Here is a 144,179-nt window from a genome sequence, read left to right as displayed (position 1 = left end):
ATGCGGGAATACATTCTGTTCTAGGTCGCCCACCAGTAAAATGCGGGAATACATTCTGTTCTAGGTCGCCCACCAGTAAAATGCGGGAATACATTCTGTTCTAGGTCGCCCACCAGTAAAATGCGGGAATACATTCTGTTCTAGGTCGCCCACCAGTAAAATGCGGGAATACATTCTGTTCTAGGTCGCCCACCAGTAAAATACGGGAATACTATTAGTCTCTTATTACAGATTTTTGAAGTCAGTAACCCCACCGGAAGGCAAGAGGTTACAACAGGAATCCCCATCAAGGAAATAATAAAAAACCCCAGCACAGGCAAGCATAAGGTTGCAAACTCAAGTGCAGGCGTCAAAAGGAAGAAAGGACGCGTTTTGAAAGAAGCGGCTTGTGAACATTAGACCATGCCCAACATAACAAATCTGATGAAGAGAGCCGTACCACCAGAGGAACCATTAAAAAGCTTAATGAAGAAGGTCATGTCCCCAGCGGACCAAACAAAAAGATGAAAACGGGTACTCAGAAGAGCAAAGGGCTAGTACCATCCCTCAAGTTCACAAAGTAAAAGCATCGGAGGAAAACGCAAGCCGACAAGAAAGCAAGGCGACAAGAACAAGCTGAAGATAGATGAGATTTTATGATCCACAGTCTAGCCTAGCTTCTTGTTTTTCCTTTTAGAACAATGTAACAAGGAGATCGGTAAGTGGTAACATCCTACAGCAGCATGTAAGCAGCACACAACCGCAGCAAACACTACAGTCACACGGTAGTCCCAGCTACCAAAATTTCCCGAACTACATTGACCTGATTCCTGTTCAGCCCAGGATATGTAGGAAACCTCTGAAGCAAAGGTTCGGTCAAATATTTTTCAAAAAAAAAATGCTTCACACGGAGTACTCGGACGAGCAAAAATCGCCCGCTTTGTCTTTGCGCGAAAACCCTTCGTGTCTTCGGGCAAAGAGGGGCAGCTGTAAGCATGTGATTTTTTCTTCACGGAAATACTCCAAAAAAGAAAAGTAAGAAACTCAAAAATATATGCGTAAGTATTTTGTCATTGAGTGATTTTTATTTAATGTTAAAATTATGTGTTAACTACTATAGGTGATAACCAATATGGTGTAATTGTATTTAATTTTTGCAATTTAGGAGTTTTAGTTTAGTCTTGTTAATTAAAGGAAAATGGGGCTGTGGAAAATCAGATTGGGCCCCAAAATGAGGCCCAAAATCAAAACAGAGATCCAGTCCAAACCAGGCCTGCCCAGGCACGACCCCAAAACGATGCCGTATGAGCCATTTAATCTGAGCCATCCGTCCAGGCCAATCCAACGGCCCAGGATTCCTTTTCAGTAACCCGTTTCCAAACCCGACCCAGTAACCAGTTCGAACTGACCCCCCAACCAAGGCCAAACGATGTCGTTCCGTATTAAGTGAAAGATCCTGGCCATCAATCTCAATTCATCCAACGGCCAAGATCTAATTACCCGTTACATATATAAGCCTAACCCTTTACCCAGCCCCCCTATACGAACACCCCCCCCCCCTTCCGTCGTCCCTAAACACGAACCCAGACCTCCCATTAGGAACCCTAGCCACCCCATTTCCCCTCACCACTAATCCCGGTGGCATGGACGCCGGTGACCACCCCCTTAACACCCCTGATGCACCTCAACCCCCTGAATCCAAATTCATCAACAGCTTGGCTCGAATCCTCCTCCACCTTCTCGAATCTTCATTGGAAGATTCGAGACAAAACTCGATCTACACCGATCTACCCCAGATTCACACTAGATACTCCCCTAACATCCCTCGTGACCAAACCATGCTTGGTTTGGTCCGAATCCACCCACAAATCCCAAAAAACCAAATCTGGAAAAGTCAAATCCTAGAACATAAAGATTTCGTGGGGTCTGTTTGAATTTAGACAAGTTTGTAGTCTAGTAAACCCTAATCGAAGTGTTCTTGGTCGAGAACACCTCGGTTAGGATTTGTTCGACTTTAAACGAGCAAATCAAGCCCGGGCCTGGGTTCAGCTATGTTTAAAGTTTTTCAGGTTTGTTCATTTGTCCCTTTTATCGTCCATTTTGTTATTCAGATTAATTTGTTAGCATGTTTAGTTGTTTGTCTAGTTCTAGGATTTATGTTATCAGTTTGTCTCCCCATCTATACAAGACCTTTTGTTTAGTTTATTCTGTTATGTTAAGTTCATGTGGTAGTGTGTTTATTTCAATTCAGTTGGTATTCGTCAAACCAAAAATGTCCGTTTGTTTTCCTGTATCGTTGCAAATTGCCAAGAGCGTTGTTACACTTTGTTTTGTGTTGTTTTGTTGGGGTGATTGCTTGTCATGTATCACAATTAATATAGTCGAGTCAATGTGTGTCGTCAATTAGTTTCAGTCATTAAATGGTAACAATTTGATTCATGTTGTTTGTGTTCTGCTGTGATCGTATTTGAATTCCATTAGGAACTGAAGTATGTTGCCTATTGATTTTGTTCAATTTGAATCAAAAAACATTTAGGGGTGCGTTATAATGGCAGTTCAGACTTTGGTCTTAAATGGATGGCATGTTTACTTGGTTCAGATTTTGGGCAGCATGTGCTTGGTCAGCTGATTAAGGAATTTAAATAATTGGACAGCATGTGCTGTCAGATTATATTCCTGCTGCCCATGCTTTACTAAATAAATAAGAGATTAGGCCACTTTAACAACAAAATAGAGAGGGGCTGTCAGGGAATCTCGTGGGAGTTTTGTTTATTTTAAATAGCTGAGTGGGAAAAACAGCAGGGAGGGGGGGAATTCTGAGTTGTCCAACAGACTGTAAAGTGTTGAGGTTAGGCTATAAAAGAGGCAGACCTTCTGTTACACCCCAAGTTTTCATACGTGAGAGTACATCGTAAGTCATTGATGTAAGCTCGGAAATGAGATTCTATTTGGAAGAAAATAAAGTAAGTTAATAATGTTACCTTGGAGGTTACAAATATTTAAGATCATGAATAACGATTACCAAGAGGGTTGGAAATCTTAGAAGCTAAACCAATTGAAGAAAATAAGTTTCGTCGAAAGTCGACAAGTTTCGAATGTTATAACATGTACTTTGGGGTGAGACTAGGGTTATTAACATGATAAGGAGGTTATTCTATGAGTTATTTTAGTCGTATGATATTCATTTTCTACATTTTGAAGGCAAGCAAGTTGTGGAACAAGAGTTGGCAAAGGTCATCACAAGTTACATTCATAAATTTGCTGAAATTTAGGTCAAATGTATCTGAGCATTTCTCCATATATACTTGGAATAATGGGGTGTTCTACCTACCAAATTGAAGGTCTATGAGTCTAGTTTCTAACGCATTAAACCGTTTGTCAATACGACATCGGAGTAGAGAGATATTCGCATTTTCGCGAGACCGCGCAAGCAGCTCCCAATGGGACCCACTTAGGCGGTGGTTGACCTACTTCAATTTATAAACGATTTGGACGCCTATTTTTGCTCATTTTTCAACTAAAGTTCGTCTCCAAACTTCTCCTAACCCTCCTAAACATATATCACAAGGGTTTGAAGTGATTCCAAAGTGATTACACCATATTTCAACATCAAAACTTAGTTCTAGTGAAGAACAACACCTCTTTGAGGTTGTGTTGTCATTGAGGATTGTTGTGGGCTGTATTTGGATGAAATTACAAGTTGTTGCTGCTGTATAAGGTGAGTATAACAACCTACTAATTGTGCTTAAGCTTGCTTGTATGTTGGTTAAGTTGTTAGGATGATAAACTATAAGATAATACTTGGACTAGCTTAAGTCACTTCTATGGTGTTGTATTGCTATTAAGGGTTGTTGTAAAATGAATATAACTTGGATTTTGACTTGAAGTTACTGTAGGAGGTATGTATATTGTGTTCTTGCTTGTGCCTAAGGTTATCTTGATATTGATTAAGTTAAATGGATGGGCTAGACCTGAACTAGTGAATAAAGTTGCTAGTTGGGGATAGTTGAAGTTGTGGATTATTTTCGTTGTTATAAATATATGGTATAAGGCTGGAATCATTGATTAATGACTTCATTATCAAGTTAATGATACTTTTATGTTGAAGTAAGAAGTCTATAAGGATTGATAAGAGGTATACGGATTCCAATCGGAGTTTGCCGCTCGTCGCAATGTAGTTGTGACTTGTTGTGGTTATATGGTGTCTTGATATTGATAATTATGTATTGATGGATTGCTCTTGTCATTGTTGTTGGTATATTGTATTGGAGGAGGCCCTTGTTACAATGGAGATGCTGCCCAAATTTACGTAAACGAGCTACTAGCTTAAGTTATAGACTTAGCCTTTGCTCAGCACTGATTTTGAATCTCCTTATACTATGATAGATTGAGTTGACTTGTTTGAAGAGTTGCTTGGAAGGGATTAAGGACTCAACGGGTTTAAGGTATGTTAAGGCACTTTCTTCTTTCTTTTGGCATGATCTAAAGTGAAATGAATACGCTACTTCATTACGGATCTACTCCTAGCAACTAAGGTTGTCCATGTTGTTCTTTCCTTATAAAATTATTCTAAGCAAGCGTGTATGATCCTTGAATCCTACTAAGGTTCATATTGAGGGTATGGATGTCCATAGCATTCTTAAGTCACTCCAAAAGGTTTAGAATGTGATTCCATGAGTCTAGCATGCATTATATATAGTATCTATTTTACTCTACCGAGCCGCTCTATAGTCGGCCGGGTACGGCACATATTGTGCAACCACTGATCAGTTGGGTTTACCGAGCTCCACGTGGCCGGGTACGATTCTACCGAACCTTATGATGGTCGGGTACGCTTTTACCGAGTCCTCTTTGAGGCCGGGTACGATATGATGATGATGCCCACAGAGGCGAATGTTTTAAAAAGTTTATGTATATATATGTATTATGCATTTCATATCAGTAACCCCCAGAGGCACTCTGATGTTACAGGTTGTATCTCCTTTATCTCTCTCTTTACATTACTGTTCTTGTTTATGCTTTCCTGCCTAACATACTCGGTACTTTATTCGTACTGACGTCCCTTTTGCCTGGGGACGCTGCATTTCATGCCCGCAGGTCCTGATTAATAGGTTGACAGTCCTCCTAGTAGGCTATCAGCTCAGCGAAGGTGTTGGTGCACTCCACTTGCTCCGGAGTTGCCTATTTGGTCAGTATGCTTTGGATATGTATTAATTGTTATGGCGGGGCCCTGTCCCGACCTTTATGATTTTATGTACTCTTAGAGGCTTGTAGACATATGTCAGGTGTATGGATAATTGTATGGCCTTGTCGGCCTATGTTTCGAGTTTACTAATGGTCATGTCGGCCTTATAGGCCCGTATGTCACATATATTAGTTTGTATATCATGTTGGGTCTTCATATGTTGACTATTCCCTTATGTTTTATTCTTGTTATCTCAGGACGAGTTTTCTAGCTCATTTACTCATGATAACATGATAAGAAAGATATGTTACGTTGGTACTCGGTTGAGTAAGGCACCGGGTGCCCGTCGCGGCCCTTCGGTTTGGGTCGTGACAGAAGTGGTATCAGAGCAGTTTTGTCCTAGGGAGTCTACAAGCCGTGTCTAGTAGAGTCTTGTTTATGGGTGTGTTGTGCACCACACTTATAAGCAGGAGGCTACAGGGCATTTAGGTCTGTCACTCTTTCTTCTTACTCTAGATCGTGCAGTAGAGCTCAGTTGTAAGAATTCAAACTCCTAAATTCGACTTTAGTCATAATACAACGATACCTACTTCCACAAAGATAGTTGGTAAGAGATTACATGTGGATGTGAAAGAGTTGAGTCAGAGGAACTCGATTTCACATCATACTTATGATGAGTAAATATGAGGTCTTCAACAGATCGTGTGTGTACTAAGATGTGTATGCTTCTTAATAAGGAGCCTTAAGGCAAGGATATCTATTCACGAATATGGTGAAAATCTATGAGGGATTCAGAAGCTAGATACAAGTTTCAACAAGTAAAAGAAGTAAGGTGAAGAGGGGTACAAGGCACCCAGATAATGAAGATTATCAATATTTTCAAATCAGGCAGAGAAATATAAGCATTTTGGTACCTTCATCAATGACAGAGGTAAGTACAATTGGCCACACCCATCTCAGTTATGTTCTATGGGAGCTAACATATATTATTTAAGAGAAAGATGGGATATCAGGATCCAGTTGGAGTTAGAGTAACCCAAAAATTGTGGATAGGTTGTTATCATTAACCAATGTTTCCGAAAGATGGTACAAATGTGGTAAAAGATATCCTTCTAAGACACCCAGATGGTGAACTCTAGAGTAGTACAATCAGATACGAATACTGGAATATTCAAAAATTTCAGAATATAGGCAGTGGGATCCTAGAAGGGACAAATATTTACCTTAGTATGACTCTAGCCCCGAGTAAAAAAAAGAATGTTAGGCATTCTAATGAGATGAAGCTAGGGGAGCTTATAGGGAAAGAACTTTTTGTTGAAGTTTTCAGAATAAAGTGATAGACAAAAAGAATATTATCCGGAGAATAAGAAGAAAATAAATGAAGCATCATGAGTAAGATGTGATATAGGGGTGATAACAGTAAATCAAAATATGACACGATGACAGAGTCTATAGTCAAAGTGAAGGAAAATACAAGAGGTGACAAGCCTTAAGGCAATAAAAGAGTATAAGCCATAAAATCATATTTTTATTTCGAGAAATGAGTTGGTGACTTCAACGTGATTACCAGGAGGAAAGGTTAGACCCCAGAGTAATAAAAATCAGTATAGGCTGGTGAACAAGATAAAACCGAACATGAATTAGGGCCCGGAGGATTTGATAATGGTCGACATCGTGAGAATTTCAAAGATCGTGCTCCAAACAATAATAGAATAGACAACAGACGAATAACCTTTAAAGGTTATTTAGGAAGTCGCTTACCTAAAGCAAGCACTCTGAGCAGAGTTAATCTTAAGGGACTAAATGTGCCAGTTACCGTAGGTGTCACCTTCGTGCGTAAGAAATTTAGTTATCCCTGGTACAGAAGGTTACCATAAGGTGATTAAGGTTCATTGATAATGTGAAAAGACGCCGAATATGAAAAGGTAAAACAAGTATAGGTAGATCGTCGTAGTACTAAATCTTAGTACTCCCCTGAAGGGGGGAATATGGTGTGATATGGTATTAAGTCGGAGTTAAGCGGTTCAGTTAACTATGGAATGGTAAAGGAAGAATGTGGTAAAAAGAGAAAGGGATGATGTTGCATTTATTCAGTTCCTGCAGATATGTTGCGAATCCAGAACATTATACAAGCACGACACCGGGGAGAGGCAGTAAAAGTTTCCGTCCAGGATGTTATTGATAAATAAGTATGAATGGACATTTGATACATCTGGAGCTAGTGGTGAGAGATAAGTTAAGACAAAGGATATATCCCAAGAGGGATTATGCAGAATATATATATATATATATATATATGAGAATGGACCAACGAGTAATTAGTAGTTGATTTAGGAAGAGCCCAGTTATGGCTAGACAAGAGGTCACGGATAAATCAATAGATCATGCAAGATAAATGTAGTGAACTGCAGCATAATGAATTTAGTCTCGCAGATACAAGATCACAATCATTTGAAAAAAATTCAGATAGGAGTTGAGGCAATTAAATGTACCACTTTTAAAGGTTTATGAAAATAAGAGAGAGTGTCACTAAGGAGACAATACAAATTTGAGCTTAGAAGTAACCCTACGAGCACAAAGGCATAAATTTATGTAACTAAGGATTATTATAGGCAAGTAAGAATAACGAAAATTACCTTTCGGGTGTACGATATATCAAGCTCGCAACTTTACAAGAGCCAGAAGGTCTCCCTAAGTACTACAATGAAAGACTAGTTGAGGAAATAAGGAAGAAGGTTTCCACCTAAGCATAGTGAGCTAGAGAGTAAATGATCCTGTAACAACAGTCTCACTACAATATTGTATACACTCCATAAGAAAGTGGCACCTATCATGGCTAATGAATGGTAAAAAAGAAGCTATCAAAGGTGATGTTTGAGATCATATAAGGTACAAGAAATTATAGTATTAGTGGGCAAAAAGGACAAGCCAAGTATTCATGCAACAAGTGATAGAACGACCATCAAAAGTAATTGCTTACATTTAAGGACAACTGAGAAGGCACAAAAGGAAATTTATGGTGCTATCAAGTTAAAGGAAGGTTGGGAGTAGTATAAATAGATCGGTGTAGGTCCTAAGGTAAAGTATTGTAGAGCAACAAGGTTTTAGGTAGATAGGAGTAAGGATATGAAAAGATGAGTGAGAAGGTGACGAGAATATGTATGTCCTCGGGATTAAACCCATCAAAACAAGGGAGCTGATGATTTCCATATGAATAAAAAACTCTATACAGCCTGAATGAACCCAGAGGAGTCTAAGACTAGGTGCATTTAGAAGAGATGGAATGTTGCCCTGGCGGTAGAATAAGGGTGTAATTGTGATAGATAAGAGGATGATTCTTAGGCCTTTGATTGAGTAATGATTTAACGAGAAAGGGATTTCATTAATTGCACGGGATTAGAATACCCCCATAAGATGAATCGCGTTGGGATGCAATGAAATATGGTTATTGAAGTATAGTATTATCCCTAGGTGGATCAAGAAAATCACTTCAGATGTTCCCTAATAAGATGTGAGCCCTAGTGACAGTGTATTACGTAAGAGGTTGCAAGTTATCAGTGATAGATTATAGATCAACATTAAGGTGAATAAACAATAGATGGGTACAAGTTCCAAAGTATGAGATGAGATTTGTTTGTTATTCTTAAGATGAATAAAAATGAGGAAGCACTAAAGGACTTAGATTTATACATATAGGATAAGCAGCGAGAAAGTAACCTGGAGTTGGGTAGCAAGTCTCGGTAATTATAAAACGAAGTAAGTTTTATGGTATAGTATAACCTGCCTAGATGTAGTAAATCTATAAGGATAGATATGCAAGGCTATGAAACAAGAGATAGCAATAGTCTTAAGTTCGATAAAGTACCAAGCGAAAGACATCAATACACCTATAGATGCCTAGAGGGACAGTTTTTCATAATTTTGTATATGTTCATACGGTGAGGCTTATAGATTGGCTAAAAAATGGAGGAAAAAGGGAAGACGAGTCGCTAGACACTCATATAAGGACACAGTCGTACATACTGCATGATATAAGGTAGCAAATGTTACGATGTTGGAAAAATTCCAACCACATGTCATGGCGTGACAAAGAGGCCTAAAAGGGGGGAATGCCCAAGCGTTGGGATTTATTCACAAAACTGTTGCTTAGATGGCAAGATGAACATTAAAGTATTCGTAAGAGCCATAGTTTATGAAATTGATAAGTGCATCATTCAACATTCGAGGACGAATGTTCCAAAGGGGGGAATGATGTTACACCACAAGTTTTCATACGTGAGAGTACATCGTAAGTCATTGATGTAAGCTCGGAAATGAGATTCTATTTGGAAGAAAATAAAGTAAGTTAATAATGTTACCTTGGAGGTTACAAATATTTAAGATCATGAATAACGATTACCAAGAGGGTTGGAAATCTTAGAAGCTAAACCAATTGAAGAAAATAAGTTTCGTCGAAAGTCGACAAGTTTCGAATGTTATAACATGTACTTTGGGGTGAGACTAGGGTTATTAACATGATAAGTAGGTTATTCTATGAGTTATTTTAGTCGTATGATATTCATTTTCTACATTTTGAAGGCAAGCAAGTTGTGGAACAAGAGTTGGCAAAGGTCATCACAAGTTACATTCATAAATTTGCTGAAATTTAGGTCAAATGTATCTGAGAATTTCTCCAAATATACTTGGAATAATGGGGTTTTCTACCTACAAAATTGAAGGTTTATGAGTCTAGTTTCTAACGCATTAAACCGTTTGTCAATACGACATCGGAGTAGAGAGATATTCGCATTTTCGCGAGACCGCGCAAGCAGCTCCCAATGGGACCCACTTAGGCGGTGGTTGACCTACTTCAATTTATAAACGATTTGGACGCCTATGTTTGCTCATTTTTCAACTAAAGTTCGTCTCCAAACTTCTCCTAACCCTCCTAAACATATATCACAAGGGTTTGAAGTGATTCCAAAGTGATTACACCATATTTCAACATCAAAACTTAGTTCTAGTGAAGAACAACACCTCTTTGAGGTTGTGTTGTCATTGAGGATTGTTGTGGGCTGTATTTGGATGAAATTACAAGTTGTTGCTGCTGTATAAGGTGAGTATAACAACCTACTAATTGTGCTTAAGCTTGCTTGTATGTTGGTTAAGTTGTTAGGATGATAAACTATAAGATAATACTTGGACTAGCTTAAGTCACTTCTATAGTGTTGTATTGCTATTAAGGGTTGTTGTAAAATGAATATAACTTGGATTTTGACTTGAAGTTACTATAGGAGGTATATATATTGTGTTCTTGCTTGTGCCTAAGGTTATCTTGATATTGATTAACTTAAATGGATGGGCTAGACCTGAACTAGTGAATAAAGTTGCTAGTTGGAGATAGTTGAAGTTGTGGATTATTTTCGTTGTTATAAATATATGGTATAAGGATGGAATCATTGATTAATGACTTCATTATCAAGTTAATGATACTTTTATGTTGAAGTAAGAAGTCTATAAGGATTGATAAGGGGTATACGGATTCCAATCGGAGTTTGCCGCTCGTCGTAATGTAGTTGTGACTTGTTATGGTTATATGGTGTCTTGAATATTGATAATTATGTATTGATGGATTGCTGTGGTCATTGTTGTTGGTATATTGTATTGGAGGAGGCCCTTGTTACAATGGAGATGCTGCCCAAATTTACGTAAACGAGCTACTAGCTTAAGTTATAGACTTAGCCTTTGCTCAGCACTGATTTTGAATCTCCTTATACTATGATAGATTGAGTTGACTTGTTTGAAGAGTTGCTTGGAAGGGATTAAGGACTCAACGGGTTTAAGGTATGTTAAGGCACTTTCTTCTTTCTTTTGGCATGATCTAAAGTGAAATGAATACGCTACTTCATTACGGATCTACTCCTAGCAACTAAGGTTGTCCATGTTGTTCTTTCCTTATAAAATTATTCTAAGCAAGCGTGTATGATCCTTGAATCCTACTAAGGTTCATATTGAGGGTATGGATGTCCATAGCATTCTTAAGTCACTCCAAAAGGTTTAGAATGTGATTCCATGAGTCTAGCATGCATTATATATAGTATCTATTTTACTCTACCGAGCCGCTCTATAGTCGGCCGGGTACGGCACCTATTGTGCAACCACTGATCAGTTGGATTTACCGAGCTCCACGTGGCCGGGTACGATTCTACCGAACCTTATGATGGTCGGGTACGCTTTTACCGAGTCCTCTTTGAGGCCGGGTACGATATGATGATGATGCCCACAGAGGCGAATGTTTTAAAAAGTTTATGTATATATATGTATTATGCATTTCATATCAGTAACCCCTAGAGGCACTCTGATGTTACAGGTTGTATCTCCTTTATCTCTCTCTTTACATTACTGTTCTTGTTTATGCTTTCCTGCCTAACATACTCGGTACTTTATTCGTACTGACGTCCCTTTTGCCTGGGGACGCTGCATTTCATGCCCGCAGGTCCCGATTGATAGGTTGACAGTCCTCCTAGTAGGCTATCAGCTCAGCGAAGGTGTTGGTGCACTCCACTTGCTCCGGAGTTGCCTATTTGGTCAGTATGCTTTGGATATGTATTGATTGATATGGCGGGGCCCTGTCCCGACCTTTATGATTTTATGTACTCTTAGAGGCTTGTAGACATATGTCAGGTGTATGGATAATTGTATGGCCTTGTCGGCCTATGTTTCGAGTTTACTAATGGTCATGTCGGCCTTATAGGCCCGTATGTCACATATATTAGTTTGTATATCATGTTGGGTCTTCATATGTTGACTATTCCCTTATGTTTTATTCTTGTTATCTCAGGACGAGTTTTCTAGCTCATTTACTCATGATAACATGATAAGAAAGATATGTTACGTTGGTACTCGGTTGAGTAAGGCACCGGGTGCCCGTCGCGGCCCTTCGGTTTGGGTCGTGACACCTTCCATTAGAAAGGGGGGGATTTTTGAGCCTGGAGAGAAGGTTTTCTTATAAAAGCTGAAAGAAAGAAACAAAAAGAAATCTCAGAACATTGTAACAAAGACTGTCTGAAAACAGCATAAGAATTTAAGCTGGCCAAGCTGTCTTGGCCAATTGTTGTTGGTTATTTGCCGAACTGTGTGTGATTGTTAAACTGCTGGTGCTGTTACATTCGATATTCTGGGCTTCCTGTTGTTTTTCTACTCTGTTTCTGGGGTTGTCTGTTCATTGCTCGATCACTTGTAAGCTTCATCATTGTTGGGCTGGTTGTTGTCGCTGTGTTGTTGCTGTGTATCTGCTGTTGCTGTGTTTGGTTGCTTGTTGCTGATCATTCTCCTTCTTCTTTTGCTTTCTATACCAGGTACACGACTAATACACTGTCAATGTAACTTGAAGGTTTGAACATGAATACAAAAGAGAAGAGTTGAAGACGTTATTTTTATACATATCCTGTTATATTAAATATCATGTGATGTATAATAGTTTACGTTTTTGCTTGGATACTGGAGGTAGCCCTCATGCATAGTGAATGTCAATGTATGGTAACTTGATGTCAGATTGTGTATATAGGCTGTTAGATAACAGGATTCACAGTGCAGTAGGTTATATCTTAGACTTTAGCTAATTTTGTTTAGCATATCCTTCAATGCATGTTAAGTATGAAAGCTATCCATTGTTAGTTAATTTCATTTCCCTTCGATAAACTGCCTCATTATAATTGGCAAACCATTGCTTTTAGAACAAAAAACACAAGCCTGCACTTCTCAACCTCACGAAAGTTGAGCCCAAGTCGAACGAACCGAGCAGGCTTTCCGTCGGAAAGCAGTGGCCCAGGCCTAGCCGACACTGTGTGGGCTGGGTTTGGGCCCATAATAGTCGATATGCAGCCTGTGTATGTGGCCATGCTTCTGATTTTGCGTTAGCACTCGGAATCCTTCGATAAATAACCTGCAAGCATGTAGTTAAGTAGGATCATTTTTGCTTTTATTAAGTAGAGACGAACCTAATAGAAAACGTAATCACTATAGGTTTATCCTTTTAAATAAAACGAGATGAGCCTCGCCAAATAAAACACACAGATCGCGGGGCCCTCACAAAATATATGTGTTAATTACTTAGAATTCGGGAGAGCCGTTTAGCGAATTTCACGGCCTTCCCAAAATAATAACACGATAGTCTCTTCAGGTGCGTGTTTAATAATCTACTTTCTTAAACTTGGGTGTGCATTTCATGCGACCCAAATCCAAATCCCAAAACGTCAAATAAAATATGTTCCGGATTGTGGGTGCATTTCATGTGACGCAGTCTAAAAACATGTTTTAAGCGATGTTCACATTCTCAATAATAATCATTATAAAAGCGGTAAAAAGTTAAAATTGGCACATTGGTTCATAATTGTATTAAAAAATCAGATAATCAAGCCGAATATAACAGTTGAGCGACCGTGCTAGAACCACGGAACTCGGGAATGCCTAACACCTTCTCCCGGGTTAACAGAATTCCTTATCCGGATTTCTGGTACGCAGACTGTAATATGGAGTCATCCTTTTCCTCGATTCGGGATTAAAATTGGTGACTTGGGACACCCTAAATCTCCCAAGTGGCGACTCTGAAATAAATAAACCAATCCCGTTTCGATTGTCCTTTAATTGGAAAAAACTCTCTTGCACCCTTGCGGGTACGGAAAAAGGAGGTGTGACAACATATACAAACTATTACTCAGAACAGAAGGTAAAATCATGTCAAGTAGCAAGCATAGGCTTTCAAGCATTGTTATAGTGGTCTAATTAACAAAAGATGATCCTGTTTGTATCGAAGGTTTAGCCTAACATCTTAAAGCAACGATTCAAACAAGATGAGATAATTGTTCCAAATCACAAGCAAACACTAGATGAGAGATGGTATGGGGTCGAGTGATCATGTTGAATGACACAATAGCAGGGAGGTAAAGTATGACTAACAATGATGGTCTTAACACATGCTAACACAAATGTGAGGCATCCACTATAGGGATTCAGGACCAGTGGTAAACATGTTCATGAGCATTCAAGAGTTTAACTTGCTAACTGAATAAACCTCAAGAGAATCCAAATTAACTTGGATAAGAATAGATAAATTCAGAATTGGTAGTATTAGGAGCAGTTAAGTATTAAAGAGGCCAAAACATGTAGACTTGATAGAACAATGTCTAACATAACTCAGAAGCGTATTGAACCATAAATTCAGAAGTAAGAATACATGCAAATCATAGACATGTAAGAATAAAATTACAGAAGTCAAGTGACTCATCAGTTAAGCGAAAATGCACAAAGTAATAAAAGTCCACAATATTCTGAGTAGCAATATCCCAGAACTAAATGGCCTTGGCTTCCAGCCGGCCAAAATTGAGTAAAGCTTTAGATTTGGTGAAGCTATATTGAATTCTGAAGTCTGTCTAAAGGGAATGGGGGAAGGGGTTTATATAGTGGTAGAAATTAAAATCCAAATAAGGAAAATCATCAATCAAATACGAGAAAGGGAAAGATTCATCGTCATGCAATCAGAATCAGTAAGGAAAAGGGAAAAGGCTCAAACTCTAGTGTAAAATCGGCAGAATAAAATCAAATACCACACAGAATAGGACGAACATAGACAAAATATCACTTAAAATCAGAGAATCAAACATGTTTTGGTTCGATTAAAAGAGGTCTGAAAACTCTAATTTAAGGTAGGTAAGAATCATCAACAGATATATAAAATATTCGTACTTACAAAGAATATATGATGAACAAAGACAGAATAATCAGAGAAATCAAGGATTTGAACCGATTTGGTTCAATTTTGGAGGGATCTTCTTGCCAAAAATAGAACCGATACTATGTAATACCACAAAGAGGTAACCAGTAGAGAAGGAACACAGATATGGTAAGTAAATAATAGGTAAATCCCATGGCTAACGGAATTAGGAAGGGGATTGGTAAAGGGCGGAGATTAGGGTTCTTCAGAGGTGAGACAAAGAGAGTTTAGAGGTGGCGGTCTTTAGGGAATGGGGATTAGGGTTAGGGTGAGGAGATATAAGGAAATGGGGTGGGTTTTGTGAGCCGTTGATTATTTTTGATCAACGATTGAAGTTTAAGGAGATTTGGCTCAAGTTAATTAGCTGGTTGGGCTGGGGGGGGGGGGGTTATTTGGTTTGGGCTCAGGTATTATTGGGATGGTATATTGGGTAGTTTAGGTCCGAAAATGGGTTTTGAATTAGGCTAGTTTTTCAATACCCAATGTTTTAATAAATAAATAATTTATAAAAGTAAATAATAAATAACAAAAATATCTTTTGTGCACTGAAATGATTAAAAATAATTACTCAACATAATAAAAATATAAAAAGTTATTTTCTGCATAAATAATATAATTATACATTAATATGGACTATTATTGCAAAGATACGCAATTTAGCCTTAAATATGCAAATGTAATTATAAAAATGCACTGAAAAATATTTAAATATTATGTGGGTATAAATGATAAATTTAGATGATTAAATCATCATAAAAATAATTTGAAGAATAATTATTGGATATTTATATATAATAAAAATATAAGAATAAATTGGTTTAAAGCCTTTAAGAATTATGAAAAATATTTATGTATGCTTATAAATTAAATGATGATGCATATGCATTATTTTGAAAGTATATGTATATATGTTTAAAATATGAGGGAAAAACTGGGTATCAATAGTTGCCCTTCTTTTCCCGGGAATGATGAAAGAATTATCGGGTAAAGAAATAATGATCGATTTTGAACGAATGGGGTGATTTTAAAAATAGAGGCCGAACTCCAGTTTCTGAGTTGTCTACATATCCCTAGTTTTACAGGAATCAGACCATGTCTAGTTCTGGACCCAACGGTGAATGAAACTGATGGAATTGTTATAGGAATGGTTGTGTGTTTCGGAAAAGGTTCTTTTGAGTAGGATAATATCGGGTGCAGAGTTTTGAATGTGAATTTGAAATGTAACAGATGTGTTATAGAGCAAGTATCTAAATAGACACAGAGAAAAGTGAGTAATTGATGAGAGCCAGTTACGTTTAGAACATGTGAACGTTGTGAATAGAAACCGGAGCGAAGATTTCTCCCGTTTGAAGAACGGTTACCCCCTGGGTTACCTGCAAAACTTAAAATACGATGCATGCAAAACATATATGAGTTATTGCAAGAATTTAAACATGATGCAGATTCCTTTTGTACCATAAATATTGTCTTCGGACGGTGAGGATGATGTCCTTGGACCATGACGTCCTGGGCCATGAATCGTGAGATAAGGGATTTTTAGGCCATGAAATGATGTTCTCGGGCCATGATAATGGTGCCTCTGAACCATGACGCCTTTGAATAATGATGTGCAGTATTGAGAGATCTTCAGTCCATGGCATGATGTCTTCCGGCTATGAGGATGATGCCTTCGGACTAGACGCCTTTGGATAAGGTGGCGATGTTTCAGCCCATGAGATGTAAAGACATGATGATGGGTCATATAGGAAGCGAAACAAGACAGAGCTTAGTCTTGCATAGGATTGGGACAAGCTTAGCCTCGGGAAGGAAAATAGTGCTAGATTTCAAGTAGCATAGCATATGGTATTATGCAAGGAAAGGCAGAGCTTAGCCTTACGTAGTTGGGGAGGTAATGCTTAGACTCATGCAAGAAAGAGAGACATTACTTAGTCTCATGCAATGGAAGGCAATGCTTAGCCTTATGAAGTTGAAGAGGCAGAGCTTAGCCTCACACAGGGGAAGGCAGTGCTTAGCCTTATGCAATTAAGGAGGCAGGGCTTAGCCTCATGCAAAATGGAGACACTGCTGAGTCTCGTGCAAGGGAAGGCAATACTTAGCCTTATGCAATTGAGGAGGCAGGGCTTAGCCTCATGCAAGATATGGAGACAATTCTTAGTCTCATGTAATGGGAAGGTAGAGCTTAGCCTTATGCAATTGAGGAGGCAGGGCTTAGCCTTATGTAAAATGGAGACAATGCTTAGTCTCATGCAGGGGAAGGCAGTGCTTAACCTTATAAAGTTAATGAGGCAGGACTTAGCCTTATGCAAAATAGAGACACTGCTTAGTCTCATGTATGGGAAGACAGTGCTTAGCCTTATGCAATTGATAAAGCAGGGCTTAGCCTCTTGCAAGGTATAGAGACAATGCTTAGTCTTATGCAGTGGGAAAGCAGAGCTTAGCCTTATGCAAATGAGGAAGGAGGGCTTAGCCTTATGCAAAAATGAGAGGCAATGTTTAGCCTCATGCAAAGAAAAGATAATGAGTGATAGCAGAGTATTTCTTAGCTAGAGATATGTTTGCATTTGGCAGCTTTGTCATTGTGAAGACAGTGATTCTAAAGTACATATGTACTTGTAGCTATTCCTTGTTCCTGCATCCAAAGGAAAATCATGAGTTACACGAGGGAGGTTCGTTCATGCCTTTGCCTCTTTACTTTGCTTTGCTTTGCTCCGTATCGAGATCCTGCTCAAGTTACCATGGGTAGCATCTGGCTGTTTATAAAGTAAAGTTTTCCAGAAAAATATGCGTGCATAGTTATTTAAAACACAGTAATATACAATATTATATTAATTAGATGAACCAATAACTGCGACACTTTTAGAGACATTACAACTTCCTTGTAATAGAATTTTGAGGGTCCTCCTCAAAATTCTGCCCCAGTTACTTGACTGTTCTACATATGATGACGTCGGCTGGACTTGCTCCAGAATTTTGAGGGTCCTCCTCAGAATTTTGAGGGTCCTCCTCAAAATTCTGCCCTAGTTTTTTGTTGTGGGAAAAATGAAAATTTTATTGAATTTTGACCGAACCTACAGGGTTTCCTACGTATCTCCTCTTAAACGGGAATTAGGTCAAACGTAGTTCAGTTACATTAGATCGAATAAATGTAAACAGCTTAAACATAATATCTTTTGACTACATCTGAGTTAATAGGTTTTGGCCAAACTTCTCCATCTATTTCTGCAAGTATAAGTACTCCTCCTGTTAGTACTCTATGGACCATGTAGGGTCCTTGCCAGTTGGGTGAGAACTTTCCTTTGGCTTCATCTTAATATGGAAAGATCCGTTTCAGCACCAACTGCCCCGGTGTGAACTGTCTAGGTTTGACCCTCTTGTTGAAAGCTCTAGACATTTTGTTCTGATAAAGTTGACCATGACATACTGCATTTATTCTTTTCCCATCAATGAGAGCTAATTGTTCATAATGACTTCTTACCCACTCTACATTATTGAGTTCGGCTTCCTATATGCTTCTCAAAGAAGAAATTTCTACCTCGACGGGAATCACGACTTTAGTACCATAGACCAGTAAATAAGGAGTTTCCCGGTTGATGTGTGTACTGTGGTACGGTATCCCAATAAGGCAAATGGTAAATTTTCGTGCCATTGCTTGTGATTTTCTACCATTTTCCTTAATATCTTCTTAATGTTCTTGTTGGCGGCCTCTACGACTCCATTCATTTGCGGCCTATATTCTGTGGAATTCTTATGCTTGATCTTGAAAGTTTCACACATAGCCTTCATTAAATCACTATTAAGATTGGCAGCGTTGTCGGTGATGATGGATTCTGGAACCCCGAATCGGCAAACGATATGATCCGTGACAAAATCTGCGACGACTTTCTTGGTTACAGCTTTGTAAGATGCAGCCTCAACCCATTTTATGAAGTAGTCTATGGCCACTAAAATAAACCTATGTTCGTTTGAAGCGGTGGGATCGATCGGTCCAATGACATCCATTCCCCAAGCGATAAAAGGCCAAGGTGCACTTGTTGCATTAAGTTCATTGGGTGGCACTCGTATCATGTCAGCATGTATCTGGCATTGGTGACACTTTTGGACATACTTGATGCAGTCTGTCTCCATGGTCATCCAAAAATACCCTGCTCTTAGTATTTTCTTGGCTAAGACAAAACCATTCATGAGCTGCCCGCAAGTTCCAGCATATATTTCCTTGAGAAATTTGGATGCTTCCTTGGCATCAACACACCGTAGTAACCCTAGGTCTGGAGTCCTTCTATACATAATTCTCCACCTTGAAAGAAATGATTGGACAATCTCCGGAGCATGCATTTCTGAGTATGATTTTCATGCTCCGGATATTCTCCTTTTGCTAAATACTCCTTGATATTGTGAAACCATGGATTTCCGTTTGTTTCTTCTTCAACATAAGCACAATAAGTTGGCTGATTATGGATCCTTACTGGAATGGGATCAATGAAATTTTTATCCGGGTGCTGTATCTTGGAGGACAAAGTGGCTAATGCATCTGCGAACTCATTCTGGATTCTCGGGACATGTTTGAACTCTATCTTCGTGAACCTCTTCATCAACCCCTTGTACCTGATGTACCAGCAGATCTGAATTGCCAATTACCAAAAACTCTTGGATATTCATGTCAACGACCAAATTGAGTCCCAATATGCAAGCCTTATATTTCGCCATATTATTGGTGCACGAAAATTTGAGTTTTGCAAACACCAGGTAATGTTGACCGGTTTATAACACCAAAACGGCCCTGATACCCACTCCTCTAAAACTTGCAGCTTCATCGAAGAACATTCTCCAACCGTCGTAGACTTCGGCAATATCTTCTCCTACGAATGACACTTTTTCATCAGGAAAATACGTTTTTAGTGGTTCGTATTCTCCTCCTACAGGATTTTCCGCAAGATGATCCACTAATGCCTGTCCCTTAACCACTTTCTGAGTCACGTAAACAATGTCAAATTCACTTAACAATATCTGCCATTTTGCTAGCTTCCCTGTAGGCATGGGATTTTGGAAGATATACTTCAAGAGATCCATCCTTGATATGAGATATGTGGTATAGGCACAAAAGTAGTGCCTCGGTTTCTGGGCTATCCATGTCAAATCACAGCAAGTGCGTTCCAACAAAGAATATCGTGCTTTATAGGGTTTGAACTTCTTACTCAAGTAATATATGGCATGTTCCTTCCTTCCCGTCTCGTCATGTTGTCTCAAGATGCAACCGAAAGCCCCTTCTAATGAGGAAGAGTAGCAGTGGTCTCCAAGCTCTGGCAGGACTATGACTGGTGGTGTGGACAAATATTCTTTGATTTTGTCAAAAGCTTTTTGGAAGTCTTCGGTCCAACAGGTTGTGACATCCTTCTTCAGCATTTTGAAAATCGGCTCACATATTACATTTGATTGTGCTATGAAGCGGTTGATATAATTGAGTCGCCCCAAGAAACTCATTACGTCTTTCTTGTTCTTTAGTGGCGGCAAATACTGAATAGCCTTGACCTTTGACGGATCTAGCTCAATTCATCGGCGGCTGACGATGAATCCTAACAACTTTTCGATGGGGACCCCGAAGGCATATTTTGCGGGATTCAATTTCAAATTGTACCTTTGAAGACGATCAAAGAATTTCCTTAAATCTGCAATGTGATTTGTACCCTTCTTGGATTTGATGATGACGTCATCAACATATACTTCTATCTCCTTGTGTATCATGTCATGGAAAATAGTTGTCATGGCCCTCATATAAGTGGCCCCAGCATTCTTTAGACCAAACGACATCATTTTGTAGCAATACACTCCCCATGGTGTGATGAAGGTTGTTTTCTCAGCATCTTTTTCATCTATCCAGATCTGATGATAACCCGCGAAGCAATCTACAAAAGATTGGAGTTCATTCTTGTCGCAGTTGTCGATCAGTATGTGTATGTTTGGTAGTGGGAAATCATATTTGGGACTTGCTCTGCTTAGGTTCCGATAGTCGACACACACCCTGACTTTCCCATCCTTCTTCGGAACCGGCACAATGTTGGCCAACCAAATCGAATATTCAACCACTCTGAGAACCACAACTTTGATCTTCTTGGTGACTTCCTCTTTGATTTTCAAACTCATATCTGGCTTAAAATTTTTGAGCTTTTGCTTTACCGGTAGATACATTAGATTGGTGGGTAGCTTATGAGCCACTATAGATGTGCTCAACCTGGTCATATCATCATACAACCATGCGAAAATGTCTTCATATTCTTTCAAGAAACGGGCGTATTCCGCTTTTTCTGATGGTGACAAGTGAATGCTTATGCGGATTTCTTTAACTGTTTTGGAATCTCCCAAGTTGACTATCTCAGTTTCGTCTAGGTTGGACTTAGGCTTATTCTCAAAATTCTCAATGTCTCTAACAATTTCCTTAGGTATCACATCCTCTTCATCTATCTCTTCTGAGTCACTATCCTTATGTTGCGTTGTCTCATTACATGTCACAGTCGTTGGTTTATCAGGATAAGTAATAATAATGTTGTAGAGAAAATGTAAAAGATAATAATAAATACAAAAATAGCAATGCATTAAACAAAACCATTAAAACAAATACGGTCGGATGACTCGAGCAATTATTTCAAAACAAAAATGTGTCTAAACAAAATATTGAAAATATCTTAAATGCTTAAAATTGCTTTTAAAAATGGATCATGCTAATTGCCAGGCTACCTAGGAACTCGACGGGCCTGGGGCGGTGCGGCAGTCCAGTTCTTGAGAACAACTCCCTTTCCTACGGTCTGAATTGTAAGGTCTTCCTCCTCCTCATCCTCAACTATTGTTTTCCAGCCCATGTTTTCATCATCCAGGAATAGGTTTCTTAGGCTAACTAAAGCCTCATCTTCTTCAGATCCCCATTGTCACACCTCCTATTTACCACCCGAGGGGGATATAAAGGGAGTTTTTCCAATTTAAGTGACATTAATCGAAATGAAATTATTTATTTAATTTTTTAGAGTCGCCACTTGGAATAGTTTATTTGGGTGTCCCAAGTCACCGGTTTATTTTAAAATCCCAAATCGAGGAAATTTCAACTTTATTTGAAAAGCCTGCGAGCCAGAAATTCTAAGTAAGGAATTCTGTTAACCCGGGAGAAGGTGTTAAGCATTCCCGGATTCTGTGGTTCTAGCACGGTCGCTTAAACTATTAATATTGGCCTATTTTCTGATTTACTACATGTTTTAAACTTATTGTGCATTTTTAGCTTTATAACCGCCTTTTAATTATTTTAAAATCGCTTTTAGGATTTATGAAATTATTTCTTGAACAAGTTACGATTATCGTACACTTGTTTGTTTTGGAACACGCCGCGAACCACGCTACATGAAATGCACCCGCGATTCACAACATGTATATTTTATTAATATTCGAAGTTGTTGTGATCAGGTTACATGAAATTCACCCCCGAATTTGGAAATTAGATGTAACGACCCGATCGGTCGTTTTGAGCTTTTGCACTTTGATCGCCAGTTATCGGGCATGACTTGCCCCATGTGATGTAATATGACTTATGTAAATCGTTGGTTTTGGTTTTCAGGATAATTGGAATAAACTTGGAAGAACAGTTCCCAGTTTAAAACTTAAAACTTGAAACTTGAAAGGTTTGACCAGTATTTGACTTATTTGTATATGATCTCGTATTGGCATTTTTATGATTTGGTTAGCTCCGTTAGGTGATTTGGGACTTAGGAGCGTGATCGGAATGCATTTTGGAAGTCCGCGGGAGGTTTAGGCTTGACTTGACGAAATTGAGATTTCGGCATTTTCCGATTGATAGGAGAGATTTTGATATAGAGGTCGGAATGAAATTTTGAGAGTTGCAATAGCTTTGTGGTGTCATTTGGGATGTGTGTGTAAAATTTCAGGTCATTCGGACGTGGTTTAGTTGGATTTTTTATCAAAAGTGTATTTTGGAATATTTTGGAGACTTAGGCTTGAATCCGACGTGATTTGGTATATTTGATGTCGTTTGAGGCATTTGATGATTTGAACAAGTTTGAATAAGGTATTGGGTCATGTTTGTGCTTTTGGTTGAGGTCCCGGGGGCCTCGGGATGATTTTGGATGGTTAACGGAGAAATTGAAATTTGTGTTGCAGCTTCAGATTTGCTGCTTCTGTTATTTTTGCATTTGCGGTTTGTGGACCATAGATGCGGGTGATTCATCGCAGAAGCGAAAAAGGGTCAGATGGGCAGAGACCGCAGAAGCGGTATGGTGACCGCATCTGCGATGTCGCAGATGCGGGAGTTTAGTCGCAGAAGCGGCTTTGGTCCCTTAAGTGATTCCGCAGTAGCGGAGGTTTAGACCGCAAATGAGATACCGCAGAAGTGGATTTTTGACCGCAGATACGGAAAGGGCTGGACAGAGTATATATGTTATTTCATTTCGCGAGTTTGAGTTATTCCACCATTTTTGACTTCGGCTTGAGAGCTTTTGGACGATTTGGAAGAGGGATTTCGAGGGAACTTCGTTAAGGTAAGAATTTGGACCTAAAAACATTTCTATGGTAATATTTCATGGATTAAAATTGAAATTAAAGGAATTTAAGGGCTAAAAAAGGAGGATTAGGGCTTGAGTTTAAGAGGCCTGAAATTGAGGATTTGAGGGGTCATTTGGACTCCGATTTTGGTATTCTTGATATGCATAGACTCATTAGGAGATAAGGAATCTAATGATGTGAAAATTTCTGATTTTCAAGATGTGGGCCCGGGTCGGGTTTTAATAATTTCGGGATTTGTGCCCTTTTCGTTGATTGTTTTCGCTTGGGCTTTGTTCTCTTAGCATATGTTGACGTACTCGTTCTGATTTTGGATAGATTCGATGCGTGTGGAGGCCGATTTGAGGGGCAAAGGCGTCGCGAGGTGGAGATTTAGCCGGTTCGAGGTGAGTAATGATTGTAAATGATGTTCTGAGGGTTTGAAACCCCGGATTGCACATTGTAGTGCTATATTGAGGTGAGGCACACGCTTGATGACGAGCGTGGGGTCATGCACTCTTGGGGATTGTGACTTGGTCCATCCCGATTGATGATTTTACCACGTATTTGATTGAAAACTATTTGCTATCATCATTATTTGGGCTGAATGCCATATTTGGGCCTAGTGCCAGCTATGTGAACTCATCGGGGATTTTTGTTGATATTTCCTCACTGTTTTGACTTTATACTTGAACTTAGTCATGTTATTTTCCACTGTTTTCAAAACACAGCAAAGTTTATTTTGCTTTAACACTTAAAATGATATTTCAAATAATATTGTGGGCTGAGCATCATGTTTTACTGTTGCCCGAGCGGCTTATGTGATTTTGACTGAGTAAGGCCGAGAGCATGTATGGTGAGGATACTTTTGGATCAGGCTACACGCCGCAGTAGTGAGATACTGATTTGATTATGAGGCCGAGGGCCTGAGATATATACGCCACGAGGTGGCTTGTCGATTGACATGAGGCCGAGGGCCTAGATTTGATGCCATGAGATGCCTTGATATTGCTCTTGGGCTGTAAGGGGCCCCTCCCGGAGTCTGTACACCCCCAGTGAGTGCGGGTACCCATTGTGATGTGAGATTAGGCCCGAGGGGCTGTATTGCTCTACGATTGAGCCCGAAGGGCTGGTACTATTCTGAGACATTGCCCGAGGGGCGGGTTTGATGACATTATGCCTGAGGGGCGAACCTTATATGCTTATCTTTTCTTATTTACCTGCCATTTACCTGTTTAAATTGTGTATTTGTGCCCGATAGGCGGAGTTTTGTGCTTATCTGCACTAATTGTTTTGCATTCGTTTGCATAATTATTTGAAAAAAGTCAATTTTAAAGAAGTTTCAAACTGAGCTAAGATGTTTTAAGAGATTTTACAGCTTCACTGCTTTCTTACTGGATTTGAATTGCTTCTATACAGCATCCTGATATGCTTTACGTGATTTCTTACCATTCAGACTTTAGTTATGATTATTACTCACTGAGCTGGAGTACTCACTTTACTCCCTGCACCTTGTGTGTAGATTCAGATATTTCTGAACCCGGTAGTGGGTATTGGCTGGTCGGAGGCAGAATCATCAGAGTTTAGCAGGGTAGTTACCGATTTTCGTAGCACCTCTTTTCTCCCTCTTCCTTTTATTAGCCTGTATTAGTACACTTCAGACTTTTAGTTGTATTTATACCCTAGTAGATGCTCGTGACTTGTGACACCCCGGTTAGGGCTGTGTCGGGTTGGATTTTCTGCATTGTTATCGATATTTCCTCTATTCAGTATTGTTAAATCATGTTTAGACTATTTTTATAATGATTAACTGCTTTAAAAGTATTGTACACCCCCAATGAGCGCGGGTACCCATTGTTATATGAGATTAGGCCCGAGGGGCTGTATTGCTCTGAGATTGAGCCCGAAGGGGCTGGTACTATTCTGAGACATTGCCTGAAGGGCGGGTTTGATGACATTGTGCCTGAGGGGCGAACCTTATGTGCTTATCTTTTCTTATTTGCCTGCCATTTACCTGTTTAAATTGTGTATTTGTGCCCGAGGGGCAGAGTTCTGTACTTATCCGCACTAATTGTTTTGCATTCGTTTGCATAATTGTTGGAAAACAAAAATCAATTTTAAAGAAGTTTCAAACTGAGCTAAGATGTTTTAAGAGATTTTATAGCTTCACTGCTTTCTTACTGGATTTGAATTGCTTCTATACAACATCCTAATATGCTTTACGTGATTTCTTACCATTCAGACTTTAGTTATGATTATTACTCACTCAGTTGAGAGTGAAGTAAATTTCATGTTGCGGAATGGGTTAAGACTCCGGAAGACTAAGTGACTGCGTATAGTTTATGATGGTGGAAGGTATACAGAAATGTTAATTGGGGGCAAAGCAGGTGGGTTATCTCCTCCGAAGTGTTCTGGGGTTGTGTGATCCTTATGTGACTGTTAGAAGATCTCATATACAAGTAAAATATAAGTGTTGAAATTTGAATTTTGGGTCGCTTAAGAGAGTGGGCTTAACTGTTGCGAGAGTGAATGTGAAATTTGCAAAAGAGTTAAAATTCTAGATGATCTGTGTTTTCACAAGTTTATAAAAGATTTGAGTTTAATCTCACTATGGTATCATGGCATCAATAGAGTATAATCGTTATGAGTTATTGAGTGTGTGTTGATCTATGGCTTCGACCCAAATAGGGGAGTCTGCTATTGATTAGGCGATTGCACGGTTAGGTGCTATATTGGTTCCAGTTTGAGGTGTGCTGGTGAATCAGTTATGGATTGCGGAAATTGAGACCGATGATGGATGGAGTAAAGGAAAATTTTGACAAAGGTTATATTATGCTTCATAGGGTATGAGAATCAAGAAATGTCTTGAGTTGTTGGTAATGGATGCTCGGTGCATAGAGTAGGAAGTGGCTTGGTTGTTCTAGGATGAGGTTACACTCAGCGGTGTCGGAGTGCTATTGAGGCACGGGTGGTTCTGTTCGTTTGGTCAGGCAAATTGAAGTTTGAATAGAGTGAATAACTCTCGAGAATGGTTCTAATGTGTTCAAGATTATGCATGTAAAATGGGGAATTTTAAGGTTGTATATGTGGTTAGAAACTGAGTTTTTATTGGAAGATGTCAAGACTTGTGGTATTTTCTATATTAATTATGAGATTCTATGTATCAGTATCAGGAAGGTAAAGGTAACTGAATTAGATTCGCAGGAAGTTTCCTCAGAGTAAAGTATTTTGAATGTGGTGCTTTTGAGAATATTTAAGCGGCTTATGAGTCTTGGACGGTGTGGTTTGGTGCTTGGGTCTCGTGTGGTGAGTCTGGGTTGAGGAATTGTGGTGTCATAGCAAGAAGGAGTATCAAGTTGAAGGTAAATCAGAAGGAAACTCAGATAGATAGGGTAGCTTGATAGTAGGTCGGATCGGTGTGGTAAGGATATGATTAGCTCGTTGGATACTTATGAGGTAATGGGTTTGTACAGGTGTTTCGCGGCAATGCTCTTGAGTGTTAGTGGCTTGCGTAGCTTGATTGAGTTAGAAGGATTCAGTCCTGACGGTTCAGTCTTGTGTGAGTGGAATTCGGAGAGTCCTTGATGATTTCTACAACGGTTAGAGATGCGTATTTTCTGCAAGTGTGGGAAGCATGTGATGTGTAGTGATTTTCTTCTGAATGGGATCAATGGAAAGTTCTTGGTTGGTGGAGTACATAGATGCTTGTGGCTCAGAATGGATATGAAGTTCTCATGTTATCCTAGGATGGTATGGTATGTGCGGTACATGTGGAGGATTGAGATTGCATGTGTAAGGTTACGGTTCAGTTCTGAAAGGAAGGTTATAAAACTCTTAGGCAGTGGGAAGCTTCAAACAATTAGAGAAACGAGCTCCAGATGATTAGAGAAATGATCTTCAGGTGATTAAGGAAATGGTATTGCTAATTGGGGTGATTTCATGAGGGTATATGTTTCAGAAAAGCAATGCGATTAAGTTGATGGTACTTCGGTAGTATTGCAACGCTTTCTTGTTAGAACGACTGCGGATATTCGAGTTTGCTTGGTAGCACAGAGGAAAATTAGATTATCTCTCATGGAATGATTGGGTATTAGAGGTTTGGTATGTATTGCATGGCAGAATTGGGATCTGATATAGTGATTCATGTGCCATAGGGATTTGGATATGGGAAGTTCTCATATTTAGGCTATGTGTGGTTGTGGGTCGTGTGTATCGGCACGGTATGGTGACTATCGGGGTGTGGAGACCCGAACGGATCTTTTGTTGCTTGGGATGTTAGATTCTGGATGTGATATTGGGTTTAGACTGGTTGTCTCTGTGTTGTGTTATCCTGGACTATTGTGCTAAGGCGATGCTATTGGCTATGCCGGAAATGTCACGGATTGAGTGGTGAGGCTCGACGGATTATGTCTTAGTGGAGTGGTTTTATATTTCGAAGACCCAACGAACGGCTGGGAAGGAGTGTCTTTATTAATTGGGCTCTCGTGATGGGTGTCAGTGTAGAGGCTCCTCATATTGATTCAGTTCCGGTGGTGAGGGACTTTTCGGATGTGTTCCTTGCGGTCGGGCATGTCGCCGGGCAAGGTTGTTGATTTCAGCATTGATTTGGTATCGGGCATCGTATCGTATGGCACTGGTAGAGTTAAAGGGGTTGAAGGAGCAGCTTCAGGGTTTCCTTGATAAAGGGGTTTTGTTGGCAGGCCAATGTGGATGCGTGTTCTAACTTGAGTCGGCTCGGTTGGCTTCGGATTGTATTGTTGAGGGATGCGTTGATTCGATTGTTATTGAGTTTATTAGTAATCTGGGGAGATCTATGAGTTACCCTTCTGTGTTGCAAGGCATTATGAGTTGTTAGTTATAGGCATGTATGGTGCGGTTCTATTGGGGTTTCATAGTGGCAGTCGAGCGAGAAGAGTAATCGAGTATTGATCGTTGAATGATGTATCGGTTATGTCCTTTGGGGTTTGTGTGGTGTAGGTTATTTGATTTACTGTGGGTATGATGAATTGCTTTAGTTCCAGACATCAAATTGTGTGTGGTTGTCGATTTCGAGCATAGTGACTTGAGGTGGTTCAGGTGGAGCAGTGTTGGATAGGATTGCGCATCGCAACAAAGTTATGCAGAGGTATGACCTTGCGGGTTAGAATCGTGTGTTCTGTTCCTATGATGTGTGATAGGTTCTCAGCCTTGTGTTGTGGTGGTACTAGTGAGCTTGAGGTACAACTCTTTTATTTGAGTCATTTTCATGATTTGAGTATGTTCGGATCTGTTTCTTATTGGTGCGCGTATTATGCAAGTTGTGGCTTAGGCCTATATTGATGTGTCATGTCACCAGAGTGGTGTGTTGGATTAGAGAAGATCGTTGGGATCATTAATGAATACGAATGGGTTCGATTTCAGTATGTTGGAAGGATAATATCGAGTTCGGCTCAGAAATTTGCTATGGTAGTTGCCAAAGGAGAAGTGGCTTCGTGAATGATCGATCTGAGAAATCGTTATGGTTTATTGCGTGTTTCATTTATCGTGGGCAGTATATAAAAGTGTTGGAATGGGACTTTAGTTGATAAGAGCTTTTCTATCGGTATTCGGTTGTTGTGGGCAGCTACTGTGAATAGAAGTTATCGCTACGAGCGTTTGAGTTATGTGGTTTATCATGTAATTGCACTTGAGATAGAAGATATGGTTTGTTACAGCTTGTTTGGACTTATTCACAGTATGAATGTGAGATTCTGACCGTATTGATGATTTTAGAAGCAGAAAAGTGGTTTTATGGTTTATGGACTAGGATGGATTATGAAATTTCAGTTATATTGTGTTATCGAACCTATGTGAGATAGGGTGACGTGGGATCACCCCTGAATATGTGCATGGTGAGGTTATTCAGCAATTGGCTAGCTTTTGGAACAACTCTGGGCATGTTCGAGGACAAACGTATGTTTAAGTGGGGGAGGATGTAACGACCCGACCGGTCATTTTGAGCTTTTGCACTTTGACTGCCAGTTCTCGGGCATGACTTGCCCCGTGTGATGTAATATGACTTATGTAAATCATTGGTTTTGGTTTTCATGATAATCAGAATAAACTTGGAAGAATAGTTCCCAGTTTAAAGCTTGGAACTTGAAAGGTTTGACCAGTATTTGACTTGTTTGTATATGATCTCAGATTGGAATTTTTATGATTTGGTTAGTTTCGTTAGGTGATTTGGGACTAAGGAGCGTGATCGGAATATTTGGAAGTTCGCGGGAGGTTTAGGCTTGAATTGGCGAAATTGAGATTTCGGCGTTTTCCCGTTGATAGGAAAGATTTTGATATGGAGGTCGGAATGAAATTCCGAGAGTTGCAGTAGTTTCGTGGTGTCATTTGGGATGTGTGTGTAAAATTTCAGGTAATTCGGACGTGGTTTGGTTGTGTTTTGATCAAAAGCGTATTTCGGAAGATTTTGGAAACTTAGGCTTGAATCCGATGTGATTTGATAGATTTGATGTCGTTTGAGGTGTTTGATGATTGGAACAAGTTTAAATAAGGTATTGAGTCATGTTTGTGCTTTTGGTTGAGGTCCTAGGGGCCTCGGGGTGATTTCGGATGGTTAACCGAGAAATTGAAATGTGTTGCAGCTTCAGATTTGCTGCTTCTGGTATTTTCGCATCTGCGGTTTGTGGACCATAGATGCGGGTGATTCATCGCAGAAGCGAAAAATGGTCAGATGGGCAGTGACCGCAGAAGCGGTATGGTGACTGCATCTGCGATGTCGCAGATGCGGGAGTTTAGTCGCAGAAGCGGCTTTGGTCCCTTAACTGATTCCACAGTAGCGGAGGTTTAGACCGCAAATACGGTACCACAGAAGCGGATTTTTGACCGCAGATGCAGAAAGGGCTGGACAGAGCACATATGTTATTTCATTTCGCGAGTTTGAGTTATTCCACCATTTTTGACTTCCGCTTGAGAGCTTTTGGACGATTTGGAAGAGGGATTTCGAAGGAACTTCGTTAAGGTAAGAATTTTGGACCTAAAACACATTTCTATGGTAATATTTCATGGATTAAAATTGAAACTAAAGGAATTTAAGGGCTAAAAATGGAGGATCAGGGCTTGAGTTTAAGATGCCTTAAATTGAGGATTTGAGGGGTCATTTTGACTCCGATTTTGGTATTCTTGATATGCATAGGCTCGTGGGGAGATAAGGAATCTAATGATGTAAAATTTTTTGACTTTCAGGGCGTGGGCGTGGGCCCGGGGTCTGGTTTTGGTAATTTCGGAATTTGTGCCATTTTTGTTGATTGTTTTCGCTTGGGCTTTGTTCCCTTGGCATATGTTGACGTACTCGTTCTGATTTTGGATTGATTCGACGCGCGTGGAAGCCGATTTGAGGGGCAAAGGCGTCGCGAGCTAGAGATTTAGCTGGTTCGAGGTGAGTAATAATTGTAAATGATGTTCTAAGGGTTTGAAACCCCGGATTGCACATCGTAGTGCTATATTGAGGTGAGACACATGCTTGATGACGAGCGTGGGGTCGTGCACTATTGGGGATTGTGACTTAGTCCGTCCCGATTGATGATTTTACCGTGTATTTGATTAAAAACTATTTGCTATCATCATTATTTGGGCTGAATGCCATATTTGGGCCTAGTGCCAGCTATGTGAACCCTTCGTGGATTTTTGTTGATATTTCCTCACTGTTTTGACTTTATACTTGAACTCAGTCATGTTATTTTTCACTGTTTTCAAAACTCAGCCAAGTTTATTTTGCTTTAAAACTTAAAATGATATTTCAAATAATATTTTGGGTTGAGCATCATATTTTATTGTTGCCCGAGCGACTTATGTGATTTTGACTGAGTAAGGCCGAGGGCCTGTATGGTGAGGATACTTTTGGATCAGGCTACACGTCGCAGCAGTGAGATACTGATTTGATTATGAGGCCGAGGGCTTAAGATATGTACGCCACAAGGTGGCTTGTTGATTGATATGAGGCAGATGGCCTAGATTTGATGCCACGAGATGGCTTAATATTGCGCTTGGGCCGTAAGGGGCCCCTCTCGGAGTCTATACACCCCTAGTAAGTGCGGGTACCCATTGTGATGTGAGATTGAGCCCGATGGGCTGTATTGTTCTGAGATTGAGCCCGAGGGGCTGGTACTGTTCTGAGACATTGCTCGAGGGGCGGATTTGATGACATTGTGACTGGGGGGCGAACCTTATGTGCTTATCTTTTCTTATTTGCCTGCCATTTACTTGGTTAAATTGTGTATTTGTGCTCGAGGGGCGGAGTTCTGTGCTTATCTGCACAAATTGTTTTGCATAATTATTGAAATAAGTCAATTTCAAAGAAGTTTCAAACTGAGCTAAGATGTTTTAAGAGATTTTATAGCTTCACTGCTTTCTTACTGGATTTGAACTGCTTCTATACAACATCCTAATATGCTTTACGTGATTTCTTACCATTCAGACTTTAGTTATGATTATTACTCACTGAGTTGGAGTACTCACTTTACTCCCTACACCTTGTGTGCAGATTCGGGTATTTCTGAACCCGGTAGTGGGTATTGGCTGGTCGGAGGCAGAATCATCGGAGTTTAGCAGGGTAGTTGCTGATGTTCGCAGCACCGCTTTTCTCCCTCTTCCTTTCATTAGCCTGTATTAGTACACTTCAGACTTTCAATTGTATTTATACCCTAGTAGATGCTCGTGACTTGTGACACCCGGGTTAGGACTGTGACGGGTTGGATTTTCCGCATTGGGTTGAACTGGTTGGCCTTGTCTTCACGAGAGGCGTCAGCACGACCGGGTCCGGGTTTAGGGCCATGACATTAGGTATCATGACCATGCCACGGAAACCGTACCCATAGTCACGATGGTTTATTATAAAACGCGCCTAAAGCAAACTACGAATGTTCAAAGTGTTTTCTAGACTAGTTATAATATTAATGTGAGGGCCATAGATTAGGTGATTCAATTGTGAATGACACGCCTCGATTTATTTTAAAAGATTTGTATTTCACTAAAGCAAACTAAGGATGCTCTTTAAATCTAATTTGAAATTAGGCATCACAAACGACGCCACGGGAACCGTACCCGTAATTGTAATGATTTAACAACGTACCTAAAGCAAACTACAGTGTTCAAATTATTTCCTAAACTTATTTGGAGATCATTTCGAGGCCAAGAATCTATGAAAATCAATATGGAGACGTGTAGAAACTATTCATGAATTTAAGCATAAGAATATTGATAGTAAAAATGGGTTGATTTGATTATTTCACACCAAGTCTTAGACGACCCAATTCTTATTAAATAAAAGACCTTGGACCTTTCTCGTTTATTAGTCTAGTTATTAAGTGGCCCAATTGATGCGGCAAAGTCAAGGAAACCTCAAACTTACAACTAGCCATGAAAATAGTACTGCCCAATCAAAATATTAAAACCAAACAAACCAAATTGCAATATCTAATCAGATTAAATCTAAGCCCACTTAATGCTATATCTTCTTCCTTTATCAAAATTATTTGAGATTAAAAGATACTGCAAATTAAGGTAGTAGCACCAAATTCACGATTTTCAGATAACTACGCAACATTATTCGAACACAAAATGGCATAGCAATATTCTAAGTAAAATAAGATAAGAGGATAAATGATGCACCTTTGAATAAGCTTTCCAATATATTAACAAGTGAACCTCAAATGTATAGCAACAAATCATTTGGAGCCTGCGGACCACAGACGAAGACCTCGAACCTCGACACACCTCCATGCTCGACTGAAACTTTTATAGAAGTGGCTGGATTTGAGCTGGAGTTTGGTGCATTTTTTACTGATTTTGGGGCTGCTTTGAGACTGCTTCAAGATGGTTTTAAGGGCTGGTTTATGGAGGGGTTTAGAAGTTGATTTTTGACGGTGTTTCATCGTGTTTTTTGTGCTGGTTTTAGGTGTTTTGGAACTGGGTTTTGGCTGGGATTTTTAGGTTTGTTTTTCAGCAAAAATGGCAGCAATTTGAGCTGCTGTTTTGAACGTTTTTGGTGTTGTTTTAGCAGCATTTTTGGCTGCCTTGCAGCTGATTTTCGCTGCTCTTCTCAGCTGGTTGTTGCTGCGTGTTTAACCTACCTTTAAGAGGTTCATTGAGACTGTTTTAGGCTGGTTTTTGATTGCGGAATAGTGAGGCTTATGGGCTACTCCATGGCTGCATTTTTTGGAGTGTTTTGAAGCTGAGCTTCATGGGTGTTTTGGTGATGATTTTGAGGTGTTTTGGAGGAGATTTCACTTCTGGTTTGTGACGTGAGAAACAAAGATGTTTTTTTATGGCTGAAGCTCTTTGGCTCAAGGTTGAAGAAGAAAAGCAACTGGTTTCTTTTTTCTGTTTTGTTGTCGTGTTTTTCTTTTTCTTAGCTCCTCTGTTTTTCGTTCTCTCCCCCATTTTCTGTTTTCAGTGTGTATGTGTTTATATAGCTAAGGGATGAGGGAGAAGACGTGGAGGAATTACTTTCTGTTAGGTCTCCCTTTTTTTGTACCTTCTTCCTTGTGAATTTGCAAGATAAAATCTTCCTAAATGATTCCCCTCCAAATGCAGAAACGTGTCCTCCCTCCCTATGTGCAGGTGAGTTTGTTACATATGGATAATAAGGAATCTTTTCCAAGTGGCATTTTTACATTGATTCTTTCTTTTTCTTTTTTTCTCTTTTTTTTATTATCTTTTCTTGATAATAACTAAATAAAAATAAAACCTACTCCTACTAAATTAAAAATAGTTAGGTAAAATTACTTTTCAATCTTCATTTGTTGAAAGTATCTAACTTAAAAATTGCACTAAACTAAATAAAACTATTTTTTTTTTGGAAATTTTCTTTCTTTGTAAATGAAAATAAAACAAATACTCTAAAAATATGTAATTCTTTTTGTAATTTTCAATTTATCTTAAAATAAAACTACAAAAAGGTGAAATAAAACTAAAATATTAAAATTAAACTTAACATCTATTTAAATACTAAAAAGTGAGTAGAAAAATCAAATATGGTCAAAAATTAGGTGCTCACAGCCATATTACGTCAGTCTGTTGAAATGTTTGGTGCATATGCGATATTGGTTATTCAAGAGGGTAATAAGGACCACACCATGGTGGCGACCATTCCCGATACTCGTGCCAGGTGTATTTATATCCAAGCCCAAAAGTTGTGCTATGACGCTTTAACTGTATTAGTTTGGTGATCCCTTGGAGATTCTTGCCGAGACCCTTACTGGGTTCATACCCTGTCCATAACAATATGCTTTCAATCTTGTTACTCCATCATTTGTCTTTCTCAATTGTGTTGACACGCTCAATGCGATGGTACGTCTCTCCACCCAACTTCCTTCTATTCTCGACAAACGGAACAGTCTGATTGGTGTAAATGAGATTACTTCCATCTCCATAAATGATAACTTCTTGATGATTCCATTCGAACTTCACAGCCTGGTATAGCGTAGAAGCTACGGCTCGAGCAGTATGTAGCCAAGGTCATCCCAACATCAGATTGTATGTGGCGGATATATCCAATACTTGAAATTCAACATCAAACCAGGTCGGGTCCATCTGCAAACATAGATTGATTTCCCCGATCGTGGCCCTTTGGGACCCATCGAATGCTTTTACGTTCATGGTTCCTGCTCGTATTTCATGCAAACCTTTACCCAATCTTTTCAAAGTAGTCAATAGACAAATATTGTGGCTTGAACCCCCATCTATCAGGATCCTGGTGGTGAATTTGTCCTCAAATTGCACTGTGATATGTAGTGCCCTGTTGTGACTCAGTCCTTTAGGTGGAAGTTCGTCTTCGTAAAAAGTGATCTTGTGGCTCTCCAATACTTGCCCTACCATGTTGGCTATCTCTCCACTGGTGATGTTGTTGGGTACGTAAGCTTCGTTCAACACTTTCATTAATGTATTCCTATTCAAGGTGAGGGAGAGGTTTGCCAAGTTACGGACCCGCTCGAGTTCCCCTTGTAACTCTAATATCTTCTATTCCAACCGTAAAACCAAGTCATTCTACGCTGGAGTGCTTCGACCATCTGAAGTTTCGATATTCTCTTCATGCATAGCATTGTCTTTCCTAATATTGTTTGTATCATCCATTCTGGCTTTTCCTTTACTTTTAAGATTACTTGGAGGAGGTGGAGGACCTGTAGATCTTGTATGAAATGCCGATGCTGCTAGTATGCACGAACCAATCTTAAGGGATGGGAATAAATAAAGAAAGAAAAAGCAAAAGGTAAACAAGTCAGTAGGGAGTTTTGAAAGGACATTTACAGTATTTAAACATGTATTGCAGAATTGTAAATTCGCGTCCTAGTTTGGGGGACCTCATTGTGCCCAATGTAGGCCTAGCGACACATAGATTTGGATAAATTCAATGCCGATTATTGTGTCATTTCATTAATATGATAAATAGACCAAATCTCTATTAAAACAACAATAATTATAAAGAGTTACTAGTGGCATTTGCCTTATTACAATCGAACTCTAAAACGACTCTAGGAAACAATTAAATATCAATTCTAATCTACTCGGTATTAGAGGGACCTTCTCCAAGATTGGACTTCTTATCCCCATTGATCAAATTCCCCAGGTCGCGCATGTCCATCAACAGATACGCCCTTGTTTGATGTCCTCCTTCATTACCCTCTGCATTCTGACAATCCACGATCCTTTTCCTCATCTTCCCCTCAAGCTCCATCAGACCCTACTCTAAATACTCCAACCTCTATGTTGATTTAGTAGCGATGCCTCTCCATTCATTGATTGCTTCCATGTTTGCTTTGTGATGTTCCAAATGTATGGCCTCAGATTCAAAAATCCTTTTGCGTAACCTCCTGTATTTGACTTGTGCCTCGGCAGCGTCGTCTATGACCCTATTTCCCAAATCAATCCCCCGCTTGACTTCTCTTGCTATGTCATCGACCAACCATGATGGGTAGAAGTACACATGGCCGGTATGGTACCGATCTGGCTCGATGGTATCCTTTTCCACAATGATTTTTAGATGCCACATGTGTTGTGCCTCGTACTTGAACGAAATAGAATCACCTTGGAAATATGCTTTGTAGTGGTCCATCTTGGAAACTCGGGATATGACTTGTTTCCTCTCAGCTTGCCTCATGACTCTGATAGGAGCATAAGGATAGATACCTCTTAATCCGATTAGCTTTAGATGAGGAACATCTCTTGACCTGATGATGAATTCGCTAGTAGGGAACCATTCAAACATCCAGTGGACCTTGTCGTTAGTCAAATTGTTAAAGAAGTGTGCCCAGCCCACAACGCTTCCTGGTTGTGCGAACCTATCTAGGATAAAAGTCATTATTTTCGGGTGGTAAAAAGCTATGTGGTCATTCCATGGTCATCACAGAAACTCTTGACGGTATTGTCCCCTTTGAAGATGTTCCAACAACCATATTTGTAGTAGCAAATTACAACCCTCAAAATGCCTATATCCTTTCTTGCAGCAGTCCAAAGCTCGGATCTCTAATACGATCATTGGGACAATAGTGTAGGTCTGTCCATCAATTCCTTCCATTAGGGTCTTGGCAACCATAGCTAAGCGAGTGTGAATCCTTTCTCCTTGCATTGGGAACACCGGCATCCGGAGAAAATAGTCAATAAACATAAAACCCCGGCGGTGGGTCCAACCGAAAGAAGTAATGGAAAACTCACTATGGTAAAGGCGGTAGGATTTGTTGTGCCTACAGGGCCAATAATATATTCCACTTACCAGTTTTAGCACCAAAGAATCCGCGCCCGAATGGTTTCTGCATATCCTTTCATGGACTTCTCGCATAACGTAATTAGCTTCGGATTCTCCTAAGCATCAGGCCAGCGGGCCTTGAAAAGATTTTCTGTACAATTGGCCTCCTTTGAAGCTATACCGTGCTGCTTTGGTACGCAACACCCAGGATGCCTTGGAATCTTCGGGCAACTTCCCTTTTTTAGATAATTGATGATTGCATTCCTCCATTCGCAGACCAAATTAGAATCTAATCCCTTAATTTTCGTTGATGAACCAAGGTTAGCCAGTGCATCCACAAAGTCGGCCAAAAATTATGACTCAATCGCAGTGCTTGATTTAAATTTCATGTTGAATTCACTTATTTTGACGGCCCATTTGACCAACCTACCCGAGAGTTCAGGTTTATGAAGGATGTTCCGTAGGGGAAATGTGGTCACCACAGCTATCGAGTGACATTGGAAGTAAGGCCTCATCTTCCGAGCGGCGACTACGAGATCTAAGGCCAACTTCTCCAAATGTGGGCAGCGAGTTCCTGCTCCCGTTAACATTTTAATAATGTAATAAATGGGAGATTGCGTACCTTCATCCTCATAGACTAAAACTGCACTTATCGCTACTTCCAAGACTATGAGGTAGACTAATAATGTTTCTCCTTCCTTCGGTTTTCAATGTAACGGAGGGCTTGACAAATATCTTTTCAAATCTTTCAAAGCTTTCTGGCATTTCAGGGTACATTCGAAGTTGTTCTTCTTTTTTAGCAACGCGAAGAAATGGTGGCAGTTCTCTGATGACCGGAAATGAACCTGCTTAAAGCGGCCAATCTCCCCATGAGCCTTTGGACTTCTTTCACATTTGACAGCTAGTCCGGGATATATTCGATGGCTTTGATTTTATCGAGGTTTACCTCAATTCCCCTTTGTGATACCAGAAATCCTAGGAACTTGCTGAAGCTAACCTCGAACGTGTACCTCTCGGAGTTAAGCTTTATGTTATGCTTCCTTAGGATGTCAAAAGTTTCTTGCAGATGCATAAGGTGATCACATGAATTCAAAGACTTAACGAGCATATCGTCTATATAAACTTCCATAGTTTTCCCTATTTGTTTTCAAACATCTTATTTACGAGCCGCTGATAAGTGGCTCTGGCGTTCATCAACCCGAAAGGCATCACATTATAGCAATATGTGTCGAAATTCGTTATGAACGAAGTCTTTCCCTAATCTTCCGAGTTCATCTTAATTTGGTTGTACTTTAAATAAGCATCGAGGAAACTCATTAGCTCTTGCCCGTCCATTGCATCAATCATTTGATCGATGTTTGGTAGTAGGAACGAGTCTTTTGGTCATGCCTTATTCAAATTTTTATAATCTACACACATGCAAACCTTATTGTTCTTCTTAGAAACTACTCATACATTAGCTAGCCAGTCTGGATATTTTACCTCTCGGATCGAACCGATATCAAGTAGGCGAGTTACCTCTTCTTTGACAAATTTATTCCTGACCTCCGCAATAGGGAGTTTCTTTTGTCTTATCGGAGGGATGTTAGGATCCAAGATTAGCTTGTGCATGGACACTTCCATTGGGATACCTGTCATGTCCGCATATGACCACGCAAAACAATCGACATTATATTTAAGAAATTCAATAAAGTCAGATGAGCTCGGGGTGCAGTCCTGTCCCCAAGCGGAACTTCCTCTCCAAGAATATTTCAAACAATGCAACTTGCTCGAGTTCTTCCACTGTGTACTTTGTTGCGTCTGCCTCTTCCGGTACCTGGAAGTATCTTGGTACCTAATAAGATTCCGACGTTTCTCCCTCCTGGTTAACTTCACTTGATTCGGCAGCAAGCGCCGGTTCCTTGCCGCCGGTTGGTCGCCTCTTAGTTGCTTGATTCCTTCGGGGTGTCAGGAATTTCAATAACTGATGATACGTTGATGGTACGGCTCTCATCTCGTGCAACCACGGTCTTCCTAGAATAATGTTATAACCCATATCGTCGTCCACTACTTCAAAAAGAGTCGTCTTCATTGCCCCTTTAGCGTTCGTGGGCAACAGTATCTCTCCTCGGGTTGTAACGCTTGTGAGGTTGAAACCGGTGATGAGTTTTGTTGCCGGAATGATACTTTCGGTAAGCTTAGCTTGCTCCAATACCTTTCATTGTATGATATTGGCCGAACTCCCTGGATCTACTAGAACACATTTGATTTTAAAGTCTAATACATTTAAAGAAATTACCAAGGCATCATTGTGTGGTAGCAACAATCTGTCTGCGTCCTCCTTTATGAAAGCGATGTCGTCTTCGGCAACTTCCCGGAGCCTCTTGCTATAGGTTATTGATACCTTTGTCTTTTTTGTTGCCGAGAAGGTGACCCTGTTGATCTCGTTCCCCCTGAAGATCATGTTGATCATCTGGCACGGGGGATCTTCTCTTGCTTTAGAGGCCTACGCATTGTCATGATTGCGGCCATAGTTATTCTTGGCCCTGTCACTTAAGAATTCTCTGAGATGCCCTTTCTTCAATAGAGTGTTGCCACCTCTTCCCGCAGATGTGGACAGTCCCCAGTCCAGTGGTAATTCGTCCTGTGGTATTCACACTACAAGTTAGGATCCCTTTGATTGGGATCGGATCTTATTGGCTTTGGGAATCGCGCTTGTTTGATGTTTCTCATAGCTGATACCAACTTTACTACACTAACGTTGAAATTTTATTTTGATAGCCTGGGGTAGGAAAGATCCCGCGTACCTAACGCTTTTTTGTCCTGCAATGACCTATTGTTCCAACCGCGATCAGTCCTTCTATCGGTGGCAAACCTATCTGCTGACTGGAAGACTCTACCATGTACTTCAGCTCGTTCGTAAGGCAAAAACCAATCCATCAAAGACCGTTTATCTATATTGAAATTGTCTTTTAACTTTTCTTTATTCTTCTCCCGTCCTTTTGCCGATGACAAGAAGCCGACCTGATCATCTTCGATCCTTATCTTTGACTCGTATCGATTGTGGACATCCCCCAAGTTGTTGCTTAGAATTCCAGTAAACTTTCCTTCAGTTTTCGGGAAGCGTCTGAACTTCTTGGATTCAACCCCTTGGTGAATGCTTCAGCCGACCATTCGTCCGGAACAACCGGGAGCAACATCCTTTCCTTTTGGAATCTGGTGATGAACTTCCCCAGCAACTCGGATTCTCCTTGTGCAATTTTGAATATGTCGGCCTTTCGGGCATGCACCTTTCTGGCCCCGGCATGAGCCTTAATGAAAGAGTCTACGAGCATCTCAGAAGAATCTATGGAGTGCTCGGGTAACAACGAATACCATGTCAAGGCTCCCCTCGTGAGAGTCTTTCCAAATTTCTTCAGCAAAACAGATTCAATCTTGTGGGGAGCTAAATCGTTCCCCTTCACCGTCGCTGTATAGGTGGTAATATGCTCTTGAGGGTTCGAAGTCCTATCATATTTTAACACATATTCCGAAGTCGAGCTTGGTTTGTACGACAACTGAGTATACTTCTTTGAGTCCGGCCCTTTTAGCACCGGTGGTGCCCCCATGATTTGGTACATGCGGGCGTTCACTTCCCTCATAAACCGTAAGAGTTCGTTCTTAAAGGGATCGTTCTCGTTGTTGGGGCCGGATTCGCTCCCCCGGGTCCCATTGAAGCCGACCTCGCCTCTTGGGGTGTTGTTGTTAACCCTCTGCGTTGTTTCATTTATGGGAGCACCGGGAGGAACTGGACCTCGCCCATTCATGTTATTGGAAGCACCCGACAACGCCTGCTTTAGTTCTATCATGACCTTATCCTGCCGTGTTAGATGGCCCAGAATGGCCTCTTATTGCTCCTGTAGGACTCTTACCGCTTCAACAACCTACTCTTCTCCAGCATCATCAGGAGTAGCCTCCCGAAGTAAGAAGATAAAATTGTATAGAGCTTTGAATAGATTATAGCATAAGTTTTCCAGAAAATTTCACCTCTTACAATGATAACAGAGTTCATTATTTATAGCTGCACCTAGGGAACAAGGTCCTAGGATCATGCCCTTCTTTAATATCAATTTTGAGGATCATTGATGAAGGTGTAACGGTGAGCACAAATAATAAGTTCTCTGTAACGAGCATCGCACTGAATGTTGTGGAATATTCCCCATTAAATGCCACCGGACGGAAGGTATTTATTGCATCTTTACGAGCGTCATTCTTTCTAGTGACAAACAGGATAATTGCCTTCGGTTCTAACTATCCCTCGCCTTAAGTTCCACGTGTCACTCTTTTAAGCGGCCACCTAGCGTAGCATATTTATCCTATACAACATTACTAGTACTATTTCCTCACATCTTCTAAGTTTTGGCTTTAGGCCTCCGATTTTATTGAGCCGTCCCTATAAGCGGGTTACTTTCAATTCCACCATAATTTTTGGCGATAGCGATGAATAAACAAATAAAGGAAATTTTCTAATGATTCACTACGGCCTACATTTACAATTATTTAGCCAACTTAGGTCATTTCGTGCAAAGAAAATAATCAGCATTTACTTTGTTAACAAAGGCAAAAGCAAAACCAGTTCATAAGCAAAGAATTAAAATATAATAAAAGCAATATGCATCCTTGCTAATTGTAGCCTTGTAGGCTATAAAATGCTTGGATTCCAAGTTCTAACTGAATATTTGATACTTTAATTTAATACTAATGACAATTAATTAATCAATTTCAAACTTGATTTTTGAGATCCAATGCTCACAGATCTACACCGACTAATGGGAAATAATTTACATAGTCAATGTTAGATTCGATTTTTCTTACTTTTTTATTTATTTTTCTTATTTTGGGTATACTCTCCCTAAATTCTCGTCAATACATGTGTCAACTTGAGGTTGACAAACTCTGGCGGTCTTTTAATTATTTATTAAATACAATTTATTTTCCTTTTGTTATTTTTTGTTTTGGTCATATGGAAAGTTATTGACTTCAATCTCAAGCTTTACGTGTACACCTTTTATTGCTACCGAAACTCATCTAACAGTTTTGGAAAAAAAAAAATTACGCGTAAATCTCTATAATAGACACTGCTAGAAAAATGTCAAAAATCGTCCAAAAAAATCAACCGAAATTAATCGAAAACAAAGGAAAATCGATAAATTTCCAACCAATTTTAATTTATTGGAAAAACAATAGTCGCTAACGTGTGGCGACCGAAAACGATCGCAATTTTCAACCAAAGTCGGTCGGCTAATTCAACCTGACCACTTTATCTGACAATTTTTGTTAGGAAAATAAATTTACCGACCGATTTCAATCGGTAATATATAAATTGTTATTTTTTTTTAAAATAGCGGCTGATTTCGATCGGTTATATAATTATTTGATAATTTTACGTTTCTTTATAAATTTTAACATACCGACTGAAATTGATCGGAATCATTAAAAGTAAATTAAAAAATATTATTTCCGACCGACTTCGGTCAGTAATTTTAAATTTCTGCAGATTACATATTGAAATAACGATCGATTTCTGAAATGTAAATTATGTTAGATGCTACAATAATTTTGATATTATGGGACCATATTTACTTACTTATGGTGGTCGGTATGTTTAATTGAAATTGATTGTTTGACTTTTGCGACCAAATTACACTTTTTTTGATCATTTTCGGTCGATTTTCCCTTCCGACCGATTCCGGTCGATATGGTTTGAGCGGTTTTTGGCAGTTTTCTAGTAGTGAGATATTAATTATTCTTTGATAAAAATCTTACATGTTATAAGAGATTAAACTACATTGATAGTATTTATATTGTCAACGCATATAACTTTAATTTAGAAAAAAAAAAATATTTGTAATTAAGAATATAAAAACTTTTGATTTAATTTTATTCGATCCAGTTTTTCCACGGCACCTAAGCAACATTTAGCATTGAAGAAAAGTGAGTGCAGTCTTCATACTCCAAGAATAATTTGTCTCATTCTACTAATACTGAAATTACCATACCGTCCTTGTTTCAGTTTTCATTTTCAATAATTTCACTTTAGCTCCTCAAACTTCAAAATAAGGGACAAGGTAACACTAAAACTTTGTATAAAAACAGTATGTTACTTGATCATAATTTTTTTTTTTTGCAAGTTTGAAGAAATTACGAGGACATCAAACTAGTCTAAATAAGTTAATGCAACAATATGAGGGAAAATAATAACAATAGATCTGTGTATTGCCGCCTAACATATTACTCTTGAGAGGGGGAATGTAGCTCTATAATACCGAATTTAATTGAACTCATCATTTTTTTATGCGGAGCACAAATTTATATAAACAAAAAAAAAATAACTAAAACGCAATAAATATATTATAGATATGAAGTCATAATTTTAGGATATAATATGTTTGGATATGCATTTTACTTGAATTTTTTTTGAAGTTTTGTCAGTAGAAAACTTCAAAAACTACACTAGAATTGTTTTTGGGATTTGGAGATTTTGTTTTCAAAAGGTGCCAAAAATGATTAAAATCGATAAACAAATAGATATTTAAAAATAAAAGTCCCAAATTTTATGGCCGAATGAGAGCTAAAAATAACATACTGTTACTGCAATAAGATGAAGGTAGCAAAGATGAGGATGTTGAGATGGATGTACGGGTACATCAGGTTAGATAAGATCAGAAATGATGTTATTCGTGACAAGGTGGGTGTGGCCCCTATTGAGGACAGGATGCGGGAAGCACGGCTTAGGTGGTTTAGTCATGTGAGGAGGAGGAACACAGATGCCTCGGTGAGAAGATGTAAGAGGTTGACATTGGAGGCCAGGGCCTACAGAGATAGAAGTAGGCCAAATAAGAGGTGGGAAGAGGTGATTAGGCAAGATATGACGCAACTTCAGTTGATCGAGGACATCACCCTTGATAAGAAGGCATGGAGGTCGAGGATTAGGGTAATAGAATAGGTGGTCTAGGGTGTTCATAACAGTAGTGTTGACACGCAGTCTCGCTTTCTATTGGTAGTAGATTTTTATGACTAACCATTGTTTTCTTTCATTGTTGATCAACTTACTATCTTGTTGTTTTTATTCTGCTTTTTTATAGCTTTTTGATAATGTCCTTTCTTGTCTATATTTTCATTAATGTGGTGCTTATGCTTTCATGAGCCGAGAGTTTATTGGAAACAACTTCTCTATTCTCACAAGGTAAGGATAAGATATGCGTACACACTACCCTCTCCAGACTCCACGATGTGAAATAATACTGAGTATGTTGTTATTGTTACTGCAATAATACGATGGAAAAGAAATACTCTTTTGTATTGCCGCCTTACATATTACTCTTGCCAAAGGCTGAATCCAATTAGTTAAGAATAACCTACTGATATATATGGGATTCCTTACTTCATCTTTCCTGTTACTGATAAACGTGAAGAACTTTAATTTATTCCTAGCCTTGCTTCATCCTAGGTGCTAACGGCTAACATATTCTTATAGACTTATACTAGTGTTTAACTTTCATGAACCGTGTAAAAGAATTTTTCTACTCTTACTATAACAACTGATAACTACAAGTAATCAACTCATAAAAAGTAAACTTAGCAACTTGTAAAATAAGATAACTTACTTGTTATAACATGCTAAATAATAGGTTAAATTTTTGTTCTACATCTGCTTTATTAGTGTACGTAAGTTGAATTTATTCTCATATATTTGTTCCATAGAGGAGCGGATCTACCAAGCCCTAAGCAGTATCACCGGATACCAATGAATATTACCGACTATTTGTATAAAGATCCCATAAAAGATTCTACGCACACTATTAGCTTGATAGAAAGATCATTGTGTAATTATGCACTCCCTCCGTATAACTTTTTCTTAGTAACCATAATTAATAATATGAAACGGAGTGAGTACATATTTTCCTTATATATACAAAATAGTGGTCCTCCAGTTTTTGAACCGAAGTAAGATTTATTTTATTTTGAAAAATAAAATTTCCATGTGGAAATACGATGTTACTTTTTGAATGGTCCTAAGTTAGCTTCACATTCCATGTTCCACGTTTCAAATGGAAAGATATATAGTGTACCCATCATTGCTGTCTCCTGTCTTAATCATATTTTGTTGTCATTATAACAACGTGGACGGACCTGATTGATCCGTTGCCATCGTAATTAATACCAATACTTAATTATTCATTGATTCCAATAACAATTACTTAATTATTTATTAGACACTGAAGTCTTCTCATTTTGCACAGTAGTTTGTCTTTGCACTTTGGAAGCAACCAATCAGGAACAAACACATATTTCTAACATTTCTTTTAATTCGAAACTCCACTTTGATATAGTAATATTCTTTCCTGTTTCAATAACACGTCCTTCAACTTGACAATTGACTGTTTGGTTTGCATTTTGGTCGTTGATTAAACTTACTTATAGCGTTTTTTCAATAAGATTTTACAGCTAAGATCTTCAGACAGTTTAACTCGTCTGTATGTTGTAAACTGTAAAGTTTTTTTTTTTCTTTTTTAAATATTAAACTCATAACAATTAGCAAAACTATTCATAACAAGCTTGAGAGGAATCTAAAAAAATAGACTAAATACTTGTAATTGGAGGTCAAACTACAGTGGTTGTATAAATTTTATTTATATATACCGTGTAAAGATTCTTTGCACTTCCAATGAATTTTAACATGTGGTAAACTGTTACTCTTTATGCTCCATTTTAGTTGATTTTTTGACCTTTTTTTTTTATGATCCACAATATTTAATTTTTTCAGATATTAAGAAGGAATTAATTTTTTTTAAAGTTGCGCCTGTAAAGTAAAGAGCCTAGTAGTATTTATTGTATTTTCAATAAATAAATTAAAGTTAATGATCAATTTCATTATTAATTACTGCTAAAAAATAGATTTCTTAATATGTGCGAAAATAACAACAAAAATCTACTAAAGTGGATCGAAGGGAGTAGTAATTACTAGTACTCCCTCCCCCTTTCAATTTATGTGTGACATACTTTGACACAAAATTTTAAGAAAAAAAAAATTTTAAAACTTGTGCTCTTAAATATACTATAACATTTGTATGGCTATAAAATTTTTCTTTAAGGGAAAAATATGAGGCTTAAAGTTAAATTATTTTAAATATAAAAACATGATATTTTTTTTGTGTAGAATGAATAAGTAAATAGGGTAACATAAACTGAAATAAAAGAAACACTACCATTTTTATCACATTGTCAATTATCATAAAAATTTATATGTAATTATCTTTTAAGTAACTTAAGTATTTTTAAATATTTTTGACAGAAAAAGCAAACAACATAAAACTTCGTACTCCTATATAAAAAGTGGAGTCACATATCATAGAATTTCTCCCACCAAATTCCTACTTTTCCTTTTCTCCTCTTATTATTCTCTACTTGTTGTTCCTCTTCTTCTTCTTCAAATCCCACTTCCATTCATTAATTGCTTTATCTTTTTGACGTTCTCTTCTCCTCCCTCACCACAACATAAGCCTATCTAGCTAAGACTGATAATAATTATGTTGCCTTCTGAGAATACTTCCCCTAGAAAAACATTCAAAAAACTCAGAAATTCTTTCCATTTAATCAAATCCCAAGTTGGTTTTCATCACTGTAAATGGTTTTTCCTTATCATTCTCATTCAAATCTCCTTCATTCTCTTCCTCGCCGGAACTTCTACTCCGCCATCTCCGCCCCAACAACAACAACAACAACAAAACTTCCAAATCTCGAAACCTCAACAGAACAAACACCAAAAACAGAGCAAACAACGTGAGAAGTACTGTGAATACGGTAGGGTTTATGTTTACGATCTACCAACAAAGTTCAACAAAGATCTATTAAACAACTGTCATGATTTAGACCCGTGGAGTTCACGTTGTAACGCCGTTTCAAACGGCGGTTTAGGTCCAAAAGCAACTGGACTTGACTCAATAATCCCCAAAAATCTCGTCTCCGCTTGGTATTGGACTGATATGTATTCAGCAGAGGTAATTTACCACGAAAGAATGTTGAATTACAAGTGTAGAACCTTGAACCCGACAAATGCTACTGCTTTTTACATACCGTTTTACTCAGGACTTGCAATTGGTAAAATTTTATGGTTTACTACAGCAAAAGAACGAGATCGACCTAGTGAAGAAATGTTACAATGGGTTAAAGATCAACCTTATTGGAAACAGAATAACGGGTCGGATCATTTTCTTATGCTGGGTAGATTAACCTGGGCTTTTAGAAGAAAAACTGATGATGATTCAGATTGGGGTACGAGTTTTCTCCGAATGCCACTAATGAAGAATGTTCTCCGTTTATCTATTGAAAAGTTTCCATGGGATGATTTAGAGGTAAGTGTTCCATATCCTACAGCTTTTCATCCTCAATTTGAATATGAAATTAAACAATGGCAAGATCTAGTAAGGTCGAGAAATCGTTCTAGTCATTTCTGTTTTGTTGGTGCTGTGAGAAAGAAAATCAAGAATGATTTTAGAGAAGTTTTAATGAATTATTGTAAGAACGAGACGAGTTCTTGCAAAGTGGTTGATTGTTCTGTAGCTCATTGTTATGACGGAGCACCAGCAATTTTAGAAGCATTTTTGGATTCGGATTTTTGTTTACAACCAAAAGGAGATGGATATACTCGAAGATCACAGTTTGATTGTATGTTAGCTGGTTCAATACCTGTTTATTTTTGGGAAGATAGTTTTAAGACTCAATATGAATGGCATTTGCCTTTGCAATATGAGGATTATTCAGTTTACATGGATCATAAAGAAGTTAGAAATGATACTTCTATAGTTAGAAAAGTTCTTGATAAGTTCAGCAAAGAAGATGTGAGAAAAATGAGAGAGATTTTGATTAATGTTATGCCTAAGTATTTGTATGCAAGATCTAATCAAGGATTAGGGAGTAGTAATGATGCTTTTGATATTGCAATCGAGGAAGTTTTGAAGAGATTTAAGCAGCAAAGGGAACAACAACAAATCTCCGAGAAAACGATTAAAAAGGGTAGCCCGGTGTACTAAGCTCCCGTGCAATCATACGCAGTTTTATCTGCAGGAGCCTGTTTCCAGGTCGGAACGAGTAAAACTGAAAATTCTATAGAATAAAGCAAGAATTGAAGGTACACTACTCCATTGGAATTTTGAGTCCTCATTCCTTTTTTTTTTAAGGCAATTTTTTTTTTAATTTTTAAATCTTGAATACAAAGGGAGCAGCTGTTAGCTGAATAAAAAATTGTAGTGTTAGTAGATGAAGGTGTTAGCCACACCAGGTAGATCATCTCTACAACATATCATATACCTTTTTTTGTTCTTTGTAAATTTTGATCATTGATCTAAACGTTACATGATACTTCTGTTCAATGTGCTTGTAAATTCAGTGGAAAAATATAATGAAGAGTGGGATGGTATATTTTAATACGTAATATTTTGCTTAGTGTATTCAAATATTTTCAGTGAAGAGGAACTAGGGTCTTGGAATAACATCACTGGCCCTTTGGATACGACCATTTCCTAAATTATGCATGAGCGATAAATACTTCATATACCGGACTGGCTTTTTTATTTAAATATTTTCAGCCATACATCTTATTATTAACTCTGAGATTAATAAATATGGAACAACCAATTTGTTCCGTGAGTTGTTCCATAGAATTCTTAGCCTTGTTTGGTCCTTCCTCTTCAAAAGATTTCAAGTTTCTCAACTTTTTTTCTTTTTTCTTGATTGACCATTTCAGCTAAAAGCTAAAGAGTATGAAATATGAACTTAGTTAATTTCTCTTTTCTTCTTTTGGATATAAGTAGTAAATTATCTTACTATTCATCTTTTTAGTTAAAAATAAACGTGCTTATAAGTAACTATCTTTTTCCCCTTTATTAAGACAAGAAAACAGACAAAAAATTGAGGAATATAATCTTTTGCATGTTTGGTTTGAAAACATTTTACCTGATCTAATTAGAATTTTGATTAGTTATTCTTTTAACCAAAAATATTACTGGTTAGTGTACAAATACCACCTTTTTAGTAATAGCTGTGTAAATTATCTTCAATTACTTGTCTAAGTAAGTAGAAATAAAATAAGACTCTTTGAGTAAACTTATAAGCACATTCTTGTTCTAGTTTAAGCTTAAAAAAAATAATACTTGTAAGCTAGTTAGATAGACTTATAAGTTTACTTAAAACACCTTTTCACCAACAAATAAAGTAAAGCAAAAAAATTACTATAGTTTATTAGCAGATCCTTAAATTACGGAGTTAATTCTAATTTGATATTTTATAATGTGGACTAATTTTCAATCTTTTGTAAAGTCAACCGACACTTGCAATTTTTGTTGACTTCTCCACTTAATACACCTTTTAACCCTGGCCCATGGCTTGCTTTTCTGACGGGAGAAATTCAAAAATAGCCCAATTTAAAAATAAACAAGTAATCGAAATTTAGCCATTTTTATGTAAAAATAAATTTGAGCGAAAACACTGTTTAAAATTCGAAAAATACGTCAGTATATTATACTGGAGTTCCAGCATAAGTATGCTTGAACTCCAGCATATTATACTGGAGTTCCAGAATAAGTATGCTAGAACTCCAGCATAAGTATACTAGAACTCCAGCATAATATACTGGAGTTCCTGCAAGTATAATTGTCCAGTATAATATATTGGAGTTTGGAGCACCGGTGCTCCAGTCTCCAGTATATTATACTGGAGTCAGCAAAGTATACCGGTCCAGCATAATATGCTGGAGTTCATACACAGGTGCACCGAACTCCAGTATATTATGCTGGACCAGTTTCTGTTGCAGCAAAATAGTGGCTATTTTTTATTAACTTCGTAAACGCTGGCTATTTTTGAACATGTCCAAAAACTGGCTATACCGTGCTATTTTTACTTTTCTGATGTTATAAATATCATTAAGGAAATAAGTGCAATAACGACGACCCAGTAATATCTCACAAGTGGGGTCTGGGAAGGGTAGTATGTACGCAAACTTTACCTTTACCCGAGGGCGTAGACCAAGATTCTCTATGTCCTCCACTGGTTCCTTAAAAAGGTTTGTGGTTCGATTTTTAGGTATGGAATCACTTTTATCAAGAAACGTTATCCTTAAGTATAAATTTTTCGGCTCAAATCCGGACTTAGTTGAGTTTCCTTAGAGATATCAGACACCGGATGAGAAAAACAACTCATCCATTTTCTACTTGCACCATGGGAAACCTATTTTACAAAGTTATAAGTAGTAAGTATGAGTAGATTTAAAGTTTTTTCAGGTGAAAATGGTATTTGTAAATAGCGCTTTTTTTTTTTCTTTTCTCCGTCCATTTTTTATTCGCACCATGGGAAACTTCCCCACGTATGAGAATAAACTTATGTTGTTGTTGTACCGTGAGAAACCTTTTTGACAAAGTTATAAGTAGTAACAATGAGTAAATAAGTACTATTTTTTTCAAGGTAAAGGCCAAACATTATTTTAGTTAAGGGAAATTTGGCCAAACGACAGAGAGAGGAATTGATTGAATGTCGTATTGAGAGGGAAAGAAGTTGCCAGCTGAGAGCAGCTCTTAACTTGAAAATGATTTATATAATGGCAAAGTTAGTGGCTGAATTAATAAGAAAATAAATCTCAAGTTGTTTTCATTACCAGTTGTCATGTGCCACTAAAAGAAGATTGTATTGTTTTTGTCTAGTCCATCTGGATATTGGTTTCTCTTTTGTTTTGAATATAATTGAAATGTTTCTATTCTTGTTGGGGTGGGGTTGCATTGGCCTTTTTTTTGCCACCTGGCGTGACGTCTAGTACCCCTTTAATTTGGGACATCAACTAATTTAGAGTCACGTAAAATCTATTGATGAGACGTTTTCACTCTTTGAATTTTTTCCACACCACAAACTTTAATAGTAGGTTACGTCCTAATTGAACATTTCAATAATTCAATAATCTTTTTAGGACTTATAAAACATTATACTTGGTAGAATAAAATAGTTACCCTCCTTTTTAGGAATTAAAAAATATGACTACCTTACGAGAGAATCTTGAGCTGGATTTATTATAACTCAGTTCAATAAAATGTTTTATCATGTGTACGGAGGTCTGCAAAATAAGTAGTATACTATTATATTATCTGGCATGAAGGCGCTTAATACGACGATTAAGATCTTCAAAATTTTCTTACTTGCTATTGAAATTTTACTTATTTTGGATGATGCAAGCTAGGGGCCTAAAGCTTGGGTCATTGAATAACTATGATTTTTTTTTTCCGAATTCAGTAATTTTTGCTTAGATAGTATATTTTTTAAAAAAAAAAATTGTTAATTATGTACAAATATTAAATTTAGAACGTAATTATTAATATTTGAAGTCATTCTTCTAAAATCTCAAACTCATAAAATAAAATCCTGGCTTTGCCTATGAAGATAGGGTTAGATTTTTGAGATCCAAAATAACTTCATAATCACTGTAAGAAGTGATTTAATTAATTGCATCGGATGAATCTACCCTAAAGGTGCTCTAAATGGCTTGAGATCTTAAGTATGAGAATCTCGAGGTAATTAGCCAAAGGCTTTATTAATCTCAGCAGACTAAATATACTTTCTTTTTGTTATTCTATCTCCTATAAATCATTGGACTATAAAAGGTTGATAACAATGCCAACAATATTAGTAACATGTTCAGGTAGATGACAAAGATTATAGCCAACATAACTAGTGTCACTCTTTAATAACAATGACAGCAAGTATGGCTTTGAAATAAACAGCTTGTTTTGCCCCTATTGTGGCTGTGCCGGACAACATTTTACCCCAAAAAACCCGACCCCCAACCAAGGGCGGAGCTAGGTGGGCAGAAGGGGTCGAATACCCTTCGTCAAAAATTACACTATATATATAAAATTAATTTCTTTTATGTATATACATTAGATGTTGAATTTCCTTAACTTATTAATATTTTTATTTTTTTTATTTTTTAAATTCCCTTCGTGAAACTACTGTTTTCGCCACTGCCCCCAACCCAACCCCTTAAAGGCAGCCCGATGGACCGATCCTTAGGGGGCGAGTTTGGCCCGACCCTAAACGGTTAACAAGCTTAATTGTGGCTACGAGGGTGAGGGTGAGGCTGAGTCAGAGCGGTGGCTAGGAGAGGTATGAAATATGGAAAACTTGGTTCAAATTGTGCTTATTTTAGTGCTCGTTGACAAATAAGCAAGTGACAATTACATTAGAATTTGGTTGAAAAGTTTGAGCTAATAGAATACCGTCAGCATTTGTCAAGTGGTCCTAATTAAAATATTACTACAAGGATTGGTCCAAACTTATTACTATAGTAAAGTAATAAGGATTTTAGTAGCAACTTGAACTTTTCCATGTGTATAATGACGAAGACTTCTATCGAGTTGAATTAGTTTTGTTGTATTTTTTACACTATTTATGTAATGTCATAGACTTACTTGTCCCTTATATGTGCACGTATCAAACATAAAATTTATCTATGAGTATCGACTAGAAATTCTGATGTCCTTGAGAATGGTTATATGTCCACTTGCCCCATATATGCCCAACCCAGTTTATTGGGTAGGTTATATTTTCATGGACTAAATTTGACACTCTTATAGCCTGTTTGGCCAAGCTGGAGAAATCAGCTTATTTTGAGAAGTGCTTTTGAAAAAAGTACTTCTAGAGAGAATCAGTTTTTGTTTGGCTAATCCGTCTGAAAAGCACTTTTGAGAAATAATTTGTGTTTGGCCAAACTTTTTAGAAAGTGCTTTTAAGTGTCAAATTACGAATAAGGACATGAATAGATTTACTTAATAATTAATATTATAAGTAAATAAATAATATCAAAATTTTGTTATTACATGCAATAATTAAAAAATATTTATTTTATTTAAGTAAAATATGAAAATAAAATTAAAAAGTACTTAATTCTTTTAATATAAGTTAAATATATTAAAATTCCTTCAACAAATATAAAAGTATTCACCCCTAAAGTCACTATATATTAGAAAGTTTCCTAAAAATAAGAAGAAATATTTATAAATTAATATCCTAAGTATTAGGTTTAAGGGTTATTTTGGTATATACTATATTTTGTTAAGGGTATTTTAGGTAAGAAGAAAAGTCAAAACTGTTTCTGCTTCTGGAAAGAAGCTACTTTTTTCTGCTCCTCTGAAACTGCTTCTGCTTCTTCCCAAAAGCACTTTTTTCCCAAATAAGCTTGGCCAAACACCTCAAATTAGGGGAAAAAAAGTACTTTTGGGAAAAGAAAAAAAAAGCATTTTTTTTTGTCTTGAGAAGCTTGGCCAAACATGCTATTAGATGTGATCTAGCTTCGGGAACTCCTTATCCCTAAAAACAAACAAACAAATAAATAGTAGTAAATGGATAAGGAAGTGAAGCTGATAGCTATATATCCTTATCATTCTTGTAAATTACGTAGGAGAAACGAAACAATGTGTGGGACAATCCTTACTTGGCAATTGTCATAGCCTTATCCACAATCATATATTATCTTTATCTCATTAGCATTTAATTGCCAAAATCCAATCGTCAATCAAATGAACCAAATGGACAATCAAAAATATGAAGAAAAACCAATAATTTTGGCTATGAAAGGCCATCCAGGCACTGGAAAGAGTACAGTAGCATACTCTATAGCTAAAACTCTCAAATGTCCAATTATAGACAAAGATCACTTCAAAAATTGCACCAAACCTCTTCAACAAGTCCTCATGCAATCATCAAAGCTCCTCAATGACCTATCATATGAAGCTATGTGGCAAGTCGCCTCGGCTCAGCTAGACGTGGGGCTCAGCGTGGTGATCGACTCGCCACTCTCTCGTCGAGCTCATCTTGACCGGATCCTCGAGCTGGCAGCTCGTAGACGAGCTCGGGTTGTTATCGTGGAGTGTAAGCCGAAAGATGAGGCTGAGTGGCGCAGGCGGCTCGAGTATAGGAGTGAGGTGGATGGCTCAAGCTGGCACAAGCCATCTACATGGCAAGAAATGGAAAAGTTGTTGGAAGGATATGAAGGGTGTTGGGATTATGATATAGGTAATGTTCCAAGACTTGTTGTGGATACTACAGCTGCTAAAGGGATTGAAGAAATGGTTTCTTCTGTGTTAGAATTTCTTGATACATGAATGCTACTACCACTTCACTAACTGAGAATTAAGAGTAAGATGAATTTTGATATTTAAACAAGAATAGGTGAAAATCAAGGTGTATATTTCAAGATCAGCCACTGTGATACTTTATTGTGTATGTTTAGATATAACACTTGGAGAGGACATTAAGTTAAAATGAGATTCTCTTCTTTTAATAGTTTAAATTCTTACACTAGATCAAATGATTACAATTGAATGAATTGCTTGATTCTCCATATTCATAATATCTGACTTTTTTACCGTTTTATTTTCGTCCAAAATAAGTGACATTTTACGTAGTAAGAAGGAATTAACTTTGTTTTACCAAACTTTGCCCTTGTTTATAAATCCTAATATTTCAACTTAACAATATGCTAATTTTAGTTAAGGGTAATTTAGTCAAAAAACTTTTTTTAAGAGTTAGTATTTTCTTAAAAGAATGTGCTAAAGGCCAAAAAGTCACTTATTATGGACTGGAGGGAGTATATAGTGTGAGCACGTGATTTTTGCTTCACAAAAACTACTCCAAAAAAATCATGAATTCAGTTTTACTATGTAATGCAAAAAAAAATGAAAAATAAAACAAATTGCCTTTGGGTACAATTTTGAGAATTTTTGCGGGACATTTTGGATATTTATTTTTGTCTGTGAATGTTTATCTTGTTTTAATTAATTGAAAAATACAAAAATACATGTTGCATGCACATTTAGGATTTAATTGTGCATTTTTGAATTAATTAAACCATGTCCTATTTTAAAAGAATGAAAATCACAAAAATATGAATTTTGGTAGCTTTGTCATTTTTATTGTTTAATTGTGTAATTTTATTTTAATCAATATTTGATCTTGTGTGTTAATTATTGTTAATGGTTAATTAATATATTTTTAAAATAATCTTGGTTTTACAATTTAATTTAGGAATTTTGGTTTTTAGGAATTAAAAGAAAATGAAAGGAAAAAAAGAAAGGAGTGAAAAATTGGACCAAATCGGAACTGGGCCAATTTCAATGCAAAATCAGGCCCAAATCATATCAAACGATCCAATCCAATAAGCCTGGTCTCTCAGACAGTCCAAACGACGCCGTTTCGGCGCCTCAGATCTAAGCCGTTGATTTGTTTCCATTAGACGGCTCAGTTCAACCCAGCATTATTTGAAACGACGCCGTTTTAGGCGAGTTGATCCGAGCCGTCCGTTCCCAGTGATCTAACAGTCCCAGCCTTCCCTCATAACCCGGTCCATTTCAACCCGGGTCGACCCAGTCTCGATGCATGACCAAACGTCACCGTTTCCTTTAATTGAATTAATCCAGGCCGTTGATCGTGCTTGATCCAACGGCCAAGATTAAACCACCCCTTCCCTATATAACCTTAATCTCTACCCAGCCCCTCCAAACCAGACCCCCCTATTAATCGTCTCTCTCAAAGACGGAGCCTCACCATAGCCCAAACCCTAGCCGCCCTCTCACACCTTCGCCTGAAACCCGGCGGCAACAACGCCGCCGGTAACCAAACTAACACCCCTAGAGCACATAAACACCCCCAATCCGAATCCGTTAACCATTTGCTTCGAATCATCCCCCATCTTCTCGAATCTTCAATTGAAGATTCGAGCAAACCATGAATCAAAACCAATCCACCCAAACTCACACCAGATATCCACCTGACTTCCCTTACCTATAAACCACCATTGGTTTGGTTCGAATCGTGCTAGAACGGTTCGAATCCCAAATCGAACCAGGAACCCTAAACGAAGACCAAGTTGGGATTTCTCCGAAATTAATGGGAATTTGGGGTTTCTAACTAACCTTAGTCCAGTGTTCTCAATCGAGAACACTCGATTAAGGTCCGTTTGACCTCAAAAAAAGTTTGAGTCCGAGTTGGTCAAGCCCGTCTGTTTTCTTTTTTTTTTAAGGTATTTTTTTCTTTTTTCCCTTCTATTCTATTTTTGATATTAATGTCTGTTTATTTTATTTAGTATTGTTATATTAATTTTTCAATTTTTTGTCGATTGTTCTGTTCTTCTCCCTCAGACATTTTATTTGGTCAAATTTGTCTCTGCTCGTTGTTGTGTATAATTATAGGCTGTGTAATCGATTCGAATAAGTTTCGTCGATTAGTTAAGTCTTATTATAAATCCCTATTCTTGTCAATGCCGCTTGAATTGCCTGATTATCTATTTCTGATTGATTGTTGTCAATTGCTATAGGCAATCGGTTAATTAGTTATCGTCGATTAATTCAGTTTTATTAGTAGTTTTCGTCAAATGATTTGAGGTCGAATGTTGTATGTACTGATCTTTAGGCAATTAGCTTCAGGGCATTGTCAATATACTGACAATGATCCTGCATTCTTGTATAGGTTTGACTTAGAATTGTGTTAGTTTAATCCCTGCATTCATGTGATTTTGATTCAGTTTCAGCTTTAATGGTTTTGTTAAGTTTTGTGTTGTGTTAGTTTGGTTTTGATTTAAATTCAGTTCATTTGTTTCAATTGGAATTCAACCTTAGTCATTCAGTTGTCAGGAGGATTGGTTATAGCTGTTAATCAGAATTAGTTTTAGATAATTGTTAGCTTGAACAGATTTTAGAGTTAAAGGTTTTAATGCAGATGAATAGATTGTATTAGGGCAGTAATATTAAGGGGTTTCAGGGGTGATTTGGGAATGGAACAATTAGGATAATATTTTATGTTAGTGTCTTGTTAGTGGGGTATTAAATGTCTTTAAATTAATAAGTTAATGGGGAACAAGAGGGAATTGGGGCGGAAAATAAGGAAAAGCATTTCTTAGTGGGTTTTAAGTGGAAATATGCAGATTTTGGTTGTCGGGGGGTCGGGTACTTAAGTTTTAAAGAGAGGGAAGGTCTGTAATGGCTATAAATGGAAGGCATTTGGACTGATTAAGGGGGGAATTTTGGAGATCAGAAATTCAAAATTAGAAATATATAAAAATAGGCTGGCTTTTAATGTTGAAGAGGTCAGTTTAGTTTGAGAGTGAAAGTGACTGGATTCTAACACAAAAGTCCAGTTAGTTAGAGAGTGAAAACAGGCTGGATTTCAATACTAAGAATTCAATATTGAGAGTAAGAAAGTCTAGTCTTATTTGATTGCTGAAAATCAATTAAAAGAGTAGAGTTTCTTGAAAGTGTTCTTCTTTGAGAGTTAAAGAATAGAGAATCAGAAAGTACTGTTTCATTGCATTTCTGAGTTGATTTCTGCCCTCTGTTTGTTTCTGGGAGTTCTCTGGTTCAGTTTGGGTATTGCTAGGGTTGTCAACTGGTTTTTCTGAGTTTGTTGTGGGTTTCTCGTTACTGTTCCATTGGTTATTGCTGGGATTTTGCTGGTTTTAATCTGTTATTGGGTTGTTGTTGTTTGTTGTTGTTGTTGTGTTGCTACTGCATCTGTTGTTTCTCATCTTCCTCTTCTTTTGTTTCCAATACCAGGTACACGACTGTAACACTGGCTATTGTAAGCTAAAATATAAGCATGAATATATATAAAAATGGAAGTCTGAAGTTTGATTCAGCTTTTTCTTTTTTTACTAATTGTAGTTAGAACATTTTGTATACTACTGTTATGCAGATTTCTGCTGCTTTGTATAGCTGGACTGTTTTCAGTTGATTTGGATTAATTGAAATTATAGTTATAATGAACTATTAGGTGGTATTTATAGCTGTAGTTAGTTTTTTTTGTATGATAGCATTTTTCTGTTTGAAGTTAAAAATTAGGAACAGTTTAAGCATGCTGTTAGATTGAAATTAGTAAGTTCATGCCTCCTTAGTAAATGCAATAGTTGAATATCAGTAGAGTAGGTTTCAATTGTCAAAATTAATATGCCTTTGAGTTCATTATTTTAGAGCAGACATTGGTAACTTCAGTAATTGGCGTTACGAGTCACTAGAACCAAACTTGCAATCTCGTATGCTTTTTTTATATATAATTTCAATTTTAGTGATATTCGCTTATAGAATAAGGCACGAAACAATTTTCCATTTTTTATGAGTTCGAGTGCAATTTTCCGTTAGCATCTTTTATAATCTAATAATTAATAAGATGCCCGAACTTGCCAAGCATGTAATTTAATTAGGACTTTTTCTTCTTTCATTTTTAGAGACGAACAAAAAATAGAAAAAAATGTAGTCATTTTAGGATTACCCTTTTAAAATAAACGAGACGAGCCTCGCCAAATAAAACGCACAAGCCGCGGGGCCCTCATAAATGCATATATATTAAAAATACTTAGAATTCGGGATGGGCCGTCTAGCAAATTTCACGGCCTTTCCCAAAATAATAATACGCTAGTCACTTTTAGGCGCACTTTTAATAATTTACTTTCTTAAACTCAGGTGTGCATTTCATGCGACCCAAATCCAAATCCCAAAACGTCGAGCCAAATGTGTTCAGGATTGCGGGTGCATTTCATGTGACGTGATCCAAAAAACATTTTTTAAACAACGTTCAATTTTTTTAATAATTTTTATAAAAGCGGTTTGAAAATTTAAAATTTGCACATAGGTTCAAAAATGTATTAAAATCAGATAATTAAGCCGAACATAACAGTTGAGCGACCGTGCTAGAACTACGGAACTCGGGAATGCCTAACACCTTCTTCCGGGTTAACAGAATTCCTTACTCGGATTTCTGTGTTCGCGGACTGTAAAACAGAGTCAATCTTTTCCTCGATTCGGGATTTGAACCGGTGACTTGGGACACCATAAAATATTCCCAAGTGGCGACTCTGAATTTTTAAATAAATGAATCCTGTTTCGATTGTCACTTTAATTGGAAAAAACTCCCTTATATACTCCCTTCTCGCGGGTGTAGTGTAAAAAGGAGGTGTGACAGCTCTGGCGACTCTGCTGGGGACCGAACCCAGAATCTCTGGTTCAGGGTTCAGAATTCGAGCTTAGATGAATTGTTATATTTGGCTTTATTTATTATCTGATTTTATTACATGTTTTGTCCTAATGTGCTAAATGTTGCTTTTACCGCTTTGATATTATCTGAACTGTATATATAAACTGCTACGAAATCCCTCTCTTCTCTTTCTTGAGGAGTGTATGCTGGTCGTGACTTCTTTCTATTAGTTTCATATCCCAAAATAGAACGATGATTCGGAGGAGTTGCAAAACCGGATGATCTTTTGGTTACTGGTACGCAGTTCCTATCCTCGGCTTGAGTTGTCCGTTCGGGTAAGCCAGATCTAGAACAAACACCCAGGATAAACCTAGTATAACAAAACCTTATGCCGGATCCCTAGTAGGAACGCTTATTTGCATCATGTGCACTTAACTTAGGGGACTCAATACAGGGGTTGGGTCCGTCTAGGACAAGCGACCTGAAATGAAAAAGACCATCCTGCTGCATCCTGTTTGTTTTATGCATTTATTTGCTGCAGACTTGCATGCTGACCGGCTTCTGAAAATACTGGAATATCGGAAAAAGAGAAAAAGAAAATAGCAGTGTAGAGAGATAATTACCTATTTAAAAAAAACAATGCCCAAATAGCAAACTCTGCCAAAATTTTGAGAAAATGAAAAAAATGTTTTTAGTGTAATTTATTTAAACAAGTCTTGTTTTCAGAATTAGGTTATTTTTGTTGTCCGAACTACGCTGGTTTGATTCTCACTGGATGTGAGATACGTAGGCAACCCTCATCGGGTCCAACCTCTCTTTTTGCAAAAATAGCCAAAAATGTCAAAATTTCAAATCTTTCGTCATAAAAAAGTCGGGTGATTCCATTCTTGTAAAAAATAGCCGAATGTCCCTGAAAAGACGCCGGAAGGCTGTTTTTGCGAGAACAACCACTGTTGGTCATTTTCAAGGTTTTTGTCCGGTTGGTAAAACACAGTCTTTAAATCTTCTTCGAAGTGCTGAAAGGCCGTATTGACAAGACCGGAGTTTTATTTAAATGTGTGTCAATTTTAGTTTATTCTTTCTTTGAGTCCAATGAGTCTTAATCACCCCAAACAAACATGCAGAATGAGCACGGGTCCAAGTTTGCCGGTAACAGTTAGGAGCAAGATCCCTTTGGAGTTGCGCTTGTGGTGGGAGGATTTGGAAAAGTCAGAGCGAGATAAGATCAAACTACATCTGGGAGGTCTCACCAGTTTGTTGAACGTCAGACCCAGATGTGACATCATAAAGGCTTTGGTTACATTTTGGGACCCGGCCCACAGCGTATTCCACTTCTCAGATTTTGAACTCACCCTAACCTTAGAAGAGGTAGCAGGTTATATGGACATTACTGAGGGGCTAAGGCACAAATATCTGATTGCTCCAAGAGCCGTCAATTCGCACAAGTTCATGGATCTACTGAAGATAAGAAAGGGAGTCTCGTACTCTGAGTTGGATAGGGGTTTTTCTACTCTGCAGTTCATATACCAGAGGTATGGGCATATACGAGGGTTCGACGTTCTGGAAAGCGGGGTTTGTAGCCGAGAGAATCGGACAAAATGGGATGAACATAGGCGGTTCGCCTTCATGGTAGCGTTCTTGGGCATTGTGGTGTTTCCTCGGAAAGACAGAAATATTGATTTGAAGGTGGTTGGAGTCGTCAAGGTCCTGATTACCAACAACAAAAGCACGCTTGCCCCTATGATAGTGTCCGAGATATACCGAGCTCTCACAACCTGTAAAGCCGGGGCAGATTTTTTTGAAGGATGCAATTTGTTATTGCAGATGTGGATGATCGAGCACTTGTGTCATCATCCTCAGTATATGAGCTATAGATCTACAAATGAAGGCTGCATTGAAGGATATAACACGAGGGTTTCAAGGCTCAAATTGCCAGAAGGGTCTGAAGACTGGGTATCTTGCCTTCGAGCCATCACTACAGCATAAATAGGGTGGACATTGGGTTGGCTTCTTGTTGAAGAAATTGTGTATATGCCCGCCACAAGGCCTTACTTCCTCTTAATGGGACTCCGAGGTATTCAACCTTATGCGCCCTACCGGGTGATGAGACAGTTAGGAAAGTGTCAGGTGGTACACCCAGATGAAGATCTCAGTGTTTATACAGTCGAGGTAAGCACCGACGGCCAATTTCATGAAGAAACCATCCGTTATATATGGAATAAATGCCAGTATTTGACGGTAAACACTCGAGTGCGCGACCTATCCAGAGGCGAAGTCTCACCGGCTTATCTCGCCTGGTACAGAAAGAAGGGCATTATAAGAGACGAACCAGAACGGCCAACCAAAAAACCTCACATTCAAGAGTTCGTTGAGGCGTCACAAGAACCGTGGGACTGGTTGGCCAAAGAGCGCAAATACCGGGCCGAAGTAGGCAAGCTGAAACAACAAATTAAGGATCTGAAATTTGAGAACAGGGTGCAAGTTGATGCCGATTAAGGAGAGAAGAACAAATTAGCCCAAGAAAATGAGGCTCTCAAGGCTCAGATCCGACAAATGAGGATAGATGATGACAACCAGCAAAGGAGTCGGTCGGATGAAAGATTGATTAACGGATTAAAGAAGGAAATCATTGAGCGTCGGGATGACCTGAAGAAATCCGAGGGTGCCGTAGCACAGCTCCGGGCACAATGGGCAAAAAGAACAAAAGAACGCACACAGTACTTGCAGCAGGTGAAGAAGGAATATGAAAAAACCATTGCCAAACTAAAGAGAAAAATGACCACCCTTGAGGACAAGGAAGCTAAGCAAGCTGAAGCTTATGAAATCGAAAGTGGACACTGTTACGATTTATTGGCTCGAATGGAAGATGAAATACGGCAGCTACAAATGCAGCATCTCCAAGATTCTCAGGTTTTGGGGGGCCGTAGTGATCAGATAAGGCACCTGCTCATAGAAAAAAGGTCGAACCAGGAACAAGATTTGGACTATTGCCCATGTCATCATTAGGAGATGCCGAATGTGTGAAGACATGACCCGCACTACCTTCTTGTCAGCGGTAATGATTTTTGTCAAGCGGACAATGTACGAACTGGAGCAACTTGAAAGGGATCTGGCACCTAAGTCCGCGGCAAGGCCGAACGATGCCTCGCGGGCACCAACTTTTGGAGCTTTAATGCATTCATAGTTCGAGTCAGTGTTCTTGTTTTTAGAGTCTGTTGTCTGTTTGTATGTTCTCTTTTGCATCAAAATGTGTCAGTAGTTTTTTTTAGTCCGTACTTGGTTTTACTTCGGGATTGTTCTCCTTTCCCAAAAAAGTGTTTAGTTTGTATTATAATGTTTCAGTAAGGAAAATTGAAAATTCCCAAAATTTGCTTTCGCATTTATGAGATAGAACTACGCACGGTCTGATTCATGCGGGGACATGATACGTAAGCAATCCACATAAGATTCGACCACCGCTAAAAGAAAAAGTGAATAAAAGAAAGGAAAAGAAAGAAAGAAAAGAGAGAAAGAGAAAGCAAATAAAGGAAAGTTTCAGAAACACCTAAAGGGCACAAGTAAAATAAGTCGGGATGATGCATACGGAGCAAAGACATGTTATAAAGGGTTAAACAGTCTAGGAACATTGCATCCCCCAACGTGCAATTGCAATATGTGTTAAACTTTAACGCTAACAAGTTTGTTGTTTTCCAGAGATTTCAAACCAGTTAGTTTGTTAGAACGTTCTGGCAGATTACCATTACCAAACAAAATCCAAAATGCCCATACCGAAAAGCATGACTAACTCAGAAAACAGTATCGAAGAGAAAATGACGGAAAGTCATATACTGAAAGAGGCAATGGAAAAAATGGAAAAATGAGACTGGAGATGAACGAAATGTAGCTAGCCCTAGCTAGGGTACAAAAGAGGCCCGAGCCACCCGTTACTCCTACTCTACCACCAGGACACACGCCGGAATACCCTTCACCTGGCCCTTCGACAAGCTTCCCAAGTCACCACTACTATCAGGGAAGAAATCCCTATGATCCCCAAGCTCCACCACCCAATCAGAACCTTCCCCCACCAAATGTTCCTGTTTTCGTGGCACCCCCACCAGCCACGTTACAAAGATCATCCAGTGGGCCGTTGTTTCAGGCTCACGATAACCAATATTACCCCCTGAACCTACCCTCAAAGCACCCGAGCCATATACTTATAATCCTCACTTTGAAATCCCGGTGGAGACTGAAAAGCTGGCTAAGGGCTCGGAGCAGAACGAAGTGCTTCGAAAATTTAAAAGACTGGAGCAGTCCTTCAGGAATATACATGGGTTAGGCAATCAGGTCAGTGTAGCTTACAAAGATCTATGTCCTTTCCCTGATATTCAATTACCGACAGGGTTCAAGATGCCAAAGTTTGATCTATACGAGGGGCACAGTGATCCAATGGCACATCTGTGAGGGTTTTGCAGCAAGATGAGAGGAGCAGGTGGTAAAGATGAGCTGCTAATAGCTTACTTTGGTCAAAGTCTAAGTGGTTCTGCACTGGAATTGTACACAAGACAGGATCCGAGTAGGTGGTACACCTGGGACGATCTAGCACAAGCATTCGCAAGTCACTTCCAGTACAACCTTGAGATCGTCCCTGATCGTCTCACATTGCTGAAACTTGAGAAGAAGCCGGGATAGAGCTTTAGAGAATTTGGGTTCTGGTGGAGAGAATAGGCAGCAAGAGTTGATCCTCCGATGATAGAAGGGGAAATGGTGGACTACTTTCTGCAGACTCTAGAGCCAACTTACTTTGGTCACTTGGTGACGTCAGTTGGTAAATCTTTCAATGAGGTGGTGAAAATGGGTGGTATGATTGAAGAGAGACTTAAGTCCAACAAAATCCTGAGCTATTCGGCAATCAAAGCAACAACTCAAGTCATTTAGAGCGGCACGGGAGGTGTGCTCGGGAAGAAGAAAAGAGAAGAGGTCGCAACAATAGAGGCAGGTAATTGGTCCAGATTGAGAGGTCCTTTCCCCCGCTACCAAGCCAGACCCCATCACCCAAATTACCCACACACTCCAAATTACCCCCCACAACCCTACTACCCACCACAAGAACCACATTTCTCCATCCATCAAGCCCAGACATATACCTAGCCTCCGGCTCGCCCACAGTGGCGCGCGCTGGCTCACCAAAATACCTATCTACCTCACCAAAATACCTATCCACCTCCACAGAATACATATCCACCTCCACAAAACACATATCCACTACCAAGGGCCTACAGGAATCCCGCAGGGCCAGGTTTCCGGGGGAATCAGACTTTCAAAAATGAAAGGGTGCAGAGACAAAGAACATTCACTGAGTTGGGAGAAACCTATACTGCTTTGTTCCACAAATTAAGGCCATTAGGTTTGTTGAGTCCTGTTGAGCCCAGATTGCCGAATCCCCTTCCCCAAAATACGGACCACTCGGTAAGCTGTGAGTATTGCTCGGTGGCTCCTGGACATGATACCGAGAAGTGCTGGAAGTTGAAACGTGCAGTGCAAGATCTTATTGACACCAACAGGATCGAGGTTCAGTCACCGGAGGCACCCAATATCAATCAGAACCTGTTGCCAGCACACCACGAAACCCACATGATCGAGCTTGTGCACGAAGGAGGGGAGCTAAAGAAACCCTCACGGACAGTGATGATGATCCGTGCCAGTCCAAAAGAAAAGTCGACAGGTGGAAAAGAGGTGGTACAGTTGGAAAAGGTAGACGTCAAGCTAGTAGTGGTGATGTGGAAGAGTTCGCCTGTTGTTGCAAAGAATCTAGAGCCGGTCAAAGTAACGGTGTGAAGGGTACCAAGCAAGCCAGCATGCATAGGGCCAGTTGTCATCAGGCCAGTAATGCAGATGCCAATAACCAGCGAGAAAGCCGTGCCATGGAGCTACAGTAAAGCGATGGTAATGTACAAAGGGAAGGAGGTTGTGGAAGAAGTATGTGAGGCCCAGGGCTTAACTCGTTCGGGAAGGTGTTTTGCTCCCGTAAAGTTAAGAAGGTCCAACCCAGCGGTGGTAAAGAAGCCAGTGACGGAGAAAGAGGCTGAGGAGTTTTTGAAGAAAATGAAGGCACAAGACTACTCCATTGTGGAGCAGTTAAGAAAGACCCCAACGCAGATTTCGTTACTATCACCACTGATCTATTCCAGCGATCATTGCCAGGCACTGATGAAAATCCTGAACGAGGCCCATGTTCCGGATAAAATCTCTGTAAATCACTTGGAGAGGATAGTGCACAAAATCTTCGAGGTAAACCGAGTGACATTTTCTGATGATGAATTGCCAGCAGAGGGTACAGAACACAACAAAGCCCTATACTTGACCGTGAAATGCGAAGACTCGGTGGTCACCCGAGTATTGATTGACAATGGATCAAGCGCCAATATCTGTACTTTGACTACTCTGAACAAGCTGAAAGTTGATCATGACCGGATTCATAGGAACAACATCTGCGTCCGAAGTTTCGATGGAGGTTGTACCGACATGGTGGGTGATATCATACTGGGATTGACCATGGAATTCCAAATGGTAGACGTGGCAGTATCATACAATCTTCTATTGGGGCAACCCTAGATCCATGCCGCCAAAGCAGTGCCTTCTACATTGTACCAGATGGTGAAATTTGAATGGGACAGGCAGGAGATAGTGGTGCACGGGGATGACGGTACAGGCATTGTGAGTGATGTCGTTGTGCCATTCATAGAAACTGATGACGACAAAGGTCCATGGGTGTACCAGGTTTTCGATACGGTTTCAGTGGATAAAATTTCTGAAGGCGAGGACCTTCCACTTCCCAGGATCGCAGCTGCGACCCTCATGGTAGCCTCGGAAATGCTAAACAGCGGGTTTGTACCAGGAAAAGGTTTGGGGGTTGATCTGCAAGGTATGGTCCAGCCAGTTTCTTGGCCCAAGAACCTGGACACTTTTAGGCTAGGATTCAAGCCTACGGCAGCAGATGTAAGGTGGGCCCGAAATTTGAAGAAGAAAGTTTGGGTTCTTCCCAAGCCAGTTCCACGTCTTTCCAGATCCTTTGTCAGAGCAGGTATCAGAAGGTTGTCAGCCCCCAAAATTCTCGGACCTCTGATTGGGTCAGATGGAGATTTGAATCAGGGTTTTGAAAGGTTGTTCGCCGACGTCAATGTAATAGAAGATGGAGAAGGTTCCAGTAGGGCAGATATACAGTTTGTGGGGCCTAGGGCCAATATCAACAATTGGACAGCTACTCCTCTTCCTACCCGGAGGGAGTCTTGGTAGTAGGCTCTGGATTTTCTTTCTTGTTTTCTGGATTATTCCAGAGTGGTAGTCCAGTTTTGTTTTATTTTTGTATTCGACAAAAGCGTGAAACCCTGTTATCCCGCATTTTAATAAAGTGAAAGTTTTCTCTCTTTATTTTGTTTTAATTCTATTTTCTTCTTTTCTCTTTCTAAACAGTTCTCTTTATACTGGTTCTAATGACATGACATGCACAACTGATCTTCAACCTAGTCTAAAAAATTAATCTGATTCCGAACTAATTGTACAAGAGGTCGATTATGATGATGAATCGGAATACGATGAGGATGAAGCCTTTGAAGAGATAAACAAAGAATTAAGCTAGTTCGAAGAGACACCCAAGCCCAATTTGAACGACACTGAAGCTGTCAATTTAGGGGATGCAGACGATGTCAGGGAAACCAAAATAAGCATCCACATTGAGCCAAACATCAGAGAGGAACTAATCAAAGCACTCATTGAATTCAAAGATGTTTTTGCATGGTTGTACGATGACATGCCGAGCTTAAGCACCGATCTAGTGGTTCACAAATTGACCACTGACCCGGCATGCCCTCCCGTCAAGCAGAAATTGAGGAAGTTCAAGACAGATATGAGTGTGAAGATTAAAGAAGAAGTAACCAAGCAGCTGTAGGCAAAGGTTATTCGGGTCACTCGATATCCTGATTGGTTGGCTAATGTGGTGCCAGTGTCGAAGAAAGATGGGAAGATCAGAGTGTGTGTCGATTACCGCAATTTGAACAGGGCAAGCCCCAAGGACAACTTTCCATTACCCAACATCCATATCTTGATCGATAATTGTGCTGGACGTGAGATCGAGTCTTTTGTAGATTGCTATGCTGGGTATCATCAGATTCTGATGGATGAAAAAGATGCGGAAAAGAGGGCATTCATTACGCCGTGGGGGACTTATTGCTACCGGGTAATGCCTTTTGGATTGAAAAATGCTGGGGCAACGTACATAAGAGCAATGACTACGGTGTTTCATGACATGATACACAAAGAGATTGAGATGTACGTAGATGATGTGATCATAAAATCTAAGCATCAGGAAGACCACGTGGCAGACCTAAGGAAGTTTTTCCAAAGATTTCGAAGGTACGACATTAAGCTCAACCCGGCCAAATGTGCATTTGGTGTTCCATCTGGAAAGCTGTTGGGATTCATTATTAGTCGGCGAGGCATTGAGTTGGACCCGTCAAAAATCAAATCCATCCAGGAATTGCCACCGCCGAAGAACAAAACAGAAGTAATGAGTCTGTTGGGAAGGTTGAATTATATCAGCAGGTTCATCGCTCCACTCATGGCAACTTGTGAACCCATTTTTCGGCTACTGAAGAAAGATGCTGCGGTAGAATAGACGGCAGAATGTTAGGAAGCCTTCGACCAAATCAAGGGGTATCTATCAAACCCACCTGTGTTGGTCCCACCTGAACTAGGAAGATCGTTGATTCTCTATCTAATGGTACTGGAGAATTAATTTGGTTGCGTACTGGGGTAACATGATATCACAGGAAGGAAGGAGCAAGCCGTCTATTATCTCAGTAAGAAGTTTACGGTCTATGAGGTTAAGTACACTCAACTTGAGAAGACGTGTTGCGCCCTAACTTGGGTGGCACAGAAGTTTAAACATTATCTGTCATCATATACTACTTATCTCATTTCACGCTTGGATCCACTGAAGTATATTTTCCAGAAGCCTATGCCCATAGGGAGGTTAGCAAAATGGCAAATATTACTCACGGAGTTCTACATCGTCTATGTGACGAGGACCGCCATGAAAGCCCAAGCATTGGCCGATCACTTGGCTGAGAATCCTGTTGATGAAGAATACGAGCCATTGAGGACGTATTTTCCTGATGAAGAAGTGATGCATATAGATGAGTTGAAATTATCTGAGGAACCAGGTTGGAAGCTCTTCTTTGATGGAGCCGCAAATGCGAAAGGAGTTGGAATAGGAGCGGTACTTATTTCTGAAACATGACATCATTATCCTGTTACGGCACAGCTACGTTTCTATTGTATCAATAACATGGCTGAATATGAGGCATGTATTTTGGGCTTACGGTTAGCTGCAGACATGGATGTCCAAGACGTCTTGGTCTTGGGAGACTCGGACCTCCTGGTGCATCAAATCCAGGGTGAATGGGAAACACAGGATTTGAAGCTTATACCATATCGACAATGTTTGCACGATCTGAGCAAGCGATTTTGATCAGTGGAGTTCAGACACATCCCAAGAGTTCACAATGAGGTTGCCGATGCTTTGGCCACTTTTGCATCGATGTTGCACCACCCAGACAAAATTCATGTTGACTCGTTGCATATCCAGGTTCGTGATCAACATGCTTATTGCAACATGATAGAGAAAGAAATGGATGGCGAGCCATGGTTTTATGATGTCAAGGAATACCTCAGGATGGGGATATACCCAGAGCAGGCCACCAGAGATCAAAAGAGAGCCATTCGGCAATTGGCAAATGGATTTTTCCTCAGTGGAGGAGTGTTATACAAAAGAACACCAGATTTGGGATTGCTGAGATGTATAGATGTTGGTCAAGCCACGACAGTGATGACAGAGGTACATGCGGGAGTTTGTGGGCCACATATGAGCGGATATGTATTGGAAAAGAAGATTCTTCGAGCAGGGTATTATTGGCTCACTATAGAGCGTGATTGTATCAATTTCGTGTGAAAATGCCATCAGTGTCAGATATACGGAGATTTGATTCATTCTCCGCCAACAGAATTTCATACAATGTCAGCACCATGGCCATTTGTTACATGGGGCATGGATGTCATTGGACCGATTGAGACGGCAGCTTCCAACGGTCATAGGTTCATTCTGGTCACCATCGATTATTTCACCAAGTGGGTTGAGGCTAAAGTGATCCCCAAAGTGATGGATTTCGTTCATTCCCATATCATCTGTAGATTTGGGATCCCCAAAGTGATCATCACGGAAAATTGCGCTAATCTTAACAACAGTTTGATGAAAGAAGTATGTCAACAGTTCAAGATTACACACCGTAATTCCACCCCGTATCGTCCCAAGGCGAATGGCGCGGTTGAGGCAGCCAACAAGAACATAAAGAAGATATTGAGGAAGATGGTAGAAGGGTCCAGGCAGTGGCACGAAAAGTTGCCATTTGCATTGTTGGGATATCGCACTACTGTCTGCACTTCAGTAGGTGCAACTCCTTATTTATTGGTATACGGAACTGAAGCAGTGATACCGGTAGAAGTAGAAATTCCGTCCCTCCGGATTATCGCTGAGGCTGGGATTGATGATGATGAATGGGTCAAAGCCCGATTGGAGCAATTGAGCTTGATTGATGAAAATAGATTGGCAGCAGTATGTCATGGCCAATTATATCAAAAGAGGATGGCAAGAGCATATAATAAGAAGGTGCGTCCCAGGAAATTTGAAGTGGGGCAACAAGTGTTGAAAAGAATTCTTCCACATCAGGCCGAAGCAAAGGGCAAGTTCGCCCCGAATTGGCAAGGGCCGTTCATTGTGACCCGGGTGTTATCCAATGGCGCTTTATGTTTGACAGATGTCATTATGTATGATTTCTTTGATTGCAATTGTTGTTTGTTTGTTTGTTTGTACTGGGCATTTATCGGAGAATGAAATGACGGAGGCAATTTGTTCTTCTATCCAAATACTTTAACCTTTGTCTCCCCTTTTGAGCCTTATTTATTCCTTCATACTCCTCTTTTGGAATCGGTAATGAAATTGAAAAAAAAAAAATAACAACCTAACAAAAAAAAGTCACAAGAAAAACAAAGGAATTAAGTGAACTACGTTCGACCTGATTCCTCAAAGAGGATACGTAGGCGCCTCACGACTCGGTCATAGTGTAACAAATAAATAAAAATAAAAATCCCCAAGCAAGAAACTAGGGCAGAAGTTGCGGGAAGGAAGTTTGATTCCAAGAGTTGTAATGTTTTACCCATCAAAATTATTTTGAACTTTTTTTGATACCCCTTTTCTTTTTGCCATACACAAATACCCATATTGATGTCCAAAAAAGACCTCCCGATCAGTATCCGAGAAGTGCCAAGTCATGCAAATGGAAGTCGAGAATAACACTCTGATCCTCAATAGAAAGAGGATCGTAAGCTGGAAAGAATTGATAGCCAAAAGAATCCCCCAGTAGATAAAGTCTTATCGGTAACACTCCAATCCCCAGCTAAAAAAAATAAAATGAGAGAGTCTTATCGGTGAAAACCTTCACAGGCACCATAAGACGATGGAAGTTGAGAGAAATAAAATGAGAGAGTCTTATTAGTGAAAACCCCTCTAAGGGCACTATGAGGTGACAAGGATTTAAAAAGGGGCAAACAAGATAAGATTGACGGAAAGGTCCGTCGAGGCATCAAGCAGAATAAGATGTTGGTTCGGCAAAAAATTTGGGTTCCGGGGACTTTGAAATGCAAAGTAAGGCCATCAGAAAGATTGATTGATATAAATAGACTGGGTTGAGACATCCAGAATGCACGACATGATCATTGGGATCGGTTATACCACTCAGATAAGTTCTTTTCCTTTTTCTTCTCCCCCAGCAGTTGTTCAGAAAGACTTTTCTTTTTATATCTTTTAAAGTCATCATTTTTCATTTCTTTGTTTAAAAGATTTTTTCAATAGTAGTTTGTGTTTTAGAAGGATTTTCAGAGCTTACTACCATTTTCCAAGATGGCGCAAAGCAAAAATGTGGATAAGATAGGCCGAAGGTAATGCAATGGAACGAGAAAGATGTTCGTTGCAAGACCAAATGATGGATTGGTCTAGGATTTCGGGGAAAGAATGGAGAAAAGTGGAAAACAACAATTGGTGAAAAAATAATCGTCAAGAAACAGGAGCATCCCCGGCAGATTACCGACCAAGTTCTAAGAAGGTCGGACAACACGGAGCAGGGAAAGAAGAAAGGGAAAATCATCCCCAACAAACAATCTCATCCCCAGCAAGCTTTGATAGTGTAATGGAACGCAGAGCAGGAAAAGAAAAAAAACCATCCCCAGCAGGAGTGGCACGACCACTCACCACGTTTTAAACTAACAAAATTTTCTTTGATTTGAAACAGGGAAAGGAAATATTATTGATGGCAGAAAGACATGCCACAAGGAAGATTACCAAAACTGGGGCAGAAAATTTTCTGTCATTTTTGAAAATTTTCTCGGAGGAACGAGGAAATCAATTTAAGTTTTAAGGGAAAGCAAGACAACAAAGTTTCGAAGAAAGCAGTTTCGGAGGAGGACAATACAAGTTTTGAAGTAAGTAGTTGTGAAGGAGGATAACACAAATTAAGGAAGGAAGTTTTGAAGGAAGATGAATCAAATTTCAAAGGGAAATGGTTGAGGAGGCAAGGGAAGAACAAGGTCGATAAAACACAGTTGTAGTCGAAGTCAGGAGCCCGCCTGGAGAATGGAGGTATTAAATTTTTAAGTAGTTGAAGTCAGGAGCCCGCCTGAAAAATGGAGGTATTATGTTTTAAGTTGAAGTTGAAGTCAGGAGGTCGCCTGGAGAATGGAGGCTGTTATATTTCAAATTTTAGTTGAAGTCAGGAGCCCGCCTGGAGAATGGAGGCTGTTATATTTTAAATTTTAATTAAAGTCAGGAGCCCGCCTGGAGAATGGATGATGTTATTTTTAAGTTGTAGTTGAAGCCAGGAGCCCGCCTGGAGAATGGAGGCTGTTATATTTTAAATTTTAGTTGAAGTCAGGAGCCTGCCTGGAGAATGGAGGCTGTTATTTTTAAGTTGCAGTTGAAGTTAGGAGCCCGCCTGGAGAATGGAGGTTGTATTATCTTTAAATTGTAGTTGAAGTCAGGAGCCCGCCTGGAGAATGGAGGCTGTTATATTTTAAATTTTAGTTGAAGTCAGGAGCCCGCCTGGAGAATGGAGGTTGTTATTTTCAAGTTGTATTTAAAGTCAGGAGCCTGTCTGGAGAATGGAGGCTGTTATTTTTAAGTTGTAGTTAAAGTCAGGAGCCCGCCTAGAGAATGGAGGTTGTTATATGTTATATTTTTAATTAAAGTCAGGAGCCCGCCTGGAGAATGGAGGCTGTTATTTTTAAGTTGCAGTTGAAGTCAGGAGCCCGCCTGGAGAATGGAGGTTGTATTATCTTTAAATTGTAGTTGAAGTCAGGAGCCCGCCTGGAGAATGGAGGCTGTTATATTTTAAATTTTAGTTGAAGTCAGGAGCCCACCTGGAGAATGGAGGTTGTTATTTTCAAGTTGTATTTGAAGTCAAGAGCCCGCCTGGAGAATGGAGGTTGTTATCTTTAAGTTGTATTTGAAGTCAGGAGCCCGCCTGGAGAATGGAAGCTATATTATCTTTAAATTGTAGTTGAAGTCAGGAGCCCGCCTGGAGAATGGAGGCTGTTATATTTTAAATTAAAGTTAGGAGCCCGCCTGGAGAATGGAGGCTGTTGTTTTTAAGTTGCAGTTGAAGTCAGGAGCCTGTTTGGAGAATGGAGGCTGTTATATTTTAAATTTTAGTTGAATTCAGGAGCCCGCCTGGAGAATGGAGGTTGTTATTTTCAAGTTGTATTTGAAGTCAGGAGCCCGCCTGGAGAATGGAGGTTGTTATCTTTAAGTTGAAATTAAAGTCAGGAGCTCGCATGGAGAATGGAGGTTGTTATATTAGAATTAAAGTTGAAGTCAGGAGCCCGCCTGGAGAATGAAGGTATTATATTTTTAAGTAGTCGAAGTCAGGAGCCCGCTTGTAGAATAGAGGAATACATTTCAAGTTTGAAGTCAGGAGCCCGTCTGTAGAACAGAGGAATACTTTTCAAGTTGGAAGCCAGGAGCACGCCTGTAGAACAGAGGGATACATTTCAATTTGAAGTCTGGAGTCCGCCTGTAGAACAGAGGAATACACTCACAAGTCAAGTCAAAGAAAGAAACAGCGGAGGAAACACAAGCCAACAAGAAAGCAAGGCGACAAGAGCTAGTTTGAAGATAGATAAGATTTTGTAATCCCTAGTTTAGTCTAGCTTCTTGTTTTCTTTTACCAATGGTGTAATAAGGAGGTCGGTAAGCAGTAGCAGCAGCATGTAACAGCAGTAGCAGCAAAATTACAGTCCCATGGTAGTCCCAGCCACCAAACTTTCCGAACTACATTGACCTGATTCCCTTTTAGCCAGGGATATGTAGGAAACCTTCGAAGCAGAGGTTTGGTCAACTCTTTCAAAAAATGCTTCACACGGAGTACTCAAACGGGAAAAAAATCGCTCGTATCCGCTCACTTTATCTTTGCACGAAAACCCTTCGTGTTTCCGGACAAAGAGGGGCAGCTGTGAGCACGTGATTTTTGCTTCACAAAAACTACTCCAAAAAAATCATGAATTCAGTTTTACTATGTAATGCAAAAAAAAAAATCGAAAAATAAAACAAATTGCCTTTGGGTACAATTTTGAGAATTTTTGCGTGACATTTTGGATAATTATTTTTGTCTGTGAATGTTTATCTTGTTTTAATTAATTGAAAAATACCAAAATACATGTTGCATGCACATTTAGAATTTAATTGTGCATTTTTAAATTAATTAAACCATGTCCTATTTTAAAAGAATGAAAATCATAAAAATATGAATTTTGGTAGCTTTATCATTTTTATTGTTTAATTGTGTGATTTTATTTTAATCAATATTTGATTGTGTGTTAATTATTGTTAATGGTTAATTAATATCTTTTAAAATAATCTTATTTTTACAATTTAATTTAGGAATTTTGATTTTTAGGAATTAAAAGAAAATAAAAGGAAAAAAAGAAAGGAGTGAAAAATTGGACCAAATCGGAATTGGGCCAATTTCAATGCAAAATCAGGCCCAAATCATATCAAACGATCCAATCCAATAAGCCTAGTCTCTCAGACAGTCCAAACGACTTCGTTTCAGCGCCTCAGATCTAAGTTGTTGATTTGTTTCCATTAGACGGCTCAGTTCAACCCAGCATTATTTGAAACGATGCCGTTTTAGGCGAGTTGATCCGAGTCGTCCGTTCCCAGTGATCTAACGGTCCCAGCCTTCCCTCATAACCCGGTCCATTTCAACCCGGGTCGAACCAGTCTCGATGCATGACCAAACGTCACCGTTTCCTTTAAGTGAATTAATCCAGATCGTTGATCGTGCTTGATCCAACGGCCAAGATTAAACCACCCCTCCCTATTTAACCTTAATCTCTACCCAGCCCCCCCAAACCAGACCCCCCTGTTCATCGTCTCTCTCAGAGACGGAGCCTCACCATAGCCCAAACCCTAGCCGCCCTCTCACACCTTCGCCTAAAATCCGGCGGCAACAACGCCGCCGGTCACCAAACTAACACCCCTAGAGCACCTAAACACCCCCAACCCGAATCCGTTAACCATTTGCTTCAAATCATCCCCCAGCTTCTCGAATCTTCAATTGAAGATTCGAGCAAACCATGAATCAAAACCAATCCACCCCAAACTCACACCAGATATCAACCTGACTTCCCTTACCTATAAACCACCATTGGTTTGGTTCGAATCGTGCTAGAACGGTTCGAATCCCAAATCGAACCAGGAACCCTAAACAAAGATCAAGTTGGGATTTCTCCGAAATTAACGGGAATTTGGGGTTCCTAACTAACCTTAGTCCAGTGTTCTCAATCGAGAACACTCGATTAAGGTCCGTTTGACCTCAAAAAAAGTTCGAGTCCGAGTTGGTCAAGCCCGTCTGTTTTCTGTTCTTTTTTTAAAAGGTATTTTTTTCTTTTTTCCCTTCTATTCTATTTTTGATATTAATGTCTGTTTATTTTGTTTAGTATTGTTATATTATTTTTTCATTTTTTTGTCGATTGTTCTGTTCTTCTCCCTCAGACCTTTTATTTGGTCGAATTTATTTCTGCTCGTTGTTGTGTATAATTATAGGCTATGTAATCGATTTGAATAAGTTTCGTCGATTAGTTAAGTCTTATTATAAATCCCTGTTTTTTTCAATGTCGTTTGAATTGCCTGATTATCTATTTCTGATTGATTGTTGTCAATTGTTATAGGCAATCGATTAATTAGTTATCGTTGATTAATTCAGTTTTATTAGTAGTTTTCGTCAAATGATTTGAGGTCGAATGTTGTATGTACTGATCTTTAGGCAATTAGCTTCAGGGTATTGTCAATATACTGACAATTATCCTGCATTCTTGTATAGGTTTGACTTAGAATTGTGTTAGTTTAATCCCTACATTCATGCGATTTTGATTCAGTTTCAGCTTCAGCTTTAATGATTCTGTTAAGTTCTGTGTTGTGTTAGTTTGGTTTTGATTTAAATTCAGTTCATTTGTTTCAATTAGAATTCAACCTTAGTCATTCAGTTGTCAGGAGGATTGGTTATAGCTGTTAATCAGAATTAGTTTTAGATAATTGTTAGCTTGAACATATTTTAGAGTTAAAGGTTTTAATGCAGATGAATAGATTGTATTAGGGCAGTAATATTAAGGGGTTTCTGGGGTGATTTGGGAATGGAACAGTTAGGATAATATTTTATGTTAGTGTCTTGTTAGTGGGGTATTAAATGTCTTTAAATTAATAAGTTAATGGGGAACAAGAGGGAATTGGGGCGGAAAATAAGGAAAAGCATTCCTTAGTGGGTTTTAAGTGGAAATATGCAGATTTTGGTTGTTGGGGGGTCGGGTAGTTAAGTTTAAAGAGGGGGCAGGTCTGTAATGGCTATAAATGGAAGGCATTTGGACTGATTAAAGGGGGAATTTTGGAGATCAGAAATTCAGAATTAGAAATATATAAAAATAGGTTGCCTTTTAATGTTGAAGAAGTCAGTTTAGTTTGAGAGTGAAAGTGACTAGATTCTAACACAAAGTTCAGTTAGTTAGAGAGTGAAAATATGCTGGATTTCAATACTAAGAATTCAATATTGAGAGTAAGGAAGTCTAGTCTTCTTTGATTGCTGAAAATTAGTTAAAAGAGTAGAGTTTCTTGAAAGTGTTCTTCTTTGAGAGTTAAAGAATAGAGAATCAGAAAGTACTGTTTCATTGCATTTCTGAGTTGATTTCTGCCCTCTGTTTATTTCTGGGAGTTCTCTGGTTCAGTTTGGGTATTGCTGGGGTTGTCAACTGGTTTTTCTGAGTTTGTTATGGGTTTCTCGTTACTGTTCCATTAGTTATTGCTGGGATTTTGCTGGTTTTAATCTGTTATTGGTTTGTTGCTGTTTGTTGTTGTTGCTGTGTTGCTACTGCATCTGCTGTTTCTCATCTTCATCTTCTTTTATTTCCGATACCAGGTACACGACTGTAACACTGGCTATTGTAAGCTGAAATATGTGGAAGCATGAATATATATAAAAATGGAAGTCTGAAGTTTGATTCAGCTTTTTCTTTTTTTTACTGATTGTAGTTAGAACATTTTGTATACTACTGTTATGCAGATTTCTGCTGCTTTGTATAGCTGGACTGTTTTCAGTTGATTTGGATTAATTGAAATTATAGTTATAATGAACTATTATGTGGTATTTATAGCTGTAGTTAGTTTTGTTTGTATGATAGCATTTTTCTGTTTGAAGTTAAAAATTAGGAACAGTTTAAGCATGTTGTTAGATTGAAATTAGTAAGTTCATGCCTCCTTAGTAAATGCAATAGTTGAATATCAGTAGAGTAGGTTTCAATTGTCAAAATTAATATGCCTTTGAGTTCATTATTTTAGAGCAGACATTGGTAACTTCAGTTATTGGCGTTACGAGTCACTAGAACCAAACTTGCAATCTCGTATGCTTTTTTTATATATATAATTTCAATTTTAGCGATATTCGCTTATAGAATAAGGCACAAAATAATTTTCCATTTTTTATGAGTTCGAGTGCAATTTTCCTTTAGCATCTTTTGTAATCTAATAATTAATAAGAGGCCCGAACTTGCCAAGCATGTAATTTAATTAGGACTTTTTCTTCTTTCATTTTTAGAGACGAACAAAAAATAGAAAAAATGTAGTCATTTTAGGATTATCCTTTTAAAATAAACGAGACGAGCCTCGCCAAATAAAACGCACAAGCCGCGGGGCCCTCATAAATGCATATATATTAAAAATACTTAGAATTCGGGATGAGCCGTCTAGCAAATTTCACGGTCTTCCCCAAAATAATAATACGCTAGTCACTTTTAGGCGCGCTTTTAATAATTTACTTTCTTAAACTCGGGTGTGCATTTCATGCGACCCAAATCCAAATCCCAAAACGTCGAGTCAAATGTGTTCAGGATTGCGGGTGCATTTCATGTGACGTGATCTAAAAAAACATGTTTTAAACGACGTTCAATTTTCTTTAATAATTTTTATAAAAGCGGTTTAAAAATTTAAAATTTGCACATAGGTTCAAAAATATATTAAAATCAGATAATTAAGCCGAACATAACAGTTGAGCGACCGTGCTAGAACCACGGAACTCGGGAATGCCTAACACCTTCTTCCGGGTTAACAGAATTCCTTACTCGGATTTCTGTGTTCGCGGACTGTAAAACAGAGTCAATCTTTTCCTCGATTCGGGATTTGAACCGGTGACTTGGGACACCATAAAATATTCCCAAGTGACGACTCTGAATTTTTAAATAAATGAATCTTGTTTCGATTGTCACTTTAATTGAAAAAAACTCCCTTATATACTCCCTTCTCGCGGGTGTAGTGTAAAAAGGTGTGACATATAGTGTCTATCGAAAACAATATCTTTACTTTCATAAAGTTAGACGTAAGGGTGCGTACACACTACCCTCCCCAGACTCTACTCGTGGGATTTCACTGGGATTTCTCAGTAACCAACAAGTTTCTGCTGATGTGATTTAACACCATGTCTATGAAAGAAATAAGGAAAAGAGCAAAAAAATACCCCTCTACCATTCGAAAACGATTATTTAGAGAGGTATAAGTATCTAATTTTCTGGAATATATATGCAGGGGTCTTCAGAAAGCAAAGTCTTGAAATAAGTAAATTTCTGGAGAATACATGCTCTAAACTAAAGATCTCTTTTTAGTATATATCACCATAAACTAAACAATTTGCCAACTCACAAGATGTTACATAGGAAAACAAGAAACAAAAATAATTCCTTTACCTACTTTTATTCCTCTTTCTCCCACCCCCACAATCAATCCCCTCCCCTATATACCATTATACCTTACTACAATGTGATTACCTAAATTGTATGCAGATGTTACTTATACAATTTCTTCTTTACAAACAATTGTAAAAGATACCAAAAGAAGGGGAGCCTTGGCGTAACTAGTAATGTTGTTGTCATGTGACTAGGAGGCCACAGGTACGAACCGTAGAAACAGCCTCTTGCAGAAATGTAGGGTAAGGCTGCGTGCAATAGACCCTTGTGGTCCGGCCCTTTTTAGAACCCCGCGCATCACGTGAGTTTAGTGCATCGGGCTGCCCTTAAACAAGCTACCAAAAGTAAGAACCAAAAACAGGAAGAACAAGCAGATTAGTACTATACTATATGGAGCTCAATCATGTAAAGCTCATGACCGATGTTCAAAGCTAGCAATGTAGCTAAGGAGAGGACCTACTTCTTCCTAATCTTGTGGCTAACTCTAGTCTTTGGGGACGATGAGGAGGAGGAAGATGCAGAGAAGCCTTCCCAATACTTTTCAGCTTTGTCTTTGTTGAATGCCTTCATAACATCATCCTTGAGTTCTGTGTATCGCATCTTCTTTAATCTTTGTTCTTCAGCGGTGCCTCTTTCCAACGTTAAGGAATCTAGCAAGTCGTCCTCTAGTAATCTATCTAAAACCTCGGAGCAATTAGGGAAGAAACGTTGACCTGTCTCCACTGCAGTTTGGGTTAAAAAACACAATATTGAGAAAGACTAATCATGGATAAAGCACCACTCCTACTATAAACAAAGATTGGTGTGAACTATAAACATGTAAGAATATGTTTCATGGTCCAATGACTATCTTTGAAATTTCAAAAGTTTAATCCTTCTTTAGGAATTCTCCCTCTTTTTTTTCAATAAGGTACAAAGAATGACATAGAGTTACTATTACCTGTTTTTTGCAGTGCGCACAGCCGTTCTTGGAGTCTTTTCACTTGCTCAGATGGTAATTCATTCAAGTCAACCCCTCTCAGATTTCTAGATAAGCCATTTGTTGCTGAAATTCCAGTAAACTCCAACGTCGAATTAGCATGTGCTTTTTCCATAGCTAGCTTGGCTTCATGAGGAAATAACATTCGCGCCAATGCCACTGCAAGAAAATAAAAATTAGGTACATTCTGGTAATATAAGTGAGGAAAAGAATGGTGCAGACATTAAATTACACCAAAGACTTAACATTCTTATTACACCATAATTGTATATAGCGAGTGTTCTTTTGATAGATAAAACTTCAGTCGAAGGACAGAATTAGCGAGAAAGCTTCTTGATAAGTGTATAAATGTAAATATTCAATCACTCGTAGAGATCACATCAGTGTAATTTAACTAAGTTACCTCTATTTTCAAATAAAAGCAACCTCATGAGTAATTCATCAGCCAACACCAATGATGACGAAGACATGATCCCAACCATAGGATTCCTAATCGTCTCTCTCTCCAAAATATCAATGCATATGCGGTCCTTATTAGTTTCTTTCCCTTGCTTCGTTGGCTCATTATAATCCTTTGGCCGAGTCAATCTCCGACAGATTGATAGTGCTGTGTTTCCATCCCGTGTAGTATTCAAGACAGATGCTCCTTTTTCGAGTAGTCCCATTATTATTGATGGCTCCTTTCGTCTAGCAGCAATGTGAAGGACGTTATATCCTCGGGAATTCTGAAGATTGACATCAGCTAAATCCAGCTCGAGGACCTCATTCACAACCTTGGAGTTACAATAGGCAGCTGCGTAATGAAGAGCACAAGCATCGTCTAAAGTGACATTAGACTCTTCAAGAAGTAACTTAAGCAATTCAATGTCGTCGGATTCCAGAGCCTTCAGAATCCTCCTAATTCTCTTTTCACTCAAGGAGTCCACTTCTATCGAATCATGTTCAAGTTCTTGTCGAGACTTGAGGCGCCTTGTTTTTATGTCAGTCAAAACTTCATGAGGGAGTTCTTTCTCAAGAGTAGCATTGTCTAGATCGGATCGTGTCACTCTCTGGATGCAGTGCTCAAGAAGCTGGTTAGATGAGCAGTGAAAGGCAACTAAAAGTATGGGAATTACATCCTCTGGAGTAGCCTTATCGATGAAGTTGACAAGACGGCGCTGCAGACGAACAGAATATTCTTCAGATGAAAAACAATGTAACTACAAAGTTAGAAAGCAATAGAAAGCTTCTGTGATTTCTTATCTAGTATATTGCAACCATAATTCAATAGCTAGGCCTTTCTTTATTGTATTATCAAGAATCATGTATAGTACAAGAATAACTCGGGACTCCACTAAGATCTTGAGACTCGTCTTCGCGGCAAAGCACTAAAATCATAAACCTCGTACTAGCTGTCACATCTTACTTATTAATCAGACCCTAACTACAAGCATTCAAAATCATACACCTCATACTCCTATTTATTAATCAGACCCTAGGTCATCAGCATTTTTAACAGAAATCCTTATACGAGACAAACATGAAAGAATGTCAAGAAATTGTGTCTAACTCAAGCATTTGATTTATATTCAGTATGCTTAACAAACTATATCACAAGGATTGTTATACAGTCAAACCTCTCTATAACAACGTCGTTTGTTCTGACCTTTTTTTTGGCTTTTATAGTGAATGGTTATTATATAAGAATGTTGTTATAGAGAGGTCTGACTGTATGATACTTCAAGAATGAGAGCCAAATGCATTTGGTATTTGTTACTAATAGAATTTAACCAACACAGAAAACACTGACCTCTACAACCATAATGAGTTCGTTGATTTGAAAGGTGGATGAAGCATACATGAGTTCCATGAAATAATTAATGGCAGGGCGACAAGCATCATGAGCGCACACATTATCAACACAAGTTGAAACTTCTGGAGGAGAAGGTTTAATCTTTCCGGTATACAAATAATTCAGGAAGACCGAGAATACTTCATAGCCAATTGAGGCAAAAGGCACCAAATCCTTAAGCAAATACTTAGGCTTTTCATCTTTTGAGGTATTCTCATTGTGCTTCTTAAACGTTTCGTGGAAAAACTGACTTCGTGCAGCTAAGATACAGCGATTAACGCCAACACTAATCCCCTCAACGACTACTTCTGCATCGCTGTAGTCATATTCAGGATTAAGCAGGAGTTTCTCAAGACTGCCACTTAGATTACTCAAAAGATCAAGATTTGGTCCTGGTTCTTGGGGGCTACTGCAACCGTTCGATACATAAGAAGATGAAGCAAAACTCAAGGATGACGAAAGCTCGTTTCCGCTCTCCATTTAGTCCAACTTAATCTTGGTAATTTACTAGCAAAAATTCATCCCTGAGAGAGCAAGAATATAACTAATAAGCCCAGCCATAATCAAACATTTAATGATTTCAGACTCCAAATCTTTGAATCCAAAAGAATCAGTCCGCCAAATAGTTAAATCTATTCCAAAATCATCATTCAAAGTAAAGTTTTAAGATAAAACAGAAACATATCAGCTCCAATGGACAAGGGATAGGCTAAAAATTCAACCTTTTATCAGATTCCCAATGTATAGCTTTCACAACTTACTCAAAAAGCAGCTCCCCTTCTTCTTAATAACACCAAAAATTCAATCTTTTAGCTACCCACTTCCCCAAAGAGAGCAAATACCTCAAGAAATAAGGCAAAAAATTGGTTGAAGTCAAAAAGTCAACGCTATGTGATCTTAGCCCATAATCTCAGAAAATATGCTTGAACTGAATGAGACAATTGGAAATATCACTGATTTTCAGCACCCCTTTCTTATTAACAACACCAAAAATTCAATCTTTGAGCTACCCACTTCCCCAGACAGAGAAAATACCTCAAGAAATCAGGCAAAATTGCTAAAGTCAATTAGTCAACGCTATGTGACCTTAGCCCATAATCTCAGAAAACATGCTTGAACTGAAGAGTTGAGAATGAGAGAATTGGAAATTTCACTGATTTTCAGCACCTCTTCTAAATAACAACACCAAAAATTCAATCTTTTAACTACCCACTTCCCCAAACAGAGCAAATACCTCAAGAAATCAGGCAAAATTGCTAAAGTCAATAAGTCAACGCTATGTGTTCTTAGCCCACAGCCTCAGAAAATATGCTTGAACTGAGTAGTTGAGAATGAGAGAATTGAAAATTTCACTGTTTTTCAGCACCCTTTTCTTATTAACAGCATCAAGAATCTATCTTTAAGCTACCCACTTTCCCTAAACAGGGCAAATACCAGAAGAAAAAGCATAATAAATCTTTTCAAGAATCTGAAAAAGCTGCTAAAGTCAACGAGTCAACGTTGCATGATCTTAGCTCAAAATCTCACACCTGCTTAAAAATTAAAAAAAGAATAATGACCCTCATTGCTTTTTGTGAAAATCTGCTGGTGAAATCCCATCAATATGGAATAATAAACATGAAAAGAGAAAAAGAAAGTGATTAATTTTCTTACCCAAATTTGTATTGTAGTCTAGTGTTGCTTAACCCCAAATAGTAGTAGTCAATAAGTGATTGCTGTGACTGAATGTGAAGTACTAGTAATGATTTGAGTTGAAAAAAGGGAAATGAAAAGGAACTCCAAAATGGAAACTACTAAAAAGAAAGCAATTGCAAGCGAACTATTAAAGGTCAGTATTCCTTTATATTCAGACGTCTCGTAGAAATTTCGTTAAAAATATTCAAACTTTAGACAAATCAATAATTTCTTTTGTCGATAAATAGTGTATCAAAATTTTTAAATCAAACCATGTAATATTTACCTAAACAATAAAAAACTTAATAGAACAATAATTTTATAAATCGAAATTGTAATAATAAAAAAACAAAAAAAACAACATTAAAAATTTTTAGTTTGTAGAGAGCGTTTGTTGAAGAAATTTTTACAAAGATTAGCTTTTAAATTATAAAATTTATTTTAAAAAATAACTTTTAGTTAAAAAAAATTACTTTTAAGATTAGTTGTTTATTTTTGCACAAGTTTTAGGTTTAAGAATTATTTTATTAGAAAAATTTTTAGATTGAAAACGAATTAAATAGATCACACATGGTGGTCTCCGTTTAGTTTTGACAAATAAAATGTGCAAAATTTTGAACCTATGAACAACAAGCCACTTTGAACACTCTGAACCGCTAGATTGCCTCACTCAACTTTGCTAAGGGTGGTCAAAATATAAGTGTCCATTCATATAATCAAGAAAAAATTTAATTTGTTTTTTAAAAATTACCCTTATGTACGTATCCCTAAAAAGTCTTTTACTCCTCACATTAAATTATACTGCAATATTTAATTAAGAATAATTTAGTCACACTAATTATTTTTATCTAGAATTTAGTATTTTCTTAATGGGCGAGCCCAAGGTAAATTGATCACTTATTATGAATCGAATGGAGTAATATTTAACTTATATACGGAGCGCAATTTTTTACAAAGAGTCTTGACCATCTTGACATAGGGGTGGCTACGCCAGTGTGTTGAAATAAGAAATGAATTGTAAACGCACTACTAAATATGAAATATGTCAGTTGTGACGAATATAAGGCCTCGTAAAACTTTAAATAAAGTATAATAAGAAGAAAATATCTTCTCGACGTGAACTGCACTTGAGTCTTGACAGTGTGATTTACTGTAAACTAAGGTAGCTATTCTCATTTTCCAACGCAAAGGTCCGTTTCTTGTTTCTACTTGTTATAATATAAAGACCGTAGAGTAAAGACAAGTATAGAGAGAAACTGATATATTATTCGAACTCAAACTGATGTACATGATGAACTGAAATCTCTTCTATTTATAGAAGAAAGGAAGCTGCTCTGTAAGTTGCTACTACAAGCTGCTGTGTAAGCTGCTGCTGTACCAGATATGGATAATCTTCTACTGAGAGCAATATTTATTCATAACGGAGTACTGAATGGATAAGCTTATTATACCCGGTATGGATAATCTTCTACCGGGGGTAATGTTTATCCATAACTGGGTACTGAAAAGATAAGCTTATTATACCCGGTATGGATAAACTTCTATTGGGGGTAATGTTTATCCATAACCGGGTACTGAAATGATAAGCTTCTTCAGGAAGCTTATTTCCAATATAGTACTAAATAGATAAACATATTTACGGTGGAGTCCCATATGGATAAGCTTCTTCAGGAAGCTTATTTACAACGGAGTACTAAATAAACATCCATAATATAATATATTTATAACACTCCCCCTTGGATGTTCATTAAAAGATAATGTGTCTCATTAAAACCTCACTAGGAAAAACCACGTGGGAAAAAAATTCTAGTGAAGGAAAAAGAGTACACATATTTAGTAATACGCATTATTAGGTGCCTCATTAAAAACCTTATAAGGAAAACCCCATGGGAAAAAACCTTAGTAAGGGAAAAAGAGTGCATCGCGTATTTTACTCCCCCTGATGAAAACCTTGTTTCAAATATTTGAGTCTCCGCATTCCAATCTTGTATACCATCTTCTCAAAAGTTGAAGTTGGCAAAGATTTAGTGAATAAATCTGCTGGATTATCACTTGAACGGATTTGTTGCACATCAATGTCACCACTTTTCTGAAGATCGTGTGTGTAGAATAATTTTGGTGAAATGTGCTTCGTTCTATCTCCTTTTATAAATCCTCCCTTCAATTGGGCTATGCATGCAGCATTGTCTTCGTATAAAATTGTGGGTCTTTTCTCACATTCCAAACCACATTTTTCTCGAATAAAATGAATTATTGATCTCAACCATACGCATTCCCTACTTGCTTCATAAATAGCTATTATCTCAGCGTGATTTGAAGAAGTAGCAACAATAGATTGCTTTGTGGAGCGCCATGATATGATAGTACCTCCATATGTAAATACGTAGCCGGTTTGAGATCGAGCTTTATGGGGATCAGATAAATAACCTGCATCTGCATAACCAACGAGGTCTGCACTATCTTTGTTAGCATAAAACAAACCCATATCAAGAGTTCCCTTTAAATATCGCAATATATGCTTAATCCCGTTTCAATGTCTCCGTGTAGGAGAAGAACTATATCTTGCTAGTAAATTAACAGAAAATGCTATGTCAGGCCTTGTAGCATTAGAAAGATACATTAGTGCACCAATTGCACTGAGATAGGGTACTTCGGGACCAAGGAGTTCCTCGTCCTCTTCTGGAGGTCGAAACAAATCCTTATTCACTTCAAGTGATCAAACAACCATTGGTGTACTCAATGGGTGCGCTTTGTCCATGTAAAAGCGTTTTAAGACCCTTTCTGTATAGGCAGATTGATGGATAAAGATCCCGTCTGCTAAATGTTCAATTTGCAGACCAAGACAAAGTTTTGTCTTTCCAAGATCTTTCATCTCAAATTCTTTTTTAAGATATTCAATTGCCTTTTGGAGCTCTTCTGGAGTTCCAACAAGATTTATGTCATCAACATAAATAGCAAGTATAACAAATTCTGATGTCATTTTCTTTATAAAAATACATGGACAAATAACATCATTTATGTAACCTTCTTTCAGCAAATATTCACTAAGGCGATTATACCACATGCGCCCATATTGCTTTAAACCGTACAAAGATCTTTGTAATCTGATTAAATACATTTCCTGAGATTTTGCTTCATGCATTTTAAATCCTTCAGGAATTTTCATATAAATTTCATTATCAAGTGAACCGTACAGATAAGCTGTAACTACATCCATTAGATGTATTTCAAGCTTTTTATGTAGTGCTAAACTGATGAGATATCGAAATGTTATGGCATCCATAACAGGTGAATATGTTTCATCAAAATCGACTCCAGGTCGTTGTGAGAATCCTTGTGCAACAAAGCGAGCTTTGTATCTTTCAACTTCATTTTTATCATTCCTTTTTCGCACAAAAAACCATTTATGACCAACTGGTTTTATACCAGCAAGTGTTTGGACTACTGGTCCAAAGACCTCTCTTTTAGCAAGTGACTTCAATTCCGATTGAATTGCCTCTTGCCATTTTGGCCAATCAGATCTTTGTCGACATTCTTCGACAGATCGAGGTTCAAGATCCTCACTATCTTGCATAATATTAAGTGCAACATTATATGCAAAAATATTATTCACCACTATTTCAAATCGATTTAAATTAATCCCATCACCGTTCGAACTTATTAAAAGTTCCTCACTCACATGAGCTTCGGGTTCATTGATTTCTTCAGGAATCTCAGAACTAATTAGATTTTGGGTCTCTTCAGGAGATCCCTTCATAGTATCGTTTTGATCATTTGTCGATTTTCTTTTTCGAGGATTTCGATCCTTAGAACCCAAAGGCATACCACGATTCAGGCGTGCTTTAGGTTCACTAGCTCTCATGCTAGTAGATGGTCCTACTGGGACATCAATTCGGATAGGCACATTCTCTGCTGGGATATGTGACTTAGTTATCCTTTTCAAATCAGTAAATGCGCCTGGCATTTGATTTGCTATATTCTGTAAATGGATGATCTTCTAGACCTCCTGATTACATATAGGGGTACGGGGATCAAAGTGAGATAATGATGAAACTTTTCACACAATTTCTCTTTTGATTTCCTTTTTCTCTCCCCCTAATTGTGGGAAATTTGTTTCATCAAACCGACAATCTGCAAATCGAACAGTAAATAAATCTCATGTCAATGGTTCAAGATAGCAAATAATAGAGGGTGATTCAAACCCAACATATATTCCTATCCTTCTCTGTGGTCTCATCTTACTACGTTGTGGTGGTGCTACTGGCACATATACAGCACATCCGAAAATTCGTAGATGGGCAATATTTGGTTCATGACCAAAAACTAATTGTGACGGAGAATATTTATTATAATGTGTCGGTCTGAGACGGATAAGTGATGCTGCATGCAAGATAGCATGGCCCCAAACAGTAGTGGGCAATTTTGTTTTCATAAGTAGTGGTCTTGCTATCAATTGCATGCGTTTAATAAATGACTCTGCAAGGCCATTTTGAGTATGAACATAAGCTACAGGATGTTCAACTTTTATCCCAACTGATAGACAATAATCATCAAAAGCTTGAGATGAGAATTCTCCAGCATTATCAAGGCGAATGGCCTTTATAGGATAATCTGGGAATTATGCCCTTAATCGAATTATTTGGGCTAATAGCTTTGCAAACGCCAGGTTGCGAGATGATAGTAGACACACATGATACCATCTTGAAGATGCATCTATTAGGACCATAAAATATCTAAACAACCCACTTGGTGGGTGAATAGGTCCACATATATCCCCATGTATACGCTCTAAAAAGGCAGGGGATTCAATACCAACCTTCATCGGTGATGGTCTTGTGATCATTTTTCCTTGATAACAAGCATCACAAGAAAATTCGTCATTTGTAAGAATCTTCAAGTTCTTTAATGGATGCCCACTCGAATTTTCAGTAATTCGTCTCATCATTATTGATCCGGGATGGCCCAAACGGCCATGCCAAAGCACAAAAGTATTTGAATCCGTAAACTTCTGGTTTACGATAGAGTGTGCTTCAATTGTACTAATTTTTGAATAGTATAAGCCAGAAGATAAAGTTGGTAACTTTTCTACAATGCATTTCTGGCCAGAAATATTCTTTGTAATACAAAGATATTCCCTGTTCATTTCATCTATTGTCTCTACATGATACCCATTTCGGCGGATATCTATAAAACTCAACAAGTTTCTTCGGGACTTGGAGGAGAACAATGCATTGTCTATAATAAGTTTTGTTCCCTTAGACAGAAATATTATGGCTCTTCCGGAGCCTTCAATCAAACTTATATTACCAGAAATTGTTGAAACATTTACTTTTTCCTTGTGCAAATAAGAAAAGTATTTCTGATCGTTGAATATGGCATGAGTTGTTCCACTATCAATAACACACATATCTTCATGATTTGTCTTTGATCCAAACATAATTTGAGGGTTATCCATATTCTTCAAAATAACATAAATAAAATATATTATAGTAAACATCATTATCAAAACATAACTTTTATTTATGTACAACAATTACATAACCATATTATCTATTACAAACAGCAAAAATTAAAATATTTACATTTCTACAGATTCACTACCGATTACATGACTTATTTCTCCTTCTGGGAGTGCAAAGTAATCAGCTACATCTAAATGCATGAAGTCTAAATTATCTTCAGAAATAAAATTTGCTTCAGCATTTTTCTCTGTCTTCTTCAGGGAGGCTTGATAAAGCTCAACCAGGTGCTTTGGCGTACGACAAGTACGTGACCAGTGCCCTTTTCCTCCACATCTATAGCATGCATTTTCTACATTTGGCGCTTGCACCGCTTCATGCTTTTGTTCCTTCCTTTTCCACTGCTGGTGGTGAGGAGGCTTCTTTGGTGCATTATTATTACCATGATTGGGGTTTCTTCCCCGACCACGGCCATGACCACGACTGGGGTCACGACCTCTTCCACGTTTAGCTTGGTGGAAGTTCGTCTCATTCACTTCAGGGAATGGACAAGAACCAATAGGTCGGCTTTCATGATTTTTCATTAATAGCCCATTATGTTGCTCTGCTATAAGAAGATGTGAGATAAGTTCAGAATACTTTTTAAATCTCATCTCTCGATATTGCTGCTGCAGAAGCATATTCGAGGCATGAAAAGTGGTGAAAGTTTTCTCCAACATATCATGATCAGTAATATTATCACCACATAATTTTAATTGGGAAATAATTCTGAACATAGCAGAATTATACTCACTTATAGATTTAAAATCTTGTAGCCTTAGATGAGTCCAATCATAACGTGCCTGTGGAAGAACGACCATCTTCAGGTGGTCATATCTATCTTTCAAATTATTCCACAGTATGACTGGATCTTTAATAGTGAGATATTCCATTTTCAGGCCCTCATCAAGGTGATGTGTAGGAATATCATTGTTTTGGCACGATCTTGGTTTGATGCCTGATTTTTATCCTTGATGGTGTATGACAGACCCATCGCATCAAGATGAATTTCAGCATCAAGCACCCAAGACATGTAGCTTTTGCCCGATATATCCAGAGCTACAAATTCAAGTTTAGAAAGATTTGGAATTATTTAGGAAAAGAAAGTTCTTACCTCTAATACTTTCAAAGTATTTTCTGGAGATGTCAGAGTCTCGTACTGATAACATATTATAAAATAAAGATTGTAAAGTAAAGACAAGTATAGAAAGAAACTGATATATTATTCGAACTCAAACTGATGTACATAATGAACTGAAATCTCTTCTATTTATAGAAGAAATGAAGCTGCTCTGTAAGCTGCTACTACAAGCTGCTGTGTAAGCTGCTACTACAAGCTGCAGTGTAAGCTGCTACTACAAGCTGCAGTGTAAGCTACTATAAGCTGTTGTGTAAGCTGCTACTACAAGCTGCTGTGTAAGCTGCTGCTGTACCAGATATGGATAATCTTCTACTGAGAGCAATATTTATCCATAACGGAGTACTGAATGGATAAGCTTATTATACCCGGTATGGATAATCTTCTACCGGGGGTAATGTTTATCCATAACTGGGTACTGAAAAGATAAGCTTATTATACCCGATATGGATAAACTTCTACTGGGGGTAATGTTTATCCATAACCGGGTACCGAAGTGATAAGCTTCTTCATGAAGCTTATTTCCAATATAGTACTAAATAGATAAACATATTTACGGTGGAGTTCCATATGGATAAGCTTCTTCAGGAAGCTTATTTACAACGGAGTACTAAATGAACATCCATAATATAATATATTTATAACACTACTAACTTATTGCCTTTATTTATTGCAATTTGATTCATTTATTGCCACTAGCTATTTAGCAAATACTCTCTCCGTTCTTTTTTACTTGGCACATTTTAACTTTTCATGCCCTTTAAGAAATAATAAATGTGTAAACAATAAATTATATCGAGAAAATAAAGTCAAGACCGAAAATATCGCAATAATCGTAGTATTTTATTTCAAATATTTGAGTGTTACAATCTCTATGCATCCTCTAATTCTACTTTTCCAATATAAATTCAAGGGCCTTTGAGCTTGATCTTGAATTTGAATTTGATTTATCCTCCGTGAACACTTTTATTATTGCCACGAACGATGATCTTGAATTCAACTAGCACGAACTTTGATTTGAACTCGTACTCCTTGAATCTTGATTTATTCTTCATTCTTGAGTGTCACATACCCAACCCTATGGGTCGCAACGAGCACCTCGTACCTTACTCAACTGAGTACCAACATAACGTATCTTTCTTATTGTGCTTTCATTGGCAAATGGCCAAACGGGCCGTCATGGGCTAATTAGAATAAACATAGGGGAATACTCAATATAGGATGACCTAACCTGATAAAAAAAACTTATACATGTGATATACGGGCATATAAGGCCAACATGATCATTTGTAAACTCAAAACATAGGTCGGCAAGGCCATACAAGCATTCGTATACATAACATCTGCCTATAAGCTTCTAAGAGTACACACTTAACATAAAGGTCGGGACAGGGCCCCGCCATACCAAACAAGACACGTCTAAATCATACTGACAAAACAAGTAACTCCGAAGCAAATGGAGCGCACCAACATCTTCCGTTGAGATGATAGCCTACTTGGAGGACTCTCGACCTGTCTATCGGGACCTGCGGGCATGAAACACAACATCCCCAGGCAAAAGGAATTTCAGTACAAATAATGTACCGAGTATGTAAAGCACATAAATAAGCACATAACAAACATGGAAGAAATATAGAGTAAATGACTCAACCTATAAGTCTGGATAACTTTGTAACTCATGAAATAATTATAATGTCATGCATATGCATATGAATGTCATGTCGTGCATAGGTACATGTTTCATAACATCATCAGGCCCTTGAGGGCATCCCATCCTATCATCTCGGCCACTGTGGGCAAAATCCTCAACGTATGCCAGCTGATTAGGTGGTGGTATGTATATAATGCCGTAACCTTTTCCCATATTCCATATACATATATACGTGATATAACGTCGTCTGGTCATGGGTCAATGTGCATGTATAAATGCATGAAATGCATATGAAATACGTTAATAAAATCTCTCGGTACGTCACAAGACCATTATGCCTCTCATTAATATCATGAAATAAACTTTATCAACTTACGTATCTTCTGAGATCCATGAACAGATGATAGAATAATATGACACATGGGGAATCAAGAACATAAGCATCTCTAGTATTTCTATGAATAGAGTCATTTATGAAAATTGTGCATTTGTTAGTTTCGCTTGTGTCGTATAGATCATGCCAAAAAGAAAGAAAGGATAGCCTTAACATACCTGAGCCGATTCTCTTGATAATCCTTCCAACACACGTCTTTTGTGACAAATCATGAAACGGCGGATCGAAGTAGGGAAAAATCTACATGATATTCTTGAGAAAGATTGCACCGTACTCCCTTAAAATCGCAAAATCCCGTTGCTATTACGCAGTATAATTTCGTACGAATTCCTTTGCTAATCTAAGAATTCCCATAGCTTTCTTTGTGAAATAAATCCCAATCTTATGTGACTTATGTGAATTAATCCTAATCCTAAGCTTTCTTTGTGAATTAATTCCCGTAGCTTACCCTTTTCCATATACTTTATAAATTTTGGAGCTTTTTATGGTTTAGGCAAGGATTCCTTTCAAAGTGACACCTAGAAAGAAGATCTAAGAGTCACTTAAAGACTCTTATGCTGCTGCCGCGTTTTAGGATGGTCAATCTTATCCAACAATATATTAATTAATTCCTTACTTAATTTATTAATCCCTCATTAACCAATAATTAACCAATTATCCACATAATTAAGAATTATCTCAATTTACTTAAAAGACTACTCACTTTTAATTCACTTTATACACTTTACTATCATGTTCATGTGGTGACTTATATGGTACTAGTCCATAAATATTGGATATTATAGCTCGAACCGTATTTTATCCCAAAATGTCAAACTTCGAAGAAACTCATCTTCTTCGATTTGATTACCCTCTCACCTTCACGAATTTACTTATCACTTTTTTGAAATAACGTAATACTTATAATCCCAAAATAAATCTCATTCCCGAACTTACGTCGATTAACTTACAACGAAACTTTAACATGCGAAAATGCGGAATGTAACATCTCATTTTCGAGCTTATGTCGGTTTACTTATGACATACTTCCACCTATGAAAACATGGGGTGTAACATTGAGCTTGAACTTGATTTTTTTTTCGTTTTTGAGCTTGAACTTGATTGCTTGAAGGTTGGAACCTGTGGAGGAATTTGCAGCGTTTGATCCACGACCTCTTTTTTGCTTCGTGTTATAACTTCTGGTCCTTTTTCTAGGTTATGAAGACCCCTATTTATAGTTGTGGAAGAGAAGAGTTGGGATGAGAATAAACTCTTCCCGACCAATCAAATTGAAGTGTGACAAGGTCGCATTTGATTGGCCAGAACATGTCACTTGCACATATGGCACAGTTTTATTGATCTTTTAATTTGACTTGGCATGCCTTGGCATTTTGACATGTGGCATAATTCCAATGGCTCTTCTATTTGACTTGGCGTGCCACATCATTTAATACGTGGCACCAAACTGGGCTTCTAGGAAGATGGCATATTGGGCCTAATGAAGCGGGCTCATCATTTGTAGCCCAACTAAATGGGCTAGCCCAATGGATTAAGACTTATTTATTTAATTCATATATATTGGACTTATATAATTGACCCAATTATATTAGCCCATAATATTTATTTGGACTAATATATTTAAAATATAGCCCAACTTATTTTATGAATTAATTTTCATAAAATTTATATGTCTATAAATGCCCCTACTTCAAGATTTGTTGATATAGCTTTGTTAAAACTTAGGCAAGGGTATTGAAGTATTAATATGGAATCATTTATTTTCCCTCGTATAATCTGAACTAGTCTTAGGATACGCGCGTTGCGCGTGTACCCATATTCATGTATGTAAAAAATTATATAACTATTATAAAATATATACTTGAGTTATAAAATAAAAAAATGAAAGAAAAAAGTGTAAGTTTCTGAAAGTGAAAAATGTTGATCCTTCAGTTAAACGGATAAAAATCTCGTGTATCTATCTAGCATAAGTATTTGCTTTGTCATGAAATGAGAAACTCAAATTTATTGATTATCTTAGTTGCCTAATTTGCTATAAAAAATTATTGTACTTTTTAATTTTGTCTGAAGACAATTAAGAGAATGTTGAACCTATATTTTCTAATGATTTTTCTATATAAAAAAGTTGTTTAATTTGGCTTACTACATTTTTGGAAAGAATTATAGTTATGTTACCGCTAATTCATTAAATGAATGATTTATATAAGCTAAAACCTTAGATTTTAAAATCCTACTCTCTCTGCCTCATGAATTTATGTGTCATACTTTCTTTTCTAATATGTCCCAAAAATAAAATTCATACTTCTTTATTTAAAAATAATTTAATGTTAGACTTTTTAATTTACTCTTAAAAAGATGATTTATGCCTGCATAAATATTTGTGGCTTGTTTAGACAATAAATTTTTAAAAAAATCATCTGCTCAGTTAAATACTGCCAATAATTTAGGTTAAAAAGAGTAAATATTAGTGTTTCCTACATAGCTAAAATAAAAAAAAGATTTAGTAAGCAAAATTTTAGTTTATATCAAAGCAATTAAATGATAATTTTGTCTAAGGTAAAATATATGTTTAGAGGATAAAAAAATCGATCAATATTTTGTATTGAATTTTCATTCAAAATTAATTTCACACAATTTTAATCGATATTTTTACTCTTTAAAAATAAATTTTATACTAGATAAAATTCTATCAATATTCTAAAGAGTAACATATAAGGTATTATAATTATATTAATTAATTCTAAAATTTTAAATATTAAGACATCCTACATTATTAAATAAGGAAATCTGTAGGAAGATTTACTTAAAACTAACTTAAAATTTCTTATAAATTACAGTATAATTTATTGCTGATTAATTTCAATTTATAAATTAGAGTATCATATATATGCTTTACTTATCCAATATTGTAATTGAGCTTTTGATTTGATATAACTATATATTACAACATGTAAAAAAACTTAAAGTATATTGTAATATTTATTATTACAATAAATTATTATTATTTTCAAATGTAGGCATGTTATTTGATACTTACTTAAAGATACTTTTTTACTAATGTGTCTCTATATGTTTCGTTTAGATTGTATATATAGTCAACTTCAATATTTAAAGACTTAAAATAGATCTATTATGATAAGTAAATATATAATGTACATGTAAGGAGAAGCTATTAATTTACACGAGTAAAATAAGAAAAAGATTTATGTAATCTAAATGTTAGGAATTTATTCAAAGTTCAAATAAGGAAAATTTAATAATAAAAATTTTAGTTGATTTTGAAGTCCTAAATAATAGGAAAATAACTTAAATTACACTAGGGTAGAGAGACTGTTTCCAAATAGACCCCCGACATCCTTCTCTCTAAGAACTTCCCACCTTGCTCTTGGGGAGACTCGAACTCACAACCTCTCGGTTGGAAGTGGGGGTTGCTTACCATCAGAGCAACCCCTCTTGTCTAAAATAACGAAAATTTAATAATAAAAATTTCAGTTGAATTTGAAGTCCTAAATAATAGGAAATTAACTTAAATTACAGTATTGTCCAATATAAAATCTATTCTTGAAGAGTAAAAAAGGCGAACGACATTTCGCTAAGAGCCTTCGTGCTTTTAATATAGTATAGATTATGCCAAACACTTATGGACTTGAGGATTCCCTTAATCATTCAGTTGGTTACTTGAATAACATATCTTTCGTTGGTGCAAATCCTCATACCATCGATCATGGCGCTGCACAATTCTATAAATTGGCAAGTTTCAACTAAGCATCTCTTTGGAGATTACACGTAAGCAGCACATGTGTTTCTTTTCCCAAATATGTTATTTACCATTATTTTGGTTTAATAACCTCTTGAGCTTCAAAAGTTTAAAAAAGCCAAATCCTTGGTAGCTTAGTTTTCTTAGATTCAGTCCCTCTTTTTTAAATAGAGACTAAGTCATAAATGCATAAATCAGTATTTGCAACCATTAATTCAATAGTTTTAGTAAGAACTAGGCCAAAACTCACTAACCCGTACACATTCATGCCCTAAATTCAAGACCCATTAAATACCCACACTAGCTACTCATGAAAATAGCAGAAATCAAAGATAATGAAAAGAGAAAATCCATAATACTAAATTAAATGGAAATCAAATGTTATAAGGTAAATCTTGTACAAAATTGCCCAAATAGGAAAACCTAGTCGTCTTACGTACTCATCAAGAACATCACATGACCTAAAAATGTCAAAAAGATCAATTTATACTAAGCTGAAATTTTCGGACAAAAGTGCCCATATGGAGGTTTTGCGTCCACGTAATTTTGACCGCGTCCGCACACTTGGTATCGCGGTATACACGTTGTCGACATGTAATTTTTGACCCTCCCCAAGATTTTTTATATTTTAGCATGTAAATATTTAATTTAGGCCTAATATAGCTATTTCAATTATTTTTGACTTCTTTCCTTTATTTTCGTCATAAAAATGGAAAATTACAAAAAATATTTTAGCTTACGTATCTTTCATAAATTTAAATAAAAAATATACAAAAATAGTACCTTATTTTTATCTTTACATAATCTTGAAAATACAAAAAATATATAATAGTTTCATGTTAACTTTTGCATTATATAGTATTTTTATCTTATTTTAAAAGGAGTCGATTAAGGTGTTGGATCATAATTTTAAGAGTTTTAGAACCCAGTTCTTGGTCCAATTCGGATTAGTCCATTAAGCCTAGGGACCCTTCTAGACTCTTCTTTGGAATAAAAAACAAACAAAAAGACCCTAAGGACCTAATACACAAAAGACCTAAGAATTAATTGGCAAAATACACAAAAATACACCTAAACTCTAACTATAAATTAATGCTTAAAAAAAAAGGCGGGAAGGAGAACACAAAGAAATGAAAGCCTAATATCCTAGGAGCAGCGCCGCAATAGGCGACCACCCCTCCCCCTTTGAATTTCGTCTTCTTTAGGAACCCCCCCCCCCCCCCCTCATCGGAAAAGTTCTCACGCCGTAGCAAACAAAACCAAACGACCCTCCAGAACTTCATCTTCTTCTTCATCTTTGAATACACACACACAAAAACAGAGACAGGGAAAACGAAAAGGAACGAAGAGGGGAAGTATAGAACAAAAATGAGTAGCTTTGGTTTTCCATCTTTGATTTCAGCTTTTTTTTTAGTTTGATTTAATTCGAAAAAAATCAAAAAAAAAAAAGATTCAGTCCCTGTTTTGACTCTTCGTTCGGGGAAATTGATTGAGGGGCTGTTGAGGTCGGAATCTCGGCCGCCGTTCACGTCCGATTGGGTTTACGATTTGGATTGAGGCGAGGTTGCCGTTCGAGTTCTGCGTTTGAGCGGATCCGGTTTGTAGTTCGACGGTTGCCGCTATTCAAACTTTCGGGTGTTAAACATGTTCAAATTTAAAATTGTTTTGTTTTGAGGTCCGTCACTATCCTACCCTTTATCTATTAGTTTTTGTTATGATGGTTGAATGAGAGTTAGTGTGAATTCTTTCCTGCTTGTGATATTTTGAAGTGGAATGTCTGTCTTTAATTGAAGTTTCATTGTTTGTCGAGCTAGTTCACTTGCTAGTTTAAATTAATATGTGTGATATTCATTGATTGGTACTAGCTCAGATTTATACGTTTAAAGTAGATATAGGTTCCTAAAGAAAGAAAGAAAAAAGGTTTGGAAAACTGGGTTTTGGTCAGTCTTTGGATCCTCGATGTGGAAAGAGAAGTTCATGCAGATTTATGCTAGACCTTGACATGAGACTATATTGATCATGCTAATTTAAAGTCCGCCCGTAGCTAGCAGTTCACTAGAATCAATGTAATGGACTTCAATTCACGATCTGGAGACTAACTACAAATTTGGCTCTAAAGTATTCATGTTTATAAGGCACTAGCCTTCCCAACATTAATATAATTTGCTTGTTCACAAACTGATGTAGTGATTCATTATTGTCCTCCCTTCACCAAATTAATTTCCATAATTCATGATTCTTTACAATGAAGTTTCTGACTTAGCAATTAATTAATCCATAGTTGACCGTAGTTGCTTTAGGCGCGTTATTTTAATAATTTATTTTTCTAAACTCGGGTGTGCATTTCATGTGACCCAAACCCAAATCTCAACAACGTTAAATAAAATGTCTCGTGGACCGCGGATGCATTTCATGTGACGTGGTTCAAGGCGTGTTTTAGATGACGTTGAAACCTTCCTTAAAATAATTAAAAGCGGTTTAAAGCTAAAATGCACATAGGTTTAAAAGTGTTTCTAAAATTAGATAATTAAGCCGAATATAACAGTTAAGTGACCGTGCTAGAACCACGGAACTCAGGAATGCTTAACACCTTCTCCAGGGTTAACAGAATTCCTTACTTGGATTTCTGGTTCGCGGACTGTTAAACAGAGTTAGTCCTTTCCTCGATTCGGGATTTGAACCGGTGACTTGGGGCACCATAAATTATCCCAAATGACGGCTCTGAATCTTTAAATGAAATAATTCCGTTTTGATTGTCCTTTAATTGGAAAAACTCCCTTATACCCTTTAGGGGGGTGTAGGTAAAAAGAAGGTGTGACACACGTTTCTTCACATCTGGGTCTAGGATGAACCTTGTTTAGCGAACCGTGTACTTTCCACCACGTCCGCGTGAGAGACTTCTGCGATCGCGTAATTTGGACGCGGACCGCCCTTCTCACTTTTGCCTCACTTGTAAACTCTCTGAATCTTGGAACCGTGGTCCATTGAATTCCAATCGCGACCGCGATGGTACTTTCGCGACCGCCTCTTTCTGACATGGTCCGCGTTCATATTTGTGGCAAAAAACAACCTTTACTATTATCTATTTCGCCGACCACGTAATTATGACCGCGTCCGCGTTGATACTTTCGCGGTCGCACTTTTCTGTCGCGGTCCGTGTTCCCCAACTCTTAGCCTAGTCTTGGTCTTTGTTCAAGTTTTGACTCCTTTATGTGTTGATCATGGCTACTTTGGCTCATTGTGAACAATCCTTGCAAGCAAGCATATTTCATCAGTTTTCGGGAATACCTTCACGCATTTTAATCCCAAAATGCAAGTAAAAAAAGAAAATAATAGGTTAAAATCCCCACTTATCAGTGCGAACCCGCATAATCGACTGTTCGTTCGCATAAGCGGACTTTCAGTAGGTTGTGAGGGACTGGAGGTGCGGTCAGCTACCGTAGAAGCGGGAGTGCTAAAGCGCCCTATTGCGCGTAGAAGCGGGAGCGCAGGTGCGCCTTGAGGACCACAGAAGCAGAAAATTTTGGTCTTAACAAAAATCCGCACATGCGATGAATTTTCCGCAGGTGCGGAGCCACAGAAGCAGATGTTGGTCACCCTTAATTTTGGTTAAAATAGCACAGTCTAGCCAGTTTTCGGACTTGTCATTCAAAAATAGTCGGTGTTTGCCAAGTCATTGAAAATAACCACTATTTGCTACAACAGAGACCGGTCCAGCATAATATACTAGAGTTCAGTGCACCTGTGTATGAACTTCCAGCATATTATGCTGGACCAGTATACTTTGCTGGCTCCAGTATAATATACTGGAGACAGTAGCACCGGTGCTCCAAACTCCAGTATATTATGCTGGACCGGTATATTATACTGGAACTCCAGTATATTATGCTGGAGTATTTTTCCGGATTTTGAACAGTGTTTTCGTTTAGATTTATCTTTACATGAAAAGTGGCTAAATTTCGATTACTTTTGAAACTGTGGCTATTTTTGAATGATCACTTGTAAATCTGGCTATTTTTGAATTTCTCCCTTAATTTTGGGGCATTTGCGTCTATACCCGCTTTTTGGGTCACGTTTTAACTTGTGCCCGCTTTGCAAAAAAAATTGCAAGCGTCCCCACTTTTTTGCGTAACTTCAGCATACAGGGCTGAAATAGCAAAGACAATCACGCAAAACTTCAGCATTCTAGTAGGCGGGACTGAAGTAGCTCTAGAGCTGAAGTTTTTGTTTGTAATTGCTGAACTTAAGCATAGTAGCTGAAATTTTGTTCTCTATTTGCTGAAGTTTTTGTTTGTAATTGCACTAAATAAGCTGGAGTTTTTTTGTCCTGGATTCATTAGTTTTTTCATTAAGCTTTTTCAAAAACTTCAGCAGAAGATGCTGAAGTTATTTAGTTTATTTATAAAAACTTCAGCACTAAAAAGCTGAAGTTTTTTTGTACTGGATTCTTCAGCTCTAGAGCTGAAGTTTTTGTTTTGTAACTGTCGAAGAGCTGAAGTTTTTGTTTGTAATTGACGAACTTCAGCTCTAGAGTCTTCTTCCCTTCATAATGATACAACCATTTCTGCTCTAACTTCGAGAAGATTTCCAGCGTCATCTTATTGAACTCCATCACTGAACAGCGAAACAAGCAATGAAAGTAATTTACTGTACTGATGGATTATGCAACAGTTAATGGAAATTGCTCTCGATGAAACGGAAACGTGGTGGTATGCCATCCCAACATTTGAAGAATCGAAGAATTACAATAAGACTTGACACCAATATGCTGCTGCTAATTCCATGCATTATCAAATAGGATGTGTAGCTTCGTCATAAACCAGCTGTATCAGCATTTAACAAATCATCTATTGCAACCATTCAATCAAGCAACAAGACTTCGATATTCTTAGGAGAGGCATTTATGATTGCGAAATTGCACTGTATATTCCTATTTTTTTCTTATTTATTTCTTCTGCACTGACAGAAATACAATCTGTGTAGTGCGACTTCAAAAAGAGTTTGAGGGCGGATATAACTTTGAGGAGGAGAAGTGGGGCTGAAGTTGTTTAAAAAGTAGGTACAAGTTAAAACTTTTTTAAAAAATAGGTATAGGTTAAATGGGGGCGACCAAATAGGACGCCCCGTGCAATTTTTACCTTAATTTTGACTAGGAAATATTTGAGCCCATCCCACCCAACTATCTAGTTGGGTTGGGCTTATTTGACGTGCCTATCCCATTTTGACGGGTTTAGGTTCGCCAACTTAATTTCAATTTTAGCCGGTGTAAAGATAGCTTCCTGTCTTAAGTGGCAAGGTCATCAATATCAAGAGGTAACATTAATACAAAAAAAAAAAAAGTTTTTTCTTATTTTATTTGAACTGGCTACTTGGTATCCTTTTTTTGGCATCTTGAAATTATTATTTTAATACTTAGTTAGTAAAACCAAAATTAGTTGTTACAATAAGAACTACCCAATTCAACACCTTGGACAATGGCAGCTCGAGCAACGAAGTTCAAACAAATAGACAAAATGTTGCAACCACGAGCTAACGAGGTATTACTATCCAATCAATTTTAGTAAACAGTCAAAACTCTTTATAATAGAGTCGTCTGTTCTGATATTTTTATCTGCTATAACGAAATGATATTATAGAGAACATATAATAGAAGATACGTGAAAATCGGCTCCAAAATAAACTTGACCATTATAATTAAATAATGTTATAAAGAAAGAACGTTATAGAAAGGTTTGAGTGTAATAGAAATGTCTTATTTTCGTTGATTAGACTTTTTTTAATTGTGTTAATATATTTGGTGACTAGAGGTGAAATGAAAAGAGACGATATTTTTTTTCGAACAAATGAGCAAATAATACTAAAATTCATCTTTACACAAATAGTCGGCCATATTCATTGTTTATTTTTTCTAGCATATTCATAGATTATACATTAATTATACATAATTATACACATATAACATATAAATTATGCATATATTATATTTTTACTGGTTGTTTTTAGTTTAAGTGGTTGGGCGTGCGACTATTTGTGTCAATTCTTCTATTTTTCTAAGGTGAATCTTAGACAGAGGCGGATGCAAGGCATTGGTATGGGGTTCAACTGAATCCAGTATTTTTTGCGCGGAGCATAAATTTATGTGTAAAAATTTATTAATATTACAATATATAGCAATATGAACCTATAACTTTAAAAATAAAATGAGTTCAATGCTAAAAACTTTATATATTAACCCCATAAAACTTAAATTCTAGATTCGCCTCTGATCTTAGAAAGCACATCTTGAACCAACATAGCAAAATTATGGATATTCTTTTAGCTGCTAATTAAAGTGGTACTTTATTTACTCAGAGGAGTTGAAAATTAATCAATATGGTATCTTGTTTACACTTTAAATGTTATATACTACTTCCTCCGTTTACTTTTACTTGACATGTATACTAAAAGTAGATTTTTATTTTACTTGTTACTTTACGTATATCAAGAGAAGATAATTTTTTCCCCTGTTATACCCACAATATTTATTACTGATTTTAAATCATTTTCTCAAATCCAGTAAAGTATGCATCAATTAATATGGGTATCATGGTAAATTATGTACTTCATTTTGTAGACATATAAATTTTATGAAAATTAAATTCATAAAATAAGTTGGACTATATTTTAAATATATTAGTCCAAATAAATATTATGGGCTAATATAATTGGGTCAATTATATAAGCCAATATATATGGATTAAATAAATAAGTCTTAATCCATTAGGCTAGCCCATTTAGTTGGGCTACAAAACCGCTTCATTAGGCCCAATATACCATCTTCCTAGAAGCCCAGTTTGGTACCACATGGCAAATGACGTGGCACACCAAGTCAAACAGAAGAGCCAATGGGATCATGTCATGTGTCAAATGACAAGGCATGCCAAGTCAAATTAAAAGACCAAAAAAACTGTGCCACATGTGCAAGTGACATGTTCTGGCCAATCAAATGCGGCCTTGTCACATTTCAATTTGATTGGTCGGAAAGAGTTTGTTCTCATCCCAACTATTCTCTCCCACAACTATAAATAGAGGTATTCATAACCCAGAAAAGGACCAGAAGTTATAACAAGAAACAAGAAAGAGCTCGTGGATCAAACGCTGCAAATTTCTCCACGGGTTCCAAGCTTCAAGCAATCAAGTTCAAGTTCAAGAAATCAAGTTCAAGCTCAAGAACAAAGAACAAATCAAGATTCAAGGAGTACGAGTTCAAATCAAAGTTCGTGCTAGTTGAATTCAAGATCATCGTTCGTGGAAACAATAAAAGTGTTCACGACGGATAAATCAAATTCAAATTCAAGATCAAGCTCAAAAGCCCTTGAATTTATATTGGAAAAGCAGAATCAGAGAATCCATAGAGATTGTAACACTAAAATATTTAAAATAAAATACTATGATTGTTACGATATGTTCGGTCTTGACTTTATTTTCTCTACGCAATTTATTGTCTACAAATTCTGGCACGCCCAGTGGGACAATCTCTACCTCTCATCTCAACTTTTCAATCACCAAAGTTCAAGAACATCGAAAATGTCTTCAAAGAAAACCAACTCCAGATCAACTTCCACTAAAGCTGCTAATTCCAATTTCTATGCTGATGTGGAAAACATCCTCAATATTACCTTTGGAAGATTTGGGCCAGTTACAAGGAGCAAAGTAAGCTCTTTAGGACAACAATCACTTCAAGTGTCGTCCGCATCAACCCTTGTTGCCGGATCTTCATACTCAAAAGGAACAAGATCCTCTACAAGCATGACCCAAAAAGGAGACGATGTCACCGAAAGGATCAAAAAAGTTCTTGCTCAACTTAGTTTATCTAAGTCCAAGAAACCTTTCATGCAAGCCGATGATGATGATTGAGCATTGGATCTCCTCTAGTCTCCATTAATGCGACCTCTAAGCTCTATCCCAGCAATGATCTATATTATTCTTCATCCTCTACGGCGATCATGCAAGCAATGGTTATTGAAGCTTCTACTGTAGAAGAACAACTTGCAAATTTGACGAAAGCAGTTGAAAGCCTCAAAGCGTGTGAAAGATCATGATGCTAAACTTTCCAAGTTAATAAATACATTGGATAGCATAGTAGAGGGAGAATTCACACAAACACCTTTAAATCTTCAAACATCACAAGAGAAAGAAGACTCCTCCGAAAAGCAAACAATAACAACCAAGGAGATTCAAGTCTCTGTTGAAGGTCTGATTCCTGTTGAGAAATTAAAGGACTTCATCATGGAAGCTATCAAAGATAAGCCTGAGTCTTCTAAATTATCTCTCACATATGCAAAGCCGTACACGTAAAGAATAACTTGAAGATGCATGTTGGTTATCAACCTCCTAAGTTGCAACAATTCGATGGCAAGGGAAATCCCGAGACAACATGTAGCACACTTTGTTGAAACTTGCAACAATGCTGGAACGTATGACGATTATCTTGTTAAACAGTTTGTGCGATCTCTCAAAGGTAATGCATTCGATTGGTACACAGATCTCAAATCTGGTTCCATCGATAGTTGGGAGCAGTTGGAGCAAGAGATTCTTAATCGTTTCTATAGCATAAGACGCATCGTAAGCATGATCGAACTTACAAACTCTCATTAACGAAAGGATGAGCCGGTTATTGACTTCATCAATCGGTGGAGAAGCTTAAGCCTCAACTGTAAAGATTGCCTTAGCGAAACTTCTGACATCGAAATGTGCATTCAAGGCATGCATTGGGGTCTTCGTTATATCTTACAAGGCATAAAGTCCAAACATTTGAAGAACTAGCAACTCGTGCTCATGATATGGAACTAAGTAAGGCCATAAATGGAGACCAAGGGCAACCTGTCTTTGAGCCTTACAACGAAGAGAAAGAAGAACAAGAAGGCGAGGATGGGGGAAAGTTTTCATCCAAAAATAAAACTGAAGAGTCTGTGCATGTCACTATGCTCTTCAACGCATGAGCCTAAATTGCAGGTTATAATGCTCCTCAACGCACGAGCCTAAACTGCAAGTTATAATGCTCCCCAATGCACGAGCATAAACTGCAAATTATAATGCTTCTTGGCACAAGAGCCTATATTGTATGTCACGAAGCTCCCCAAGTTTGAACTAAATCTTTAAGATGTAAAGCTCTTCAAATTCGATCAAAGTGTTCAAGTCGCAAAGCTCTTCAAATTCGAGCAAACACTCAAGTCGAAAGCTCTTCAAAGTTGAGCAAAGACATTAAGTCGCAAATCTTTTCAAATTCGAGCCAAACTTCAAGACATAAATCTCTCCAAATCCGAGCAAAGTCTTCATGTTGTAAAGCTCTTCAAATTCGAGTAAAGTCTTCAATTTGCAAAGCTCTTCAAATTCAAGAAAAGACTCAAGTCAAAAGCTCTTCAAAGTCGAGCAAAGATTGCAAGTTGTAAAGCTCTTCAAATTTGAGACAAACTTCAAGTTGCAAAGCTCTTCAAATTTGAGCTAAATCTTCAAGTAATGAGCTCTTCAAATTTGAGCAAGAGCTAAATCTTCATGTTGCAAAGCTCCTCAAAATATGAGCTTAAATTGCAAATCACTACGCTCCTTAACGCAAGAGTATAAACTGCACGTTACTCCTGGCCCGCATGAGTATAAATTGTGTACAACCCACCAAAATAATTTACTTGTTCTGAACTACGGTATGACTTGATCCTCTTCACTGAGGTACTAGGCAGCTTAGAGTTTCATTTTAAGTTCAGTCGCATGAGTTCAAAATATACATATTACCCCAATCGTTATTCGAAGGAAAAATGATGAAATATAATCTACTTGATTAGAACTTAAAAATCGAGCTTACATGAACTTTGTGCCTTATCAAGGATTGGTGGTTCAATGAGGGCAAGCCTCCATAGAAAATTGGCATCTCCAATAGAGGGATGTAGACTTTTAGTAGAAGGCCAAATCTTCAATTTGAAATCCTCAAGTTCACTGGTATTCAAGTTGAATTATATAAGCCCGCCAAATCTTCAAGTATGTTGCTCTTTATGTTGAATTTTGTAAGTCCATCGCCCTTCAAGTTGAAGTCTTCAATGCGGCCAAACTTTAAGTTGAAGTACTCAATCCCTCTAAGTCTTCATGTCCGTCTGTCTTCAATTTGAAGCCCCCAAGTTCGCCGGTATTCAAGTTGAATTATTTAATCCCTACAAGTCTTAAAGCTGAAGTCTTCAAGTCTGCTAATTTTTCAAGTTGAAGTTTAAACCACTCTTCAAGTTGAAGCATCAAAGTCCACCAAATTTTCATTTGTTGGTCTTCAAGTTGAAATCTGCAAAGTCCACCAAGTCTTCAAGTTGAAGTTTTCAAATTTTCCAATCCTAAGGTGAACGTTGAAGTCCTTTTGTACCTTAAGTTGGCCTCTTCGGGAGTTTGTCTTTAAAAGGAATAATAATTTTTCAATTTTAAGGTGGACTTTTAAGTTCCTTTGCACCTTAAATTGGCCTTCTCGCGGGTTTGTCCTCAAAAGGGACCATAACTTTCCAATCTTAAGGTGGACGTTTAAGTCCCTTTGTACCTTATGTTAGCCTCTTCGTGGGTTTGTCCTCAAAAGGGACTATAATTTTCCAATCTTAAGGTGGACGTTGAAGTCCCTTTGCACCTTAGGTTGGCCTCTTTGGGAGTTTGTCCTTAAAAGGAATAATAGTTTTCCAATTTTAAGGTGGACTTTTAAGTTCCTTTGCACCTTAAATTGGCCTTCTCGCGGGTTTGTCCTCAAAAGGGACCATAACTTTCCAATCTTAAGGTGGACGTTTAAGTCCCTTTTTACCTTAAGTTGGCCTCTTCGTGGGTTTGTCCTCAAAAGGGACTATAATTTTCCAATCTTAAGGTGGACGTTTAAGTCCATTTGCACCTTAAGTTGACCTCTTCGTGAGTTTGACCTTAAAAGGATATGTAATTTTCCAATCTTAAGGCGGACATTTACACTCTGTTTAGATCATTATTCCCCATCGTTTTATAATGTATTGTATTGTATTGTATTGTATCGTATTGTATCGTACCGTTTAATAAATATAATGATTGGATAGATTGTATTGTTTGTTATTGTTAATAATATTTTGTTATTTGGTTTGACCGTATCGTACTGTACTGTAACTGATAAGTTTACTAAAATATCCTCAGTTGTTTAAATATTAAATTTATCAAAAATTATGTATAAAAATAATTTTAAAAAACAAAACAGAAGAAGACAAAACACCTTAAGAAAGCACATACCTCGGTAAAAAATAATAGACACGGGAACACCATGAAGACGAATAATCTCCCGGATATAGATCTCAGCTAACCTCTCTAAAGAATAGGAGACTGCCACATGAATGAAATGCGTTGACATAGTTAGCCTATCAACAATAACCCATACTGCATCGAACTTCCTCTAAGTCCATGGGAGTCCAACAACGAAGTCCATAGTGATACGCTCCCACTTCCACTCAAGAATCTCAATCTTCTGAAGCAAACCACCAGGTCTCTGATACTCGTACTTTACTTGCTGACAATTCAAACACCAATCCACGTATGCAACAATATCCTTCTTCATCCTCCTCCACCAATAATGTTGCCGCAAATCTTGATACATCTTAGCGGTGCCCGGATAAATAGAATACCGGGAACTATGGGCCTCATCTAGAATCAACTCATAAAGTCCATCCACATTAGGCACACAAACTCGACCCTACGTCCTCAAAACTCCATTATCTCCAACTGTAACCTGCTTGGCACCTCCGTGCCGTACTGTGTCCCTAAGGACTAGCAAATGGGGATCATCATATTGTCGATCCCTGATACACTCAAATAATGAAGACCGAGCGACTATACAAGCTAAAACACGATTGTGCTCAGAAACATCCAACCTCACGAACTGATTGGCTAAAATATGAACATACAAAGCAAGCGGCCTCTCACCGACTAGAATATATGCAAGGCTGTCCATATTGGCTGACTTCCTACTCAAATCATCGGCCACTACATTGGCCTTTCCCGGATGATACAAGATGGTGATATCATAGTCTTTCAATAGCTCCAACTACCTCATCTGCCTCAAATTAAGTTCCTTCTGCTTGAACAAGTATTCTAGACTCTTGTGATCTGTGAACACCTTACATGAAACGCCACATAAATAATGCCTCCAAATCTTCAGCGCATGAACAATGGTTGCTAGCTCCAAATCATGAACTGGATAATTCTTCTCGTGAATCTTCAACTGTCGCGAAGAATATGCAAATTGCCATTCTGCATCAACAAAGCACCAAGTCTAATACGAGATGCATCACAATATACTGTATATGTCCTTGAACCTGTGGGCAAAACCAACACCGGCGCCGTAGCCAAAGCTGGCTTGAGCTTCTGGAAGCTTGCCTCACACTCGTCCGACCACTTGAACGACGCACCCTTCTAGGTCAACCTGGTCATCGGGGCTGTTATAGATGAAAACCCCTCCACGAACCGACGGTAATAACCCGCAAAACCCAAGAAACTCTGGATTTCTTTAGCTGATGTGGATCTAGGCCAGTCCTTGACTGCCTCTATCTTCTTCGGATCCACCTGAATACCCTTTGCTGATACAACGTGACCCAAGAAGGCAACTGAACTCAACCAAAACTCACACTTCAAAAACTTAGCATACAACTAGCTGTCTCTCAAAGTTTGAAGAACGACTCGAAGATGCCGCTCATGCTCCTCTCGGCTGCGGGGGTAGATCAAAATATCATCAATGAAGATAATCACTAAGGAATCCAGATATGGCCTGAACACTCGGTTTATCAAATCCATGAATTCTGTTGGGGCATTTGTCAACCCAAATGACATCACCAGAAACTCGCAATGCTCGTACCGAGTGCGAAAAGCTGTCTTAGGGACATCAGATGCCCTAATCCTCAACTGGTGGTAGCCCGACCTCAAATCAATCTTCAAAAACACTTTGGCACCCTGAAGCTGATCAAACATCTCATCAATCCTCGGCAATGGATACTTGTTCTTAATGGTGACCTTGTTCAACTGCCGATAATCTATACACATCCTCATCGACCCATCCTTCTTCTTAACAAACTACACCGACGCACCCCAAGGCGAGACACTAGGTCTAATAAAGCCCTTATCAAGCAAGTCTTGCAGCTGCTCCTTCAATTCTTTCAACTCTGGTGGGGCCATACGATATGGTGGAATAGAAATGGGCTAAGTACCTAGAGCCAAATCAATGCAAAAGTTGATATCCCTATCGGGTGGCATCCCTGGCAGGTCTGCAGAAAAAAACTCTGGAAACTCTCGAACAACTAGCACAGAATCCATAGAAGGAACCCCAACACTAGAATCACGAACATATGCCAAGTAAGCCAAACACCCCATCTCAACCATACGCCGAGCCTTCATATAAGAAATAACCCTACTGACAGAATAACCAGGAGTCCCTCTCCACTCCAATCGAGGCAAACCCGGCAAGGTTAAGGTCACGGTCTTGGCATGCCAGTCCAAAATAGTGTGATAAGGTGACAACCAATACATCCCCAAAATAACATCGAAATCTACCATATCGAGGAGTAGGAGGTCTACACTAGTCTTAAGGCTCCCAATAACAACCATGCATGAACGATAGACACGGTATACAACAATAGAATCACCCACCGATGTGGACACATATATAGAAGAACTCAAAGAATCACGAGGCACAACCAAATACGAATCAAAATAAGTAGACACATAGGAGTATGTAGACCCGGGATCAAACAAAACTGATGCATCTCTACTACAAACTGAAAACGTACATGTGATAACGACATCGGATGCCTCAGCCTCAGGCCTGGCTGGGAAAGAATAACATCGGGGCTGGGCCCTACCACTCTGAACTACATCCCTAGGATGGCCTCCTATTGGTTGGCCTCTACCTCTAGTAGCCTGACCTCCACCTCTAACACCTCTGCCTCCACCTCTAGTTGTCTGACCCCTACCCCTAGCTGGCTGAGCGGGCGGTGGAACACCCGGTGCTTGAACCATGGCACGAGAACCCTGATGCTGAGAACTACTCGATGCTCAAGGGCAAAATCTAGCAATGTGCCTTGGATCTCCAAAAGTATAACAAGTCGTCGGCTGCTGGGAATGCTGACCCTAAAACTGACCCTGACGGCTTGGGTAACCACCTTGAAAACTCTGAAGCAGAGGTGCACTAATAGGAGCGGGTGATGCACTATAGGGTAGCTGATCAGAATGATGCATCTGAGAACCACAACCACCTGGAGCACCGTGAGAAGCATGTAGTGCTGAATGAAACGGCCTGGGAGGATGGCCCATACCAAAAGAATCCCTACCTCCAGACGAGGCACCACTGAATCTACCAGAATGATGAGGCCTCTTGTCAGACCCATGATCACTCCCCTGATCTAGAACCATCTCAACTCGTCTGGCCATATTGGCCGCATCCTGAAAAGAAATCTTGGTCCCTGTCTCCTTGGCCATCTTCAATTGAATGGGCTGAGCGAGTCCCTCAATGAACCTCCTCCTCTCTCTCTCTCTCTCTCTCTCTCTCTCTTGGTGTGGAGTATAAGAAGAGCATAACGATCCAAATCAACAAACCTAGTCTCATACTGGGTGACAGTCATAGAACCCTACTGGAGGCACTCAAACTGCCTCCGATAATCCTCTTTCCTTGTGATAGGGAGAAACTTCTCCAGAAATAGCTGAGAGAATTGGTCCCAAGTCAGAGCTGTTGACCCAACTGGTCTAGCCAAACAATAATCTCTCCACCACTTCTTGGCGGAACCTGACAGACGAAAAGCTACAAAGTCGACCCCATTGGTCTACTAACCCCATGTTCCGCAGAACGTCGTGACAACTGTCCAAATAATCCTGGGGTCCCCTAAAGATGTACTGCCATAGGTGGTAGTAAAAAGCTTGGTGAACCTGTCCAGCCTCCATAAGGCATCAACAAACATAGCTGGCCTATCACCGGTCTGTGCCACAATGCCCGGCGGAACTACCCCAACTAGCTGAGCTGCTGGAGTCTGAAACTGGGGAGCCATCTGCTCCGGAGTGCGAGTAGCAGAAGTCTGGGCTCCTCCTCCAACCTGAGAGACTGCTGGTGCTACAGGGAATATGCCTGCTTGAGTGACACTCTCCATAAGGCCCACTAGACGGACCAGAGCATCTTAGAGTACCGGGGTGGCGATGAACCCCTCTGGGACCTGAGCTGGCCCTGCTAGAACTGTCTAGGCCGGAACCTCATCCTCAAATTCTACCTGAGGCTCCGCCACTAGTGCTGCTGCTCGAGCTCTAGGCTGAGCCCTACCTCTGCCTCAGGCTCTAGTATGGCCTCAACATCTGCCCCTCGTAGGAGCTGCCACTGGGGGCTCGGGCTGCTGGTCAGCTGATGAAGTGGTACGTGTTCTCACCATCTGCGAAATAATAGAGTGGAAGTTCAATTAGCATTGAGAAATAGAGTCTCACGACAGAAGGGAATAGATGTGAAGTTTTCCTAAACTCTGTAGCCTCTAGGGGATAAGTACAGACGTTTCCGTACTGATCCCTCAAACTCTACCTAGCTTGTTCGTGAATTGTGAGACCTGGACAACCTAGTGCTCTGATACCAACTTGTCACGACCCGGATTTCCCACCTTCGGGAATCGTAATGGCGCCTACTCGTGAAAGCTAGGCAAGCCGACAGTTAAAGTTTTGCTACCATTATTATTAACCAAACACGGACAGATAATAGTTAAAACAAAATAACTAAGAAATGCGAAAGCAACATAACAGTGCCACAACTCAAGTACATAGCTAACCCATAGATCTGGTGTCACAATCCATGAACGACTAAGATTTACTACAAATATAAATCTGAAAGAAGTATGATTGTTCTCGAAATTGAAGAGACAGAAGAAACTAAAGCAGGGAAAGGGGACTTCAGGCTCTGCGAATGCCCGCAGATCTACTTTGGTCTCCTTAGACTGAAGGCAGCAACCTCAAGAAACTCACAAGGTCCGGCGCTGAAATCTACACAAAAAGTGCAGAGTGCAGTATCAGTACAACCGACCCCATGTACTAGTAAGTTTCGAGCATAACCTCGGCGAAGTAGTGACGAGGCTTGGACACGGCAACCATATAAACATGTACAGTTTAATCATATACGAACAGAACAATAATAACAGGAAATAGAAGATAAAGCTGAGAAGGGGAACATGCTGCAGGGAATATCAAATTCTAACAGTAATTCAATAGAGAAGCATAATGAACACCATATTTGTATCAATAGGAATAAAGAAACAGTAACACGTGCACGACATCACCCTTCGTGTTTTTACTCTCGTTCTCACCATAAGAAACAACAGAAATGGCACGACATCACCCTTCGTGCATTAACTCTCATAATCATGGCACGACATCACCCCTCGTGCATTAACTCTCACAATATCGGCACGGCATCACCCTTCGTGCATTAACACTCACAATATTGGCACGACATCACCCTTCGTGCATTAATACTCACTCACAATATCATGCACGGCATCACCCTTCGTGCTTTACACTTATCCTCACCCAAAAAGTAGAATAACACATCCCGACAATGGAATCAACTATAGAAACAATAACATCCTGGCAAGGGAATCAGCAATAAAAATAATAACATCCCGGCAAGGGAATCAGCTATAACCAATCTCATTTCAACAGTTAACTCCACGAAATAAGTCTCAACTTGAGTCAATACTCAACAATAGTCAATTACCAAGAAAATATCAGAAGTCTGATTCAACATGGATAATCATCAATTTAAGCATGAATAGTACATAATAAGAGTCACAATAGTCGCGGTATAAGACTCACTTGCATGCTCGATACCAACGTATAAATACTCGTCACCGCACCTATGCATCGTACTCAACACTAACACGTAGCAAATAAGACCACAACACCTATTCCCTCAAGCTAAGGTTAGACCAAATACTTACCTCAATTTTACGGACAAAATCAAGCCTCAATTACCGCTTTAACTCTCGGTTTCACTTCCAATCCGCTTGAATCTAGTCATAATTTACTTAATAACATCAATAAATGCTAAATAAACCAATACTAATACATGAATATAGATTTCCCAATGTTTCCCCAAAAAGTCAAAAAATGACCTCGGGCTCGCTTAGTCAAAATTCAAAGTTCAAACCAAAACCCGATTACTCATTCACCCACAAACTCAAATATGCAATTGGTTTTGAAATACGACCTCAAATTGAGGTCCAAATCTCCAAAATTTAAAAATCCTAATTTCTACCCAAGAACACCCAATTTCCCATGAAAACCCCTAGATTTTGAAATGAAATTATGTAAAAAGATGAAATAGATTGAAGAAAAAGAGTTAAGATTCATTTATGATTTGGGGAAGAACATGCTCTAGGAAAATCGCCCTTTGGAGTTTAGGCTTTGAAATTTTGAAGAATGAAGTGAAAATACCGTCTAAAATCTCACTTAAAAGGCTGCAGTTATCGCAATTGTGATCAAGGGTTCGCAACTGCAAACCCTTTGAATTTACTGTTGCTTTCGCATTTGCGACTTCTGGGGCCTTCGCAATTCCGGCCAAAGTTTCACATTTGCGAGGTTGACCTTTCCAGGCCTTCTTCGCATTTGTGACTATATTGTCGCACTTCCCAGGCCGGCAGACTTTGCACTTGCGAAGCCTAATCTCGCATTTGCGAGATCAGAGGCTTGTGCAAAACACCAGATGCACAACTGAGTTTTCTTAAGTTCTAATCACTTAGTGGCCTATCCAAAACTCACCCGAGCCCTCGGGGCTCCAAACCAAACATGCATGCAAGTCTAAAAATATCATACGGACTTGCTCGTGCTTTCAAATCATTAAAATAATATCAAAAACTACGAATTTAACCTCAAACTGATGATTTTCCTCAAGAACACTTCAAATTTACTATTTTCACAACTGGACGTCCGAATCACGTCAAATGAACTCTGATTCTCATCAAATTTCACAGATACGACTTAAATATTATATAAAACCTTTACCGGGCTTCGGAACCAAAATACGGGCCCGGTACCATCAAGATCACACACCATTTCATTTCTAAAAGTCCTTATATTTTACAAAAAATAATTTTTCTTTAATTTATTTTCTCAAGCTAGGGACCTCGGAATTCGATTCCGGGCATACGCCCAAGTCCTATATTTTAGTACGGACCCTAGGGACCATCAAATCATGGTTCTAGGTCCGTTTACCAAAAATTTTGACCGAAGTCAACTTTAATCAATTTTAAAGGCCAAATTCAATATTTTTCTTAAATTTCAAAATTAAGCTTTTCAGAAATGCGCCCGAACTGCGCATGCAAATCGTGGAGAAAAAAATAAGGTTTTCAAGGCCTCGGAACCCGGAATCGGGTTCTAAAATAAAAGATGACCCTTTGGGTCATCACAAAGGCTGGAGAATGGAAAAAGAACATGGATCACTTGGCCTCAAAAAAGGAGACTGCCCCGGCCCAACTAGCCGCGACTGAAATCCAGCTTCGAAGTATAAAAGAAAAAACTTTGGTGCAAGCCAAGAAAATCGAGAAGCTCCAATCCAAATTGGGTTCAGCAATTTCCGATCGGGAGAAGCTGGTCACAAAGCTCGAGGCAACCAAATCAGAGGTCGAAACGACCAAGGCCAACGCTGATGCAGTAGAGGCTATCTCCCGGGCCAATTCTGATGCTTCTTAGGTTCGAGCAAAAGAGGTTGCCGAGGCCGCTCAGATTCGAGCAGAGAGGATCGTCGAGCATACCAAATGTCGATCTTGAAGGGAGACTCTTGAGGAAATCCATGCTCGGGGCTTTGATCTTTCAATCAAGATCGAGAACGCTAACAAGCTTGAAGTTGAAGCTGGGAAATTAGCCTATCCCGATAATGATGATGACGAATCTGAAAGCTTGAGCGAATCTGAAAGTGTAGAAGACCCCGAGGGCGGAGATCTCACCCTCGGAGATGATCAGGACACTTAGGGTTTTAAATAGTTTTTATATTTCTATGAGGCCGCTTTGGCCTTTTGTAAAGAACTTCCATCGAGCCGTGTTGCCCTTATAAAAAGGTTTTGATGAATATATCAAACTTTTTCCCTTCCATGGCTTCTGAATCTGTTGTCTTTTTGTTAATTTATATAAGAGTCAAAACACCTTAGCATAAAATTATGAAGTTTCATTCGAGGGTCCAAGGTTTAATATGGTCAGGATCAGTAATAAGTACTACTCTCGCCGTTTCTAATTGATGGAACCCGAATGATTATTCAAACTTGAGCTGATGTATCCCTTAAGCTTAATGATCGAGTTAGGACCTGCTCGAACTCGAAATAAGGTAACCCTTAGGATTAATAGTCGAGTGAGGATTTGCCCGAATTTGAAGTAAAAGTAGCCCTAGGCTTTGTGGTCGGGTGAGGACTTGCTCGAACTCGAGATAAGATATCCATCGGGTTTGATAGATATTCCTCGAGTGAGAATTTGGTCTAATTCGGGTTAAGGTAGCCCTTGGGGTTTATAATCGAGCGAGGACTTGCTCGAACTTGGAGAAAAAGTAGCCCTTAGGCTTTGTAGCCGAGTACGGGCTTGCTCGAACTCGAGACAAGGTAACCCTTAGGCTTAACAGTCAAGTGAGGATTTGCTCGAACTCGAAGTAAAAGTAGCCTTAGGCTTTGTGGTCGAGTGAGGACTTGCTCGAACTCGAGATAAGGCAGCCCTCAGGCTTGATAGATATTCCCCGAGTGATAATTTGCTCGAATTTGGGTTAAGGTAGCCCTTGGGCTTTGTAATCGAGTGAGGACTTTCTCGAACTCGGAGTAAAAGTAGCCCTTAGGCTTTGTGTTCAAGTGAGAGTTTGCTCGAACTTGAGATAAGGTAGCCCTCGGGCTTGAGAATTTGCTCGAACTCGGGTTAAGTATACCCTTTCCGGCTCTCGAATTTTTTCCTTTGCTTTATTATTCGTATTTACAAAGGTTGGACTGCCTTAGCATGAAATAATAAGGTTGTGTTCGAGGGTTCGAACAAAACCTTGCCTTTATTGAATTTATGGGTTAAGGCGTTATCGGGGTTCTTTCACGACCCAAAATCTATTTAAAGGTCGCGATGGCGCCGAACACCACTATCAGGCAAGCCAACACTAAGAGTTAGTTAAATTCTCGTTTTAGTATTTTTGAAATCATAAAGTTTCCTTCATTTTCACTAGTAACAGATGAACTTTACAAATTAAATAATAATGTTTTCCAATTTCAACAAGGAATATCCGATAATCACCCTAGAACCCGGTGTCACAAGTGCATGAGAAATTTCTAGGAAATAAAATGTAATACAATAAATGTCTGAAATACAAATTTGGACAGAAAAGAAAATACAATACTCTGAAGGAGACTCTGCAGGCTATGGGTCGTCTCGAGAGATGCAACTCACCTAAGTCTCCGTATCAACCATGTCGCTGCGCCCAACTAGGCCACTAGACATGCATGTGCCTCTACAACAAAAATGCACAGCAAGTGTAGTATGAGTACGAAAATAATGCGTACCCAGTAAGTATCCAGTCTAACCTCGAAGAAGTAGTGACGAGAGGTCGACTTCGGCACTTACTAGTGGTCCAATAATATCAGATACAGTAAAGAAGTGAATAAATATGAAATTGAGTAAATATATGAAACAAGCAAGTATAAAATACATGGTAAAATTCCCCTTTCTACAATTTACTCAAGCTCTCAACTAGCAAGTCCCTCCGTAACCGGAGCATATATATAAATATAGTGGATTTCATCAAAGAGGTTGTCATAATTTAAATCAGGGAGAACACCCTCAGATACACTGGATTCTTGCCAAATATTACCCACGATTCCATGAGGATAATATATATATATATATATAGGAAATGTCGAGGCATATGGCCCGATCCAACATAAAAGTAAATTGTGCACTTCCGAGGGGCGAACGCCGCGAACCATAGATGCATCTATTAACCTGTTGAGGTGAACGACCCGCTCCCATGAGAGTGTGGTACATAAATACTATCGAGGAGAATGACCCGATCCCATAAGAGTAGTAAAAAGAAATATCCCGCTCGCGAATCATACATGCGACGCGGTCAAATATAAATTTAAGAAATCACCCCGCTCGCGAATCATACTTGCGACGCGGTCAAATATAAGTTTAACATTTAAATCATATCTCTTTCTTGATTCTTTTCAAAATAAGGGAAATTCAGCTTGTAGCTTTTTAAGGAAATTACCCCGCTCGCGAAACATACATGCGACGTGGTTACACATAGATTTCTTAAGCTATTGTAATATTTCTCTATTCTTTTCGAAAATACGAAGTTCAAATGAAACCTTTTAAATCATATATTCTTCAATTTGACTCCTTTCAAAACATTTAATAAGCAAACTCAATCTCTTTACCTCTCAAGGCAAGCAATAAATATAATCAATAACAATATCAACAAGGGATGATGTAAGCCTAAAACTACCCGAACGTAGGTATAACTAGTAGCTACGTACGGACTTTCGTCACCTCGTACATACGTAGCCCCCACATATAGAAGCACATAATAATTTAGTTCACCTAAGGGGTTAATTCCCTCTTACAAGATTAAAAAGGAGACTTACCTCGCTCCGAAGTTCCATAACCGGCTTCCAAGCCCTTCCAACGACTCAACCCGATGTTCGACGCTCCGAAATTAGCTGATAATTATGCAAACCCATTAATATACGCTCGAATACTCATAACAGTTCAATTTACAACAAAATTCCCAACTCCGCTCGGAAAATCGATAAAATCACCCTCGGACCCACGCGCTCGGATTCCAAAATTTTTCGAAGATAAACTTTACACATAAGCCCACGAACTCAAATATATAATTTGTTTCCAATTCCATGCCCAAATTCGTGGCCAAAATCCAAAAATACCAAATTTTAAGTTTTCTACCAAAACACCACAATCTCCACTAATTTCCATGTTCAAATCCTTATATAATCATGTATTTAACTCAAAACTAGTATAAACCATTTACCTCATGCTTGGTGATGAAAATGGCACTCACAAGTTGCTCCAAAAATTGGCTCCCATGAAATATTTGAGATGAAATGAGCCAAAACCCGTCTTTTAAATAAACACAATGCCTAACAATTTTTTGCACCTATGGTCACTTGGCCGCTTCTGCAGTTTCGCAGGTGCAGACAAAATACCGCTTCTGTGATCCAGGGCTTCCAGCCCATTTTTCGCTTCTGCGCTTTCCCTTCCGCAAGTGTGTTCTCGTTTCTGCGGTGAGATGACCGCATCTGCGGTCCCAGCATTCCCAGCACTCCCAGCCAAAATCGCTTCTGTGACTCATAGGGTCGCTTCTGCGGCCCAAGTCTTGCAGGTGCGGTTACACTAGAAGGCAACTACTCAATTCTTCTTCCAACTCCAAATTCGATCCGTTAATCACCTGGAATCCACCTGAGGCGCCCAGGACCTCAACCAATTATACCAACACATCCCAAAACATATTACGAACCTAGTCGAGCCTCTAAACCCCATCAAACAACATCAAAATCACGAATCACAGCCCAATTTAAGCTTAATGAATTTTAGAACTTCAATCTTTAACATTCGATGCCGAAACCTATTAAATCTCGACCCACTGACCTCAGATTTTGTACACAAGTCGTATTCGACATTACGGACCTACTCCAACTTCCGAATCGGAATCCGACCCCGATACCAAAAAGTTCACTTTTGGTCAAACTTCTCAAAAACCTTCAAATTACTAACTTTAGCCAAATGACTCCAAAATGACCTACGGACCTCGGAATCCGATTCCGAATGCGCTCCCAATACCAGAATCACCATACAACGCTATTCCTAGACTCAGAATCCCAAACGGACATCAATAACCTTGAAAATGCACTCCAACCTAAATTTATGAAATTCTTCCAAAATACTAACTTTCACAATAGGCGCCGAAACGCTCCTGGGTCATCCAAAACCCGATCCGGACATATGACCAAGCCCAAAATCATCATATGAACCTGTTGAAACCCTCAAATCCCGACTCCGAGGTCATTTACTCAAAATCAACCCTTAGTCGGTTTCTTCCAACTTTAAGCTTCCAAAATGAGAATTTTCTTTCCAATTGAATTCTGAACTTCTGAAATTCCAGTTCCGACCACGCATACAAGTCATAATACCTTATGCGGAGTTGCTCATGGCCTCAAACCGCCAAACGATGTGCTAGAGCTCAAAATGACCGGTCGGGTCGTTACATTCTCTTTCATTTAAACATACATTCGTCCTCGAACGTGCTAAGAACTGCTCTGGAGTTGTCTGAAATCATTGTTTAACACCTTGCGCACCTACTAGTGCTACCACAACCCAGTTGAGCACATTAGATCGAGCTAGTCTGAATATTCCTCTTTTGCTTAGTCAAATTAGCCTTAGAGACATATTCCAACATCCGGAATTCTCTTCCGGCCCTGTTTCCATCATTTGAACACCACATCAATCACTACACGATGTACCAATACATGATTGCATACCTTTGCTGAATCCACACTACGCATTACATAACCCACATGACCATAATAACATCTTCTGATAATAATAGCCAAAATTCTATGAATCTGATGCTCACAACTCACCTTGTGACACATATAAGTCCTGCTCCAACTCTTGCAACACTGCCACAATGGAAGAGGTGTGTAGAAACTCATAACCAACTCCTGAGTCAACAAATCATTGAGTCTATTCTCCTAACAGGAACCATTACCTCATTATGAACCAAATAACGATATTTGCTCTTTAATATACTTTATATAATCTGATCGCATTGATCCCAGATCCAATAATCTCGTCTCACCCAGTATAAGCTGCCCAGGAAATAAGCCACCTCAGGCACTGCCAAAAGTCTCATATGATGTCACAGTGTGCCAATAACCTACAAACCCGAATGTGATACATAAGGAAAATGAACTCTAGAAAGGATTACTCAACCCGCGTAACTAATTAGACAACCGAAAAGGTATCATGAACCTTACTCAGAAAATGGAAAACAAAACACACAAAAATAGCTATAGGGGACTGTACCCAACATTACAATGTTGCAGCATGAAACTCGATCAAAACAATATACCCGTGGCGGTGCGCCACCCGATCCACATACAAAATCTACATAAGAAGATACTTACCGAGCTAGAACGCTCATAACTACGAAATACCCGAATATTGGCCACAAGCACGCCAAGTGCATAATACCATCCATGGGGAAGCAGATAGCACCATATGCTACAAAACTCAAGCACAACTAAGGTGCGATATATGATCTGCATCTCAAGAGCCATCCTGCTTACATAACACCATCGATGTGCGGAACCTCAACACATATGAAAATAAACAAGCTATTTCGCAACTCACGCGGCACAATATAGTATTATATGAAGTAGTCGACAATGAATTAATATCCAACATCCGAATACTCCTCCACAAGGAGCACTTGCTGAAATGAACACCTCCGGCCCAACATAGAACCCACATTTATATCCAGATCCACCCACGGACCTCAAGACGATTCGGATCACACCGTACTAGTTTAATAACCTTTCAAAGGTTCATAATAACCCTTTTCCATAACACACAAGAACAACCATCATATCCGGAACAAACCTCCACACTCCACAACCAAATGAACCAAGCGCCCTCCAGGCATAAATTCTCATATGAACAATAGCACTGCAATCTCCATACTTGGTTCCAATCTTCGATCAATCAAGTGACTACATGTCACACTTATACAATCTTCCTGTGGGACGTTCTCCCACAACCTTCCATACCAAATAACAAGTCTGCACATCCTTACCACTGGCTGCACAATTGCTGTAAAGCAAATTACAAATCCGAAATCAGTACTCAAAGCCTCTTACGCGGGGCATCGATCTCAGGTGACACTAAAGACAATACCAGCTTACTCTAACCATCTGAATCCTTTCCTACTCATCTGAGCTCTTGACATTCTCGTCGACACCAAACTGCAACCTTGATCCTCAACTTCTGAATCCCATGCCGATCACTACACATAATCATGCTAATGCGCAAGAGTACAAGAATTTCATCTTACTTCCAAACTACTAATAAGGTAAACACTTCATCATATAGAACCTTTTAATTAACTCATTCCAAGAGAACCATTGCAACACACGACTGAATCCTCATATCCGCAGAAAATACCAACCTCAAGTAGTGGTCTAAACCACCATAACCCTTCCGGGATCCATCTGTACATAACATGCCATAATACTCGAAAGCCTCCAAATAAGATCAGTTACGGCGACCGTCAAACCTCGTACATATCATCATAAATCACATGAGTAACTTAACATGCTGAAGGAGCTGATCATTGCCATCATCGTGCCGATTCAAACATTGCTAACCGATCTGACTTCTTCTAATTCAACCTGGACTTGCCTTAGGAATAATAATAGCTCCATTCAAAACTTAGCAAACTCAATTCACACTCGTCCTGAGTGACCCCATTTCTCAAGACCACATTATCTCATAACCCACGAACTATTTCATACCCTCCTTGTGCGCATAATCACGTCTTTAACTGGTACACCCATTCTGACTTAGTCCCTAGTAATAATCAACTCCAAGGCTTTTCTAGCACATGAACACTTTCTCAATGAAGTACCTAACTGAATCACTTCCCTTGTAAATCACCTTCGTATGAAGCATAAATCCTGAATCTTCCCAAAGCTTAAACATGAGTCAATAAGGCCAATTATAGCACACATTTATCAAATCCTTTGCTCAAGTTACCACTTATGCTCTCTTCCCTTAACTGTAATAACCCACCAATATGCCAATCGCCAGAAACCTCACAAGTAGATAACCATACAATCCAATCGTAGGCGGTGGGACTCTCCCACTGTGAGCACGTGATTTTTGCCTTACGAAAAACTGCTCCAAAATAAATCAAAATAAATTTCTTTTACTGTGTAATTTCTGAATTTGCGTGGTGTTAAATATTTGTTTATGTCCGTAAAACGTTTGTTTTGTTATAATTAAACAAAATAAAAATAAAAATACATGTTTCATGCATATCTAGGATTTAAGTATGCATTTAATTAAGTTAATTTAAATAAAATCATAAAAATATGCATTTTGTTCTATTTTTAATGTTCCACTGTGTGATTAATGTTGTCTATGTGTTAATAGTTGTTAAAAAGGTAATTAATATCTTTGTAATGGTAATTTTGTTTTTACAATTTTAATTAAGATTTTTGTTAATTAATAATGAAATTAGAAAATAATAAAAAAAATAAAAAAAATAGCACAAGTTATACAAAATTGGACCTGGGTTAAAATCCAGGCCCAAAACGTTAAATCCCCCCCACAGCCCAATCCAAACAGCCAAGTCTGACCCAGTCCCAAGCTAAGACCAAACGACGTCGTTTGGTCACCTCTCATTAAGGGCCGTTGGATTAAATACAATCAACGGCCAAGATCTCATCACCTTAACCCAAGACCCTTACCCGACCCACTGCCCCGGTTCAACCCGTCCCCCTAACTTAAACCAAACGACACCGTTTGGTTAAGTGAGTAGATCTCAGCCATCCATTCTACCTGATCCAACGGATGATACCAGTCCACCCCACCCCTATATAAATCCCAAACCTTACCCCGGCCCCTAACCAAACACCCCCCCCTTTTCTACACTGTTCATCATCGTCCCGAACCCCCACTCTTAACCCTAGCCGCCCTAGGATTCCACCGCCTGAAACCCGGCGGCATCAACGCCGCCGGTCACCAAAGTAACACCCCAGAACCCCCTGAGTCTCCTCTATCCAAATATGTTATCTGCTTGGTTCGAATCTCCCTGAAGGTTCTCGAATCTTCATTTGAAGATTCGAGCCAAGTTCAGATCTAAACCAAACAACACCTAGTTAACACCATAGCTTCCCCTAGTCATCCTGAGCATGGATCTGTTGATTGTTCGGTTCGAATCAATTGGACCAAACAAGAACAAACTCAGATCCATTTCAAACTAACACGAAATAACCTCTAGGCTACCCTCACCCTTGTATCATGTTTTGTTCCCTTCAAATCTGCCCAGAAATGTTCGGATTTAAGATCCAAGAACCTGAAACCCTAAAAATTTCCAATCTTGGAATTTTTCCAATTTCAAGTAAAAGATTGAGGTTCAATCGACCTTAGTCAAAGTATTTTCAGTGGAAAATACTTCGACTAAGGTCTGTTTGATTTCAAACAAAAATCCGAAGCTGAGTTGAGATCGAGTCTGATTAAAATTCAGAGGTATTTTTCTATTATTTTGTGTATTCTAAGTATATTGTTGTCTGTGTCAATAGCTTTTTGATTTTTCATATTTGTTTTGATCAATTCTGTCATTTCTGTCTCCTACCTATTTACTTGATCCGAATGTGAATAGTTTCTATTGGTTGTGATTGTTTACAATGTGTGTAATCGACTCGATTAAGTTCGTCGATTAGTTATATTACAAATTTTTCATTTCTGAAAATGTTGACTGAAACAGTCTGTTTCTATTGTTTGGACTAATTATTGACAAATGTTGTAAATAGTCAATTGATTAGTATTCGTCAATTAAATCATGTTTGTTATGAATTAGTGAATTCAAATGTATGCTGTATTGTTGTTTTCTAAACGGGACATTGTCAGTATATTGACAATGCTCCTGTATTTGTTTGCTTTTAATTCAGTTTTGAATTCCAGTTGAAAGAATCCTGCATGTTCTGTATAATGTTAAGTTTGTTTTTATTCAGTTGATAATTCCCTGTTTTAATTCAGTTTTTGTCAGTCAGCTATTAGAGATGTAATATACTGTTTCAAAATCATAGGATTGGTTATAGCTGTAAATCAGGAGATAACTAAGTTTGTACAGATTTTAGAAACTGTTTTGCTATAGGTTCTGATTTTTCAGTAATAACATCAAGATTTCAGGGGCATTTCTGGGAATGAGCAGTAAAAAACAGGGTGTTAGTACTAGTATATTATAATGTAATGTTAGTGGCTATTAGTTAATGATACTAATGGGGAACAAGGGATAATGGGCTGCTGAAAATCAGGGAAAAGGTTTTACATAATGGAATTTTCTATTTTTTTTAAAGAAGAAGGGGGTCCAAGAAACACTTAAATTGCCTAGGACCAGCCCTGTATAAATACAGGAGCTGGACAGACAGTTAGAGGGACAGAATTTTGAGTGAGAAAAAAGACAGAATTTTTTTTGAGAAAGAGAGAATTTTAAGAGAGAAAAACAGAATTCTGAAGAAAAACAGAATTTTCAGAAGAGAATTTCTAAGGGCAGAAATTTTCAGAGGGAAGATTTTAATAAAGAAAAAGAAAGGCAGAGAGAATTTTTAAGAGAGAATCTTTAAGAGATTTTGAGGGCTGAGATTTTAAAGAAAGGAAACCGAAAATAGAACACTCACATATACACTCACACACGGATACAGCATCAGAAACAGAAAATCAGAAACAAACTGAATTTGTAACTGAAGAAAAGCTGAAATCTGAAATATTGTTCTTGTGTTGAATCTGTTCAACTTTGTGTGATTCCACTGTTCAGTTAAAATCTGAAGTGTCTTTCAAAGTATCTTACTGTGCATCTGGGCTCTTCGAATCCTATTCTTGATCAGATTTACTGTGTTATCAGTATATTCTACTGAATTTGTTACTGCTGTAACTGCTGAAACTTACTTCTTCTACCTCCATTTTCAGGTATATGTCTTTTAAATTTTAAGTTGGAAAGAGATTTCAGCATGACCCGTCAATGAAGCTTGAATTGAAATGTTATTTTCCAATTGTCCAAGTTCATTAGTTCTAATTTCATTTTTATGTTAGTTAACTAATAGTGAATTCAATTTGATAGCTATGAGTTAAATTGTCTTATTTTGAAATTCATATAAAGTTTTGTAATAATGTTAGCTATTCCGAAATCTCATTGGTATAGATATACGTGAATTGTCAAAACAGGGAGTGAGGCATAAAAATGGGCCATTGATTACATCCCATAATACCATTAGTTAAATATAATGATTAAGAAGTTACATTAGTAGAATATCTTGTAACAAATATGATTTTGTTTAGGTTGGTATAAGTTATTATATGGTATGATGACAGGTATAATCATATGAGTAAAGTAAGTTGGTATAGCTCATCATGATGTTAAAACGTTATGGATGTTTACGCCAAACAGTTAGGTTGTATGTAAGGTAACTTTGTTGAATTAACTTGCATAATAATGCCTTTTCTATAAATTCGATGCTTATCTACTTTCATAAAACAAAGTGACCAAATAATTAGGTCTATTAAGATTAAAACGAGTATGTGAGAATAAGTTGAGTTGTATATACACAAATGGCAACATCTTAAATCAATGGTAATTAAAAATAGAATTTGCATTAAGTAATCATGAAAATTCCCGGAAAATAGTTCCTTCCTTTATGAATCATTTATTTTCGGTTTCATATGCAATTTATTCTTTGGCATATATATATATATATGTCACATTTGTTTTAAAGTTAGTATTAATCATATTTTATTCTGTCTTTTGAATTTGAATAATTGGAATGAATATGATTTATATTCGGAAATTATAATCAATGGTCGATATTTAATAAATTGTGGATTATTTTCCAAAAATTTAAAGAATATCTTAAAACGAGATTTCTCGTGCTATAACAAACATTTTTTTTTGGAAATTCCATAATATCATTACAAAATATGTTGCGCAATTAGGGATACGTTCGCGTACCCTGATTATACTTTTAAAAGCAAAATTTCGGATTATGCGTACGCGCAATTTCGAATGATTATTTAATAAAAGGATTTTTCTAAAAGCGTTAAATCAATTTCATAAAAATCCGATATGTACGGTTCATTATTCAAGAAAATAATTATTCTTGATTCAACGCAATCTCGAAAAAATGTGCTTAATAAATATATTGTCAAAAGTAATTGTGTACACGTGCGCGTGACACAATTCCGCATCTTTTTTAACACGAATATACGTACGCGTAATTCGATTCAAAGAAGGTTTCTCAATCGTAATAAGTATAAGCGGTAGTAAAATCAGATAACATCAATATTTAATAAAATCAAGTTGATTAAGCCAATAATAAAAACAGTTAAGCGACCGTGCTAGAACCACGGAATTCGGAAATGCCTAACACCTTCTTCCGGATTAATAGAATTCCTTACTCAGGATTTCTGGTTCGCAGAAAAATAAACAGAGTCATATTCTCCTCGATTCAGGGATTATAATTGGTGACTTGGGACGCCTCAAAATTCCCAGATGGCGACTCTGAAACAAATAAACAAATCCCGTTTCGACTGTCCTTTAATTGGAGAAAACTCCCCACGCGCCCCGCGGGCGCAGGAAAAAGGAGGTGCGACAGCTCTGGCGACTCTGCTGGGGACTTGGAGTGTTATTGTAACCCAGAACCATTGGTTCAGGGTTTAAAGAATTCGAGCTTAAAATATCTGTTTTTATTGGCTTTACTTACTATATAATTTTCAACTGTTTATATGCTAATATGCTAAATATTTTTTTACCGCTTTAATATTATTTGAATTGTGAATATATACAATTGCTTCGAAACCCCCTTCTTTCTGAGTCTTCTGAATTTATGGTGTACACGTGCGCGTGACCCACCTTTCTGTTAAAGTCATACCAAATAAGACGGAGTTGGGACAAGTAACTAGGCCGGGCAGACTTTCGTGCTCCCGATACGTTACCCCCACTTCGGCTCAAACTGTCCGTTTGGGTAAGCCAGGTTTAGAACAATCAACCTAAGGTTTTACACTTAGAATAACTCAGCCATGTACCGGATCCCTAGTAGGAACGAATATTTGCATCATATGCATTTGCCCTTGGAGACTCAACACAGGGGTTGGGTCTGTCTAGGACAGGTGAACCCAAAATTAAAAGACCATCATGATGCATCCTACTTGCTACTTGTGCATTCATTTGCCTCGAACATGCTTGTTGACCAGCTTAAATAAAATCATGGTAAGAAGCAAGGAATAAAATGGGTTGTTTTAAAATTTTCGAAAAAAAATAGTTTTAAATTTTGAAATAAAAATATTTAAAAAAAAAAAATTTCGAAAATAATTTTTAGTATAAATTTTCCCAAAATAAATTTTGACTTTATTAAAATTAAATTTCAGATACAAAATGAGCACCACACAAAGCCCCTCATCCACAAGTACGGAGGAATTTCTATGTCAGCTTCAAATGTGGTGGTATGATTTGGGCGAAGACGGTCAAAAATGGGTCGTCAAGCATTTGGGAAATCTCATGGACATTATGAAAGTTGAGCCTCGGGATGATCTGATTACGGCATTAGTAACTTTCTGGGACCCTGTACACAATGTTTTTCGTTTCTCTGACTTTGAGCTTACTCCTACATTAGAGGAGGTAGCTGGCTATGTTGGTTTTGACGGAAGTTTAAGAAATCAAAGCTTGATATTCACAAAGGCTCCTTCAATACATCGATTCTTCGGTCTTCTGAACATCAGCAGTCAAATCAGGAAAAGCAATGTCATCAATGAATGTTGTTCCTTCAACTTTTTGTATTCCATATTTGGAAAGTCAGATGGGTTTGAAATTCATGAAAAAGGCCTTACTAATAAACAAAACAAAGACACTTGGCAGATTCACCGTCGATTTGCTTTCATGGTGGCTTTTCTAGGAGTCATGGTTTTCCCAAATAAAGAGCGAACAATTGATATTCGCACCGCAAAAGTTGTGCAAATCCTTACCACCAAAGAAAATCACACCCTTGTCCCCATCATTCTATCAGATATTTATCGGGCTCTGACTTTATGTAAATCAGGAGCAACGGTCTTCGAAGGATGCAAAATTTTGTTGCAAATGTGGGTGATGGAGCATCTCCAACAACAGCCCAAGATCATACAATATGGGTCGAACAAAGCTAATTGCATCGAGAGCTATGAGGAAAGAACAAAAAATTACCAAGCTCCAGAAGGGATAGAAGCATGGGTATCTCATCTAAAGGCTTTAACGGCAAATCAAATTGAATGGACTCTGGGATGGCTCCCGATGAGAGAAGTAATATATATGTCAACCTCAAATAGTTATCTACTACTATTGGGATTGAGAAGCATTCAGCCATATGCACCACTAAGAGTCCTAAGGCAACTAGGGAGATATCAAATAGTTCCTGATGAGGAAGATTTGAGTATGCAAGTAATCGAATTACACCCAGAAGCCACTATTCCCGAAGCTCTACTTTAGCAGATGTGGAATGGGTGCCGATACTTGAAAAGTGATACTCAAGTCCTAGACGCTACCAAGGGTGAGATAAATCCTGGATATGCAAGGTGGTTCGAAAAGCGGTCTCGCGTGGATGATGTACCGGAACCTGAGCTAAAAAGGCCAACAAAAAGACCCCATGTTCAAAACTTCAATGATAAAATCCAAGAACGGTTAATCTGGGGAGAAAAAGAAAAAGGGTACAAAGCCACTATCCATGCCCTAAAAGAAAATCTAAGAAGCCTCAGTTTGGAGAAAGATTTGCAAGAACAAGAAGCCAAAGGCGAGAAAAAGAGTCTAGCTTGTGAGAATGAAAATCTTCATGCTCGATTCCTAAAAATGAAAAGAGTCTCTGAAACGCCAAAGAGAAGCTGGAAGGATCAAAAAATCATCGCCAATCTCTTCGAAAAAATGCAAGATTATGATTCCATTCTTGCGGAAAACGAAAGGGCATTGAGCAAAGCAAAAGAAAGGATCCAACAATTAAACGAAGAAGCCAGATCTAACAAGGAACGCCAAGATAGGCAATCCGAAAAAGACAAGGCTCAATTCAAGAAGGAAAAAGACTATTGGATGCGATCAGAAGACCAGCTTCGTGCACAACTAGAAGAGGCAAGAAGATGCAACAGAGAATACCAACAAGCAGACCTCGACAGGGAAAGATCACAAGCAAGATTAGAGCAGGCCAGACTCCGAGCTCTATTAGAATCAGCTTTAGATCGTGAAAACCGTGTCAGAGACATAGCCACCACTCGTCAGCAGCAATTGCAAGACCAAGACCAACGTCTCCAAGGTTTCAGGGCACAAATCCACGACTTGGCAGTCTTCACATCTCAAAGTTATGTAAACTGCCAAGGAATGGATTATGAAAGGTTTACAGAGCATGCGCCCACTTTTGCTCGTCATCTAGCAATAGAGTTGGAAAGGATGTATCGTACGCTGGGAGGTCATCCAGGTCAAGCCCCACATTGAGCAGATAATCCAATATTAGAGAACAAAAGTGGAAAGTGGGGCATTTTGTGAGATGTTATGAATTGTATCTTTTATTTTAAGTGTGTGTGTTTTAAGCTATTTTCTTAAAGTTTTCAAATGTAATTCCATCTTTGTGTAATAAATAAACATGATTGACTTTGGTCCGAACTACGTAAGGTCTGATTCATAGGCAATCTCTAAGATTTGACCACCACGATAAAGATATATAAGTTAATAAAAGCAAATGACAGTTTTTCAATTTCAAGAAAGCTGGGACGACACAAGCAACCGAGCGAATGCATAATAGAAAGGGATTATTTGTCTAGGATCATTACATCTCAACGTGTGATTATATATGTGTCAAACTCTCAAAACTAACAAGTTTGTCCATTTTCAGAATTCAACCAGTTAGTTTCTCTAAAAGAGTATACTGGCATATTATCACTATCATACAAGATCAAAAGGACCAATACCCGAAAGTATGTCTATCCCAGATGTTGACACAGGTATGGAGATAGAAGAGATGGATGTCGGGAAAATGAAAGAAGAAATGCTTAAGCTCAAGCAGCAAATGGCTGAAATGTACCAAGCTTGGTCTACAGGACAGTTACCCCCATCTTACCCAAATAACCCTGCTCCATCAATGATCCAAACTCAGGATAATATCACCACTGAATTATCCCCAAGTTTCCCCATTTATCAGCACTACCGAGGCACCACCTCTCAGACACCACAGTCTCCACCTCCAAAACCAGTTCCGTACCTTCCTCCACCTATGACTCCTGTTTTTGTAGCACCTCCCCCTGCTACATTTCACAAATCTCCTAGTGAGCCTACATTTCAGGGCCAAGACAACCAATATTACCCCCCGCAACCCACCTTCAAAGCCTCCGAAATCAATTCACCTACTCCTCGGTTTGATCTCCCAACCGAAATTGACAAGCCATCCAATAATGCTGAACAAGAAGAGATGTTCAGGAAGGTCAAAAGTCTAGAACAGTCATTCCGAGACATGCGGGGATTAGGTGGGCAAGTCAGTGTAGCATACAAAGATTTATGCTTATTCCCTAATGTACAATTGCCATTTGGCTTGAAAATGCCCAAATTTGACCTATACAGCGGGCACGGCGACCCAGTGGCCCACTTAAGGGGTTTCTGTAGCAAGATGCGAGGAGCTGGGGGAAAGGATGAATTATTGATGACTTACTTCAGTCAAAGTCTAAGCGGATCAGCTTTGGAATGGTATACACGCCAAGACCATGGAAGATGGTACACCTGGGATGACCTGGCACAGGCATTCGCATACCATTTCCAATACAATCTGGAAATCATCCCAGATCAATTATCTTTGACCAAATTTGAGAAGAAACACAATGAAAGTTTCAGAGAGTATGGTTTTCGGTGGAGAGAACAGGCAGCAAGAGTGGATCCTCCTATGAAGGAGAGCGAAATGGTAGACTACTTCCTCCAAGCCTTGGAACCAACTTACTATGCCCACTTGGTTTCAGCAGTTGGAAAATCATTTAACGAGGTAGTGAAAATGGGAGGTATGGTGGAATAAGGCCTCAAGACAAACAAAATCATGAGCTATTCAGCAATTAAGGCAACTACTCAAGCTATTCAAGGCGGGGTAGGAGGAATCAGAAGAAAGAAGAGGGAGGAAGCAACCGTAGTTGATTCAGGAATTTGGCCGGGACCCAGGGGTTCACCGCTTTACTATAATCAGCAACGACCTCGCCAATCAGCTTACCACCATGATTCATCCCAACATTACTATCACCCTTCAGAGCCTCATTTCGCCATTAACCATGCTCAAGCATACAATCAGCCACCTGTTCACACCAATTGGCGTGCTCCTGTCACACCAAATACCTACCCCCGAGCTTATCCCGGACCAGGTTTCAGGCCTAGGCCAGCATTCAGGGGAGAAAGGGAACAGAAAAAGAAAACTTACACTCTATTGGGAGAGTCTTACACTAGTCTATTCCACAGGCTGAGACAGTTAGACATGTTAAGACCAATACAATCCAAGTTACCCAATCCTCCACCAAAGAATCTGGATTACACCATTAGCTGTGAATATTGCTCCGGTACACCAGGCCATGATACGGAGAAATGTTGGCATTTGAAAAATGCAATACAAGAGCTGATTGATACTAATAAAATCGAGGTTCAAACCCCCGAAGCTCCAAATATCAATAGAAATCCAATGCCAGCCCATCAAGAGGCTAATATGATAGAAATCATACAAGCTGATGGGGAGACAAAGAAGCCGTCACAAACTGTCATGATGATCAAGTCTCATGAAACCAAGCCAGATAAGCAGTTAATGGAGGAGAAGCCGGTGTCTAAGCATAACAAGAATGGTGGTGAACCGTCTATGATAGTCGATGAGGGATCATCGAACAAAGTTGCCGCAAAACAAGAGAGGACAAAGGTGATAGTACCAGGGGTTGCTAACAAACCCGTCGTAATTGTGGAAGGAGCACGTACAGATCGGGTTATTATTGCACCTGTAATCCAGCTGCCAATCATCAACAACAAAGCCATCCCATGGAACTATGAACGGGTGACCGTAATGTACAAGGGCAAAGAAATCAAGGAAGAAGTGTGTGAGGTACAAGGCTTGACTCGTTCGGGAAGATGTTTTACTCCCGAAGAGCTGAGAAAAACTAAAAACAATCCAATGCCAACAAAGAAAGCTGTGACGGAAGAAGAGGCGGAGGAGTTTTTAAGAAAAATGAAGCTCCATGATTATTCTGTTGTGGATCAATTAAAGAAGACCCCCGCTCAAATTTCATTGTTGTCATTACTGATCCATTCAGAGGAACACCGTCTGGCGTTGATGAAAATCCTGAATGAAGCTCATGTTCCTGAAAAGATCTCTGTAAATCATTTGGGCGAAATAGCCAACAGAATCTTTGAGACAAACAGGATTACATTTGCTGATAATGAATTGCCTGTGGAGGGTACCGAGCACAACAGAGCTCTTTACCTCACCGTGAAATGTGAAAACTCCGTAGTAACCCGGGTATTGGTCGACAATGGGTCCAGTGCAAACATATGCCCTCTCTCCACTTTAAACAAATTAAAAATTAAAGAGGAGAGGATCCAAAAGAATAGTATCTGCGTACGAGGATTTGACGGTGGAAGCAGAGATTCATTTGGCGACATAGTGTTGAAGCTAACTATAGGGCCAGTTGAATTCACAATGGAATTTCAAGTGTTGGACATGACTGTTTCTTACAACTTATTGTTGGGGCGACCATGGATCCATGCTGCTAAAGCAGTCCCGTCAACATTGCATCAGGCTGTCAAGTTTGAATGGGACCATCAAGAAATAGTCGTGCATGGAGAAGAAAATTTAAATGCTCACAACAGCACCATTGTACCAGTCGAGGGAGCAGAAATTGACCAAGGACCATGGGTATACCAAGTGTCCGACACAGTGACGGTAGAGAAAATTCCAGAAGGAAAATACCTTGCGAATCCAAAGGTATCCTCTACATCAGTCATGGTAGCTTATGAAATGCTGAAGAATGGCTTTATACCCGGCAAAGGTCTGGGCTTATCTTTGCAAGGAATTGTAAAACCAGTATCTCTCCCCGAGAACTGGGGAACATTCGGTTTAGGGTTCACACCTACCGCCAATGACGTGATAAGAGCCAGGAGGTTGAAACACCAAGCATGGGTTCTTCCAAAACCAGTACCACAGCTGTCGAAGTCTTTTGTCAAGACCGGTGCTAAAAATCGCCCGATAACAACAAATCCTAAATCCCAGGTCAATCCTGAGGATGAATTAATTGAAAGGTTCGAGAAATTGTTTAGTAATGTAAATATGCTGGAAGACGGAGAAGGGTGTAGCAACGCAGAAGTTCAATTCGTTGGACCAGAAACAAAGCTCAATAATTGGAAAGCCACTCCTCTCCCAATTCGAAAGGAGTCTTGGTAGTTTATTTTGATTTTCTTTCAGTTTGTTTGGGATATTTCAAGGTTGTAATCCCAAAATTTATCTTACAGTTGGTTTGAAGCGTGCAAAACCTTGTTATCTTTCATTATCCAATAAAAAGCAGTTTCCTTTTTATTATCATTCCTAATAGCTTTCTTTTCTTTTTCTTCTTTTCTGTACAGTTCTTTTTACGCTGGCTCTAGTGATATGGCATGCATGAGGAATCTTCAGCCCAGTCTTAAAAATCAATCTGGTTCCGAAATATTAATTCAAGAAACATATTGTGATTATGAATCAGAATATGATGAAGATGAGGTTTTTGAAGAGATTAGTAAAGAGTTAATTCACTTTGAGGAAAAAATCAAACCTAACTTGAATGATACCGAGGATGTCAATATAGGGGACACGAGTAATGTCCGGGAAACTAAAATAAGTGTCCATCTCGAGCCAAAAATCCGAGAGGATTTAATTAAAGCACTCATAGAATTCAAAGATGTTTTTGCATGGTCGTATGACGATATGCCGGGCTTGAGCACTGATTTAGTGGTCCACAAATTGCCCACCGATCCAATGGTGCCTCCTGTCAAGCAGAGGCTGAGAAAATTCAAGCCTGATATGAGTGTGAGAATTAAAGAAGAAATCACCAAACAATTGGAAGCAAAGGTCATTCGAGTCACTCGATATCCTGTTTGGTTAGCTAATATCGTTCCTGTGCCAAAGAAAGACGGCAAAATTAGAGTATGCATCGACTATCACAATCTCAACAAAGCAAGTCCAAAGGATAATTTCCCATTACCCAATATCCATATTTTGATCGACAATTGTGCCAAGCATGATATAGGATCTTTCGTGGACTGTTATGCCGGATATCATCAAATTCTAATGGATGAAGAAGATGCAGAAAAGACGGCATTCATCACACCATGGGGAACTTATTGCTACAGGGTAATGCCATTCGGTTTGAAGAACGCCGGAACAACCTATATGAGAGCAATGACCACAGTGTTTCATGATATGATACACAAGGAAATTGAGGTATACGTGGATGATGTAATCATAAAATCTAAGCATCAGACCAACCACGTTGGGTATTTGAGGAAGTTCTTCTTAAGACTTCGCAGGTACAACCTCAAGCTTAACCCTGCCAAGTGCGCATTCAGAGTTCCGTCCGGAAAGTTGCTGGGATTCATAGTCAGTCGACGAGGCATCGAGTTAGACCCATCAAAGATTAAAGCCATTCAAGAACTGCCATCTCCAAGAAACAAAACTGAAGTAATGAGTTTGTTAGGGAGGCTAAATTACATCAGCAGGTTTATTGCTCAGCTCACAACAACCTGTGAGCCAATTTTCAAATTGTTAAAAAAGGATGCTGCAGTCAAATGGACCAATGAGTGTCAAGAAGCGTTCGATAAGATAAAAGAGTACTTGTCGAAACCACCCGTGTTAGTCCCGCCAGATCCAGGAAGACCTTTGATTCTTTACTTAACGGTTTTGGAAAATTCATTTGGTTGTGTATTGGGGCAACATGACCTCACTGGCAGAAAAGAACAGGCCATCTACTACCTTAGCAAGAAGTTCACGGCTTATGAGGTTAAGTATACTCATCTGGAAAAGACATGTTGCGCCCTAACATGGGTAGCTCAAAAATTAAAACACTATTTGTCATCCTACACTACTTACCTCATTTATAGGTTGGATCCATTGAAATACATTTTTCAAAAGCCTATGCCAACAGGAAGACTTGCAAAGTGGCAGATATTGCTCACAGAATTCGACATCATCTATGTGACTCGAACTGCAATGAAGGCTCAAGCACTGGCCGATCATTTAGCCGAAAACCCGGTCGATGAGGAATATGAGCCGCTGAAGACTTATTTTCCTGATGAGGAAACAATGCATACCGACGAGGTGGAGCAAATTGAAAAACCTGGCTGGAAACATTTCTTTGATGGAGCTGCTAACATGAAAGGAGTCGGAATAGGAGTTGTAATCATTTCTGAAACAGGGCATCATTATCCTGTTACGGCTCAACTACGATTTTATTGCACCAATAATATGGCTGAATATGAAGCTTGCATTTTGGGTTTAAGGCTAGCCGCCGATATGGGTATCCGAGAAATCTTAGTCATGGGAGATTCGGATCTTTTGGTACATCAAATTCAAGGAGAATGGGAAACCCGAGACTTGAAGCTCATACCATACCGACAATGTTTACATGATCTTTGTCAGCGGTTTCAATCAGTAGAATTCCAACATATTCCAAGAATCCATAATGAGGTTGCCGATGCATTAGCCACCCTGGCATCAATGTTGCACCATCCGGACAAAGCTTACGTGGATCCAATACATATTCAAGTCCACAATCAGCATGCTTATTGCAATATGGTTGAAGAAGAATTTGATGGAGAACCATGGTTCCACGACATCAAGGAATATATCAGGATGGGTATATATCCCGCACAAGCCACAGGAGATCAAAAGAGAACCATAAGGCGATTGGCAAATGGATTCTTCTTAAGCGGAGGAGTTCTGTATAAAAGAACACCAGATCTTGGATTATTAAGATGCATAGATGCCAGACAAGCTACAACTGTCATGTCTGAAATACATTCAGGAGTTTGCGGACCCCACATGAGTGGATATGTGTTGGCAAAGAAGATCCTCCGGGCTGGTTACTATTGGCTTACCATGGAGAGAGATTGTATCAGTTTTGTACGCAAGTGTCATCAATGCCAAATACACGGAGATTTGATTCATTCTCCACCATCCGAGTTGCACACAATGTCGGCACCATGGCCTTTCGTTGCTTGGGGCATGGATGTGATTGGACCAATTGAACCGGCAGCATCCAATGGACACAGATTCATTCTGGTAGCTATTGATTATTTTACCAAATGGGTTGAGGCCAAGACATTCAAATCAGTGACCAAGAAAGCTGTGGTCGATTTTGTCCACTCAAATATCATATGTCGATTCGGAATCCCGAAGGTGATCATCACAGATAACGGTGCTAATCTTAACAGCAACTTAATGAAAGAAGTATGTCAACAGTTTAAGATTACACATCGTAACTCTACCCCATATCGGCCTAAGACGAATGGAGCAGTAGAAGCAGCCAACAAAAACATAAAGAAGATACTGTGGAAAATGGTAGAAGGTTCAAAACAATGGCATGAAAAATTACCATTTGCATTATTGGGATACCGCACTACTGTTCACACTTCAGTAGGATCAACTCCTTATTTGTTGGTATACGGCACCGAAGCAGTAATTCCTGCAGAAATTGAGATTCCTTCCCTTCGGATCATTGCCGAAGCAAAGATTGATGATGATGAATGGGTCAAAACCCGTCTAGAATAGTTAAATTTGATTGATGAAAAACGATTGACCGCAGTATGCCATGGTCAATTATATCAAAGAAGAATAGAAAGAGCATACAACAAAAAGGTGCGTCCCCGGAAGTTCGAAGTAGGTCAGCATGTGCTGAAACGCATTCTTCCACATCAGGTTGAAGCAAAAGGCAAATTTGCTCCGAATTGGCAAGGACCATTCATTGTGACCAGAGTATTATCGAATGGTGCACTATGTTTAACAGATATTGAAGGCAAATGCATAGATATGGCGATCAATTCTGACGCAGTAAAGAGATATTATGCATAACTTTTTGAATGTTTGTATTTAGCACTTTCGAAGATTGAAATGACAAAGGCAATTTATTCTGCAATCCAAACACTATACCATTTGCTTCCCCTTTGAGCCATACTTATTTTTTTTCCTACCCTCTCTTGGAATCAATAAAAAAAAAAAAAAAGAGATCAAAATCTTCACTATTATGGAGTGAACTACGTTTGACCTGATTCCTCAAAGAAGGATACGTAGGCGCCTCACGGCTCGGTCATAGGGTGCACAACATGCACAATGTGCACGGAAAAGAAATATCAAGAGACCCCAATCAAGAAACTGGGGCAGGAATTGTATTGGAAATAAGAAAAGATTCCAAGAGTTGTAATTTTAAACCCATACCACAGCTATTTAGCTTTTAATACCTTTTCCATTCCTAACTTTATACCAAAAAGACCTTTCGATCAATCTTAGAAAAATGCTGATGCAAGCAAATGAAGTGGTACAAACAAGGAAAGAAAGTAAAAATGAGAGAGTCTTATAGGTGAAAACCCACATGGGCACCATAAGGCGACGGAAGTTGAGAGAAAAGTAAAATGAGAGAGTCTTATTGGTGAAAATCTTCGCAGGCACCATAAGGCGAAAGGGAAGTGAAGAAGTGAAAAATGAGGAAAATTTATCAATGAAAACTCCTTGAGACAATTGAAAGGAGATTGATTAAAAGACTGGGTTGATTAATCCGAAATGCATACCCTGATCATTGGTGCCAGTAATTCCAATCAGATAAGTCCTTTATTCCTTTTCCAACAGTCATCCAAAAATTGGATTTTTCTTTTCATTCTATAATTGTCGAAATCAGCGTATTTCGCTACTAATAATCTTGCTTTCTCCAAGCTTTGAGATAAATTTTATTCTAAACAAATAAGAAAAAATGTCAAGGTATACTACCAAGATCCAAGGCTACAAAATACGGCCACGAAAGGTGGGAGATAAAATATGGGTGTAAGAAAGAGGAAATCAAAAGTGGATCAGCAAAGTCAGAAGAGGCATATGATTACAGTTAAAAGGTTTTGAAGGAAAACATACAGAGGGAAATCCTATAGTCAAGGATCAATTACAAAGACAAAACAGTCTTTTCAATCATTCCAAGGCAATAAAGAAAGACGAAGAGAAACATCACCATCGGCAAGAATACCACAACCAGCCACCCTGCTTTAAACTAACGAAGTTTTCTTTGATTTAAAACAGGGGCAAATACAATATTTGTGTCAGGAAATACCTGGTAAAAAAGAAGAAGTCAGGCGTCCACCTGGAGAATGAGGACAAAGAATTGAAGAAATCAGGCGTCCACCTGGAGAATGAGGACAAAGAATTGAAGAAATCAGGCGTCCACCTGGAGAATGAGGATGAGAAAAGAAGAAGTCAGGCGTCCACCTGGAGAATGAGGACAAAGAATTGAAGAAATCAGGCGTCCACCTGGAGAATGAGGATGAGAAAAGAAGAAATCAGACGTCCACCTGGAGAATGAGGATGAGAATTAAAGAAGTCAGGCGTCCACCTGGAGAATGAGGATGAGAATTAAAAAAATCAGGCGTCCACCTGGAGAATGAGGATGAGAATTAAAGAAATCAGGCGTCCACCTGGAGAATAAGGATGAGAATTGAGAAGTCAGGCGTCCACCTGGAGAATAAGGACAAAGAATTGAGAAGTCAGGCGTCCACCTGGAGAACAAGGATAAAGAATTGAAGAAGTCAGGCGTCCACCTGGAGAATGAGGATGAGAATTAAAAAAAATCAGGCGTCCACCTGGAGAATGAGGATGAGAATTAAAGAAATCAGGCGTCCACCTAGAGAATAAGGATGAGAATTGAGAAGTCAGGCGTCCACCTGGAGAATAAGGACAAAGAATTGAGAAGTCAGGCGTCCACCTGGAGAACGAGGATAAAGAATTGAAGAAGTCAGGCGTCCACCTGGAGAATGAGGATGAGAATTAAAAAAATCAGGCGTCCACCTGGAGAATGAGGATGAGAATTAAAGAAATCAGGCGTCCACCTGGAGAATGAGGATGAGAAAAGAAGAAGTCAGGCGTCCACCTGGAGAATGAGGACAAAGAATTGAAGAAATCAGGCGTCCACCTGGAGAATGAGGACAAAGAATTGAAGAAGTCAGGCGTCCACCTGGAGAATGAGGACAAAGACTTAAAGAAGTCAGGCATCCACCTGGAGAATGAGGATGAGAAAAAGAAGAAGTCAGGCGTCCACCTGGAGAATGAGGATGAAAATTAAAGAAGTCAGGCGTCCACCTGGAGAATGAGGACAAAGAATTAAAGAAGTCAGGCGTCCACCTGGAGAATGAGGATGAGAATTAAAGAAGTCAGGCGTCCACCTGGAGAATGAGGATGAGAAAAAGAAGAAGTCAGGCGTCCACCTGGAGAATAAGGATGAGAATTGAAGAAGTCAGGCGTCCACCTGGAGAATGAGGACAAAGAATTAAAGAAATCAGGCGTCCACCTGGAGAATGAGGATGAAGGAAGAAAAGAAGCAGTCAAGGCACCCACCTGAAGAACGAGAGAATGCAATTGAAGTGTTAAAACCAAAAGCCCACTCATGTGAGAAAGGAGCACACTTAGAATCAATAAAGCAGAGGAGTCCAACAGAATCCCCAGCAAGAAACAACAAGAGTTCCAAAAGGAATACGAAATAAGCCAAATGCCCAAGAGTCACCAAGATATCAAGACAACAAGAAACGCAAGGGCATGATCTAGATAAGATTTTTATAATTCATGTACCATAGTCTAGTCTAATTTTGTATTTCCTTTAAAGTAAGGTGTAATAAGGAGGTCAGCAAGCAGTAAAAACAGCATGAAGCAGCAGTAACATCACAGTCCCACGGTAGTCCCAGCTACCCAAAAATTTCCGAACTACACTGACCTGATTCCTTTATAGCCAAGGATATGTAGGAAACCTTTGAGGCAGAGGTTCGGTCAAATCTTTCTAAAAATGCTTCCCACGGAGTATTCGAATGGGCAAAAATCGCTCGTATCCGCTCACTTTATCTTTGCACGAAAACTCTTCGAGTTTCCGCACAAAGAGGGGCAGCTGTGAGCACGTGATTTTTGCCTTACGAAAAACTGCTCCAAAATAAATCAAAATAAATTTCTTTTACTGTGTAATTTCTGAATTTGCGTGGTGTTAAATATTTGTTTATGTCCGTAAAACGTTTGTTTTGTTATAATTAAACAAAATAAAAATAAAAATACATGTTTCATGCATATCTAGGATTTAAGTATGCATTTAATTAAGTTAATTTAAATAAAATCATAAAAATATGCATTTTGTTCTATTTTTAATGTTCCACTGTGTGATTAATGTTGTCTATGTGTTAATAGTTGTTAAAAAGGTAATTAATATCTTTGTAATGGTAATTTTGTTTTTACAATTTTAATTAAGATTTTTGTTAATTAATAATGAAATTAGAAAATAATAAAAATAATAATAAAAAAAATAGCACAAGTTATACAAAATTGGACCTGGATTAAAATCCAGGCCCAAAACGTTAAATCCCCCCACAGCCCAATCCAAACAGCCAAGTCTGACCCAGTCCCAAGCTAAGACCAAACGACGTCGTTTGGTCACCTCTCATCAAGGGCCGTTGGATTAAATACAATCAACGGCCAAGATCTCATCACCTTAACCCAAGACCCTTACCCGACCCACTGCCCCGGTTCAACCCGTCCCCCTAACTTAAACCAAACGACACCGTTTGGTTAAGTGAGTAGATCTCAGCCATCCATTCTACCTGATCCAACGGATGATACCAGTCCACCCCACCCCTATATAAATCCCAAACCTTACCCCGGCCCCTAACCAAACACCCCCCCTTTTCTACACTGTTCATCATCGTCCCGAACCCCCACTCTTAACCCTAGCCGCCCTAGGATTCCACCGCCTGAAACCCGGCGGCATCAACGCCGCCGGTCACCAAAGTAACACCCCAGAACCCCCTGAGTCTCCTCTATCCAAATATGTTATCTGCTTGGTTCGAATCTCCCTGAAGGTTCTCGAATCTTCATTTGAAGATTCGAGCCAAGTTCAGATCTAAACCAAACAACACCTAGTTAACACCATAGCTTCCCCTAGTCATCCTGAGCATGGATCTGTTGATTGTTCGGTTCGAATCAATTGGACCAAACAAGAACAAACTCAGATCCATTTCAAACTAACACGAAATAACCTCTAGGCTACCCTCACCCTTGTATCATGTTTTGTTCCCTTCAAATCTGCCCAGAAATGTTCGGATTTAAGATCCAAGAACCTGAAACCCTAAAAATTTCCAATCTTGGAATTTTTCCAATTTCAAGTAAAAGATTGAGGTTCAATCGACCTTAGTCAAAGTATTTTCAGTGGAAAATACTTCGACTAAGGTCTGTTTGATTTCAAACAAAAATCCGAAGCTGAGTTGAGATCGAGTCTGATTAAAATTCAGAGGTATTTTTCTATTATTTTGTGTATTCTAAGTATATTGTTGTCTGTGTCAATAGCTTTTTGATTTTTCATATTTGTTTTGATCAATTCTGTCATTTCTGTCTCCTACCTATTTACTTGATCCGAATGTGAATAGTTTCTATTGGTTGTGATTGTTTACAATGTGTGTAATCGACTCGATTAAGTTCGTCGATTAGTTATATTACAAATTTTTCATTTCTGAAAATGTTGACTGAAACAGTCTGTTTCTATTGTTTGGACTAATTATTGACAAATGTTGTAAATAGTCAATTGATTAGTATTCGTCAATTAAATCATGTTTGTTATGAATTAGTGAATTCAAATGTATGCTGTATTGTTGTTTTCTAAACGGGACATTGTCAGTATATTGACAATGCTCCTGTATTTGTTTGCTTTTAATTCAGTTTTGAATTCCAGTTGAAAGAATCCTGCATGTTCTGTATAATGTTAAGTTTGTTTTTATTCAGTTGATAATTCCCTGTTTTAATTCAGTTTTTGTCAGTCAGCTATTAGAGATGTAATATACTGTTTCAAAATCATAGGATTGGTTATAGCTGTAAATCAGGAGATAACTAAGTTTGTACAGATTTTAGAAACTGTTTTGCTATAGGTTCTGATTTTTCAGTAATAACATCAAGATTTCAGGGGCATTTCTGGGAATGAGCAGTAAAAAACAGGGTGTTAGTACTAGTATATTATAATGTAATGTTAGTGGCTATTAGTTAATGATACTAATGGGGAACAAGGGATAATGGGCTGCTGAAAATCAGGGAAAAGGTTTTACATAATGGGATTTTCTGTTTTTTTAAAAGAAGAAGGGGGTCCAAGAAACACTTAAATTGCCTAGGACCAGCCCTGTATAAATACAGAAGCTGGACAGACAGTTAGAGGGACAGAATTTTGAGTGAGAAAAAAGACAGAATTTTTTTTGAGAAAGAGAGAATTTTAAGAGAGAAAAACAGAATTCTGAAGAAAAACAGAATTTTCAGAAGAGAATTTCTAAGGGCAGAAATTTTCAGAGGGAAGATTTTAATAAAGAAAAAGAAAGGCAGAGAGAATTTTTAAGAGAGAATCTTTAAGAGATTTTGAGGGCTGAGATTTTAAAGAAAGGAAACCGAAAATAGAACACTCACATATACACTCACACACGGATACAACATCAGAAACAGAAAATCAGAAACAAACTGAATTTGTAACTGAAGAAAGGCTGAAATCTGAAATATTGTTCTTGTGTTGAATATGTTCAATTTTGTGTGATTCCACTGTTCAGTTAAAATCTGAAGTGTCTTTCAAAGTATCTTACTGTGCATCTGGGCTCTTCGAATCCTATTCTTGATCAGATTTACTGTGTTATCAGTATATTCTACTGAATTTGTTACTGCTGTAACTGCTGAAACTTACTTCTTCTACCTCCATTTTCAGGTATATGTCTTTTAAATTTTAAGTTGGAAAGAGATTTCAGCATGACCCGTCAATGAAGCTTGAATTGAAATGTTATTTTCCAATTGTCCAAGTTCATTAGTTCTAATTTCATTTTTATGTTAGTTAACTAATAGTGAATTCAATTTGATAGCTATGAGTTAAATTGTCTTATTTTGAAATTCATATAAAGTTTTGTAATAATGTTAGCTATTCCGAAATCTCATTGGTATAGATATACGTGAATTGTCAAAACAGGGAGTGAGGCATAAAAATGGGTCATTGATTACATCCCATAATACCATTAGTTAAATGTAATGATTAAGAAGTTACATTAGTAGAATATCTTGTAACAAATATGATTTTGTTTAGGTTGGTATAAGTTATTATATGGTATGATGACAGGTATAATCATATGAGTAAAGTAAGTTGGTATAGCTCATCATGATGTTAAAACGTTATGGATGTTTACGCCAAACAGTTAGGTTGTATGTAAGGTAACTTTGTTGAATTAACTTGCATAATAATGCCTTTTCTATAAATTCGATGCTTATCTACTTTCATAAAACAAAGTGACCAAATAATTAGGTCTATTAAGATTAAAACGAGTATGTGAGAATAAGTTGAGTTGTATATACACAAATGGCAACATCTTAAATCAATGGTAATTAAAAATAGAATTTGCATTAAGTAATCATGAAAATTCCCGGAAAATAGTTCCTTCCTTTATGAATCATTTATTTTCGGTTTCATATGCAATTTATTCTTTGGCATATATATATATATATGTCACATTTGTTTTAAAGTTAGTATTAATCATATTTTATTCTGTCTTTTGAATTTGAATAATTGGAATGAATATGATTTATATTCGGAAATTATAATCAATGGTCGATATTTAATAAATTGTGGATTATTTTCCAAAAATTTAAAGAATATCTTAAAACGAGATTTCTCGTGCTATAACAAACATTTTTTTTTTGGAAATTCCATAATATCATTATAAAATATGTTGCGCAATTAGGGATACGTTCGCGTACCCTGATTATACTTTTAAAAGCAAAATTTCGGATTATGCGTACGCGCAATTTCGAATGATTATTTAATAAAAGGATTTTTCTAAAAGCGTTAAATCAATTTCATAAAAATCCGATATGTACGGTTCATTATTCAAGAAAATAATTATTCTTGATTCAACGCAATCTCGAAAAAATGTGCTTAATAAATATATTGTCAAAAGTAATTGTGTACACGTGCGCGTGACACAATTCCGCATCTTTTTTAACACAAATATACGTACGCGTAATTCGATTCAAAGAAGGTTTCTCAATCGTAATAAGTATAAGCGGTAGTAAAATCAGATAACATCAATATTTAATAAAATCAAGTTGATTAAGCCAATAATAAAAACAGTTAAGCGACCGTGCTAGAACCACGGAATTCGGAAATGCCTAACACCTTCTTCCGGATTAATAGAATTCCTTACTCAGGATTTCTGGTTCGCAGAAAAATAAACAGTCATATTCTCCTCGATTCAGGGATTATAATTGGTGACTTGAGACGCCTCAAAATTCCCAGGTGGCAACTCTGAAACAAATAAACAAATCTCGTTTCGACTGTCCTTTAATTGGAGAAAACTCCCCACGCGCCCCGCGGGCGCAGGAAAAAGGAGGTGCGACACCCACTTAGCTTGAAGCTACAATTGCATAAACCTGGAACCCACCAAGATTCTTTCTTCGTCGCTGAACTGAGTAAAATTGCTACAAAATTAGTAAACCATCCTGAGCTTGTGCTCATTCTCCAAGCATACGAGTCTTTTCACTTCTCATGGACATTAACTAAAAGGTGCGACAATACGTTTCAATCCAAAGTGATGTTGTACCCTTCTTCATATCAGGCAACTCCTCTCCGTCGTTTCCAACCTTCCTCCGCATAGCAGCCAATATGCCAAAT

General features: G+C 38.4%; 3 protein-coding genes across 4 annotated transcripts; 2 read left to right on the top strand and 1 right to left on the bottom strand.

Moving 5' to 3' along the window:
* The first annotated feature begins 43,777 nt into the window (after positions 1–43,777).
* Positions 43,778–44,122, top strand: LOC142165497 (uncharacterized). Its single transcript, XM_075224037.1, has one exon. The coding sequence runs from the start codon at positions 43,778–43,780 to the stop codon at positions 44,120–44,122; it is 345 nt and encodes a 114-aa protein (XP_075080138.1).
* Positions 44,123–46,520: 2,398 nt separating this feature from the next.
* On the top strand, positions 46,521–48,607 carry LOC107760736 (xyloglucan galactosyltransferase XLT2-like). The gene has a single exon (XM_016578833.2). The coding sequence runs from the start codon at positions 46,707–46,709 to the stop codon at positions 48,207–48,209; it is 1,503 nt and encodes a 500-aa protein (XP_016434319.2). The 5' UTR covers positions 46,521–46,706; the 3' UTR covers positions 48,210–48,607.
* A 29,830-nt stretch (positions 48,608–78,437) lies between these two features.
* LOC107801688 (BTB/POZ domain and ankyrin repeat-containing protein NPR1) lies at positions 78,438–83,166 on the bottom strand. 2 transcript variants are annotated; one of them, XM_075223470.1, is made up of 6 exons: positions 83,004–83,166; positions 81,309–82,879; positions 79,923–80,676; positions 79,481–79,678; positions 79,001–79,262; positions 78,438–78,875 (listed from the first exon to the last, which is right to left on the bottom strand). In XM_075223470.1, the coding sequence occupies exons 2-6, from the start codon at positions 81,828–81,830 to the stop codon at positions 78,848–78,850; spliced, it is 1,764 nt and encodes a 587-aa protein (XP_075079571.1). In that variant the 5' UTR covers positions 81,831–82,879; positions 83,004–83,166; the 3' UTR covers positions 78,438–78,847. The 2 variants fall into 2 exon arrangements, with proteins under 2 accessions (XP_075079571.1, XP_016480538.1); XM_016625052.2 differs by having other exon boundaries at positions 81,309–81,874.
* Positions 83,167–144,179: the final 61,013 nt, after the last annotated feature.

This window comes from Nicotiana tabacum, chromosome 10 (assembly GCF_000715075.1).
Source record: "Nicotiana tabacum cultivar K326 chromosome 10, ASM71507v2, whole genome shotgun sequence".
In the NCBI taxonomy this organism is placed as follows: Eukaryota; Viridiplantae; Streptophyta; class Magnoliopsida; order Solanales; family Solanaceae; genus Nicotiana; species Nicotiana tabacum.
The sequence above is the reverse complement of the archived record's forward strand: the minus strand, read 5'-3'. Positions and strand labels throughout refer to the sequence as shown.

What these genes read in the sequence shown, in the direction of transcription:
- LOC142165497 (XM_075224037.1), top strand. Translation starts at nt 43,778, where the DNA reads ATGAAGGTAGCAAAGATGAGGATGTTGAGATGGATGTACGGGTACATC.
- LOC107760736 (XM_016578833.2), top strand. Translation starts at nt 46,707, where the DNA reads ATGTTGCCTTCTGAGAATACTTCCCCTAGAAAAACATTCAAAAAACTC.
- LOC107801688 (XM_075223470.1), bottom strand. Translation starts at nt 81,830, where the DNA reads ATGGAGAGCGGAAACGAGCTTTCGTCATCCTTGAGTTTTGCTTCATCT. An exon ending in AACTCATTATGGTTGTAGAG is followed by an intron (nt 80,677 to 81,308) that starts GTCAGTGTTTTC and finishes GTTCGTCTGCAG; the next exon opens with CGCCGTCTTGTCAACTTCAT. An exon ending in GCTTTTATTTGAAAATAGAG is followed by an intron (nt 79,679 to 79,922) that starts GTAACTTAGTTA and finishes ATTTTCTTGCAG; the next exon opens with TGGCATTGGCGCGAATGTTA.